The sequence below is a fragment of the Arctopsyche grandis genome, chromosome 11, assembly GCF_051622035.1.
Source record: "Arctopsyche grandis isolate Sample6627 chromosome 11, ASM5162203v2, whole genome shotgun sequence".
NCBI classification, from domain to species: Eukaryota; Metazoa; Arthropoda; class Insecta; order Trichoptera; family Hydropsychidae; genus Arctopsyche; species Arctopsyche grandis.
In genome coordinates this window covers 14,245,572-14,347,378 of record NC_135365.1, presented here as the reverse complement: position 1 = coordinate 14,347,378, position 101,807 = coordinate 14,245,572, and the positions used below count along the sequence as shown (strand labels likewise).

The following is a 101,807-nucleotide window of genomic DNA, read 5'->3' as shown; positions in this document are numbered from 1 at the left end:
AATATGTTCAGCAAATGTTCACTTATCGGACAAGAATATTTAGGGGAATACTTTTTCCGTATTGAACACGATTGAAATTCTTAGGTGTTAAAAACATTTTTTTCAAAAAAGAACAGAATTTATCTACGTACATACATACATAGTTTGGCATGTTAGCCAAAGAGTATGGAAATACATAACATGTATTATACATATTATGTATTTCCTATTATATATTATATCATAAAGATTATCATACAAACAATTCTAGGGTAATTAAATTTTAATAAAAATTTACTTTATCTTTAAGACAATAAGTCAATGTTAAGAATGGATGAAATATTTCGATATAATAAGGAGTCGAAACGGTTACCACGCGGTTGGGTAGGTGATAACCGAGTTTCAAAAATCTGTTATCAAAACAACCAGCGGCGACGGATCGTCAGTTGTTCTCGGGCCGTCCCGACAGTTGGCCGTTCCACAGTGGCGGTTCGTGACAGCTCGCCCAAAGTTTTCTAGAAAAATGCATGCGATGGACAAACGGGAGGAAAAGGGGGGAATTAATTATTCCTTCCCTTATATGAAAGAAGCTAACACCAACACTTGGTGGGAGAACGTACAATTGGCCGTCTACAATCCGAATGAGAGAGCTTTCCTAGGCAGGACCAGGAAGAGTTGGGGTGAGTTTCAAAGTTTCCATACTGTACTTACATATAAATGTACCAAATAAGTTCTTGATAAAAACATGAAGTAAAAACTTAAATTTAAAATTTTACATATTAAAAAAATATATATACATACATATTATATCGTTTTATTAGGGTATATTTAAATATCGTAAAGTTAAACTTCACTTATCGAACGAGAGCGAATCAAGGAAAACTTACACATTTTTAATAACAAGTTAAATAATTGAACTTTCAAACATTTTAACTAAAAAATCTGGTTTGATTTTGATTTTTAAATGCTTTTTATTATTACGAAATTATGTTCACAATACATCTTTATATATATTTTAGTAGCTACTGATCTACTGATCATTTTCTATTTTACAATTTAATTTAATTTGGTTAGTAATCATAGTATTATATTATTCTAATGTTAATCTACAGCATAATAGGATAAAGAGCTCAAAAACCTAAAAAAATCTGGTTTGAATGAACTCATTATATGAAAAATATCTACCTGTTAAATTTTATTGTCTGATAAATGAACACCGGTTTTTTACTTATTGAAATTGTTTATCTATGACAAACATTAAAGAACAAATCGTTTTAATACACCTTTTGTGATAGATAAACAATTTCCATAAGTAAATATGTTAAAAATTGATAATTGTACTACATATTTGGATCTTTTTTAATACGTGTTTACTCTTTTGAATTACTTCACGTCATACTACACTATAATATACATAATAAGTATTATTTAGTGACCCATCTAAATCAATACAATTTGTAGCAGAAAAACCTCATTTTGCATTTAAGTGCAGTAATCGATTTTTGGAACTGGAGACATCGTCAAAAAGATTGTTACACTAAGTAAATTGGTGAAATGTGTTAAGTGGAGGTTAACTTTTTTAATGAAGTCAATTTTTCTAGTGTTAGTTGAATTGTAAGAGATTTCAATTGATCAAAGCCGTATCTATGATGATGAGCATCACTGGATAATCTGTACGATTTAATATGGTGACACACTTTAAAAGTAAATTATGTGGAGTCGATCAGATTGCAAAGTATTGCTATTATTAAAAGATATCGCGACCCGTAACGACATTATATTCGTGACCGTTAAAATGATTGATAAGACGAACTATATTCATATGCTTATGTTCAGGTATAAATATACGGGAAATAATACACATTGTCAGAGCTGCCATCCTAATTGTAGAGCTGTAAAGCACGACTTGGAGATAGCTGGGAATTATATTTAGGAATAACTGGGATTTTCACTTCGCGAAAATAAAATAATAAGTAATGGCGTGTCTTTGAGATATCACGAGTGTGTTATGGACGTGCGAAAGGAATGATTAATAAGGTGCACATGCAAATCATTGCATTTAGATGGCCGGTAACTAGAATGTGTGTCATTCTTATCAGTTGGACATATGGCGTCATTGAATCTTAAGTATATTGAACAAATTTGAACAAGTGCATATAAACATTGAAAATTCTCTTACAAACATATCTAATAAGTTCCAGATATGTACGTGTTTCAACAGCTCTTAGATATAAGCTCAGTATAAATATAATAAAAAACTTACGGATATTCTCTTCTAATGACGTATGAATTTAATTTGAATTAGACTCACTGTTTTTTTATCGCATCCTTCTCTCATTCATCGACAGAATCCCACAATATACTTACGTAACTACTCTACTACATATGTATATATTGTATATTGACTATTTTAATGTATGCATTATTAATTTAAAAATATATGTATTTATTTATTTATTTTTTTTACATATATACCAGGAAGGTCTTACAGGTAAACCCCAATGCGCCTTCCTGGCCAATTACAAATTACAAATTACAATTAAAATGCAGAATTTTTTTCTATATAAGTCACCGAATTACGAGACATTGAAAAACCCGCAAATCAATGAGACATCTATCAATTTGTACACAAACTTATTTATTGCACATTAATTATGTAATTACAAATTATAGGTGACATATTGTATGGGAGGGATTTTAGCCGTTTCCGGGAACCGTTTCAACAATGAAATTAGAGAAAATTGACAAACTCTGATAGGAAACGATCAACCTGAAGTCACAAATCCAGCAGCATACTCTGAAAAATTCATTTTTCATTCGAGGCCCGGCCCTGGGATCAAACCCGGCGCCTCTCGACGCTAAGCAGAAGCTTAACAACCGAGCTATGCTGCTATGTATGTACATATGTACTTGAATATGCATTGTTTTGGGAAGCTATGTTTCTAGCGGTTCCTTATTGTATTCTGTAGTGAAAAAGGAAATTGAAAAGTATGAAGGAAAAATTTAATTTTGTTTAAACTACTATCGTCTTATTAATTGTCAACAACTATAGAAATAGTTGAAATCTTTCAATTTGTACCAAGAACTTTAAATCACAAACAAAATCGACAAAGTTTATGTAAACGGATGCAGTCTGCTAGGGAATCGATAAATGGAAGACTAAAAATAAATAAAAGATGAGATAGATAAGTATTATATCTGTATTATCCTTTAATCGGTTTTATTTGATGATTTCATCAGTCATAATCCCGGAATGTTAAATTTTTGAATTTATACAGGGCTTGATCTTTCTTATATACATAAGCTAAGCAGTATATTTTGAGAGTTGGCAAAAAAGTTCACTGGCTAGTATCAATCATGAGCATGACATTTGAAATTTTGACTAGTTTGAACGATAGCTGGGACCATTGACGTTTATGGATAATTTGGCGGATTCTTCCATCATTTATAATTGCATTTTTATACAAATTACATATGTATGCCAAAAGCAGAAAAGTTTGCATTCATATCGATTTCTTAATTCGCGTGTTTTTCATTAATTGTGATGTAACCCTAATGAAGGTGTGCTATAATCAAGAGCTCAAATATTTCAATTATAAATATGATAAGTGAAGCACTGGACATTTACATTTTTACGAGATATTATCAACCGGTTTTTTTACCAGTTTTTAATGTTTTTTAAGGAGTCAAATATAAATTCTAAATATTAAATATGAATGATTTGAAGGTGAAAACAAACTTGTCTGCGTGCGATTGCTGGAGTCGATGCCCTAACAGTTTAGAGAAGAGATTTCATTGAAGTGCAATGAAATTAAAGCCAAGAAGAGACCGTAATTATAAACTTGGCAAATAAGATAAGGCTGTTCGGAACCGTTTCGTAATGTCAAACATGGTAACCGAGTGAAAATACGACAATTAACAGTAATTGTGTATAGATAGATAGGTTTAGTCGAGATAAACTAAATGAGAAACATTTTACATGTACTGTGCTTATGTGTGTGTTTAAAAAAAAAGAAGCTGCTATTCATCGATTTTCTTTTATATTATAAAAAAACTTGAACCGTGATGTGATGCTCTCAAAGAAATTATAGCGAACCGACTACCTGGATTTTAATAACAAATAAATAAAAAAGACTTTGGGTCATAACGTGTATATGTATGACTTATAATGTAGTAAAAAAACTAAATAGTATCAACAAAAAATTCCGAGTGAATTTAAACTTTTTTGTTGAAAAATTATCAGAATTCAACATGATTAATGCGCGTTGATAAAACTTATATTTTATCAATTCAACAAATTATAAATTCAAGCATATGCAGTGCATCAGGGCCGCGTCTAGGAGCACGGCCGCCTGTGTGCAAACTTAAATCGGCCGCTTTTTAATTTTATCAACATTTGTATAAATTATATTAATACAAAAATAAGTGCATGCAGGTGGTGCAAAAATCCTACCTTGTGATAAATATTGTGTGAGAAATATAGTGTTACAAATTTTAATCACAACAAAAATCAACCAGAAAAACTGAAACCAAAACGTTGAGCACCAGCGCCTTGTCCATACAAACGTATTAGACTTCTCCCTTCCTCAATTATGGCACTAGAGAAATTATTTTTTTATATGCTATGGATATCCACCATTGGATTGCATCTATCGTTTTATTTTTTTGATTAGTTATTTTCTATAGGAGCTAGGAGCCGATCAATAAAATCGCCTCATTTTTACACCCACGAAAAGAGTCCAGCGTGCTTATTTAACGGTTGATTTTAAAAAAAGTACGCGCATAGTTGCACAGAAAATATCTTTCTTATACCGATGATGAAATTTTTTTAAAAATTGGTCCAGTTTCGGAGGAGAAAATGGGAGAATACGAAACCTCGATTTTGTCAATTTAAAATACGTTTTATCTGGTCGAAGCGCAACTGTCGCATTCACTCAATATATATTGTCGCATTCACTCAATATATATCGAAGAAAGGAACGGCAACAAAATTTCGGGTGTTTTTTTCGGAGGTACAGCCAAGGTTTCGGGTGTACAGCCCTCTTAACGTTTTCAAATTCATTCATGAAAAGTGTTTTTACCCCCAATCCCACATCTAGGACATTGTTCTTTCGATGACCAACCAATACTCAACATCCTTGAAGAAATACATCTGGCAGTCGCTAATAGAACATAAAAGATAATAGAACATAAAAGACGCTTTATGCGGACCGAGTAATAACCCCGAATTTTGTTCGGGCATTCTAACTCGCAATAGTAATCCACAAGTATACAACAACACAACCAAAATGCATTTAAAAAAGTACGATGTCTTGTTTCGTATTTTTTAAGGAATATAATATATTCGACTCTCATATTTTTCAGCCGCCTATGTGCGTTGCACACATTTGTACATATGTATGGTAGGCACGGCCCTGCAGTATGTACATACATATGTATTTATGGACAACCAATACAATAGATTTATCAGCTTTTTAGCCAGAACTTTCCGATAGTATCGATTATATTATGTAACTTGCCATCGCAGATCTGATCATTATTTTGATCTAAACCCACATTATTAGAATTCAACATGTATTAGATATATATATATATATATATATATATATATATATATATATATATATATATATATATATATATATATATTAAGTGTATAAAAGAGTTAGTGATAGTAATCGAGGACTACTCAGGGGATAAACAATTTAAGTAAACAGATATTATTATTATTATAATTATAATTATTTGCTTGTCGTGATTGGTTTCGGTCAGTCCGGATGACAAATTTTGAAACTCTATCTGGTGAGGACTTATGGAATTCATAACTTGAAAATCATAATCGAGAAAGAATATTACGAAATACAAAAACCTTGTAAACATAGAATGAATTCAAGACGATAAACGATATATAGTAATAATAATTATTATTTTTAGTTGTTTGTGTATATATATGTTTTGTTTTTGTTATGTCTAATTTATTATTTTGTTTCTTGTCTTTTCTGTTATATTTTTGACCATTGTGGCGCATTAGGAATTCCTGTAATGCTACAACGGTCCAAACTTTAAATAAATAAATAAATTATTATTAATACAAGTACATTTTATCAACGGTTTGGATGACTTACTTATTTGTTGATAAATATGATAAAATAACCTTGATGCACCAAAACATACTTAAATACAGTATACTGTTTCCTCTCTGAATGACGATCAAATCCTCAATTTTTACTTACGTATATATAGGTGCTTTAAATTATTATATAATTTTTAAGTTACTTGCTTGAAAATGGACAAGATGTCCTATCATATACGTACATAAGTTAATTGCGTTAGTAAAAAAATGTTTTGAACATCCCTGAAAAATATCGTTCAAACGAATAACAATTTATAAATAATAGCTTCAATTATTATTCGAGTGCACCGACGAACAATTAAGTTATTAACAACAACTCCTCCTATTGTCAAGTCTCTAAGATTGTTCCACGTCTCTGAATCATTAGAAATTTATTATTGATTAGAAATTTAAAATAAAGATGCTTTGAATTTTGATCAGTATGTATATTAATACTGATCGAATGTCGGTATAACTATCATTTTATGTATGTTGTTTAATTGTTTAATATAATGACCTTCTTCACGCGTTTTGGATAAATGTATGTACATATGTTAATTGTAGAATAAACTATGTATGGAATTTGATTATCTTCATACACGTGTATGAAGTGTGATACAAAAATTCTACGACGATAAATTTGTAATATGAAATTATATATACATACATACATACATATATTATTTTAGGGATGAGTTTCTATAGTCACTTTCAGTTTCATATGACATGCCAAACTGATATATATGTATGCTTATCACAAATGCAAAGGGAAATGAAAGATAGAAGAGGCTTGTAAAAATAAGGTTGTAAGATTGAATAAGATAGCAATACTTACCATACGATCCTTTTTCGTAGATTAAACTTATTAAAATGCCAATTTGAAAATATTTTATTCATAATGTAAGTTCCTCTAACTTTGAAATTACATCGTAAACTTACTAAATTTTTATCATCACTCATTTCATTTGAAGAAGGTTATCATCTTACGACCTTCGTCGGGGGATAATCATTGGCAATTGGAAGCTCAAACATTTACCGACTGTAACAAACCTTCTGCACAAATACTGATAATCTGGGGGGCTATTTTTTGGTACGAAATTTACCGAGCAAACAATGAACAGAGTAAGCAGAAAATTGCTCCGATCATAAGTCAACTCGGACTTTCGTGTTTGTCAATCGTAAATGTGCAATTTATCTGGTGAAATACGAGGAAATTTGTGTGAAAATGACTCTTATTCTTATGTACGTACATATGTATGTATGTACATATGTATGTTCTGCTAATTTGTTTACTCGTTGGACGTTTCGAAGGAAAACGGATGTAATTCATGTACACGTTTCAATGAAAACACTGAATATATCTACAACAACTAGATATTCGTATCTAATTAACAGGATTGTCTCCTGCTTGTGCCAAAGGTTAAAATTGTTTCACACTATCTATCTTAGTTTTTTGTATGTATATGTGTTTTAGTTCATTGTATATGAATGAATGTATAAATTATAAATAGTAGAAAACGGAATACGAGGATGAGAAGTATGATAAAGTAGGGTGATTAATGATAAGAGTAAATAGATTTAAATGGCAATGGGTAGGTCACGTAAAAGCTAAAAGACTGGACGATAAATGGACGAAATAAGTGGTCGATTGATACCCGAGAGAACGTAAAAGGATGGAAGGAAGGCTATAGGGGAGATGGGTAGATAAAATCAGAAAAGTGTAAAGTTTGGAAAATGTAAAGAATCAGATTTACAATGTGTAGGATGAGATGGATGAGAGTTGCTCAAAACAGAAACGAATAGAAGTGTGTTGGAGAGGCTTTCATCAGAGGATGGTCAATAGCTGTGAATGATGATGATGATGAATGGTTTCAATTGGTATATATGTTACAGTCAAATACAAATACAAGTGTATTTTCAGTTGTAATATATTCCAACTGGCGTTTTAAGTCATTCATATTCTGATACAATTCAGCTAGTAAATTATATAATATATTATATAATTTACTAGCTGAATTGTATCAGAATATGAATGACTTAAAACGTGCAAATACACTTTCAACAATGTCCGCCACTTGTTATATATGTAAGTTAAGTTTCGACAGCTCTGGTGTTTTACGAAGGCTTTGAAATTCAATAACGCGTTAATATTTGCTAGATATATTAAGAATGAAAGCCGTATAACGATAACTCTAAGAATGTGTTCAAAATAAAAACTTACTTTCCAACTCAATTTACTAGTCGAAAATCTAACCTCTCTATCTTACTTATAATTGAACTGTATTTTCAGTTGTAATATATTTTGACCAGTTGGAATGTAATTCGCCATATAAATCGACTTACGTGGGTTAGACGGAATGTATTTCAACTAGTAAAAACATATTACAACTGAAAATACAGTTATATTATAACGGCAGTTGATACAAAGTTAGATGGAAAATATTTCAACTAGTCAAAGTATATTTCAACCAAAAAATACATTTCAACTGTTACATAGATATATAAACATACATACATTTATAAGTATAATCTGGTTGAGAAAAGTACACAGATTGTTTTGATATTGGATAGAAAGGATTTGGTTACCATTTTATTTTATTTATATTTAAAAGTTTTTTTTTATATTTTTCATAAGGTACATGTTTACAATATGTCTTATTGTTCGGTGATTACATCCTAAATGTGAATCGCTAACAGAATAACCACCGTTGTGAAAATTGCTGCGAAAACTGCCCAATTTTCTGTACGGAAATTTTCCTGTGCGACGAATTTTCGTGCGACAGGAGATCCGCACGAGCGATTTTCGTAGTGGCGGTTATCCTGTTCGCGATTTACATTTGGGATATAACCCGTGTATCGTATATTTGATTGCTCCTATAAACTTATAATATTGATTCAGGATAGAATTACAATTCGCAATTCAAAAATCTATAATGAATAGGTTTCAATGAAATTTAATTATTTAATTTCTAGTCCCTGCAAGATAAACCTGCCTATTTAGAGCAAAAATTTGTAAATTTAATTTTTCTTAATATATATATTTCTTGAACATGTACCTTTTATAATTTTTATTGTTTAAACAAAATCAAGGTGGGAGACGCTGAAAATCAATCTGCCTAGGGCGCCATACACTTTCGAGCCGGGCCTGCCGAATACCTATATATACTCGTACTTATAATTTGGTACTTCGATAGAGGATGGCTTTATTTATTTATTTTTTTATTGTTACAATCAATATACACTCATCATTACAGATCGCTCCAATGCGACGGGTGTACGATAACGAAATACACAATACATATACAATCAGAATACATAGCATATAACAATTAATCAGAAATAATAATCATAGAGACATCTATGGATTATTTTTAGATTTTGTGTACAATTTTTTTTTATACATATAATAAATACGAAATTATAGAGATGTCTATAGATATATCAATAGATTTCAGATTACTGTGCATAATTATTACAAATTATATACAGACGGATTTTTGTGACAACAGGTAATGATCTAATACCAATTTTTCAGGAACCGTTTCAGCAATGATGAGATAAAATTGGCAAACTCTGATTTCTGACTCGATTTGGAGTCACAAAACCCCCAAACCTAACCAGCAGTTTGACGACTCGAACCTTCGGTCTCAGTGGTGCTAATTATATACGCTACCATTAAGCCAAACTGCTGGCTTATAATAAGAGGAAAATATAATTTATTTAAAGATGCATGAATTGTCTACAAACGATGTACATGTGATTTTTTAAAATACAAATTATTAGTATGTTATAAAAATTTTGCATGTCACGCACTGTCAAAGATTTAATAAATTGAGATGATTGACCAAAGGAGGCGGTCGAATTCAAATTGCAGTAAACGTAGTAATTTCAATGAAACAATGAGAGGAAATTCAGTAAATTTGTGTGTTGTTTTGGTTATGAAGTGTTTTATCCGAATACATTCAAACATACCTAGGTATTATTTCGAAAAATAAAAAAAAATGTTTTGTCTACGATCGAAGTAAATCATTGACCCATCTGTTACACTGAGCAGTGTTGATACAATTATTTTTATTAAATTCAAATAAATCGTGAATGTTTATTGCTCGTTCAGACAGATTGTTCTAAACGCTGAGTGATAAATGGCTCATTACGTACAAATGTACGTATGCATGTACATATGTAAATATGACTATTAAATATAATGATTTAATGTATTCCTTACCAGAAATTTATTAGGTATTAAAGGGCATTATATAGCATGCTTTATCATTATTGGAAAAATATTTTTATATATATATATATATATATATATATATATATATATATATATATATACATATATGTATATATGTATGGATGTGAAACTTGGACACTGAACGCGAAGATGCTACATAAAATCCAATGCACTCAAAGAAGTATGGAACGCTGTATGCTTGGCATAACGAGGAAAGACAGAAAGCGGAACACGTGGGTGAGAAGTATGACAAGGGTAGTGGACATAGTGGATAGAGTGAAGAGATTGAAATGGCAATGGGCGGGTCACGTAGCTAGGAGGATGGATGAAAGGTGGACAAAAGAAGTGCTTGAATGGTACCCGAGAGAATGCAAAAGGGTAAAAGGAAGACCGCAAGGAAGATGGGTGAACGAAATTAGGAAAATGTGCGGAGTGAGATGGGTGAGTGTTGCGCAAAACAGAGACGAGTGGAAGCGTGTTGGAGAGGCCTTCATCCAGCAGTGGATGGTGAATGGCTGTAAATGATGATGATGATATATATATGTATATATATATACATACACATATATGTATGTGGGTGTGTATATAAATATTGTAGATTTAGTTTACCTTCACAGTGGCCTAATAACCCAAATAAAGTAACAATATCAAGCAATTTGGCTGATGAATTCAACATACCTACTTCATTGAACGCTCTTATTGATGAATACTACAGTTTATCTACATTAATTTAAAAAAAATCGATAATAATGAGCAAATTTCCGCGAGCAACTACATACATACATACAATGCCTATGTATGATATGTGTATTATGTACATATTATATGAATAATAAAAACACTTTGTGTCATCGATATGTAAACACCTAATAAAATACCCATAAACGTGTCAATTAAAATTGTAAACAATATCAGCAAAGACATCTATAATTATTAACGTTTATGATGTAAAAGTGTATGCAGTATAAACATTGTTTTATTAGATGCAGTTTGTTAATTCAAAGTTAGATAAACAAAATAAACCTATGATGTTTACTAAAAGTCACTGTATTTCAAAATGGAAACAATCAATATTAAACCTATAAATTAAATATTTTTGAACTGTATGATAATTTCCTATGTATATTATAATTTAATAAAAATGGAATGTTTCCAAAATTAGGTTATTCGTATTATTCAAATAATTTCAATATTGATGAACACCAAAACATCTGTCGATAATCAATCATCGATGAAATTAGCTCAAGTTGACAAAATATTTTATGAAATTGACTAAAAGAACTGATTCGATTGATTATTTTTAGTTTGAATCGAATATTTGGCCAAATATGTTAACATAGATAGGAGTAAAATGCATGATATATCCTGTAAAAGCTATTTGCTGAAGAGATATGATATATTATAATGTATCTGCTAAATGGTCTGCGCTCAACAAATGGGGCTTACTTAAATAATGTTTTTCGTTATTTATATTTAAATAAATATTGTGTTTCAATATTTCTAAAAAATGCATATGTGTATGTAAAAGTCTGGTGCAAAAAACATTCCTTTCAGGCAGTAAATTGAATCAATATTAACTTTGTTTTATTTTTTTTTTTGTTGCAGCACAAATTATATTCTTTTATTTAGTATTTTATGCGGGTTTGACAGCTTTATTTTCAATTTGTATGAAGGGATTGCTCTCAACAATAAGTGAAACAGAGCCTAAATGGAAATTAGATGCTTCTTTAATAGGTATAATTTAATTTTTATGACTAAAAATGTTATGAAATACGACGTATGGTACTTATTTTATGTAATTTTCTTTAGGAACAAACCCTGGGGTGGGTTTTAGACCCCTTTCAGACAGAACCGAGGAAGGTTCACTTATTTGGTACGACGCTAAGAATAAAACTCAAGTAACGAAATGGGTCAATCTAATCAATGAATTTTTAGAATGTGAGTAATCAGTACATGAAAATATTGTAGCTATTCTTTTATTTGTAAATATTTTAATACATTTCTTAACTCTCAGTGTATTTGGAGAATGAAAATATACCAGGAGGTGTTCGAAACCAAGTCCAATGTGATTTTCAGAGACGGCCTGGAGATGGACAAGTTTGTGCGGTGAATGTGGGATCTTGGGCGCCCTGTACGCCTAGTGCTAACTACTCTTATGATCATAGTTCGCCATGTTTCTTCCTCAAATTGAATAAGGTAATCAGATTTATATGTTTAATGTATTACAAAACTATTTATATAAGGGAAACACTAATCATTGATCATGCCATAGTTGTTTAGACTAAAACAATATGCTACCGCCTATAAACTGACTAAATGATTATCAGTTATAAGTGAACATGAGCATTCAGTAATTCCAAAAGGCTCTTATTTTTTAAATTTAAAATCCTAGTAATCAATGATCTTAGCACAGCTAGCAAATATATATATTTTTTCCCCTATTTAGAATTTAACTTAAAATTTTACCACAATTTGTATACTTGGGTCATTATGCGAATAGTAAAAGTAACAGAATATTATATGTCTAATTATCTACATATATATATATTGGTGTATTTGTAACTTTTCAATTAAAACATAAAATATTAATTTAATATAAAATGTTTCCATGCAATAAATACTAATTTAAGAAAAATAAATCAATTATTAATTCTGATTTCCTAATTGCATATGCTCAAACTTTTGTTTATAATCCATAACTTTAAATCCAAAAAATTAGCATTAATTCATATAGATTTAAGTTAAATTAAAAGTTTTATGGGAATTTATTCAACTCAAAAATAGTGAAAGTGGAGTATGTTGCAACTGGATTATAGATATGATACGTCAATCATCATTTAAACCACTATTCGATAAAGCTTGGGCTTAAGTTGGATTACAAGCTGCTTTGGGTTTTAAAAGAGGTTTTAAAAACGTCACAGTCAATGAGATAAGTCGATTTGTAACGATTGAAAATGAATGCCTAAATATTATACACACTTTTTGTGACATACAATTCTCATACTTGTATGTATATATCTAGAAACAGATAGACATTCACTATTATTGAATAATTATATACATATATAAGATATCTTCTTTGTGTGAATATAAAATTGAAATTATAAAGTGTGTCTAAATGTTTGTTTGAGCGTTTAATTTATCATACATACATATATCCCTCAATTTATGTATGTATGTCTAACATATTATATATTAATAGATTTGTCAGGTTCTCAAATAGATATTAAATATATGTATATGCAGGAACTTTTTGACTTATTAATTTAAAAATAGTGGTATATATAAATTATTATGAAATTAAAAAAATTTAATTTATGCATTGATTTGTTTTATAAAATATTTCTAGAGATGTTGGAACTGCATTAAGTGGTAAAGTTGTAAAAGTTCTAATTCTTATAAAATAAAATTGAATTAGTTTATAAGTCAATGTAACTATATGTATGTATGTATAATACTTTTGTTGCGAACACGGATAAGGTTGAAATGTATGTCCACATGTTAATATTATTGCTTAGATAAGTTGTCTTGAGTGCGCACACGGGAGATGATAATTTGATAGAAAAACAGTAATTCGACGGTGTCTAAGTATTTTGTCGCTAACCAATGTGTTTATCCAAGTTTGTACGTCGAAACAATGAGGTGAGGATGTGTGAAAGATGTGCTGAAGAAACGCTTGCGTAAATCTCATACCTCATACATACATGTTTATTGTGAAATTTAATCGTTTGCCAAAGTACTTATTCGCGGGGACATAATTTTTTAAATTATTTACTGACACGTGTGTGCGAAAAGTTTCTGACGGTGTCAATTTGAATGTCGGCAATGAAAATTTCAGGGGTTGGACAGACGCAAGAATGAACCAAGTCAAGTGGGTCAAGTACCCTGTGCAAGTATTTATTTTTGAAATCTATTGCAATCAGATTTTCTATTAATCCATATCGAGTAACTATTTGTCGATCGTTTGACCGCTGTATGATAATACGTATTAATAACTAATCTAAACTAAATTAAATTAAATATAGAAAAAACTTCACACAAGATATGCATAAATTTTCTGATAATGAATTATTATATCTGCTAACTATTTTAATCGAGCAGTTTTATTCCTATTAAAAGCTGATTTTTTATATAAATCTGATCATATACGTAGATATTTCACATAAAAAATAAGCAAGCTATATATACATATATATGTATATATATATATATATATATATATATATATATATATATATATATATATATAAAATAGGTTGTGGCTATTTGCAGGTACTATATCTGCGAATTATTAGCTATTTTCCGGTACTATATCTGCGAATTATTGGTTATTTCCAGGTACTATATCTGCGAATTATTGGCTATTTGCAGGTACTATATCTGCGACAGGCGCAAAGCCTTCTGCGCATGCGCGTGAACTTATAATCCGATTATAATTTCTTACATTTAATGTATGCTAGACTTGTTTAATCAATCGTTCATTATACATGAGGCAAATAAATTTCGCACGTTATTATAATAGATTTATATCATTTAGCTAGTTCGCGGCTTGTACTTGTATGTAGGTATTATACGTCGTATATGATAATAATTGTCTAACAATTAATAATATTAACTAATTTGGATTATATTTTTTACTCTACGTCACTTTACGAGTTCGAACTAAATTTTAAGAGGTTTAAAACAAAATTCTAACAGTAAACACGCTGACAGTGACAGTTCACGCGCATGCGCAGAAGGCTTTGCGCCTGTCGTAGATATAGTACCTGCAAATAGCCAATAATTCGCAGATATAGTACCTGCAAATAGCCAATAATTTGCAGATATAGTACCTGCAAATAGCCACAACCTATAAAATATTCATGAGATTCAACATGAGTGTATATTTGAATTAGATGAATGATTGCTAATTTCTTACTATTCTTGTTTTATTGTAAGACTGGTGTGATGCATTGGGGCAACCTATCAGGTCACGTTGGTCATTATTTGTTATTGTTATTATTTATTCATTTTTTGTGTATTAATTATAATAATAAAATAAATAAATAAGAAGCTCAAGCCACACAATCAATATTATTTTGAAAAATGTAATGGCAAACTTACACAGTTCTTTAATACATAAATAGTAGGCAATAGTAGCAATAATATACTGTAATAATTAAAAAGAGTGCATATATAGGATTTCTGAAGGCTTTTCACTAAAGTATATGAATATATCCTGTTAAAAAAAATTATACCAATCATATATATGTATATGTGACTGGTTTGGATTTTGATCCAAACAATAACATTTAAAAGAATTAATGTATCCTTAATGTTTTACACCAACATTCATGTATAATTAATGATATTTTCATTTTAGATATATGGTTGGGTGCCAGATTTCTATGACGATCCCAACGATCTTCCCGAAGAGATGCCTCCAGATTTGAAGGAGTATATAAGAAATTCAACTGCCGAAGAAGTGAGTATACAAACATTTAATATTATATAGTTTTTTTCAACATGTTCATTAGTTTTATCGTTTCGTCGCCCCCTTCATGGGCTCCATATCAATTTGCGCCAATTCACATGTGGTGTCTTATCTTTTTGATCGACGATCCAATTAGTATGATAAGAATCGATGAGGCTATACATTGGATGTGGGGTATTATGAAACGCCATACGCAAACATACGGATTTGCGTCAAAGGCTAATAAATGGTACTGTGTACAGACAAGAACGCTAAGTAGGAGATACATATCTTAACCAAGTGAATTATCATTAAAAATAATAACAATTTTACTTAATTTGATGATAAAAATACATGTATATGTATTTTAAAATTAACAAATACATTCAAATGAATTTGTATCAAACGAAAAACTTTTTTTTATTCATTTCATTTCATTTATTCCTTGTAATGTAATTTCAAACTAAAATTTTATGATTCATGGTGAATAAATTTTGATTTATTGGTATTGTAACGTGGGAGCATGAGAAAGAGTATCCACTGTCTAAGTACATTCGTTGGTGAACAATAGAAACCCCGGATTAAGCTAATGGGTCTCAGTAAGTGCCCGAACAAAGGATACGCTGGAGTTTTCACAGAACAATAGACTCGCCAAGGTAGACCTTTACGCGCCTAGACAATAAATGGATCGGGGAAGCTGTGGTGTGCAACTTGTCCTTTATAAGGAGGTACACACGGTAGATCAGATTATTCTGGAGTGAGCGGTGGTTACGTGTGGACCTCCTGAATCGTTGAATAAATGCTGTGAAGCGACTTTGGCCTTTCATTTGGATACTGAACCCACCTCTACGCAACAGTATCCATATATTTTTATAGGATGCGTTCTGTCTATATCTTAAAGAGGGGATATGTTTCTACCCCAAGTGAGAGTAATATGCTGTAGTTTCAATTATTAGACTTTTATTATAAAAATATGAAGTATAAAGAAAATAATTTATTTTAAAAAGCTCATAACTTAAATATATATGGTAAATAGCACCAGTAAGATAACTCTCCGATTGTCAATTTAATTTAATTTACACATTCATACATAGTTTTGATTTATATTTTTAAACATCCACAACAATCTTTTTTAAAAAATTTGAGTCTGATTTTTACACCGAAAAAAGATATATGAAATTACGAGCATTAAAAAATCACTAGTCAAGATTACAAATAAAATGTAATTTCGTATTTTTAACATAAAATAAATCTCTTCAGGTAACTTTTAACATAAAAGAACATCTTGAATTGCAGCGATAGAGGCTAGCTTACCTTGTATTTAACCCATGATATAACATGAATATGGACTGCTGTGTTCGAATTTCAATTTAAATGATTTTATTATTTTTGATCTTAGAGAAGACAAGTATGGATAACTTGCTCTGGAGAAAGTCCAATCGACAAGGAGCTATTGGGTCCTAATGGAATACGATACATTCCGACTCACGGCCTTCCCGAGTATTACTTTCCGTACACAAACACGCCTGGATATTTGAGTCCGTTGATAGCGGTTCAAATTGTTAGACCACCATGTGAGTATTTCGTCCAAATATATATATATATATATATATATATATATATATATATATATATATATATATATATATATATATATATATATATATATATATATATATATATATATATATATATATATATATATATATATATATATATATATATATATATATATATATATATATATATATATATATATATATATATATATATATGTATATTGTTATTGACTCGATCGCGCGTTAATTAGGTCAATTTGTTAGGTGTGGCCCTTATCGTATATCGGCTACATATTGACATGTAAGATATTTGCACACTTGTCACTGTGAAATGTCCCCTGTTAAATTCTCGCATATGTATATCATATCTGCCATTGTTCGATACGAGTTAAAATTTTTAATTGTAATTTTATGTTTTTTTTTCAGTGAATAGAATCATTAACATTGAATGTAGAGCGTGGGCTAAGAATATCATTTATGTCGGCAGTCAGCGCGATCGCCAAGGATCAGTACATTTCGAGTTGATGATAGACTAGTTTCCACACATGATAATGTAATTCTGATATTATTAAAATAATTCTATTAGGGAAAGTCGTTCAATGTTTGTGTATTTATTTGAAATAAGCAAGTGGAAAGCATAAAAGAAAAACTTATATTGAAAATCGTACACAAATACATACATATACATATGTATTTGTTGATTGATTTTCTATCACGATTGTCCATACTCTTAAAATGTGTTCAATCATTGATATGTATTTATTATGAATATTTTAAACACATACTTAAATAATTATACTTAATATTTTAAAAATGCAATTGAATGTAATTTATTTACTGTGTACAATACAAAATTGTTTTTAATTTAACATTTTATGTGAATTTAAAATGTTTAAGTATTTTTTATAGAAATTATTCAGATGTGTATATATAGATTGAATAATTTAATTTATTGTTGTATATCGAATTTTTAAGCATTTGATGTTGATTTTTTTAGCATTTGATATGTCCTATTAAATAAATTAAGCAAGAGCATTTCTAGAAAATGATAATAGATTAATATAAATTGTGTTTTAATTTTTAGAAATAATTTATCAACGAATTATATCTACATTTTACACTCATATCCATACACTACCATCTTAACACAGGTATTTACTTGACAAAAAAAGAAATTGTCGGAAATACGTACAATACATTTGAAATAAAATAAAAATTACTCAACACTTCATTGTTCAATTCATGTAGTGAAGATCAAAAACAAATAAATGCAACGTAAATCGAGCGGCTGATGTACCAGTATTCATTGACCAAGTCTAAACTTGATATTGGTTTTTATTACATTAGAATCTTCATCTAGCCACAGGAAACAATCTATACTTACTGACGTATTCTCTGAAAAATTGCATAATTTAAAGTATATAATCATATAAATCTTTTATTAAGCACCCGTAACATTAAAAACAACATTCACTTTTTAAACCGATAATTTGCACAGCAACCAATGGAGACTGATAGAAGGGTGTCCTTACATATGGAAAGAAATTACTATCGAAGCTCTGTAATATTAGAACACATTCGACATATTTAATTCACAATAGAAAATAATAGCAAAATAAAGTCATAATATTTGACAGTAAATGTATAATATACGCAATACATATCTTCATACCTGTTCAGGATAATATTTTAGGTCATGGAAGTTAGTATCATCCCAATCATCAGCACCTTCACAGTGAGTCCATATTTTCTGAAAATATTTTAGTATATAACTCATTCATCAAAAACTATTAATTTTAGTAATTATGTATTTCGAAGGCTTACAGGAACAATGGTTTTAACGATTTTCTCTTTAACGTCCTCTGGTACTTTTCCGGGAAGTAGAGAAAATGTATTAAAAGGAACTGGCTTCCAATCCAGAACTTTATTGATTTTTAGATAAAAACAAGGTTCAAACGTATCAAAGCCATATGGAGGTTTTGAACAGGGTCCGAGAGAAGATATTTTAAATCTGCAAGGAACCTTATTGCCTGCATGAGGCATATAATTTATATGGGTTACAGCTTCGGTATTAGACTCGTTTCTTGAATCCAGAATTAAATTTTCAATTTTTGATTTTAAATTGTTATCGGAAGACAATGCTTGATGAAGATACTAAAATATAATAACAAATATAATGACTATGCAATTCAATTTAATGATTATGATTCAGATGTAGCATCGAAATCAAACTTAAAATCAACTGTACCATGAGTACCATATTTTTATTAAATCATATACATACTAATATGTATATATATATACTAATATGTATATATACTAATATGTATATACCTGCGAGTTGTCTGAATGTCCAGATAAGTAAACTTTCAATATCCTTTCGTTAGACGATTCACATTCCTTAACGCCTTCAGATGTGTAACCTAAGTAAAAAATGAAATTGTTTATCTCATATATTTCAAAAAAGATTCAATATGCAATATTATCCCAATTTTAATATGAAATTGCTACATTGTCTATTTTTACATGAAAATATATTAGGGTCCAAGATATACTGCAAATGCCAGACACTTCTAGCTATAATCAAAAATAGTACGTACGTTCTAGTCTTTTTTTAATAATATCAGTAAAATATTTGTAAGCATCTGGTTGAGCTTCTTTATATGAAACCAAAGATGTTCTAGGATTTTTAGGAAAACTTGATAGTGCTAAAAAAAAAAGAAAATTTATAGAAATATGTATGAGAATATATTTAAATAAAATTAATAGTATAAAAATAAAAAATTCACCTGCTTCAGAGCTGTCTATTAGCAAATTAGATTTTGAAAAAAAAGGCGTCTCATACTGATTAATCGACGACCACGAAATGAATAATATCAAAATGAAGAAACAAATTAGAAGAATGAGAAACAAAATATAATATGTGCATAGTTTGCCTGAAAATTTTAAACGTGCAATTAAGTTCATAAAATTTAAATGAGTGATTCGAAAAATCATTACGGAATTAAATTGAACATACACCAACCACCAGCTGTTTCACCAAAAACAGTTTTATCTTCGCGATTGTAAATAAATACTAAGCATTTTGTACACAAACCGGCATCCGGTATATCATTGGTAATCGAAGCTTCTTTACTCCCGTGTCCTATCATATTGGTCCTTTGACGTATAATAAAATGTCACTAAACAAAAGCACACAATATTTTAAAATAAAAGTTTGAAAATTGAAATATATAATAAATGTATTTAATATTGTTTGTAGCTGTTGTGAAGTAAAATAAATTAGGGCCCCCCCCCCCGCGATTATTTTTTTAAACATCCACAATATATGTATAATGTTTAGCTTATAAAATTTTAATCGATTATTTTTAGATATAATTTAATGTGTTCATCATAAGTGATTTAAATGGGTGATCAGATAAATGCACAAATTGCGTAAGTTCTTCTTGAGCGCCTTTGAAAATTAGGATTTCTCGAAACTGCGCCACTATTCAGTGCAATTCAGTGCATTCTTCTGGGAACCCTTTGAATTATATCACAATTTAACATTTTTAAAAAAGTCATATACATACATGTTTTATTTATTTTATTTTATTTAAAAAAAAATCAATACCAAAGAGACTTGACAGGTTGCCCCAAAGCGTCAATGTGATTATAATACAAATAATAAAAATTATAAAAAAAACATAAAAAAATAATAAAAATCAAGTGAGAAATATGTACACAAAATAAAAACGAAGAAATAAGATTGAAAAATTATATCGTGCTATTTAGGATGTGTTCCACCAACTCAACATAACTGGCATCGAAGAGGTCCAAGTTATGTGCCAGTAAGTTAAGCAGTCGAACAGCTCTCGAGAGGGGGGAGTTCATGAGTACGTTTGATTTAGCCCTAATTTGCCAAAATATATCATGTTTTCGTAAAACTCTGATTTTCCGGGACCCAGAATTTTAGGTATATATGTATGTATACTGGCCACACTTGTTTTTATTTTTTGTAAGGTTTTGAAAATTTACCTCAACTTGTTTGGATTCATACATATAAAATTTTAGTGAATTTTTAGATCCAGATTCATAATACAATAGTTTTGAAATGCTGTAGAAAGTTTATAGGATGTAGGATCATAACAATTGTTAATAATGTGGTTAATGAAACTAGTATATAATAATATTTCATATATTTCCTACGTAATATAAGCAACATATCAACATGAATGTATAGCAATTATATAATTTATACACATTTTAATTATACACAATCGTAGCAAGACAATGTTTTTAACGCTACTCGAATGTAACAGTGATGTAACAACACAGAAAATTGTTAAATATTATACTGATAACATTGATGTTTATAATAAATACGTAATAATATTGCACCTAAAACATGTCAAACATTCACTAACAAATAATTATTTGCTTGGAATTTTATATCCAAAAGTTAAGTATTTTAAATACATTTAGATTCAGCATTGAAAGATTTGCATACATACACAGGTTTTCAAACATGAAAGCTTTTCATTCCTAGTCTACAATTGGGATTTATACATTTATAAATACCTTGCGAAAACGTGATCATAGATCATAGCCGAAAGCCATATTTCAAATCCAATAGTCAATTGGTGAAATTTCATTAATTCCCTAGCACTATACATACAGAATATTTTTACAGACTTAATTTTTTCATAATAATAGGACTTCATAATTGGAAAATATTGATCACAACATTGTTAATTTATAAGCAACCAACCTTAGGTGATTTGGTAATTAAAAAGTCAAGTAAACAGTTTTTATCCACAACTCAAAGAATTTCAAACAAGACTATTCAGTTATTGGAGCATACAAAGATAATGACTAGTACATAATATAATGATTCAAGTTGAAAAAAAATTGTTTGAATGAGTCGTAATGTGGTGAGTAATTGTATGTTAACTTTTGGAATAAACATTCAGTTAATACTTGCATTTGGTTCATACTATATGCAAATATAATATAATACATTGACGTAGTTAATAAATAAAAGGGAATGAAAGATCATGGTTTCAGTGCATATACATAAATATAATGTTTAAATAACAGCGATGATATAACAAAAAATGAGATACAGCAATAATAGAATTGCTCTGCATGTAATTATGATATAATACATAAATAAAGCTAAGCTAAAATGGAGGAATATAAATTTGAGTAATATTTTAGTTACAAAATATTAAGGTATATATTATACGATAGAATACAATTTAAGACTAGAATTATTAACAGTCCTAAGGGGTAACTTAACTAAAGTAAACTAAGCATCCGAAGAAAACCAAGTGATATGAGATAATTATCACAATCTATTATTATAATAATAAAAATTCACTGAACTGGCATACTATTATTTCAATATAATAAGAATGTAAATATATAATATTTACATTATTTTTATGAACTCACATACGTACGCGCGCACACATAAAATAACAATACTTTATCGATTATACTTTGTATATGGATAAAGTAAAAAAAATAGATAAAACAGTCATAGGCATTGGAAAGGAACAAGTAAGTATAATTTTAATTTTGAACAAATAACAAGCTCATAAAATTTAAACATTTAACAAAAATAAAACATGATCGTACTTATAAGTTTGCCAATGTTTTTGATCCCCAGTTATATGTAAAGCTAAATCAAAACAGAAATAAATTTTAATAGACTATAGAAAAATATAACAATACACAAATACAATTTGTTTGGCAAACCAATTTGTGCACCAATATATTATTAGGTAATTGAATCAATTGTACATACAAATAATCACATGTTTTGTTCAAACTTACAATAACCTATTAGTCTTAAAAATGCTAATGAGAGGAATTGTTGAATCAAATGAAAATAATATTTTTAGACAAAAAAATGTAACAATGCGTATCACCCTTTTCCTTTTTGTAATAATGTCTCACTCTTCTCTTTTACTAAATAAACTAAAATATAATTGTTGTACTACAGATTATTTACTTACAAACATACACATAACATATCAAACTTAACAAAATAAATCAACCTTTTGTGATCAGAGCGTATTGAAATAAATGATAAAATCACATTAAATAAAAATTAATGGTTACAGCATGCGGCCGAATCAAGATATTTGTTCAAAATTAGTTTTTTTATATAAAATAAATAAATATACATAACACATTCTAATGATATTTATTCAGAAGATCGTGCGAAAAAAGTCGAAGGGGTTCAAATAAGTACGTACATATGTATAAATGTTAGTCGTAGAACATAGTATAGAGTATTTATTTTTGTCTTGTACGATCTGCATAGTTTGACCAACAAAATTTGACCTTTGTAAATCTTTATTCAGCCACACGCTTAATTGTCGAATGGTATGCGATATTTCTGATGTCATTACAAATAAAGAACAAAAAAATACATATACAAATATCTTATGATAGTTTTTCCTTTAAGGAAAGAGGAAGAAGAGGGTGTATTTCAAAACCCAAAATACTTTGAAATTTAGTGAAATATTTTATTTTTTGAAACATAATTTGTAGTCAGTCTTTCAAAAAAATCTTAAAGAAAGCTAAATTTCCCTAAAATGAAATTTTTTCCATCAATCTATGTATTATAGCGATTGAAATAGTTTAGCAGATACAGTTTAAATATCATTAATACATAACAAGTGCAATCAAGGAAGATTTTTGTCATTATTTTAAATTAAGAAATACATTTTCGACAATCCAATAACATTGGATGTAGTTCTGCTTAAAGGATCTAACCAACATGAATAATTTATTTAACATCTACGACATAATTAATATTTTTTATACAAAACTATGGAGTGAATATTCAAAAATTATCATACGGGTTAGATATTTTAGACACAACTACTAATTCTAATTATGAATATATGTTGCAATTTAACTTAAAAGAATACAATAATAAATAAATATATATATGTATAATGAATGGAAGTTATCACTTAAAGCCATCTTGCAAAATAAACTCAATTTAATTATGGCTGTCGTAATTTTAAATAATAATAACGATGTTAAGTGAAGATTCTTAAAATTTAACAAATAACTAGATCTACATTTGTTCTCGATACATACATAACATATTTACAAAAAAAAAAACAAACATTAAATACATTCGATGAATTGAATAAGACAATAATACACTTCGTTGGTAATATTAAGTGAATAAAATTAAATATTTTTCGTAAATATATATTTTTGTATTTAAATACGAATATTTAATGGAATCATTACACAAATCAAAAATTAACAAGCGAAATTCTGTATGTAATAAATACATATGTACATACAGATACACATCCTTGCGAGTATGCGCGTATGTGCGCATATAATACTTTCAATCAATTCAAAAACGGTCGAACACAACTGCCAAGTTTTTTTTAGGCACCGGCAAAACCGTACACTTCTAATACTCTGATTTCGAAATCACCACTGGGACATAGCGGAGGATTGTTGAAAGTTTGACAACGGTCAGTCTTCCCGTACCTGATGTTTTCGTCCATCCATATTGCCTGGCCTCCTCTACAATTACATTGAAGAAGTAAAATAAAAAAATAGATACAATTTTAAAACGATCATTTTATCCTTGATAATTGTTGTCAAACTCACCCTCCGCCTATTGTGATCATCTTTGAATCGGCAGCCATGAATAATTCAGCGCCATGTCCTACTCGATCAGAGCCTTCGGCACATCCAATCCACGGATATTTTGCCCGATCCGGATAAAGTGAGAAAAGGAATGTCTCACCAGTGCCAAAATATGCCTGTCTATTACCACGATCGTCTTTCATGTTACGCTCATACCATCTTGATGAACAATATGCTCCAAATACCTGAGAAAATTATCAAAGCGTGAAAGCGATCGTTACAATTCAAGTGTTATGATGTGAATGAAAATTCAACGAACCTCGTTATTGCAAGTTTTTATCATGAGTAGTGTAGGTTCATGCTGTTCCACTCTGACGTAAAACGTTGTTAACGAACAACCGTGTTCTTCAGTTGTGTAGAGTAACACAGGTTGATACATTGTAATACGTACTGGAAGCCATGACCATAAAGTAAATAACTAAAAAATAAAATAAAAAATATCAATTTAATATGTGTAAATGGAACGGGAAAAAAATGGCAATCGCAATATTCGTCATTTACAGTTTTATATGTTTGACGTAGGTTGAAGGGCGATTTAAATCGCCATGCAAATTAAAATATGACATGTTCTTTAATATCATATTTTGATTTTAATAAAGTAAGCTCAAAAAATTTCAGCGATTTATATATATGTGTATATTATAAATCGAAACATAATGAATCATGCAAATGTGATTTATTTTACATGAAATGATTCTACAATATTTAAAATTAAAAAATTGCTTGTGCAGCATTGATATAAAGAAAAATAACGATTACACTAAATCAGCAAATAATAGTTTAAATGGCATATTAAAACAATCATATAAGCATTACTAAAGTATCTAAATGTTTAATAATCATTTTTCAGTATTACATTCTATGTATTATAAAATGAACAATGGAACACATAATCGATTAAGATGACGTTTATTTAATATAAAAATATTTGAAACTCTTTTTAATAGGTTAGATCAATGCTTCCCAAATTGGGGTCGCGACCCCCTGGGGGGCCGTAGGATTTCTCGCGGGGGCCGCGAAAATATTCAATAGAAAGTACAAATATTCATTTATGAATATTTTTCCACATTACATATTTGGGGAATGTATATTTTTAAGGAATTATTTCCCAAACTTGGATGAGGATGAAAGGAACAATTGGATAAGAACACCATTTGCCAAGTCCTTAAAATATGATCATACTACGTGGACAGCCCAAGAAGAGTTGATCGATATCAGATCAGATAATTTGATTGAAGTGGAATTTAATGAAAAAAGTATTTCAGCATTTTGGTTAAGGCGACAGCAAGAATATCCTGCTATTGGAAAAGAAGCCCTGGTAACTCTTATTCCTTTCGCGACTACGTACCTATGCAAAACAGCATTTTCGTCATTACTTATTTTAAAAAATAAGCAAAGGTCATGCCTTTCCACGGAGACTTTGGAAGATGCTTTGCGAGTTAGCATTTCTGACATTGAACCCGATATCGATTTGTTATGTAAAAACATGCGACCTCATCTATCGCATTAAATTGTTTCATGTGTAGTTTTTATTTAAAAAAAAAATGTTTTTAAGCAAGTTTCTATAATTTTGTGCTGAATATAAATATGTGTATTATAATTATAATAATTACTGCCAAATAAACCTTTTAACTAGAAAAAAAATTTTTAGGGGCTGGGAATTAATTCTTTCAGATTTAGGGGGTCGTGACATGAAAGTAATTGGGAAGCACTGGGTTAGATTGTAGTGAACAATTTATGAAGAGATCCAAATCAAATAACCGCATAATACGATTAAGTAAACGCTCTACATGTTGAAATTATTTTATGTGTTCCAATGCATAAGAAACAAAGAAATTAAAATGCTTAAACAAATATGATATAATAACAACAAAAGTAATTAATCATAATAAACATGAACTCTCTAAAAATATATTACATGTAGATATATTAACAAATTGAAGCAACTACATACATATGAACATACGTACAGTATTAATCGTCGTATTTGTGCACGTATAATTTACGACTAGATAAAAAAAATAAAGAAAAGAAAAGTTCTAAACTAGTAAATTTGCTCAAGACATCTAGCATGTGCTCCATTTACTCAATTCATTGTAGACTTACTTCCTTTTGGTCAAGTATCTGCGACTTTATAGCATGTATGGGATACACACCGACCGATAGGGCACGTGGCCCAGGAGAATGAGCGCCCTAGTAAGTAGCAGCATGATAACACACAATATTCTAACCTTAATATTATTTCTAAATGAGTATCACCGTTAACCTTTCAAGTGTAACTTACGTACGAGTCGCAAATAATAAAACGCGCGCACTTGAAAGGTTAATAATAAAAGTAGTATACAATATGTATATAAAATGAGAGATCTGTTAAGTGTCAAAACAAAAGTAAAACAGCGATAATTATTCCATCCTCTGTATTCGGAGTATTAAAGAAATCTATTCGACAAGTTAATCACAATTTAAACACATAATAATATTGTGTTAGTATGCAAAACATTCTCAACAGATGAAATATCATCAAGCAAAAATAAAGATACAAACGGATACGATACCATTTGCTTACACGTGTCATCAGACAACTTCTGTAAAATCAAACAGTACGTACATCTTCATATATGTCGGTAAAAAGTATAAAAATATAACATAATCCTTAAAAAAATTTCATTTATATTATAAAAAACTTCATTCACATATTTTCCCAGCGTAAATACCCTAACTGTAATAAAATTGAAATTATTTATTTTGTTAAGAAGTAGTTTTACCTCTCTTATAGTAAGTGTGTGAGACATCATCTGTATGTTGACTTGCGATTGACTGTTGGGTAAATTGTCTGACGATCGAGATCTTACAAGCTGCCGTGACCCGCTCAAAACTGATCGCGATTTGAGCACCATTTCAGTCTTAATGAATACTCGAGATATGTATTGAGAACTGAAAACAAAAAACAAAATTAGATATACATATGTACATATATGTTACAGTCCAAGTGTTCACTCCGGTTCGTTCATGAACATTCTAGTTTGTTCATACACGAACCATAGGCTTTAGTTTTAAGTGCTAACAGTCAAAAGGTATCTTCAAAAAAAGTACCACACGATGTCGCATGAAACTTTAAGCTATATTTAAAATGTGAAATCCTGTGGAAACAGCATTTAAGCGTTGCTATAATTCCTATTTCCGATGATTTATAAAATATTTCAACCCAGAGTACACAAACGTAGAAGACAAATAGTGGAAGATGGAATAAACTATTAAAAATATTTAAAACTATGCCTAATAGTTTGTCAATTTGTTATTTTGTGTACAATACATGAACGGACGAAATGTATACTTGTACTTATAAGCAGTATTATTATATTTAAAATATCAAATACAAAAACTAGACTATCATGAATAGCGGAGATAACACTGAAATTATTCACAGGAACCATAAATCGTTTTTGTCTCGTGACAAACTCGTTATTGTCGATCAACTTAAGCTGCGGTAAGTTATCAGGTCTTTTGAATAAGTGTAGGGCATTGTATACCATTTAATGTGATAGCATAGTCAATAATTGGATGTATTCAAAAGACCTCAGCATATACATAAATGTAATATGATAATACCTAATCTGCACAAGCAAGAACTTAGCAATTTTAAGATGAAAATATATCATATACATACATACGAGTATGTATGTATATTGAAACTTTATAAACACCAACTGAAACATATTTTTATACATACATATGTATATACATATGTAGATATAGTATTTAATATTCTCTCGGTACTTATCCTTGTCTATTATTGGTAATACTGTTACAAAACTTTGTATTTATAGGATTAGCCTAATTATTTGGTGCTGCTTGGCAAGTGAAAGTATTAAAAAAAAAAACAAAACCGAAAAGTATCATGAGATAGTATACCAAAGTTGGTAGTTTCAAATTAAAAGTAGACAAAGAAATATTTTTAGATTACAAAATTAAAATCGTTTTGTTGAAAATTTTCAATTTCAATCATTCAATTTGCTATTGATATCCTATTGCTAAGGTCCCAACCATGTACAATATAATTGGATTTCGTTAATATGGATGATTTATTTACCTTAATCCTCTTATGCTAAATGCCGTTCTTAATAATTTTGTAGGCGAAACAGGAATATCTTTACAAAATTTGGTAAGAGCATTTTCCACACCGTTTTTTGTCACTTCATTCATCCACTCTGAGCTTTGATTTGTTGAAAACTTATGAAACAAAATAATTACTGCCATCGCCACTCTATAAAATACCTAAAAATTAAAAAAAATTACATAATATACCATTTTTCATGATTCGATTAACATAAAAATGTATATATTTTATCCGAAATAACTGACTTTTATTCCTTCGTGAAAGAAGCAGTCCATTACTCGTACTAAATGAGGAAATGGTAAACCTGAAAGGATCCACCATTCCCAATCTGCATACAATCGCTCAGAACGTACACCACACAATCGTCCTATATGAATCCACGCTGATTTCTGAAAATAAAAGTGTTTTTGAATATGAAAAACGTTTATATCACACCACAGATTTTGATTATTTTATAACACGGGCCGAGCTAATAAATTTGTTTCAAGTATAATTTTACAAAATAAACACTCACTGCATGTTTTTTTGCAATTTGCATTACGGTTTTCCACGTAACTTCATACAATAATTTGGTTTGTGTGATGAACATCTTTTCCTTTGCAGCTACAAGACTCGCCATGCAGTGATAACATTCTTCCTCTGAAAAGAAAAAGTAAGAAGAGGTTATTGAAAAGGAAATTTCAAATAAATATTAACATACATACATACATACACAGTCAATAAATACATATTGACTAATTGATTGATTGATTCGTTAAAAATTAGCAAATAATCAAATGTTTTCAGAGATGGTGAAAATATGTCAATGGCAAATTAGTTGTCAATATGAATTACTATCTTTGCGCAACAGGCATTACGAATTTATGTATTAAAATATTAGCATTTTGATGGTCGACGAGCTTTTAGCAGAGCTTGTTAACGGATTAACATGCAAGTATTGGCAATTTTCCAATTACAATTATTTGGATGTGAAACCAAGATTGGTCGCTATCAATCACTCCATCATCTGACGTTGGATTATCATCTTTTTTTTTCAAAAAAAAAAAAAGAAATTTGAAGCAAAAGTAAAACAAACAAGCTCAGTTGTATATTTATGATTCAACTGTGGTATCGAAGATAAAATTAGATTCCATACATTAAAAAAACACATTTAAAATATTGAAAAGCTGCACCAGTATTTTTTCATGTAATAAACCTTTTCATGATACCGAAGACAGGTACTTAAATATACAAATTATAATCAAGAGGTGATTGGTTAAGAACCACTCTATGTATTTTATTTGGGAATTTGTTTGAAATGCTTAAATATGAAAAAAATTTACAGATGAATAGAAAATATTTTTTATCAGAAATTTATGGAATCAATTATTATATAAATTTAGTTTTCTTTCATAATTTTTTAGGTCACACTTCGCACATCACAAGAAATCCACAAGTGAATTCTGTTTATGAAAAGTCATCATATACGAGAGTAAACACTTAGGCACTACAAAGAGAAACCATCAAAGGACGGCTAGATACAAGTGCTATGTAAGTTTACAAATACGCAAAATGATTTATGCGATAAATAACTACTATTCCGTTACATAAAGTGTAATTGCAAATGTTCGTTCAAATAATAACTATACACCCAGAGTATTATTTTCGTGTTTACACATGTTATACACTTTGTTTCTGAGCCAAAAAGTAGAACAAAACACCAGACATTTATATATTACTTCACTGCTGAGCTATTTCTACTATTCAGAATTTGGGTAATTACAATATAGTTGACATTATTTAGAAAAATAAATCATGGTGGCTATGCATAACACCATAAAAACACGAAAGATCAAAGAGAACGACTACACAATGTTTAAATCTTACCAAGTATGTATATTCTACTTAGCAACTAAAAATATTGTTAATTTAACCACTTAGTCCAATCGAAAATGGAAATTTCAAGGGTAATCAAACGCAAGCATTGTGCCAAAGTCAAACAGTAGCTATTTATACACAATCGAAGATAAGAGCAATACGGCTAATGTAAACGTGGATCCATTTACAAATCCTCTCCCGTGTTTATATAGAAGATAGCCAATTTAGAAAAATGCTATTAAAATAAAAATAAGAATTGTAATTGTGAAAGTTGGCACACAGCGGTAGTTTTCAATTTAATTATGGGGGCATATGGAACCTCCGTGATCCACAACACGTTTCCATGAGCTAGTTTCAAGGCTACCCGAAGTTCACAAATAAAATAAAATATGTATTTTACTGATTTAGCGTATTATAATAGCTTAAATTATTAATCATCAAAAAACAGAGACTAAACACAATTATTATTTAATTTGTTAAGATATTGGGTGATCCATTTTGTCTGCTGCAGAAGGTAATGAATATACTATTGGAGCAAAACTTTCAGAATACTTGTTATATTTAACAATGACGATTTAAAAATATAGCAATTTACAGTTGAAAGTAATGCTTTTTATATAAGTATTAAAGGTATATTTATATTATCAAACATTGCACGAAAAGACTAATTGTATTCATACTATACAGCACCGCCCGTTTCAGAACGTTAATACTTGTTAAGTTTTGGACGAGTGCAAAGCAAAATCGACTTACATTCAGAGTGCGACGATACAGCGCAATATTGCTTGTCATCGAGTCAATATTGTCACACTCTGAAGTTTCCGAAAATATTCATATGCACATGGCAGCACTTTAATTAGCACGGTTGCACTCGCCACTATGACGTAAGTGAATATTTCCACAGTGGTCAAAGAAAACGGGTACTGCTTGATACGTTCAGGTGACATGTACTGCTCTATAATATTTTATTTTATTTTTACATAGATATATACCAGGAAGGCTTGACAGGAAGACCCCAATGCGCCTTCCTGGAAAATTTATTACAAACAATGCAGCATTTTATTATTACATAAATCATTTGTATTTCCAGAAGCTGAAGAACACGAAATAAAAATTAATTAATGAATTAATTACAGAATTAATCCATTGAGACATCTATGGATTTTAGATTTGTACATAAATTTATTGTACATACAATAAATACAGAAGATTTGTGACAGCATGAAAGATTTTTTGGCAATTTTGAAGAACCGTTTCAACAATGATCAGATAAAATTGGTAAACTGATAAGAAACGATCGATTTGGAGTCACAAATACCACTAAATCTAGCCAGCAGTATAGCGGATCAAACCCACTGATTACTTGGTGCTAAACATACACGCTACCAATAAGCCACTCGTGTCGATTACTGCTGTTTCGGATACGTTACTAGCACATTACGGAGCATATGAATATGTCCATATAAAATGAACTAAAGAATATTTTTAGTACTGCTATTTACGTGCAACTACCGGCTTGAGATGTACTGATATAAACGAACAATTAATTGTAATGTAATATAAAATGAATGTCAAGCTCGGCTATGAATAACAAAATTGGCAGGTCAACATTATAACTACTAGCTCATCAAACTATAAAAGCGTTACGATTAACTAACGGTATATTATCGCAATTTTTCACTTACAATTGATATGCATATGTATGTATGTATAAGATAATAAAATATTAAAATTATGTTAGCTAAACAATGCCCTTTCTCCGCTAAGTATTATACATAATAGCTGATAAATGTAATATAATCAATCAAATTATTTTTCAAAATCAACAAAATACATATTATAATACATGTGCGAAATGGTGTAGGTAAGCGACAGAGGCAAACAGAAGTATGTATGTAAACGTACAGTCATAGTTTTCCGATTGGTATCAAGTTTGTCTCTAACCGGCGATAAGATAATACAAAGTAATACCAAATATTCCGAAAATGAAAGCAAACGGAATCGCCATTGAGTGTTGAGATAAAATATGATCAGAGGCCGAAAATTGTACTTTGAATATTCAGCACGTGTAAAAGATTATTATTGACACGGTGGCATCTGGCGAATCCGCCGAGATGCATATGAGAAAGTAATGAATATACGCCACTGTGTCGGTAATATACTACACACGCACGCATTTTACGTAACGGCGACGAATTGCACGTCGCGAAAAAAATATACAGATTGGCAACGATTCAGATTAAGTTGCATATAATTGCAGCAAGCTTCGACAGTGCCGTTTGGCCAGAAGCCACGAAACTTTAGCAAGGCCGCTGAAAGCTTTAATTCTACAAAAATACAGCAAACGTTCATATGCTGGCGATTTCGATTTTATTGAAATTGTGACATTTGATGATTTTCGTTAATAGTCTGTTGAATTATAGGTATATGAAAGCGAAACTACTGTACATATGTTGTAACGTATCTTTTCAGCATTCAATTCCGTTTACTCAAAAGAAGCACTTTAAAAGCAAGCTATATGGTAAGAACATTTCTTCAAATATGAGAATCATCGTTATCGATCGCTATCAAACGTATGTCAATACAACGATAAAATATCACCGAAAACACTAGGGGGTGAGTTTTGGGAAGGATCGTGACGGTGCAGACTAGGCATGCCAGAGTTTAATAATCCACTAGTGGCCCGACAAAGCCGCGCACAGCAATGCCACGCCAACAAACTCGCGCATAAAAATGCCGTGCAAAATAAAATAAAAAAAGTTCGACCGAGGTTGTTAGTGAATATTCGAAATAGTCGTATGGTATTTATAATTAATATTTAAAATAATATCATATCGTATTTATATTTTCAGTTTTAGAGCAAATTTTTGTAATGGTATTAAATCCAGAATTTTTCTTCAAGACGCAATTTAATTTATCTAATTATTTTATAATTTTGCACAAAAAGTGAAGCACAATTAGGCTCCTGAAAAAACCACTCCAAGACTCCAATGTCTAATTATGAGTGTGTTTTAATTTCTTTTGGATATGAATATAAGAGGAATTTACTTAAGCATTGTACAGCGCGCGGCTTTGTCGGGATAGCAATCCACTTGGTTGTGACTGAAGCCACCAAATATTCGAATATCAATTATCAAATAGCAAATATTCGAATATCAATTATCAAATAACTTAAATTATGTAAATAAAGTTTTAGAAAGGTTAAAATATTATTCAAATTTTAAAAGACTTAATCCGGTACATTGAATATAATCAAACGTGCTATAGGTCGAAAAATAAAATCGTATAAAAAATATTCGGATGCACAGATTTGGGACCTCTATTTGTGTTACACCCAATTTGTGAATTGTTTAATTCATGTAAATATAAAATAAAAAAAGAAGAGCGGTGCAAGCATATTGCTTTTTTCGTGAATTTATCAAAAGTATCTGCCAATTTCATATGTAAAATATGCAATAATGAGCTTACGCTGTACACGAGTTGGACATTTTTTGGCCTTTTAATGAAATGAGCAATTCACGTATTGGGTTAAACATATTCTAACGTGGACGTGTAGAAGGGTTTCCGAGATCGAAGTGAAAGACGCAGCAGTAGTGGTAGTTAATTATTCTTGATCCGTCGGCCTGCCAGCTCCGACTGAAGCACATACCAAAACCGCTTAGTATTTATACCCATCGGATACTCTCCGCACAGAGAGATCATTGATCGATGGGTCGCGAGACCCTATTGATTGTTGTATACGGCTCGTTTATACGCTGATGTCTATTTTGGCGCGAATTTATAATTATATGTGTTATAAAACTCATGAATGATATGTATGTATGTTTTTATCTCGAGATTGGCAAGAAATTGTACTGCTCGAATCGGATCAAGTAGGTAGGTTGAACTTCAAAAGCATTGAAATCACTTTTAGGTAAAAGCGGCTTCGAATAAATCTGGATATAATAAATACATAAAAACCGAAGTATTATATTAAGATTGTTTTCACGTAGGCAAAGCATACATACATAAGCGTCTTGACAAAAAAAGTACTTGAATTAATAATATGAAACCTTTTAATTAAATAGGGGAAAAAGCTTCACTGAAGAACGTAATAGGTTTATCCTATTAACGAACACACGCACGTATATTTATACGATAAAATCGCTTCTGAAAATTGTTATTTCGTTTAGACGACGATGGCGCGAATAAAATCTAATTAAATTTGGGAAACAGCAGCCCTGTCTCGCGGATAAAATCTTCATTCAAAAGTTTCGCTAGCCGCAATATAAACTTTTTGGCAAAATGGCGGCAACTTTCATCTCCGAATGTCGTAAAAGTAACAGAAAAAGAAAACAATATATTAATTTGAAGTGATCGTGAAGATAGGATATATCAGAAAATTTACGACGGTATTCTGTTTTTTTTTTATAGTAGTAAGCAATCAGAAAAGAACTACATGCATAAGCTTTCAAATATTTATCTGAAAGAAAGCAATTACATACATACACATTTATCACAGTAGTGTACATGTCGATTCTATCTAACATATGTAGTTATTAAGTGGTTTCCGTAAAAGAAAAAAAATGGCATTGCCAAATAGGTGTTTTATTTTATCTCTTAAATCGTTCCCGTCATCTTTGTTTGATAGAAAAAGATCTTAAATGTAAGTATATATGTATGTATTATGTATTCTTGAATTTCTAAACGCTCTCCACTGAACCAGAACGTGACGACAGTCTATATACAATAACAATACTTGGAATAATTTGGCATACGAACCTAGTAACACTTTCTTCAGTAATGGCCAATTCAAAACATCATCGTAAATCGTGTATCTATAAGTACGCATACAAAACAAATTATATTGTTCTCGGCTTACGAGCGAAATATTCGCAGTACCGACGGCGAAATTTAATCAAGTCTCGTTTAAAATATATTCTGTCAAAAATATCCCTTGTCGGCTTCAATTTTCGACCGGGACCATATTTCGTATGTTTTAATTCCGGAAAGGGTTCAATTTGGGCGCAGAATTTTAAAAGGGTATATTGAAGAGTGATGTTTTTTGATTGAATTTGATATTAAAAAAATCAAAAATTTGAGTTTTTCTTTAAAACAAATACATATGCACATACGTTAGGCCGTAACGAAATGGAATAAAAATTTTCGACAAAAAACTTTTTAATAGTATTTAAAAAAATGCTTAACTTAAATACTATTTAAAAAAAAAATGCTTAATAATCGTCTATTACAGTTTAATTGGATCGATTATCATTAGTTTTGACTAAAAGTCGATGTTTTGCCAGAAACTCCCATACAAAGCGCGCAACGCTCATTTACATATATGGCGGAAGCGGTTTTTTCAGAAATTTGTAATTTTTTTACGTTCCCTTAATTGTTTTTAAAAAAAGTTATTTAGAGCTTCCATGGCTATTTATCTTCCATATTTATTTATCCATTTATTTTATAATCCACTGAAGATATAAATTAAATATCGAAGCAGTTGCCATTACCTAGATTGGAAATCTTATTTTTATCTTACTATCAATTTTGCCACAGTGGCATTACATAATTGCTCCAAGTCATCACTATGGCTAAGTAAAAGAAAATGATACAATAATAAATATGGATACAAAAACAAATACAATCTTAGAACACATGTACGATCTCACATTAAAAAATCCTTTTAGCATATTTTAGATTTAACAAATCCAAGCAAGCAGATATTTGGTTGAGGAATTTGAGGCCCTTGCAGAAATGACAAAGTCATCAAATACGTGCCACAGGAGAAGACAACAAACTACGGCAACTAATGTACTAGAGATGGCCGGGAACGTTGAAGAATTTGAGGATTGCACACCAAACTAAACAGTAATTTGTAGAATATGGTAAATGACGTCTGATTTGGTACTTCGAGTAATTTTCTTTACCGTGTGATAGGCCTTGTTACCAATACATACATATGTTTTGATGGAATATGAAATCAGAAACAAAATTGCATTAATAAGTGAATTTAGCTAAATTATGGAGTCCTTTACATTCAGATAATATTATACATAATGAGAAGAGTACTCGACGGATGGGAAGATGGAATAACAAAATGCGACAGAAAGATTTCTAATATAAGATTCGCAGACGACACGACGTTAATGGCCAACAATGAGGATGAAGTAGCTGAACTACTTCGTAGAATAGAGATAAAGAGACACCTGGTTTTAGAGATAAACAAATTCCTATTCGTTGAAAGATTTGAGACTCTCATAAAGTCCAACGCTCTAAAAGACTATGAGGAAGTCGACAACTTTATTTACCTAGGTACCTTGATCTCAAAGGAAGGAGGATGCCAATCGTAAATCCGCAGAAGAGTAGGAATGGTGAAAACGGCGATGGTCAGTCTGGTAATAAAAATATGGAAAAACCGCTCTATTGTGAAAATAACGAAAATCCGTTTGGTACAATTTCTGGTGTTCCCCGTTGGAGTCGAGACATGGACCCTGAAAAAGAGAGAAAGGGACATTCTAGATGCATTCGAAATATGGTGCTGGAGACGGATGCTGTGCATACCATGAACCACAAAACGCAAGAACATCTCTGTCCTCAAAGAGCTAGCAGTTTCAAAGAGACTCCACATTATATAGGAAAATGATTTTTTCATACTTTGGCCAGGAATAATGTGGAGTCTGGAGAGGCTGGTAGTCACCGGAACGTTGGAAGCAAGGCGAGTAAAAGGACGCTCTCCCAAGAAATGGTCTGACCAAATCAAGGAACTGGCGGGATCGTCCCTTAACGCTGCCTTAACTTGGCACAGAACCGAGAGGAGTGGAGGTGGATCGTCAATCAAATCCAAGATGACACCAATGACCACGACGCTCAGCATTGAGCAAGCGAAAAAGAAGAAGACACTCAGATGATGCGATCTTTCAATTTTCAACTTGGAGAGAGAACACCAAAAAAGTAAAAAATATCCCGATCTAGAAAATTGATTGTAAATTTTCAGAATATTTTTTTAATCTTTAGACTAAAGCCTTTTAGAAGCTGTGCAATTTATTTATTGTCCCCTTTTCAAAATACACATATATGTATGTATTTACGTACATTTAACCGCGAAGCCCCGCTCCCCCACTAAATCAAAGGGGCTGAACAGGGCTTACTTTGTCAACGGATCAGCGAAAATTACACCCCATTTGAAAATCAAAGTCATTGTGGGAGACTCTAATTTGGTTTTCTTTATGCTGGGAAAACGACAGAGGCCGGCCTAGTCTATTAAGCGGTTAAAGTTAAGTGTGTTTTAATGAAGAATTGTCGGTGGGTGTATGGGCGAATTGGATCACGCGCTTCAGCTCGTATAAAATGTCGCGCATAACGACTTTTTTATGGACGCTAATTGATGCAGCGTCCCTCCGGTGAGAAAATGATGCTAGTTTTTTTTTTGTTATTTATTCTTAACTAAACAAACAGTAATACGCGTGCGAGATAATTACGTAAGTGTGGCGTGCGATAACCGATTCACGTAAATTTTGGCAGACTCACATGGCGCGGGTCATGTAAAAATATCGTCCGGAAAATGCGCTGACAAATTAGTGTCACAGTGGCCGTCAATCGAGAAGGTCAGGGTATGTGAAAATTTAGTGTAGCCGTCGGTCACTGTCGTCAATGGCAGAGGGATTGATGTAATTTTGGTAGGATTATTAATCAGGATGAGCGCGCCAAGTTAATTGGAATAAAATGTAAAGGAGTTGCCGATGAAAAATGTTCTTCAGTTTTAAGTGGAGTATGTATAGAAGTAATGTATATATGTAGATACAGACATAGGGCCAAGTGCAAAACTTGTACATTTTGTAAATTGTTAAGATGTCTGAACAATATGGCTAGTCTTAAAAAGAAAGTTTCAAAAAAGTTCAGTTGAAAAGGTCAGACAAAAAGAGTGAAGTGTGGTTGTTCTTTCTATAGTCAGCAAGAACGTTTTAAATATTAGTTTATCATTGTTCTTTCTATAGTCAGCAATAACGTTTTAAATATTAGTTTATCATTGTGTATGGAAATGGTTTATCGATTTACTTAAAAGTGTTTTATCACAAACTGAAAGACTTTTGGTTGAAATCATGGTGTAAATGTACAGCGGCTGTTTCCTATCAGATTTTATCTAATTTAGAAGGTTTCGTGTGTAGTCGGAAAGGATTCTAACAGATTGTCCGAAATTGGGAGGATGCTAACGCCTGAATAGGGCTTGCTATAAAAAGAAGATGCAAAGTGTACATTACTATGCAGTGGCGTAACAAGGAGGGGCGACGAAGGCAAAATATTTTATTTATTTATTGTCTGATGCCTGAATAGGGCTTGATATAAAAATAAGGGGTCTACCTCGTTTCACCAACTTGAAATTTTTCAAGCCTCGTTTTTCCAACGTTTTCGGTGCATTTCGTCGTCGAGGTGGTATATATTAGGGGTACCGGAAAGAAATCCATTTTTACTCTATCTATGTTTTTAATAACCACAAAAAATTATCGAATTATAGAACTATCACAGAAACTTATAAATTACCACAGAACTATCACAGAGAATATAGGAACATTTTAAAGGATCGGAAAAACAAACAATGGTTTTTGTCCTGCACGCACGAAAAAGAAGAGTGATGAAACACGTGGTTTTTTTTTCATTTTTCAGGGAAAAACGCTATCCTTTTTATACCTCAAACCATAATATGGTTATTAATGGTTTTTTATTTACCAAACCTCGCTCCTTCTTACTATTACCTGTTTAGTTCCATGGAGGCCACATTAAGAAGAAAAAAATTCAACAGCGTGAGTGATGTGGTAAACCAACTATTAACATTTATTAATTCAAAACTGGCAAGATTTTTCAAGAAAAGGATTGAAATATCGACAAAAAGATGGTTAAGAGTCATGAAAATTAGAGGAGATTATATTTTGGAGTAAAATGTGCAAAAAAAAAGAAAAAATGAAAAAAAAAATTGATCTGCAAAAAAAAATGGATTTCTTTCCGGTACCCCTAATATGTATGTTACAGTTGAAGTGTGTCTTCTAGTTGTAATATATTTTGACTAGTTGGAATATATTCTATCTAACCTGGTGGCAACTAGCGTTATGGTCGAAGTGTATTTTCAGTTGAAATATATTTGACTAGTTGGAATATATTCCGTCTAACCCACGTAACTTGGTTCATATGGCGAATTATATCGCAACTAGTCAAAGTACATTGCAACTGAAAATACCTCTGTATTAAGTTTTCGTGAAAACGTTATTCGACTAGTAAATTGAGTTGGAAAGTCACATTTTTGTTTTGAACAATCTTAGAGTTATCGTTATACGGCTTTCATTACCTTTATTCTTAATATCCAGCTAATATTGTAGTATTGAATTTTAAAGCATTCGTAAAAACATCAGAGCTGCCAAAGATCAACTGTTATATAACAAGTGATGGGCATTGTTGAACATGTATTTGCGCTTGTAGAGATATAATTTACTATTGAATTGTATTTGAATATGAATGATCTAAAACGCCAGTTCGAATATATTAAAACTGAAAATAAACATTTACTGTAACATATGTATATGAACACACGAAAATGCTTTACATAGTGAAATACTTATTATACGAGATTAACTAGATAAGATGGTAATAATTGATTTTAAAACGTTTTAAAATATTTTAAAGGTGTGTTAATAGCTTAAAAATCTATCAATGATTACAACATGTCTCGCATATAAAAGATTTTACATACATGTATAATAATAAATCATTTTTGTATACAATATACAAACTACTGATCAAGTACACGAAAAGTTAAGAAAACAAGTCTCGAGAAATTGTCGGAAGAATGGAGCGCACCGAAAAAGAAGAAAGTGTCAAGTGTATATTACTATGTATTTCTTTATTTTTTATACATTCCAGAAGACAATGAGAAGCTACTGGAGAAATACTCATCCCCATATCACACAATTACATGAAAATGTTCATATAAAACGAGTACTTTAAAAAGAAAAATATTATCAATGGCAAGCCTATTGATAAGTAGGGTGCGAATACTTTTATATTTTACATTTTCTTGTATTTATGATAAGAAAATATTATAGATGTACGTCAGATAAATTTGGCAAATTGTGCCACGAAGCGAATGAGTTATGTTTTAAAATCATCCAAAGCTCAAGTAGTAAAGTATTTATAGCAGAACATATCTATTTAAAACGGATTCGATATTATTTTCATTTCATAGTCTGTATTATAAAAATTGTGGATAAATTAGTGATCGTTCTGTACCATAACACTTAAATATATTAAAATAGTAACTCAGTATGACTTTGTACCATTGTCATTTTTTATTCAAACTTTTCTAGTGATACAAATGCAATTTCAAATAATCGAAGAGTTTTTAGCAATAAAATTCTCATCGCCTATACATATTTGCATTAACGTAAATGTGAAATAAACGCCAACTTGACAATAGTCTCATCTGTTGTGTTAAATGTTGTGTTGCCTTTTTTTACGTTTCATTCCAGTCTCCAAAAATAGATTCTCCATTAAAAAAGTGCTTTTCCTCTCTGGAAACCCATTGTGAACGACAGAGGCAGATTCGTGTCAAGGGTGGGTTCAAGTGAAGTGCCACCCTCAGGCACAAGATTGGAAGCGATACGAAGAATACAAAGAATATACTTACATAATATTATATTTTATAGCGAAAAAATGTTGATGTTGAAGAAAGATTAAGACAAAATGAATGATCGATTTTGAATATTTATAAAAATGAAAGAATTAATTCTTAAGTTTTGAACTATCGTGGAGCTATTTGATAATTAAAAGTGGTTTGCATTAATTACTAAGCAACAGTATTCATATATAATCTGAAGAGACAAACTGTCGACCACAAACGGCTATTTATAATGAGGGCCGTGGGGGCGGACAATTGTATGACGTACCCAGAACTACATAGCTTTGCACACACGTCTATGTGTCTGGCTAACTAAGCCATGCGACATAAACATACATATAAGCTCTTACACGATACAATTTATCCGAGTGGATATGTAAATTTAGATGCAAAAGTCAATTTATGGATTGAGGATTGAACGAAAAAAAATGCCAGCCAAATTCCTTGCATTTAGGTAGAGAACGAGTTTTCGAAGTGACGCAATGCTTAATTTTGAAGTAAGCAGTATAGAGGTTCAAACGACTTTATGTATAATGAAGTCAACAGAATACATACTGTCTTTGAACTCTGAACACGTTTGCTCCATCGAACATGTGAAGTAGACAGATAGATTGCATCTATTAAATTCGAGCACGTCAACCGTTGGAATTGATATTGTGACGTGTTTGGGGTGGGGTCTGGATTGGATTGTAGGCGTGATAAAATATTTATGATTTTTTTTACAATAACTAAATTATGTGACATTTAGACACAGGAAATTAACTAGATCCTTAGATCTTTCCGAGCAACTTTAATAACGTCTGATATACCTACAAGAATTTGCAAGTTGAAAATTCATTAATGAGTTAGCTGTTTAATCTGGATAATGGAATGAGGTGTACGGTCATCCAAAGGATCGGTATCCATGCAGAACTACTATAATGATAATATTAAAATGGATTAAAATTCAGATTCAATTCAGGCATAATACTAATATAAACAACTGGGAGGGTCGCGTCTTCGAGCTCTGGCCCAGTGTTGCTGGCCAGACCTTGGATATGTGACTCCAGCTCGATCGTTTCCTATCAGAGTTTGCCAATTTATCTGATTTATCTCTCGAAAATTCAAGTTTATAAGCATCTCGAATTTTCTGATATAATAAAATGCTTCCCACTCTGTATCTATGATGTGTAATCGTTTAAAATCGGCCAGGAAATTTATTGGGGTTTACCTATTAGGCTTTCCTGGCATATACATACATATGTATAATATATTAATAAATAAATTTCATTGCTAAAACGGTTCCTCGACACATTGGCCACCTACCCTGTCACCTCTTGGGGACGTCATGGGGAAAACCTGTAATGGCACCATGGTAAATATGAAAGAAAAAAATACATTCCGTATTATAAATACATCAATAAACAGTGGAACTGCCCAGAAAAATGTGGATCATAATCGACGAAAAGCTTAATCTTAAGTAAGGAAATATTTCAAAAATAAATACATAAGCACAGAATAGGCTCACTTGCGGAAGCTGTGTGTAAGATCTTTGATATAAAAAAAGACAAATATTTATGGTATACATTACAAGAGGCCAGCGGTTTGCAACCCTCGGTAATCACTTGGTTGATATTTTTCAAGCAGTCCAAATTTAGGATAACTCTACATATTTAGAAAACTAGAAAATTATTATAGGTACATATAATCATAAATTAGTACTTCAAGATTATTTTATTCGTATTTGAAAATATTGATACTTACCGTTCGAATTTAGATTTATTTAATTCATAAAAGTACGAAAAAAGTATGCTATGTATTTTTTGAATCCAATCCGTATTACTATAAGGTCAATTTAGATACACGTTTCGTTTAAAACTTAAAATTTTATTAATAATATTTTCATGATTTTCTATTTGAGTAATGCTTCAAAGGTTTTGCAAAACCTAAGGGTTCTACAAAACCCACTTTGAAGACCGCAGCATTAAGCGATTAACGGGAGAAAAAGAGTACTCTATTAGCGTAGTACATTTTTTTGATTTTTAAATGCTTTTTATTATTACGAAATTATGTTCACAATACATCTTATATCTATTTTAATAGCTACTGATCTACTGATCATTTTCTATTTTACAATTTAATTTAATTTGGTTAGTAATCACAGTATTATATTATTCTAATGTTAATCTAAAGCATAATAGGAAAAAGAGCTCAAAAACCTATTTACAATCCTTATAAATGTTCATAATACATCTAATACATAATATTAATTAAAGACTCTCTAAAGTCGATGACCTAAAGCAGATTGTGTTTAGGTAATCTGTGTTTATACCTGAAGGGTATAGACATTTTTATTAGCGTAGTACATAAAATAGGATTTAATCTTTATTTCGTTAGGTTGTAATATTGAATCAATCTGTACAAGAAACCACGTCATATTTTCTATTTGCAAAAAGTTAACCGTTTGATCGTTACGAGAAAACCTCAGAACCAATCAATAGCATCGTTAATTTTCAGAAATTCAATTCCAATAAGGATTGTTTGAAAGGATTCGACTTTTTTTTATATATCTATGGATATTAGTAAATGAAAACTTTACCTTAGACTTTTGCCCAATTTGTACGGTTTCCAGAGTTTGAAACGTTAATTTAAATTCAAGCTACCGCCACACAAAGGTCTCGTAGAATATGCAAATCGAAGTTTAATTGAAAGCCGATTTGCCACGGGCGAACCGACCCGCAAAAATTCAAAAAGTTAAATTCAAACAAGAGAGCAAAATAATAGAGGGCAAAGAAAAATGTGGTGAATATGTACATAATTCCGGAATATTTTTACATGTTCAATTTTATACAAGAGACGTATCTACGTGTATATATCGGCGTTAGAGATTGTTGAGCCGTCGTCTTTCAATTTGCATATCAATGCGTCGGATAGGAGATAGAAGTGGAAATATTCAACAAACCGTATGTGTTTGTACGACAATGTGACAAAACAAGGTTGCCGAACGTACCTAGCATGTATTATACATACCTACAGAACTAATCAACGCAAAATAAACAACCCCGAGATAAACAATGGCGGAAATAAACGCACCATTTGCATGTCAATACGAGAGTATAATAAAAATTCGTAGATTTGCAAAGCAGGCGGCACCGTTGATATTTTTATGGTGGTCTTTTCGCACAAAGGCCAAATTTGCACGGGCTTTCATCTGCTAAAACTATTTGCATCACGCGTCGTTGCAGAATTATCGCACGGGTCTGATGAATATGCGTTATGTTTTATTCTTTTCATTGGAAAAGTGAGCGGTTTTCACGTGTGAGTCATGAGGTATGGGTTGCGTGACTATAATATGCTTTAGCAAGGACTGTTACTATGTATGTCCGATGAGGAAGGAGACCGGGGTGGAAACGGGGAGTATCGATCCAGGGGAGTCACGGTTGGGAAAATGTAGTGTGCGTACACGTTCTAAGAAACTTTTTTTTAAGTCCTTTTCCCTATTCGAAGAAAACTTTAACTGTAAGAAAATGTGTTACTTTTTTTATAGAAATACAAATAACCTCAGATTATGTATTATTCAATGTGTATGAGGTATTATAGAATTTTTTGTTACAGACATAAAACATACATATTTTTCAGAGTGATTCATTGTTCGCTTTGCGAGGGTTGTAAGGAAGAGTCACGCAAAGCAGTTCATATGAATATTTTATGGGAAAATAATCGTTTTGGGGGTAATATAATTGCACAGGTGTGTCGAGCAGAATACGATATTATTTTAACCACACACCTATGTATGTATAAAGCAAACCATTCAATTGATATATTTTTTTTTAATTTCTAAATCAAAGTATAATACTATTAGTGACCTGATGCACGCATTTGTGGTTTGATACACACCAGATGAGAAACAGGGAAGTTGGAGTTTTTTTCAATGCATTTGGATGGACAGGCATAGGTGTGGTCTTTTATAGACTAAAATGTCACTGTGTATGGGTGCGAAACTCGGTAATTGAACGCCAGAATGCTACATAAGGTCCAGTGCACTCAAAGAAGTGTGGAACGCTGTATGCTTGACATAACAAGGATAGATAGAAAACGAAATACGTGGGTTAGAAGTATGACAACTGTGGTTGATTGAAGTGAAGAGATTGAAATGGCAATGGTCACGTAGCTAGAAAAACGGACGATGGATGTACGAAATAAGTGCTCGAATGGTGCCCGAGAGAATTTAAAAGGGTACAAGGAAGGTTGCAGGGCAGATGGGTGGATTAAATCATAAAAATGTGGGGGGTAGGATGGATGACAGTTCAAAACGGAGACGAATGAAAGCATTTTGGAAAGGCTGGTGAAAAGTGGATGGTGAATGGCTGTGAATGATGATGATGATGATGATGATCACTGGTATACGGATTCGTACACTCTATTATAAATTTAAATCGAAAAATTCAGTGCAAAATGCAGTAAATGCAAAAAAAATCAACTTACTTTGAGTCTCCGCTAATTTTTTCAGTGAAATAACCATTGATATATAATACACTAGATCCGCCCTCACGTCTTATACTGGTCTCCCTTTTGGCGCATGCAAAATACATGGCGCATGCACAGTTTCTACCTCCACAGTAGGTACCGCTGCGTCGTAGGGAAAAAAAAAAACATTTTTTTCCCAACTTCCCCGCTAGTTAAACCCCCCGCACCCCTCAGTTAGTGAAGACAAGATCTCCGACCAAAATCACACGTCAGGGCCCATCTATGTGTATTATACATCAATGGAAATAACCCATAGGTAATATTATTTATTACGGACTTATAGGCCGATGAAATATCGTTGGGTGCATTATTAGAATACAATTTGAAAATTTAATGTTCGAAACATTGGAACAGGGAATGTACATATGTATGTACATAAAATAATCATATTAGATATATGATTATTTTATGAGCTAGTGAGTAAATTACAAAAGAATCGCCTTCTTAAGAAGTCGAGTAAGACAACGATATGTGAAACTTACTATAGAAGAAGACATGTATGGTTTTGTAATGTAGATTTTCATTAAAGCAAACTCATAAAATTTCGTAATAGTACATATATGTATGTATATGATTACACTGATTATGAGGGTTCCATTCTTTTTGTATAAGTTCGTTCAAATCCGATACGATAGATGTATCTGTCTTTATTAGGGGGAAAGTGTTAATGTGATTATGGTAGATACAGAAAGGGAGAAGACAAAGAAAATATATAATTCTGAGAGGATTGAGAAGTGACGCGGAAGGTTATTAAGCGAGAGACCGGAAATTATCCCAGATATCAGATGGCTCTCGTCACTTTAAACAACACCTTCAAGCGCTTTAGACTCGAAAACAAATCTCACTAAGTGTGAAATACAAAAACAGCCCTGTAGAATTACAGCGGAATTAAATGTCTGATGAAAATTGTGCGCGGAGAAAATCGGCTTTTGCTAATTAAGACAAAGTAGACGCCATAAACCGAACTAGGCAACTGGAATTAATTTCGAAACGCGTGAAATATATGGAAACTTCAAGTAGAGTTTATCCGTTAAATTTATTTATACACGCCAAACACCGCAAGCTATTAAATTATGGGAAAACGTACGCATCGCTCGTTCGGAAACATGAATTGGGATGGGGTGGAAAGAAATTATTGTGCGTTAAACGAGACCAATGATTTATCGTCGGTCGGTGATTGAAACTCAATCGGGGAAACCGTTATTAAATTTTCCCCAATACAAAACCAAACAATAGAAAATCATCGATGCGGGGTAATTTGCTCGATGAACTGGAACGACGACGCAAGAGCGGAGCGGGGGATGCGAATTTAGCAAGTTGAATGTGTGAGCTGAAATCGACCGCGATTTAATTATGAAGTTTACCCGCAAAATTATAGTTAATGTGCGAGTGAAAATGCGGCGGAAAATCCAACGGCGAATTTTCACACGAGTGGCTGTTAGCGTCTGCGTTTATTGAGGTCGATGATCAAGTTGTAGCTTTTATCAAACTCGAGCACATGGCCGGCAGCGAGATAAGAACTACATTTGCAAAATATATGTATGTATAGGTATGTATGTATATAGAATATATGCACGATTATTATTTGTATATATAAACTGCGACTTTGATTCCAGTACGAACTTTGAAAAACGAACTACATACTGTTATGTACCTCGCCTATCAATGTAGTTCCCGCAATAATCAAATTCACTTTCTCACATTCATATACGTGAGTAACAAGTTCATTAAAATTTCTGTAACGGGATAGTCAGATAAGACAGGAATGCCGTACTTTGCCCAACCCAGGAATGCCGGAATAAACCCAACCTAAAAGATAAAAATCATTTATATAGATCACGATTATCGCTATTATATTAATAGGTTCCGATCTAAATTTTAATGAGTTCGTTAATGATCAACCTCCTCTAGCTTAATTTCGGAGACATTTGCTTATCTGAATGTTAGCTAGCCCCCCTAGTATGTTGTTAAGATATCAAAGCGATCTTAAGAGTGAGTGGAAGTGGTTCAAAATCAGATCATAATTTTTGACGGGCATGAAGATCATTGAAGAGAGTGAAGCTAATAAAATGCTTGTAAAAAGGAATGAAGAAGAATCTACTCATTTCAGGAATGAAACTATGTATACTTCACTCCAGTGCGTTCATGAAAATTCTAGTTTGATTTTGAAAATTCTGTTATCAGTCAAAAGCTATCTTCAAATAGACTCCCACTAAGTGTCGAATGACACTTTAAGCTGACAAAACTTTTGAGCTGTGAAAACGCCACGTATTTAAAATGGGAAATCCTGTCGAACGCACTGCAAGATTGCTATGATTCCCTTTTCCGCTAATATTAAAAATAATTTGTGCATGAAAAAACTGGTTCGTTCGTCAATTTGTTCTTTTGTGTACACTATAACTGACCAAATTGGTTCGTGTATGAACAAACTAGTATGTTCACAAACGTACAAAGTGTACACTTGGACTGTAACATAAATACATATGTACATATTTACAGTATATATCAGTTGCGTGGCGTGCCTTGAAAATTTCCCTGTATTTGTCACACAGCCTTATTTTGTGTGCCAGAGCAGAATATTAGAGAGACTAGGTGACGTCATACCGAGTCCTCTTGTATCCTGCTCGCGCACAAAGTAAGGCTGTGGAACAAAAACGGGGAGATTTTCACGGCACGCCACTGGTATATGTATGTACATGAGAAGACTTATCCGGATGATTCCTACGAACTAGTAATATAACGAAGTAGATAAATATATTAATTACGTTATTTCTTATACACACACAAATTCATTCATGTCATTTTCTTTTTTTTCCATTAAGTTGTATGTGTATTTCCATACAAATTAATGGAAAGTTGTATGGAAATACACTACATCAGCGTTTCCCAACCTGTGGTTCGCGTACCACTTGGTGGTACGCAGTTGATGGTTGGTGGTACGTGAAAAAAAAAAACAATAATGACGGACATTCAGGAATGAACGATTTACAATCATAAAAATAGAAATATTTTTTAAATAATTAATAAACATTATCTTAATAAATCATTAATCATAGTCGACGTCAATATTTACAGTCGATGATCGAAAATCGTCTCGTCTCGAAAATCGATGATCGTCTACTGTTCTACCTATCTTCAAATTTCTTACAATTCAAATACTACCTATATTATATGTAATTACTCTTGCAATAACAAATTTCATGAAATACATTAAATTTTATATGGTGGTACAATTGAGCGTAATGTACTATCAAGTGGTACGCGATTAAAAAAGGGTTAGGAACCGCTGCACTACATAATACATACAAATTAAAGTCTTTCCAATTTCAACATTCTTTATATATATTAAAAAATAATGTGAATAGTTGAATGTATAAATGTTTTCAGTATATAAATAAATCGATACGTTGTTACATTCAAGTACTATACAATATGTATGTATGTATGTATGTATATGGCGGATCACAGGGAGTGGTTGAACAAATATTGGTATCAATTTTCAAAATGAGAAATGTATTGTATGTACATACACACATTCATAACTACATATGTACTACATGTGTATACAATATACATATGTAGTTTATATGAATAACACTTGGTCTGTTTATACATTATATAGACCTTAATATTCCATGTAACGATTTCAATCATTGATAAAACTGAACTGTTGACCATTATATGATTTGCATAGTTGTGCTACATTCATGCTACAGTGGTTATGGCTAATCAAAGTTCATTTAAAATACAATGTAGATTCCGTAAATTAAGTTTTGCATACAAAACGAAGGTCGATTTATGTGAAAATCGCTATATAATGATTTTTCACGTATTCAAGAGTCAGAGTATGTACATACATCTCGCTTTCATGTTAAATAACGTGAAAATGCGTTTAAAATGATAATAGAAAGGAGTTCACCATTAAATGGGCGGAAAAATCCGTTTGCATACATTAGCCGGATAAATGGGAATTTTCGCAAATATTATGTACAATTAATGCATAAGTCATCTTCACTTCGTATGGCAAAATAAACGCACGAACATTTCATACCAGTCGATAACGACAGAAAATGAAAAAATTAATGCTATTAATAACATTCAGCGAAGGTTTCCTCGGCAGTAAATATTACGTAAACATTTGAACGCTCGGATGCGAAAAGATAAAAGCTAAAAATAAGAGAACGCATATTTTTATTCTTTAAATAGACAATAAAGTAATAGCAGACTGGCGTGTTTGTCGAACGCACATACATATGTATGTACGTAAGTATGTATGTATGTATCTATGATAGTATTATGAACCAGTTTCAAAAGTGTGTGGGAATTTTCAGAGATATTTTCATCTAAATTTTCCGACGCTCGCATCCAGTTTCGAAAGGTCAATTATGTATGACACGCTAAAAAACCTTTTTGCGACACCGTATTAACGGTCGGTTTATTCGCAGGCGAAAACTCCCGCGTCACGATGTATAGAAGGTCGTAAAGTTTCCGAGCATTAACGTGGTGGAAAATCGAGAAAAATAAAAAATGGAAAAACGTGTCAATCGAAATGATTTATATAACTGTTTATAACAAAACTGTTGAAAACTGCGTGCAATTGTATCCACTGTTCCTTAGCGACGACTTGGACTAATCGCAGAATAAATTTGTTTGAATCAATGTTCAAATACTGGAAGTTAATCAATAATTCATAAACAACTAAGTTTACGACTTTGAAATTTGAGAACGATGTACAATATGAGATTAACAATTTAGAGTTAGTCGAACTTTAGATCAACGTATAGTAAGCAAATTTTTCAATGATTCATAACCCCACAGAGTACATATTGTAATGAATCATAACGTGAGGGGAAACAAGGAAAATCGATAAGCTTTAGTTTTCATTTTAGTACGCTAGGAAAATATTACATTTATGTACACTATTTGAAAACGGAAGGTAGTATGAACGTTTCTAAGCATTTTATTAATAAATTAATAAACTCGTACTTGTTTTAAATGGTCCTAATGTAATACTTGAATATTCGATATATGTATGTATATAAAACTATTCGAATATTATTCTATTTTTATTTCAATATTGTATTAAAATTCAAATTTTCTAATCGTAAATATTAATCTATGACAACGAATTGTAAATTGAGAACGTGGATTTGTTACATTACAACAAGTGATTACTTGCTGAAAATCAACACTACAGGATAATGGTAAAAAAATTTCAGGATAGTTATAGGAACGGACAGCTCGTTTTTAATGGGCACTGCCATACACAAATTTCTCCTAACTAAAAAAAATATTTTTTTATATTTTTGGTGACTTATCAAGAGTTAGGAAGTGTTTCTGTATTTCTCTTGGGATTTCATTTCATAGGTTTATTAAAGACTAGTTGTTTTACCCGGCTTCGCTCAGTATTTGTAATATAAAGTTAGCTTAAACATGGCGAATCTAATAGAAATATTCATTTTTTTTTATTAAATTTATTGGAATCGAAAAAAAAAATTCAAATTCAATTCAAGTTCAAGTTCAACCATATCGAATCGTCGTCATAGAAACTTTGATTTATTTTTCGATTACCAACAAACCTTACATACATACATACAAAGGCTCTTTCGAAAATATATAATAGATGTAATAATATTCCGAAATTATTTACACTTATATTTAAAAATATATACATATATATATTTTAGCCATGTCTAAGACATTTCTACAAATTACCAGGTGGTTTGGTGAGCCATCCTCAAATTCTTGCAGAATTAAGTTTCAATATTATCAGGCAACACGGGTACATTAGATGCCGCAGTTTGTTCTCTTCTCCTGTGGCACGTGCCAATTTGATGAAGTTTCTCAACCAGATTTCTGTTAGCTTAGATTTGCTTCATTTAAAATTTGCTGATCAGGTTGAAGAATTGCTTAATTTGAGAATGCAAATATGTTCTTATTTTATAATTTGTTCATATTTTACTTTTATTTTATTTTTATAATTACTTTATTTATCATATTTTATTTTTATTATTGAATTTATTGTTATATTTATCATACATACATACATATATGCTTAGCCACAGTTACGCAATGTATAAAGTATATTTGTAATATCACTAAAGCTAAATTGTAGGAAATAATGTAAAAAAGTCGAAACTAGTCGAAACGAAATTTATTCAAATTTGGTCCGCCGATTACAGATTAAAAACATTCGCAATAGAGATGTCGAATATGGAAAAATACTTCCAAAAGTTTTTGTACATAGAGAAGTTTTTTTTACATAGACATAGAGAAATAATTTTTCAAATATGTGTCAAGCCATTACTAATGAAAAGTTCAGTAGTACATATGTACATATGTAGGTAATAAATATTAGAACTCGATCGAAAAATTTCGTGGCGTACATATCGCAAATTAATCGTATAACTGTTCAGATAGGCAGGGCTCTTCAATTTACTGCTACTCAATTGACTATGTGCAGACTGTGCTAAATATTTTTTTATAAAAACCTCCAGTTTTAAAGTCGTGTTAATGTTTGACAATTTTGCCGAAAGCGTTATATCGAATTAATACAATGCTCGCATGCGTTACCTAGGCAACAATGTCACGTACGAAAAGTTTACGAATTTCCCTGGAAAATTCATTGATTGCTTTGACAAAACTTTTAATTCAGATTATGTAAGTATGTACATATGTATGTACTTCCAAATTCATATTCGAACTTCTGCCACCTAACCCAACCTGCTCTACATTACATCAGTGCACAACGTTCGAGTTGCGCCATCGATAAACAGATCGGCCACAACTGGTTTCTTGACCACCACAAGACATACGAGAGTCGTTTCGGAAGTGAGGTTGTTACCACGAGAGCTGGTGGCACACGTCTGGCACGCAGACCGACATCGAAGACGATGAGGCCGGCACGCGACCTTCACCCAGTGCGGCCGCGTGACGCCAAGCCGAAATAAACTCGACCGATGCTTTGATACTCACGTGCTCCTTCATCGAACACTTCTTCATACATATGTATGTACATATACATAATACTTGCACACGTCGATGACTTATTGAACCAGTATGTTATCATGGACAAACCGTTTCTTCAGAAAAGCATTTGAATGGTGATTGAGTAAACGAAATTGAACATAAAAGAAAAATTTGGTTAGGATACAATACAACGTATGTCAAGAGGTTGAAAAGTTGAAGGTGAGCAAACAATTGAGGCACACAAAAGACTAGGACTTGAAAAGTGAAAAATATGTTTTTTTCCTGGCATGATTTTGATCATATTCAGATCGACCTCTTTCTGTCAGTATTTTCGGAATTTAAACGTTTGTTATTGCGACAGTTTCATATAAGATCGAGTAAGCAAGTACAAATAGCCCATCATAAAAAAAGGTGAGAAAGAAGCTTCCGCCGATTTCCCATTTATTTCTTAATTCGTGTAAAGATCTATTTATGTATATTATCCAACACTCCACATCAACAGCTCGGCACAAAACAACACAGCACGGAAAATACTATTTCTATTCATATTATACAGCAACACCCGTTTTCAGCATGTTTGTTCTTTTTTAATCGACGAGTGCGAAGCAAAATCGGCTTATATGAATATACAATATTACTTACGTCGTATCATCAAGTCAATATTGTCACAATATGACGTTCCAAAAGAAAATATTCATATGCACTTTTCTTAGTATGACTATGGCGTATCGCATGCATGAATATTTCCACAGTGATCAAAGAAAACTAGCTCTGCTTCATAGGTTTCAGTGACATGTACTGCTGTTTAATATGAATAGATATTGTCGGTTCCTGCTGTTACATCTACGCCACGTACATATTACGGAACATATGAATCTGTCCATACATGTAGAATATACTAAAGAATATTTTTCGTACTGCTATTTATATGCAGTTGCCGGTCTGTGCTGAGCTAGTATAAACACACCTTAATCTGTATATAACTTAATATTATAGAATTATATTTACCAAATCATAATCTCTTCCGTTCATATTTTCCATCTCTTGAGAACAAAATAAGTAAACCCAACGTATATGTCTTTTTTGAGACATTTATTCACTACTTAGAAGTATCGTTCTATCGATCAATGCGTATTCAGTACGAGTATATAAATAGTCGGAAAATGTCTAAATATATGTATGTACTGATTCAATCGTTATGTCACAGAGAAAATTCCCCGTTGAATGATGTACGTTATTTCTATTCGGCAGTTTGTTTGTCTACAAGCCAATAAAGATCATAAACAAATGTATTTACATATACCGCTCTTCATATGATCAACGCTGAATCGATCGATCAGAGTAAATCAGAAATAGTCCGTCTCGCAAAGGCACATTTTAGATATAATAAATACGATCTGTATTTACACTGCTTAATTTCGCAATAAGTCACAACTACTAGGCGTAAAGATCGGTATGGGGGTCTTAACCTTTTCAAGGTTGTGTCTACGGTTACGAGACAAACAAAGGTTAAGGACCCCGTTTTAAAATTCGCATTTTAAATATTTACGAACAACGGTTGCCAAACTGACTGTCTGAGGAGAAAGGGCTATGAATACATTGTATGTACATCTTTACTTGGACAATTTAACAGGTATGCAGGTATCGCCAATTATACAGGTATGCAAGTGCAAATAGCCCATCATAAAATTACGTATATAGAGGTGAGGGAGACCATTTTCAACACGTTTTATGTGTATAACTCACATTTAAGATAAAATAATTGAAGTCCATAAATTAACATTTTATACACACTATTTCATACCGATATGTTTCGAAAACAGCGATTTTATTTTAAAACATTAATCATGTTGAGGACTTTGGTACTAAAACGACTACCAAATTAGACAATGCGATGCATTTACAAACTGAAACAAACAAAACTCGATGTTAAGTGTCACGACTACTATTCTTGTAATGCTGTCATGAAATTCTTACATCCCACAAGCATTCATGGACGGTGTACGCATAAACTTCAACCTAATCTTCCGACTAACTTACACCCATTATAATTTTTTTGAGCGAGAAACAGGTGTGATTTAGTTCTGGATAGCACTGTTGATCATTAATAAAATACTGGACTAAAACGTTCAATATACATACATACAAAAGTACATAAGACAGTTCATCAATGTATGTACATAAGAAGGCAGTTCGAATAAATTCTCATGACATTATGGGTTGGTTTTGTACTTCACTTCCTCTCGATTACAGATTGGGCTTAAAGGAAACATGTTCTACAAATTTTTGCACACATTACATTATTGGCATTGATTACTGTCAAAAATATTTAAAACAGATATTAAATTCACTGAAATAAGATAAAAATGATTTCGTCGAAAGAAACCAATGAACGAACGCTTCCCAGGAAATTCACGCTAATATTTTCGAGAAAAGCGGACGTGAAAATTGTCAAGGAGCGAATCAGTCGTCACCTGACTGTACGGATATAAATACGAGTTCTTGACAAAGGTCATGGTAGGTACACATAAACTGCATCCATAGAAAGTGAAGGTGAAAAGACCGCACACTGAAGGTGCAGTACAACATTCAACATCAATTGGAAGCGATGGAAAACTACGCACACATAGTCATGTTTATTTTTAAGTCGGAAAATCTTCGTTAAAGAGAGAGAAAGACCACTACTTCATGCAAAATTTACAAACACAAACCAATGATAATACATAGTCGCGTGGAAAATGCAAAATAAACACGTGAAATGTGCAGCAGTTACCCGCGTCCGTGCCGTCTACATTTGGCAACGTACCCGAAATTATTGGCAAATGGCCGAAGGAAACTTATCGGTGGCTGCCGATAGATCGGCGATCTTCAAACGTCTCCGCACGTACGTTGTAAATATATTTTAAATAATAATTGCAGCGGTGCAATGCGAGAACGATTGACCCAATTTGTTTGTTGGAGATACGCGCGCCACTGACCATACACACATGGAAACGAGTAACAAGCTCGTCATATCAAGTTATAACTAAAAAAAAAACGTTATAAACTTTACGTCGTTGGAATGTATACAATGATATTGAAACACTATCAAATTGCGTGCCAAAAGTATAAAAATATTACAAAACTTAAAAAAAAGCCATTCGTAATTTTTCCCGATGCGGTGCAAACGATCGAAAAGCGCCAGACAGACTAAACCACAGATTAACGACACGTGTACCTTATGCGTGCGCACTGCTCGCACTTACACTAAGCGAAATCTACCCGAAGTCCCGACATACCTACCCTGTATACGTTCTGTGCTTCTGATACTTAAGTTCCGAATTTTTCCTTATTAAATTATTAAAAACTCGCCAGAATGATCCAACTCAATTTTAATAATTACCATTTTAATAATTGCATCTGTGCACATCGAAAGGTTACTCGTTATCTGATATGCAATTTTTCATTCGTGAAGTCGAGAATTTTGTTTAAAGCAGCCATCCAGTTAATCTGTGGTTCAATCTGTCCGGCGCTTTTCGATCGTTTGCACCAAACCCACGTATGTGTCCACTTTCAGGTACATAAATACAGTCATAATTTCACCAACCAGTGCAATGAATGAGCTAATTTTCAAATATCTCTGGTGTAATGATATGTGGTGGTAAATGAATGTACGAAAGGTGGACAAAAGAAGTGCTGGAATGGCACCTATGAGAATGTAAAAAAGTAAGAAGAAGGCCGCAAGGAAGATAGGTAGACGAAATTAGAAGAATGTGTGGGGTGGAATGGATGAGAGTTACGTAAAACACAGAGGAATAGAAGCGTGTTGGAGAAGCTTTGATGCTGCAGTGGATGAAGTGGCTGTTGATGATGATGATGAAATAAAACTTAGAAAATGTAATCAATTTGAAAAATGTGTTGTGTACAAGTAGATTTATTGCATACTAGTAGAGAGGTCGTGGGTTCAAGTCCTAGGCAAAAACGTTGTTGACGAGATCTTGCGGTAATTAGAACGCAAGTCAACCGTCTCCTGTTAGAATCATCCGATTTTTCTAGCTTAATTGTTGTGACGGATTCAATAAATCTTCCTCTGTTTCTTGCAAATTTGAGTTAGCAACTCGAATTTGTTGAATCTTATAAATGCTACCCGCATAACGTATTTCTCGCAAATTTATGTGTGTCCAATTTTTTCTGACCGTCTACAGATGTCGATATTGTATTTTATGTACTGTTTTGTTTGAAAAATTGTAAATGCGTGTGTACGAAAATAATCTAACCATATGTATCACCTCAAATTAATTCCTATCATGGCACACATGATGCATGTATGTAATAAAATAAAATTTGGCGTAATTTGTCAATCGAGTATCTCTTCGATTTGGCCTAAAATGAGAAAATGACAAATACGGTGTCTAACACCACGTCTTAGATATATGTACATATTTATTTGGTTATTGAAATCTGCATACATACATATATTCGGGAGACAATCACATCGTAAACAGATGCCCTACACGATCGTTAGTAATTTAATATTCATATACATATACATACATATATAAAAATAAATAAATACGATGTATATGCGAAGTCGCATTAGCTTGATTTTAACGAGTCAAAAAGACAAGAATCTTGATTTAATTGTAAACATCAAACAAAATTTTCAAATATTGGTAAGAACACACTCAAAAGTGCGTGACTTTTACGCGGAATTCAGCTGTGAGAGGCGTATCTTCATGTCATTATTAGTTCGTATGATCATATTATTTCAACAAGTTTACCCTACATTTCTTCAAATTAATCTTTTATTGATCAGTGTCAAACCTATGGTGAGTTTTGCGACGGGTCAAGACGGTTCAAATTTGGCCTACTAGAATAAGGTCGATCTGAAAACAAGTTTCGCGTACGTCTCCATGTGGTTTCGCTAAAATCGAATAAAACTGAAGTGCCTGAAATATAATCGCGTGCTACGTTATGCGATAAGTGGGATACACAATGCTAGACTCCAATATGTAATCCAAATGCAAGCAACAACTTGTTGCAGAACACTTTGTAGAAATATTTACGTATGTATGTACAAGAAGCATCTTTATTAAAATTGAATATGTACTGTACAAGATTGCGATGAACGTTTTTTTCATTTAGTCTACAACGCTAAGCAACGTTAATTACAATCGTAAAAACTAGATGGTAATAGCGAACATTACATTTTACAACTTAATAACCGACCGATAGTTGGTGTCATTAAGCGGGATGTCACGGTCAAAAGGACAATAAGTTTACAAAATGTGTAGTATGTAAATCATAAGAAAAACTTTTAAAAAAGTTTTAAAAACAGTGTTTCACAAATTTACACAATACTGCATTATTCCAAAGTGCATATCGTTGAGAATATATGTATTGTACAAATTGATCTTCAATTCACATACAAATACTAAAATGCTATTTACTGAAAGACAATGATATACATATATGTATAGGAAATCTAAGTTTATAATCAAAACATTGTCATGAGAACAGGAATATTCAATTGGAGTATCATCAGGGGCGAGTTTAATAATCATATCGGCCTCGGATTGGAATCATGGTGTGTATCGGGTTGATTTCGATTTCAAAACGGACAATCGTGATAGTTGGAACCAGGGCTGTGGATTCATAAAAAATCAACCGACTCATTTTTTATTATTTTCTTTAATTAGTCGTATTCCGGTATGTCTTTATATAATTATATTGAAGTAAACCTACTCGTAAATTTAAATATATTAATTTCTTTATAAACATCATGATTTTAAATTACATTATGAATAAAATCGTTGAATTACGTGTATTTTGATGTTTTGTGGCCAAAATCAATTGTTTCCTCCGTCTTATAGTTTTTTACTAATTTAATTCTGATTTTACTTAATTGATTTATTTTTGTATGAAATTCATACACTATTAATATAATTATTTTTTATTTTTACATATTCAATTGCCAATAATTCAATAAATTGGATGACATGTCAATTTTCCTTATTTATTATATTTTGAAAATCGCTATTATTTTAATACCAACATTTTTATACATTAGCAAGATAATTCACTAATGTCACTAAAATCATTCAATTTGGAGTCGGAGTCGGTAAATTTTGATCCGATTCCACAGCCCTGATCGGAACATACTAAATAGGTAAATCTAAATTGTAAAGCAGCTCACTATTTAACGAAAGACAATATTCCTCTAATTTTCGGTTTCCAAAAATATACAGTATTGCATTTATATTAAATAAAAATATTTTTGATTTGAATATATCTACATACATACATACCTACTAAGAAAATAGCAACAATATTATAGTGATAAGTTAAACTATTATACAACATGAATGCACTCGTCAGATAAATTTGAATGAACTCAGAGATACAAAATCAAAGCGATCTGGTTTTATTTAGTATATCAACACGTACATCTGACAAATAGCGATTGGCAAACGGCTAAAGGTTAAACAGCGATGATGTATTGTAATGTAAATGTTGAAGGAGTATTCTCCATCACTACTACAGTCGTATGACAACGAATTACTAACACCCGCGTATTTACCCTATTTTGTGTACCTGCGCCGTCTTTAGTAACATTTTGGGTTGGTTTTTTTTGTAGACCATTCATTGTATCCTATTTTATGTATTTAGAGAAGGATAGGATGAGTAGTGTTTATACAAATAGTTTAAAAACCGAACAAGTGCAAATACACAGTTTGGCTTTGAAATTCGTTTGGTGTAGACGTGTGCTTTCACTGGGAGAAAAGTTAGTTTTGAAGAGATTTTTGCTTTCCTGTATATTATCGATATCATTGAAGTAAGTTAAAGTGTTTAAATTTTTTAAATGTGACTTAATTATTTGTTTAAATTGCTTGTGAAAAAAACCCCTTTCCTTTTTAGATGGGAAGAAATAAATATTTATCTATGGAGAAAATCGCCAATATTTCCACATTATTAAATACTGGGAAGTATTCTATACGATATATTGCTAAAGATCAGGGGGTTAGAGTTTTCAGTGTGCATAAAATTAGCACCCAACTAAAAAGAGGTGAAAATCCTACGGTCACCAAGCGTAAGAATTGTTGTGGCACTCGAAAATACGGTCCTCGAGTCGATCGATATATTATAAATACTGTTGAGAAGGATCGGTTTGCCACAAATAAAAAAATCCAGACAAATTTACGGGAGCGGAACCGAAATATCGACTCGGACAATATAACGCCGTTTCGCAGACGCGGGGATGAATGGCAGACAACTACTTAAAAAAACGCTTTTGACGCCAAAAATGAAGAAAGCCAGGCTCAATTTGGCTAATGAGCATCGCCACTTCACCCTCGACGATTGGAAAGGGGTAATTTAATTGAAATTAAATTATTTGTTTAATTTTTTTTGAATGAATTGAATTAATCGATGTTTTTAACATTTTTAAGGTTCACTTCTCTGACGAGTCGTCAATTCAATTGATGACACCGACTCACCAATACGTACGTAGGCGAGTCGGCAAGCGGTATAATGAGTCCTGTGTCATAAAAAATGTGAAACACCCGCTGTCACTCATGATTTGGGGCTCAATTAGTGCGGAAGGTCGGGGGCCATTGTATTTTGTAGAAGGGATGATGAATGCTTCGCAATATATAACGGTATTGCGATACACCCTATTGCACTCTATACAAAACAAAATTGACAAAAGGGATTGCCTGCACTTATTGCAATATTTTTGCACCCTGCCATAAAGCCAAAATTGTGAAAAAAATCATGTCCGACCACAATTTACCGCTCCTTCACTGGCCCGGTAATTCTCCCGATCTAAATCCTAAAGAAAATGTCCGGCATACCCTTAAAATGAAATTAAATAAGCTCCAATGTACCAATAAAAATATCCTAAAACAAAACATAATTTCTGTGTGGCAGGGAGATCCTGAGATAAAGTCAACCATTGCGTCTTGTATTGAGAGTATGCCCAAAAGAATAGCATCGTGTCTCCGAAATAAGGGTGGACATACAAAATATTAATAATATATATATATGTTGTATTAATATTGTAAATAAACTATGTATAATCATTATAAACACATCTTTGTTTTAATTTTACGAACCTACTCTTCAATATATAGCTCTAAACATAGAATTTGCAAAATCCGCATGGTGTTAGTAATTCGCTGTCATGGGACTGTATGTATTATATAGTGAAAAAAAACAGGACCATCATCAACAAATCATACAATCGTATGAACAATGAATAAAATTGCGTGACATCGCGTGATAATTTGATAAGTAGTTGAAAACCCGAGCGACCTTCAATCCAGTGAACATCTTAATGCAATAAAACGTTCAACGGGCAAGATATCGCTCAATCAACGTCGACGACGAATAACAAAAATAGGATTTCAAGTTCAAGACCGAGAAGATGATCGTTATTGAAAATTCATGCGGAGAAAAACAACGTAAAATAGAGATAGATAGATTCACCCAGCGTTCGTGAGAAGAGAAGGTGTTGGCTCGTATCGGAAAACAACTATAGACCAAATAAATTGGACCGGCAGTTCAAACAAGATACAAAGCTCAATTCGAATGAAAAACATACTGAGAAGTATTAACAAAAACGATATTTGAACGAGATAGCGCTCTCACAAGACCTGTCGAAATACAACGATAGATTAATAATAAATCAATATTATATTGAATTAAACAATAATGATAATACACGACGAAACTATCAATAATGTTAACAAAATAAATATATATTGTGTAAATAAATGATTCATTAAGAGAAGTGCTTACCCAAATAGTTACAGATGTATACGATACTAAGATTAGAAGCGCGCACATACTATGAATGTACATATGTGTGTATACATATTTAAAAAAGTGTATATGTTACAGTCCAAGTGTGCATTTTCCATTCATGAAAATTCTAACTTTTTCATACACTAACTCATCTGACCACATACTGTACACAAAAAAACCAATTAGTTTGTTCATGCACAAACTATTGGGCATAAGTTTAAGTATTCTCAATCGTTTGTCACATCATCTATGGTTTCACAATCGTTTGTCACATTACTCTTGGGTGCAATATTTTAAAAATTAACGGAAACGGGAATTGTAGCAACATCATAATGTGGTTTCCATAGGTTTTCCCTTTTTAATATTTAGCGTTTTGACAACTCACAAATATTTGAACAGCACAAAAGTTTTGACAATTATAAGTTTTATGCGACACTCGGTGAGTCTATTTGAAGATAGCTTTTGACTGTTATAGCACTTAAACTAAAACCAATACTTCGTATATGAACAAACTAGTGTGTTCACAAATAAACACTTGGACTGTAACATACATATGTAAGTAAATATTTCGATTTATATTGCGGATGCGGATGGCAGGAAAATGAGATTACGCACCTTCCATAAAATTGAGATCTATTTATTATGAGAAAGATAGATATTATACATTCGTATATTTGGATCATTGCGTTTGTAAACTGATCAACAGTGGCCACATAGTAGTCATTGGAAGTGATTATAAGACAGTAAATGAACAATTTTAATCATTATTTTTAAAGATCTTAATAGCATCTTTAACAGCAAAATGGTCATATCTTAATTGGATTGGAGAGTAAAATTTTTCGTCAAATAATTCAACACATAAACCAAGCACTGAAAGTGAACGGGTATTTAAATCCAAAACAAAAGAAAAACTGCATTGGTTATACCATTTAATGTTATGAATATAATTTAACATATAATTTTTCCAATTATGTACAAATGAAAAAATTATATATTATTTACAGGGTCATTGTATGTGCATTGTTTTGATGCTTCATTCAACCTTACAGCGTATAAATATAATATAATCAATTTGAAATATAAATTTTATGTTAATTTCATATGTACGTATATATTCTTATTAAAATGGGTAGTAAAACCAATGAGGAAAGCATAATTAAGCATATAAAGAAAAAATCATAAAACATTACAGGAAGTATGATAGACGTGTAGTAAACAGAGGTAAATCGAATACTTTGTTGCTATGTACCGATAATAATGATTACATTAATTGCGTAAATGCGATCCATATTTTATAAACGTCAACACTTAATCGGTTGTGAACCTCGATTGCGTGGAAAACAGTTATAAAATCTGAATCGATCGGATCGCCGAACTGAAATAATATTAGCGCATGTGATTCGATTGCACAACTGCATATTTCATACTGGAAGGATTATGCGATACGAAATCACATGATACGACATAACATGTAAAGCGACGCTGTAGTATGAAGGATGATGCCAACGAGACCGGTCAATTATGCGGCGTGTGGGTGTGGGTAGAGCTGATAAAGATGAGGAAGGACTTCGTTGCGAATTTGAATACATTTTGTCGCGTTCGTGTGATTGATTGTCACGCAAATTGGATCATTATCGTATTGGTGTGCGGAAAAAAACAAAATACGCATGCTGACGGAGTTTGGAGTGATTCTTGCGTTTAATTGACATTGGAGATAAAATGACGTATGAGCTTGGGCGATGGTCAAGGGTGCATCGAGCGTATTGACGGTCGGGAATGCAATTTTTATAAATTCTCAGTTATTTGTAATCTGCGTTTTCACTAAAGAGAATATGTAGCAGTCAGTGGCTACTCGGGGGGGGAGGGGGGGCGCAGAGATGAATTGGGCTGTAGTAGCTCCTGTTAACTAAACCGGTGACCAAATACAAGAAAAAATAGCATTCATGTTTACCATACTGGGAGGCCCGTGTGAATGACAAAATTAGTATGAATATGTACTATACTGGGAGGGCTGCAGATCCGCAGCCCAAGTAGACGAGCCGCCACTGGTATGTAGTAAGCTGTGTGACTTTCATTAGGCCAAAAATTTGAATAAATTCGATGACCTACTTCATAATCTTTCAGTTAAACAGATGAGAGTGAAAAAAGTAGCTTTTACCATTTTTTATTGGGCGGTAGAAAGCTGCGTTTGGATAGCTAGCTGTCATCGCTTCAATCTGACACAAGACTCCAATGCTATTTTTAATGAGTTTATTGATGATTTTAATCCTCTAGCTTCATGTCGCAGACATTAGCTTGCTTAAATGCTAGCGAGTCCCACGTATGTCGGTTATATATTAAAGCGATCGGTGACACGACAACTCGTTCACAGATTTTCCGTAAACCGAGGATGCGCTCCATCTCTTCCTCATCCCGTCTGTTCACCACGATCTCGTTTACTCTGCCATTACGTATGCGCCATATCTTTCACAGACCGTCTGTTCACCGATAACAGACGGTCTGTGAAAGAGATGGCTGCATACGTAATGGCATAGTAAACGAGATCTTGGTGAACAAACGGGGTGAGAAAGAGTAGCCGTATACGTAATGCCTGGAGCGCATCCTCGGTTTACGGAAAATCTGTGAACGAGTTGTCAGGTAACCGATTTTAATCCTCTAGCTTCATGTAGCAGACATTAGCTTATTATGCTAGCTAGCCCCACGTGTGTCGGTTAAATATCAAAGCGATCTACAGAGTGGAAGTGGTTCAAAATCAGATCACTAATTTTTGACGGGCAGGAATTTCATGGAACTAACAGAGTGAAATTAATAAAAAGCGAGTTTCGCATATTTTAAAGCTATGTGCAATGAGTAGACACCGGATAGTCACAGTGCTATCCATTGTTCCATTGTTGTAAATCCTTTGTAAAAAAGGTTCGGCAAACCTTTAACAATGCATTTACAACCTTTGAACAATACACGGCACCTTCTGGGTCCGGTGACTAGTAATGAGCCGGCAGAGCGAGCGAGATGGCACGACACACGGCGCGCGCGCTCTAGTGGGGAAGCATATTTTGCGTATAGGTACATAAGCTAAAAACACGAATTTTTGTGCACCGGGCCGCAGTGTGTACATACGACCTAATCTCTAATAAAGGGAAGGGAATTGTGTGATATTTTAATGCTACTGCTGATTGTATTTTAAGTTGTTATAAAATCTTTATTAGATACATGTTCATGTATGTGTGTATAGGTACATATGTTCTATGTATATTGGTCGAGTAATTCAGTGATAATTAAGTATGTAAACTTCGTGTATATCTAGCTTAATAATACATAGGCCAACGTTTATATAAAATCTCACACTGCGAACATTTTCAACTATGTACATATACATACATATGTATTACTATTTCAATGGAAATAATTATAGTAAAACATTCGTCGTTGACAAAATATCTTTGATAGCATATTTTTTTCGATTTAATGTAAATATTAAAAGTAAGAAGTTCAATTTACAAAATTTATATAATAATTTTCAAAAGCATATAATAATTTTTTTAAATCAACCATGTTTTACAAAACAGAAGTAAAAATCTACTATTTATGTACATACAAGACAATTTTGTGAGATTATTTTCAAGGTGGGAGAGAGGAGAGGGGGGGGGGTCAATAGGGCACCTTTTTCACCGTCCCAATTTATTTTCGTGCAATGTTTCAGCGATGCAACGAGTCGTGACAGTAAAAAAGTATATGTACCATTATCGAAAATAAAGAAATGTATATCTTATATAAAAATTTAAGGTTTGTTTCAAACAAATAGGAAATGATTTATGTAGCATATAAAAACACAGGTGTTTCAAATCTGTGTTCGAATATTTTTATACGAACTTTTTTTTGACCTACAACACATTGGATTAGATTCGATGTGCCTGGTTAGAATTATTTTTAAATTTTAATAGAATTTTGACCCCTCTAAATCCTAGACCCATCTAAATAATCGAATATTGGGTAGTCTTCAACCAGCGTAGTTTGAAAAACGTTTGTTAGCATACAAAAAATGTTGGGAGATATTGTGATATCGTTACACGGACCAGAATTAAAATTTGCACAGTCAATATTGACGAAATAAATCGTCGGTGTTCAAACAGAACGATGTTTATGAGGCACCGAATCTGAACGAACACTTCCAGCTCTTTAGTGATAAATGCAAAAAAGTATGATAAATCGTATTACAAATGTAATTGATATTGCCTTTTGTAATAAAGAGCTCTGAAATTGAATGAGCCTACGCAACAACATAATAAATTCATAGGCAAATATAAATAAAGAAATGCTTAATAAATTATTACACATTGATACAAAGAGAAGTAACTTTTCAATCTCTGACTTATCATATATATGTAGCTCAATGAAATCGTTAATCTTGATTAAACGATGTGCTCGTGAATGAACATAGCACATAAATCACATCTGTCAATGTAAAAAGAGACCGACATAATATTTCACGAAAGCCCTCGGTAATATGAAACGTAATCTAATAAGAAATTTTGCAATTTTCCCGGAAAATCTAGAATCTCATCCACTTAAATAAAATTCTGATTAGATACCAATAATAGACGATTTCTTTTTACGAGCTTTTCATTAATTTGTAATTACCACATCCACTCTTTCGATCGCTTTAATATTTTACCCATATATGGGAGTTAGCTCTCATTACAGAAATTGTCAGATCGACGCGATGACAGCTGGCTAATCGTGAAATATTTTTCAGCTAGCATTTTAAATCGTTTCATACTTATCATAATACTTTTTCACTCTATCGCATGTAAAATTATAAACTAATAATATAACAGCAGCATAGCTATACATAGTTAGCGTATAGGGCTAACAACTAAGGGGTCACGAGTTCGAGCCCTAACCGAGTGTTGCTCTCCAGACCTTGCATATATGTACATATGTCACTCCAGGTCGATCGTTTCCTATCAAAGCCAATTTATCTAACTTAACTTTTGAAGACAGTTCCACCAGATTGGCCACCTACCCTAATTTGAAATTATTTCAAATTAAATACAAATACAAATTTGGCCATAGGTCTCGCCTTGGGGTAACCCGTAATGTCACCATGGTAAAAATAAATAAAAAAATGCATTGTTCAAGATGCGAGTGTCAAAAATTACTCTCGCGGTATGGACAATGAAATTTTGTTAATAATTCAATATATTTTAGAAAATCTTTAAGGATTTTGGTTGTTGTGGTCTCACAACAATAGTAATATTCACAAACACGCAGTTATCTTCTCTTATCATACTTCATACTTCATAAATTCATACTTACGTATAAATAAATATTTAAATAAATGTAAAAGTAAATAGTGCATATACTATGTGTTAGTACAACAATACATCGCTTTGTATTCCAACAAATTCGTCATAAGTCGTATTCCAACGAATTCGTTCACAATAATCGTACTTTAAATTGACACTTCATATATGTATAGTTGCAAATTTTTATTAGCACTTATGTAAGTTGCATTAAAAAATGTGGAGCACAAAATCTATCAACAATGCGATGACACCAATGGATTGCGTGCAATTAAAAGTTTCGCCACAAACTGTTGAAATAGTGAAATATTGAACATACGATAAAACTTTTTGCTATCTAGATATTTGTATTGTGTAGTTGTGGCAAACGACATTAATCACAATTTAATGACAATAAACAGGGGCAGGCAGACATCCGCCATAGTGAATGTTGCAGCAGTCCTGGAATAAATTGTCCTAATCAGGATCACTTTATGTACCTCACTGCGTAGCTTGATTGTCAAAATCTGAACGTCAGACACGTAGCGGAAGCGTAGAGCTAAAAGCACTGGAATACTAATTTTATCCGACTAAGAAACGATCAATAACATCACTGAGCAAGGAGTTGTACCAGCAGAGATCAAAACACAATCCCAACGATTTTTTAAAACACAATCCCAACGATTTTTTAAAACACAATCCCAACGCCGCAAACGAAATTTTTCAATTACGATTTAGAATTAACATTTTATATACACATATGTATGTACATTTCCGTAAGGGTTTTCATACTGTATTATTTTTGAGCAGTTATGTCTAACTTGCGTTGATTTTTTTTTTACTTTCCTAAGTTCAAGATCATAAAACAAAAATGCCCTCCTAGATCCTATGAGGAAGGCTCCTATGAGCAATGCCCTCCTAGATCCTATGAGGAAGGCTCCTATGAGCAATGCCCTATGTGAGTGGCTGTAGGTAATGATGATACGAAACTAATAAAATGTAACCATTCGGCGTGACCAATATGGGTGGATAACATTATAAACATGTGTGAGGTGAGATGGATGAGAGTTGCGTAAATGTGTGATGACGATTTTGGCGCCGACAGATTTAGAAGCCCATGACCATCTCTTCCTTCGCACGGCTCTGTTTATACGATTAAGTAATTACAGGCCACCCGATGAATTTTCTCACACGGCGAATTGGTCATACGGTGAAAAGATCACACGGTGAAAAGGTCACACAGTGAAATGACCGTGAAACGAGCGCAGGGACGATGACATGATTAGCTCTGACGACTCGCATTCGCACTTGTCCATGAATACCTGCCACCCTTACACCTTTCATTCTCACATTTCCTTTTTTTATTTAATTGTTTTCGTCTAAGTAAATGCTAGATATAAAACCGGGACAACTGACTCATAGACCGGGACACAGCTGTATATATAAACCGGAACATATGGCAGCCCTAACTCCGAATACTAATAACGGGTTGGCACGATACGATACGGGTCACTCGGACGTTACTCGTAACGTCTCAAACCAATCAGTTAGTCTGGGTGCATTTATATCGTGTTAACCCGATATTACGATTGTTATAAATAAACAAGCACTAGAAACGTAGTCCAGTAAAACCGCTTAAGCCGGTTCGATCCAGTTAAGGCCTATATATAAATTTTCAAAACTTCCAATACTACAAAAATGGCCGTGTACAATATTTTTAATTGGAGTTAATTGTGTACACCGTAAATTACATTCACAAGCAGAATTTCGATGTTAACAAATGTGAACTCGTGTTTGTTTTGCATACGAACAATCATCGTACACACACGCTTGCCTGGACGAAGCCTGTCACAATAATTAAAACGAATCATTTATTGTAATTAATTACACCATGTCAATTAACGCGCCCTATCGTTTTAATTTGGAACGGTCGTAAAAAAATTAAAACAATGACATATTATTACCGGCTTTTAAAAATCATATTTACACCGGCGAACTTCTATATGAAGAAACTCGCTAGATAGTTCGCCGGTATGAATAGGAAAATATGTTGATTGGGAGTGGATCGATTTGAAATGTCAAAATGATACACATATTCCACTTAAAGAATTTCTTGCGAACAAAGCCACATTACGTGAAATATTTTCTATTAGACAGCTTTATCTAAAAGCCGAGACAGTGAAAATTGGAAATATCGATAAAACATGTACATTTCATATGTAGATATTTCAACCGGAATTAACATACATATAGCCTTTTAATAATTCACTCGGAGTATGTTTGTAGATATGTTCACACATAAACATATATGTAAAATACACATAACAATTTGATTCACATTCCTAGATAACATTAAAAATTATTTGGGACATTTTGATACATATAACAGGAGAAAATTTAATGAATAATATATTTTTAAATGCAATACTCATATTATATGGAAAAGAGTAGTATTAAAGTGCAGACACACATATTGGTACACGGCACGTAATTTTTTTTAGACAGTTTTGCACATGCAAAAAAGTCTGTGCCATCGCGATCTTTCCAAAGCTCACCTCCTGGAGTGTTTTCGGTGATTTTCGGATGTTATCCTTGTATTGGCATAGGTTTGACAGTGATCGACAACGGTGATTCCCATATTTGAACAAATGTAGGAAATAACTTATCGAAATAATAAAATCGTACGAATTAACAATGACATGAAGACATTAGCAATAATTAAAAATTAACAATGACATGACATAGGTTTGACAGCTGGAGTCACCTAGACGTGCCGTGAGTATGTTCTTAGCATTAGGTATGCATTTTTATATAAGCTTGTAATTGAATTAGTGGAATACCCCAAAATTGCTTGGGCGGATGAAAGTTGAAAATAAAAAACTTTTTTTATAAAATTTGATATGACGGTATCAGTATATATACTCAATTTGGTGGTTCTGGATTGAAAGCTGTATATTTGCATAGCGAATTAAAAGCAAACATTAACGTTTTATGTAGTAGATGATGTCATCTACATATGTATGTACATATGTATGCGATACGAAGTCCTAATGTTATACCAATCTAGTTCGAAACACGTTAAAAGAATTCGCAGTTAACATTTCCTATAGAAAAACAAATTTACATTACATTTCTATCCACAATTGCCATAGCTCTCGCTATTTCTCGAACATCACGCAATGAAACAAAACCGATGAAATTTTAACGATCGAAGCGAATAAATATTTACGTATTAAATTTTCTCGACACGCATACATAAGCGAGCAACACAGAAAAATCTATGACCAATAGTAATGATAAATTTGAATTTTCAGACTTACCAGGCATGAAATGCAGTAATATAGCGGTGACAGGATATAGTGAAGGGCTGTATGTGATGTCAGGACAAGCATATCCCAGTACTGAAACGACCCTGTCGGCCACGGCTCGTCCTTTTCTTGTCAGATGGTAGCCGAGACAGTGAGTGGATTCCACGAATGGAGGCAGCATGATGGGTTTGTCAGGTAATTCCGTAGTTCCAAAGACCTAAAACGAAAACAAAGCAATAAAAATCAATCAAAAAATAGACATACGTTTAAAAACTGTTAAATGCCAGGTGAAGATACGATGAAACTAGAGATATTGCATGTACAGTAAGTTAGAGTTGAAAGAAAATGATGGAGTTAACTTCTACATGGATTATATACGCAAATTTCCAAGTGATTTCGTTCTCAATATATCCATTTGAAAGATCTAATCTTCGTCTCTTTTTTTCCTTCCTAAGTAGGTGGCCTTCAAATGAGTTGGGGTGTATGACGAAAAGCAAAATAAGTCATTTGAACTAAATATTTTTATTAGGAAGATGGATGCAATCTTTAGATTATTCATACAATTGATTATGATCACGTGTTCCAACCTTAATCGTACGCAAAACCAATATTTTCAAATCCGATATTTCAACATATTGTTGGTGAAAATCATTTATAAAATCTATACGTCTCATTCTATCTCATCAAAAAATATACATATCGATGGGCAAGTGCATAGATATTGTATGTCCATTTGTGAATTTGTATCGATTTTTAAGTTTGTAGATATTGGAATAATTCAGGTTTTTCCTTTCAAGGTCATTTATGTGGTATACATAAATTACCTTGAAAAAATTACCTCGTTCATGAACGTACTCGTTTGTTCATACTTGAATTATTGGATAAGTATGTACTAACAGTCAAACGCTATCTTCAAATATAATCAATAGGTGTCTTCTAGCAGTCAAAACTAGGGTAGGGTAACCAATTCCAAACTAGGGTAAGAATACATACATAGAGGATGGGACAAACGATTGAAAATACTTAAAATTATGCCTAATTGTTTGTGCATGAACAAACTAGTTCGTTTGTCAATTTATTATTTTGTGTACACTATAACTGGCCAGATTGGTTCGTGAATGAACAAACTAGTATGTTCATGAACGAAGGAAATGTAAAATTGGACTGCAACATATGCACGTTGATCTATCTACAAGTACCTACAGTGAAATATTGATAAAAATATTGAATGGGGTGTAAGAAGGATCTCAAACTGTAAACAAACAAAAGAAAATATATAAAAATATCAAACAAAACTTGTATTGATTAAGTCATTACAAGTACACGAAAATCCGACGTTCAAAATTTATTGTCTCGGTTGAATTTGAATAGGCAATGATAAGATGTTATCGGTTTACATATTTCTGATAGCAATATATAAACGTAAGCACTTGAATTATTTTTTACATAACAATTCGAATTAAAAAGTACTGAACTCATCTTACGTATGTATAGATGTATGTAATTCTGCGAAACGCGAGATGATTCTACAGGTAGCTAACGACAGAAAAGATGATGAATAAAACGCACGCAATGTTTATTACAAAGCCGGTTTCGCCACATTGACAGGTAGCAAAAAAAATGTGTTGACAATATTCAAGACTTTTACAATAGTAAATAATCTACTTCAGAAATAGACTGTGAGCAAATAATTAACCAAGATTGCATACGTATCTATAAGATACGACACAAAAAAAAACATTGTGCAATAAAGCTTTAGATATGGATATCCGACAGACTAATAGAGCAATTGATGGATCAAAATAATCCATCAATTCTAATGCATCCATTGAAAATACGCCGAAGCAAATGACAGTAATTTTATTGTTGATATTATAAAATTGCAAAATATGCTAAAATAGTTCTGATATTATGTATATTTGAACGGAATATAAAATGCATCGTCACCCCATATGCATATTTAAATTCGTTCGCAATATACATATGTACATAATACGTCAGTGTGAAAAATTATACCTAATATAAAACACGCAATGTTTATTTGCCAAAAATTTAATACGAAGAGGGGTTGAAAAAAGTCCCGAGAAAACCGCTTACATCTGCTACGAACTGTCAGGACGATAATTAAATTATGACGACCATGATGACGACGTGTACAAATTTGATGTATTCAATGGCACACAATACATGTATGCATGTACCTGCTCTCAAGTACATTGTTGAATATTTCCGCCATATTATCAAACAAATTATAATTTGCGCATCAATGTTTGGCTAACCGCTGAAAAACATCTTTGGTCAGTACGATTCAATACGCTTTCGCTATAGCGGAGGTTTTTAAATGACTGTAAAACAAAAATAATTTCAGATACATAGAAAATTTGGTGGTGAACAGAATTGTGAAGGGACTTTGAGTATCTCAGACTTGGTGGATCCACCAAAATGGTGCACTTCAATTTGCAACGAGAAGAAAATCGGCAAAATACGCGTTTAGAAACTATGATTAGGTATTTTTGGGTTGATCTCAAGCATGCATACAGGCTAGCTCTCAACCGCCTCATACTTTTGAAATATTTGTACGAGTTATAAGCAAACTTAGGCGGCGAGGATTCCGCCATAAAATAAAAATATACCTCTCCATTAACGTGCACAGCAAGAGAATAGAAAAATCATGGTTGACAATAGTGAATCATTTTTAATGCCAAAAGCATCATCCCAACGCCGATTTTTGCTTATAAGCAAGGTCGATGGGAGGGTGGGGGGAACAGTACAAATTCCTGGTTCCCCCTCTGATATGGTAAGCGATGTAAGCGAAGCCTGCAAATTCCCATCTGCCCAGAGGTGACGAATTCGTTGACAAAATTCCGTCATAAATAAAAAAAATATATATTTTATATTTCTTTTTTCTGATCAACTTGATATTTTTTCCACGTAAAATATGTATATATTTCGTCTAAAATATATGTACTTATTAAAATATATGTACTTATTTTGAATAATTAAATTTTAATTTTCTCTTAGCGCATAAGCCTTTACGGATCGAGTTTTATGTCATACTCAACGATATGATTGGCAGCATTAAGATTGACAGAGAAGGAGATGAAGTTAGAGAAGAAGAAAAATTATTTAATGTACATACATATATGTATGTATGTATATTATATGACCATTTCCCATTCATTTATTTATTTATAAAAGTTTAGCTATCTAGCTAATTTAAAAATACATACTTAATTACTTAACTCTAAAATCTTAAATATAAATCTATATATATATATATATATATATATATATATATATATATATATATATATATATATATATATATATATATATATATATATTATATATATATATATATATATATATATATATATATATATATATATATATATATATATATATATATATATATATATATGTATGTACTGTCCCTCACAGAGGTGTCAACTCGCACCTCGCAAGAATGCATCCACGGTCTTAGAAGACCTGACGCATTCAAGGAGGGCATTGTACATGAGCACACCCCTGTGAAAAACACCCCCAGCTGTCTTATTTTTTCTTACTCTCCTTACAACTAGTTTGTCCTTATTTCTAGTATAAAAACTATGTACATATATCTCTATATGTACATAATTGTAGTTAAAGAGAGATTTTGCCATTTTTAAAAATGACATTTTAAATCTGTGCAAGAGTTTTAAACAGGTTGGAATAGTAGAAATGGAATAGATCATAGGATTTTAAATATTTAAGAGGGTGAAGAACCTTCCTTCCAAGTGAAATGTGCAACATGTTACAGCACTGTTGAATGCCACGTGTTGCACGTTTTTACCCTTGATGCGAACGAAAACATTGAATTTAAAGTACATCCAATAAAATTATGTACATTAATTTTGAGCAAAAACTGTGGTGGAATGTCAATACATCAATTGTTCAAGGTTTGTACTGAGAAATATCAATTGTTCATTGACGATTTATAAAGAAAAACAAAACAATAAATCCATAACATGTCGCGTATGCTAGCTAGCGTTTGTTTTTCAAAGTCAAAATTCTTCGGAACGCTTTTTAAGAAACGCTGCTTCTACGACATTCGCCATATGGAATATTGATGCAATGCGAACAATACAATATTGGCACAACATAACAAATTAGGCTAATTGTTTCATGAATATTTTGCAGAATCTTTGCATAGACGACGCACATAATGTCTTTGCTTATTTCAAGACGGCTCTTGAACACCTTTCAATACCCACGCAGATGGAACTCTAATGAAAACAGATGGATCAAATAAAACCCACTGATGGATCAAAGCTCATCCAACCCAATTCAATTCCTGACCAGCTTGGACAAATTTCTTTCAAATTCTTGTATTCATCAATCCATATTTCGGTCAGTCATCCTTACATTCTCTTATTAGACTTATTAGACAGTACACTTGAGCATACCTTTTCAATCTCTGATAACATAGAGCAACAAAGAAAATCACTAAACAATCTTTATTACGTTTGATCCATTGAATTCGAATATCATAATGATTTTTGTTGGTTTACTCTCGTTTATGAGACATAATCGTTTAAAAAACTTGAACTCAAAATGTAGTATCGCTTTGCTCAAATGGAGTATTGGAATAAATATTCATATGTTGTTTCTATTGATTGTGATTTTTTTTGTTGCATTAAAATTCTCTATCTAGCGAATTTTAAAAGCCAAAAATTTATGTATTTTTAAACATTTTTTCCCGTGATATTTTGAGTTTATTTCACTATTTTTTGATTTTACCACGTTTATAAGGATTGGTTTTATATATATACAAAAAAAATATTATAAAAATGTATAAAATTTATTAAAGTACTCACTCATAAAGGGTTGGTTCCATTAAGCAGAATCATGTATACATAAATAATTTCTTTAGACCTTGATTGATCTGAAAATTGAGATCGGACCCGCACCATTCGAGCGTCAGTTAAAATATATCGGTTAAACTTTGAATTAGTGCGATGCAGTTTTACACGCGACTAAACAATCTTTTGAACACAAACAATAAAACTGCTCAACTCAAGGTGAGGCGTTTCGTTACAGACATCCGTGACGATTGATAATTAACGAGCTCTAATTAAAATTCATTAAACGAACGATAAAATCGTCTCTAATTATAGAGGAACGACGCCTCCGAATTGTATAAAAATTGCACAAAATGAACGATCCTACGATTTTTTTGTTCTAAAAAATATCCCCCAATAATCCTCATCATCAACCAAGTTACACAAAGCAAACCTTTTCAAACACAGCCACAATCATTATCTCTGAAAAACAGCTCGAGGTCGACACACACTCGAACGTTCAATGCATATGCAATAAATATGGCGACAAATAAAATTTTCATTATGGCTGCAATTGATCAAACCGATATATAACGTGGCTCTTTTTAAAATACAAATCCAACACGTAAAACAATCAACGAAACAGAAGCATTAGAAAATTTCTTAGAATAAATTCAATAAAATCAAAATGCAAAGTACACACACCTTTGATAAGGAACATGAGTAATTGTATCAAATTAAATCATATCTAAAGATGCGTGTATGTAGTTAGTGAGTACATGAAAACTGTTCGGCGTAAGAATGACATTGTATAATACAAAACAAAGATAGGTAATCAACAGGTTGGCTATTTCGGTCGTCGTCAAACGCTCGCGTAGTTTTCCTACGATTTTCATTAATGTTTTTTTTTTTTTGTTCGAAAATATACAGACTGTCCTTCGAATATGACGCTTGAACACATAAGACACATTTACCTATTCAAAACTTTAACCTAAGCTGACTGCATCAATTTTAACAGGACGATTCATGATTTCCAAGTAATACGTTATCAATGGCATGTTGCAACACTGACGTAATTCAACATCAATAGAAAAAAATAAAATTATACATTAAAATGGATTTCATACGGATACAATATATGCATAAATAAAGTCATCGATCTATAAAAGTACCTGTAAGAAATTACATTCCGAGAAAAGTAATCGAATTGAGGCCAATCAAGGACGACCATACGTCATGTTATTGCCTTCGGACCGTGATGTTTACAAAACTAAATGACGACATACTGATTCAAGAGTTGTATTCGATTGATTTTACATACCACTGTAGATATGATGTAAATATATGTAACTCTTAGGAGCCTATCTTCCTTGTTACAGTTTGTAGCCGTTTTAAAACCATTCCAAAATGATGGATATACAAAATAGTTTTCGACGAGCCCATGCTAACAAGATGGTAAACATTCCCAATAAACGTAGCAATTAAAGAAGTGACCCCAAATGACTCAACAACGGGAAGGACATCAGACGACGATGACGGGTCGGTTAGAAATAATAAACATTCAGATAACAATAGTTTCGTTAATATACAAGGCATGCTTCGACATTTCGGCACTAATACGTGTGACCCAGGCTTAAAGCTGCCAAAATTTTTCTTACATTACTAAGATTTCGATTTTGTATCATAACATAATCCATTAGACTCTAATTAAACAGCTACATATGAATATTAAATTGAATCGAGTAATTAGTAGCAATAAGTCTGCCTGGTGCTAACAGTCACTGATAAATGTAACTATTGTTAATTCCAAATATGTGCCAAAGCAAATGAACAAAAAAACGATGAAGTAAATTTATCTTTGTAATATACGAATTATTTGAATTAGTCTTGCGTACATATGAGTGTAGATTGCCGATGGCTGGTATACAGGAAATACATAGATAAAATACAATCAACTCTTCTATAACTCGCTGGATCTGGTTCAGAAAATGTCATGAGGAATGAAAATTTAAAAAAAAAGTGAAAATATAAGATGACGTTATATTTTGTATCATGTTTTCGCTTCTAGGACATTTCAGCACATGGCCATTTCATCGCCGACAGATAAAAAAAAAAATATATATATATATATATATATATATATATATATATATATATATATATATATATATATATATATATATATATATATATATATGAGAGATAATGAGAGCCCATAATGCAAATTTTATAATTTTATAAGATACTAGCTGAACCCGGCATGCGTTGCAATTCCACAATAAAGCATGCAATTCCCGTTCCCATTCCCGAGTTAAAGTCGTGGTAATTTGACTTATCCACCGTTTAGCAGCGGGAAAACACAGGCGGCGAACAAATTTGAAATTATTCAATTGTTTGGTTATTTTACCCTAACAAGCAGGTGTCGACGCGAAAACATTTGAAATTATTGCGTTGCAATGCCACTCATTCCCGTTTTTGGGCGTTTTTTTTTTTACAGAAACCATCGCGGACATGCACACAATAACTCACGTACGTTTCGTCGCAATCGGTTGAATGGTATAGGATTGCATAAGTGACAGACAGACAGACAAACATTGATTTTTATATATACATATATAGATATATAGACAGTGTGAAAAAGTAATAGGCGTTTAAACAATTAATATCTGACAAAACGAGAGGGTGGCGGAAAGTCAAACACATAAGGTTACTGACCGCTAAACGTCAAGATGACCAAAATGTTTGCATTTTTAAACGTGTCTATTACGATTTTTTTGCACCATCGAACTATCAGGAATCGATTTAAATTTCCATCGTTGAACGATCAAAACGATCGGAAGAGTGTAGGAATATATACTGAATCGTTAGCGAAGTGAATCATTAATTATATGAGGGTTGTTTGTACAATGAGCACGATGGTTGTGTAATTTTTGGTATTAAATGAAGTTGAGACGATTAAATTGATGAAATGGAGGCATACCTGATTGACCATATCCCAGTAGAAGCCGTCCAGCATGGACCTGCTGTGCTGGTGTTGTCTGCACAGCAAAGGCCACAGCTGCGACCGCATACTGCTGTTGATGGGCCAGGAGTTCTCCCTGATGAGCAGTTTGACATCGCGCTTCCGCCCCTGCTGCAGCAGGGTCTGCACCTCGGCGAAAGTCTTCAGAGGCAGCCGCTTACCTGCATAAGGAACGAGGGGTAAGCAATTGGTGAAGCAGGCCGCGGGGGGCGAATCGACCACGTCGAAGGTGCTCCCGTAGGCACGAGCGGCTGTGCCCCCGTAGCCCCCATTGCCGACGGGGGCGTCCTCCTCATCCTCGTCCGACTGGTAACAGTCAACGTCGTGTTCGCGAAAAGTTTTCAACTCAATGAGCATCGCATGTCTACGCGTCCGTCTCGGCACGACAGCGCGACCAGCCGCGCCCGCCACACTGATTAGATACCGCGGCCTTTACAGGTGAGGCTGCTGCACCACTACAACACACCGGAGACACGTGACATCGCGGATATTCATCTTTTTATTTTGAGGTGATTGCGCGCCAAAATAGTGTACGTGCGAATTTTCGCGTGCTAGGCCGGGTGTGCTGATTGGCCGCGATAATGGAAGTGCTCATAGAAATAGATAGATGCGAGACAAATTGGCCGCATATCATAGATCAAACGCTAGCTGAAGGTTGTAGTGTGTGTACAACTGTCCCTTGTTATACGCGGTGGGAAAAACCGCGTAATTATCTTTCACCATTGAACTATGTATGTATAAAAATCGATTGAAATACCCATCGTTGAGCAAACAGCGCAAAATGGCAAAGTTTCAAAACGATTAGAAGACTACGAATTTTAGCTCAATCTTTTGCGAAAGCAAACTAATAAGAGGCTAATATGTAAAAAGTAAAATTAGTGATAGTGTCCCTGTTCAAAATTATTAAACCAGTCGATATGAGATGCGGGCTGCAGCCCTCCCAGTATAGTATAGTAGTCGCCTGTTGCTCGGGGCATCAAGCTCCCCAACCAGATCTCTGTTAACTTGGATTTGTTCAATCTAAAATATGCTGATCTGGTCGAGGAATTTTTTAATTTTTAGGTCGTAAATGTGTTTTCACATTTAATTTCTCATATTTCGTTATATTTTTTTTATTTTTGTTCTTTATATTATTTTCATGCTTTTTATTGTTTACATTTTATTACATTTTGATATTTAATTTTTAATTCTGTATCTGTTGTTCTTTCATGTATATACATACATATGCCTAGCTATAGTGACGCCCTGGAGTTTATCTGTAATGTCACTATAGCTTAACTGTAATAAATAAATAAAAATAACATGTAATAAATAAATAAATATGCATGTCAACGAGCTACTACAGCCTAAGTCATCTCCCCCCCCTCCCCCACTGAATTCTCACGAGCCGCCACTGAAGTGTTAACCCTTATTCGAATAAGGTGGGTCCATCGGATCCACTCACCTCTTAAAATTTCAATCATTCAATTATAGACAAAAATTGGTTGAAATCCTCTACTTTCTTTATTGACTAATTGCCTTATTTTTTATTATAATAAAAAAATTAAGACATACGCTAATTAGAAAAAAATAAAACAAATTTTTGCAATGCGACCAGATAGAAGTGTCCATTGGACCTTAGTAGGTCAATCTTAGTTCCATGTCAAGTATTTAGTATAAAATAAACAATAATATAAGAATATTTTATATCCAAAGAAAACCTTGTTTTCAATCAATTCATTCCATTCGTCTAATTATGAGTCGGAATGAGTTTTTGAATATTCATTTTGAAAATAAATTGTCATCAAAATTTTGATAAGTATGGAATAAAGTTTAGTTATTTTAAGTATGCAATTTTACCACCAAAATACGGCATGCGGCCCGCGAACCGTAGGTTGTTGTAAATTATTTTTAATCAAAATAATACCTGTATTATAATGAACTAAATCAACTAACTTTTTTTTAAGGTGCCATTTATTATTTTTAGTTAAAATATATTTTATTTAATCAATTACCCTTCGTATAATACCATAATAAACGATGAAAATTTTGAAAGTCAGGCCGAAGTAACATTATATCCATTTGTGTTAGAAAATTGTAGTATCCGTACTAGGGTTAAAAAAGCGAAAAAAGGCCTTATATCGCTTTATTATTACATGGCTATTCTATTTTTTTTATTTAACTTCATAATTTTTCGCCGTTTTCTTTTGTAAGGTCTATCGCGTTATACATAGGAGGGTTGACCGTATATAAAACTGTTAAAAACACCCGTAAATAACCGTCGGGTGCGTCTTGAGCATGACAACAGCAAATATCACCATATTTTCCACTATATATTTTTATTATATATTTTAAATTTCATATTTTTGATATCGTCGCTCATTTAGGTAACAATAAATAAATAACAGGTTTGTTTTCGATTTCGGGAATTCAAACCATAAATCGTATGTTAATTCATCTCGAATATAGGTGTGAAGGTCTATTCACACTATCCAGTAGTGCAAGACAACGGCAGTGCACGGAAATTACGACCTGTAATCATACAATACAGCAGCGCACTTTTAGGCAAGTTTTGGCCGAGTGCAAAGCAAAATCAGCTTACATATACACCACAGAGTGCGACGATATAGCGCAATATGTATTGCTTGCATCGTATTGTCAATATTGTCACAATGTTTCCGAAATATTACTAAGTGTACACTATGTACATCATGCGTTAAAAATTTCATAGTGGCCAAAGAAAACTGGATACTGCATGGAGCGTTTCGGTGATATTTACTGATGTATGTATAATATTAATAGACCGTTTCAGTTGCTACTATTTCGACTACGTCACATACACACTACGGAATATATGAATATGTCCATATAAAATGTACTAAAGGATATTATAAAGACGAGCGATTTCCATTATTTTTTATGAATATTTGACTTTGAGTCCATTTGCCATGGAACCCCTCCTCGAAAAATATTATTAAAAATCATTATTTTTAGTTCCAATCTATTTCCCATCATCTCTTTCCCTTCCTTCCCTGACACTTCACTGGATTACTAAAAATAAAGTTCATTATCCCTACATAAATTTGTTAGCAAGGTGGGCAATATAGGGTAGCCGGTTAAATGATAGAATACCAATATTCGACCTGACTAAGTTCTTATTCCTGAGCACAAGTAAACGCTATATTCTCTACATTTTGATACTCTAAATTCGAATGTTCTGAATTTGTACAATTCTAAATGTTGATATTCTATAATTTAACCAGCTACCCTATATGGCCCACCTTCCTAACAAATGTATGTAGAGATAAGTTTGAACTTTATTTTTAGTAATCCAGTGAAGTGGCACGGGGGGAAGGGTCTACTCATTAAAAAATATATAGATTAATTCTGATTAAATTTAAGCTAATTCGAAGTTTTGTATGGAAAACCTTTTAGTTGAATCCCCCTTGGGAATGGTCAAAATATTTCAGGGGTTATTATGCTGTCAGTTGTTGGAAAGATGTAACCCAAAAATTGTTATTTATTTATTTTATTTATATAATTCGAGCCGTCTAGCTAATTTAAAAAAATACATTCTTAATTACTTAACTCTACAATTTTATGTTGCGCAGGAAACATATTTTAAATATTTTAAAGTGTCAATTTCATATGAAATTATATCTACGTCTGACTCACATGAAACCGAAAAATTACGACGAGTGACAATCAATCTGGATTAACGTCACATGAATCTTGCCAACAATTATAGATTGCGCAAAACTATTGAAAATACACAAGAATAGGGGTGAAAACACACCGAGTGGTATGGAACGTCATGTCATTGGCCGCTGTAACAGTGGGTGTTCCCAAAACCGAATTCAGGTGTAATTGTAGTAGATACATTTCTTCAAATATGGGATTCACCGTTATCGATCACAATTCAAGCAAGGTTATACGAAATAAAATACCACCGAAAACACTCCAGGGGGTGATTTTTGGAACTGAGTACCATGAATATTGGCTAAGGATGCTGCGTTTTTTTCGCAAGTTAAAAAGTATCTAAAAAAACACGTACCACGTACCATTCAGTGTATTTTCGCCCTAAAATAGTATTATTGAAGGAGATTGAGGGCGAAAACACACACGACGTGACGTGGTACGTGGTTTTTTTTAGATATTTTTATACGTGCGAAAAAAATAGGCATCCATTGAATAAATTCATGGGAAAAAAAGACCCCCTGGGTGTGTTCGGTAAAATTGTATCCTTGTATTTATCCTTGCTTGACAGTCATTGATAACGGTTTTTAGAAATGTAGTAGAACTTATCGACGTTCCACATACCACATTTCGCGCTGTGCGTTTTCACCCTAAGTCATTTTTAAGATAATAATGTTGGCATAAAGTTGGTATAAGTCTGGTTGCTCATTGAAAAATATACAGGTAATTCTACCGTAACAGGTTATTTATGTATGTAATCCAAAGAATTTGATAAATATAACAGGTATTATGGCTATAGTTCAAAAAAGAGGGTTAAAATGTTACAGCATGCAACCTCTTTGGAGAGGACAAGCCATGAAATATCCTGTATTCTCAAAGTATACCCTCGTTTATTAATGCATACAAATTTCAAAAACAATTTCATCAACTTATTACGTATATAATATATACATATGTATGTAGCTATGCACCCAAGATACAGATCGAAATTCTGATTGGGAGTTCTCTATGACATATATATTTTGAAATTCAAACAAGATTAATAATAAAAAAAGTTCTGATTTTATCTGACTTATCTGTTGGGACGATACCAAGATAATATAACTATAAGATTATTTTTTATACATTTGACCAATTCATTTTTAATATTACAGGTATTTTCCCATTAAGGATACCTGTAGGTCGCTATGATCCAGCATAAAAAATAATAATTTATATAAAAATTCATATAGAATATTGAACCACTTAATTACTTCATAAAAGACCAATATATAATAGCACTCGTACGGAACGGCAGGATAAGGGGAAATTTTAGCGTATTAAAATTATCGATACATAAGTTTGAAATATGCATAATTGTACAGAAAACTCGAATGGAAAAGATAGAGATGTCGTTGAGTCGCAATTTATGAAAAACAATTGAAACTTCGAGTGCTATGCGTTTTTTCACTAGAGGACGCCAATTTAATGTAAAAAAAAAATATATTGCAAATAATAACCGACAATCAATTCTAAAATAAATAGCATTAAAGCGATAATTCCAACAATTTAAGACAATTTCAAATGGTATTTAAAAACTATATAACAATTTGACAGAAGATATTCAAACATCTGTAAGTTAGCACAATGTCAATAGAAGTCAATAATTCTACAGCGGCCAATATTCACACCTTTTTGAAACAGGTAACTACAATACGCGATTATTTCAGCTGAGCGTAACGAACAGACCGTTGTTATTCAAAATTTGACATTCCTAATACAAATTGAATATGATTTTATTTCTTGACGATGAATGACAAACTTTTTTTTTGTTTTTTGCGAACCATATAAACTAGTCAAAATTGATTATAACGAGCACAAGGAGTTCGCAAAAAGGGTGTGATTGTATGTATAGGGTGCGTTCTGATGTACTGTTCTTGTACAAAGATCGGAAGAACCACTTATCAATGAAAATGTAAAAAGTTGTACTGCTTTCATATTTCACACGATTTCGTCATTGCAGGTATTCGAATAAAAAATAATTAGAAATGCTCGTTATAAACTTAAAACAATTATATTTAAAATCATATATTACATATTTCGTTTTTTAAAATGAGTTTGGGTTTGTGTAAAAAAAAATTATGTATGTATAATATAATATATATAAAAACGGACGCGATGTATGTAAGTTTTTGGGTATGTATGTGGCGGACGCGTCGACAAGTATGGGGATTTCAAAAAATACCGGGAGTATACGTTATGCATAGGTATGTGGGGTGACGACCAATCGTGTCGAGGAGACGCGGGGAAGTGGGGGAGTGTGGAGCGTCTGACATGTGCTTCTGATATTGAGTGAGTTGGAACGGGTGGTAGTTCTGTAGAATGTACAGCGTCAGATGCGCTGCGCGACAGCGTACACACATACACACATCCACGAAGAAACACACACATTCAGTCATCATTTCGACGCTGGCGAATTAATTTATTATTACGCTGACGGATTACCTTACAGTCCAGAGCATCGTAACCTCTGGATATTCGCGGCACACATTGTTTACGACTCGTAGAGTTTGACAGCTACTTACATACATATGTACTTCATCGGCAGTCGCTAGTTATTCCGTATATGCATAGGGACAAAACGCTAACTAACATCGGTTTTCTCCCTCACACGCGATCTCACTCGCACGCATTAGGCCGAAGTGCTGTTCGGGGAACAAATATTGCCGCGGCACACAGGTTAAGATGCTCTGCCTTACACTATATTTATATATAACATATAACTTTATTTTAATTCGTGTATCAACTCCTTTTCGAAGCCAGTCATTCAATATCAACAGGCACAAAAATAGTTTATATGTATGTATATATTTATTTACTAAAAAATACTTGAGAGAGGTGGGTTATTTAATGGACCCTTACGGGTTTGTCAATTATAATAACAAAAAAATATAAAATGGAAACAAAAACTAGAACTACAAAAATCTATTTAAGGTCTATTCATATTGGCACAATACAGACCGGCAACTGCACGTAAACAGCAGCACGAAAAATACTCTTTGGTACATTCTACGGTTCGGTGATTACTAGTCAAATGTGAACCGGTCACAGGATAACCGGTCGCTCTAGATCGGTCACACGTAATTACCCGTCACACTAAAACTGGTCACACCCTAAAACTGGTCACGAGAAAATTGGTCACTCCCTAAAATCGGTCAATCAGTTTTCTCGTGACCGATTTTAGTGTGTGACCAGTTTTCTCGTGACTAGTTTTAGGGTGTGACCAGTTTTCTCGTGAACAGTTTAAGTGTGAAGGGTGATCACGTGTGACCGATCTAGGGCGACCGGTTATCCTGTGACTGGTTCACATATGACTAGTAGTCCGTTTACAACATTCTACATATATGGACACATCAATTTGTTCCGTAATATGTACGTGGCGTAGACGTAACAGCAATAGTACTTGAATAAAAATAATTCAACTCGATTCTATTCTATTCTAGGCCATTTATATTTGTAATTTTGATGCTACGAAGTTTCGAAAACGAGATACCGTTTTACAAATTCTATTTGTCCATTTGTGTAACAATCATACGCAAAATATTGAGAATACGTAACAAAACCAAAGACAGAATGGTGATTCTTAGTACATACATACATACATAGTTTAATGGCATTGTAGTTGGATATATGCCAATAGTCAAATGAAATATGCATGTATATCTCAAACGACACATACAATAAAATCTCGCAAAAGAAGATACATATGTACATTCAAATAATACCATCAACAACAGTCATTAATAAACAAGCATGTTATTGAAAAATATATTGATTTGTTCATGAAAGATAAAATCTGAAACCGTTCGGTGGAGATTAGCGATTAATTGCTAGAACCAACTATTATATTAAATCATTTCTAGGTGGACACTAGACTACTCAATAATAGATAACGGGTACATTCTACAGAACTATGTACAACAGATAAAATTACTGATTAGCCTAATTTAATTGATTAGATGAATCATTAATTCAAACATAAAGGATTAAAATAACTTGTTGTCAACATTAACACGCGTAAACATTGATGACACCTTCGAAAATTTGACGTTGACGAATGGACGGCGAGAGTGGCGTTGAAAATTGCAATTGATGTAATTTAAATTTATTAAAATGGCACATTTTTACGGTTTACACTGTTGAATAGCTGACGTGACATGTCAAGTACGAGAGCCTCAATTCATATGTAAAAATTACATTAAAGATGAAATAAAAGTATTTAAAAATGCAAATTAATTCTAATATTGTAGTATGGCTATGTCATGGTCATGTGTATGTGTGTGCATAATTAATGAATCACTAATGTGAGCGTTTAAACTTGCAAATTTTAAAAATATATACAACTATTGCTATGGTTATGATAAGATTGTTACCAGTTCCAGATCATTTTGTAGCAAATGATAAGAAATGGAATATGATTTCTTAAATACCTATATATAGAAGTTATAAATATGAAGTATTGAATGACTTTTGACTGATGTTGGCAGAAAATCGACTTGATTTTAAAAAAGGTTTACATATACGAGCCGGGGTAAAGTTCCAAGGCCCGGGCTATTAAAGGGGTCTGTATCGGGACGTTCGACTCATAGAAAATCATAGCAATAATATATTTTTAAAACAATTGGTGGTGTGATGACTGGTGCCTGATATAGAGTTATGACCAAAATTCAAAGATTCCATTAGAAGCATAGTTATATTATATATCGTCAAATGCAGAAATAAAACAGTACCCAGGCATCTGATTCAGGGTGGGGGGGGGGGCATCAAATCAAAGAATTAAATAAAACTGGATTTTTCTGATTTGTCTGTGGATTAAAAGGCATTACAAATAATTAAAAAATTATTCATGTATAAACGCTCTGAATTCTATTTTATTTTCGTAATCGTTCTATCAAAAGAAGAATCTATTAAAATATGCACGTTTATTTCAATGTTTTATTTTATATGTACAAAGAGTTCGCCCCGGGCATCACTGATCACGCCACTAGTCTCTGAAATGTTATTCTGAGGTTATTGAGAGTATCAAAGGTGCAGATATACGACTTTTGTTACGTTTTCTGTAAGAAGCCTTTTTTTCAGTTTGTCATAGGGCCCAGATTTTTTTTCTCTCCTCTCAATCTTTTTTTGTAATATGTAAATAGATTTTTATATTTGTATTTCTTTTAAAAGAAGTATATTGATTTTTGTCCAATACCAAAAATTTTTTTTTGAGTTATTTTTAGATTTATTATCAATCTTAAGAGGGCTGTACACCCGAAACCTTAATTTTGTTGCCGTTCCTTTCTTCGATATATATATTGAGTGAATGCGACAATATATATATTGAGTGAATGCGACAGTTTCGCTTCGACCAGATAATACGTATTTTTAATCGACAAAATCGAGGTTTCGTATTATCCTATTTTCTCCTCCAAAACTGGACCAATTTAAAAAAAAAAACACTATCGGTATGAGAAAGATATTTTCTGTGCAACTATGCGCGTATTTTTTTTTAAATCGACCATTAAATAAGCACGCTGGACTCTTTTCGTGGGTGTAAAAAAGAGGCGATTTTATAGACGTTTGGCGGCTTCTAGCTCCTATAAAAAATAACTATTCAAAAAAATAAAACGATAGATGCATCCCAATGGTGGATATCCATAGCATATTAAAAAATAATTTCTCTAGTGCCATAATTGAGGAAGGGAGAAGTGTAATACGTTTGTATGGACAAGGCGATGGTGTCCAGCCCTCTTAATTCCTTTCAATTTTCAGTTAACATTTCAATACAACACCTGATCATAAGTTTTTGAAATTTTTAATTTTTAATGGGTGATAAAAAAAGCATGAAGAATTTGTCAAAAAATATATTGATTCATTTTAAGTTTTTCATAGAAGTAAATGAACAATAATTTTAGTATTGACAATTCAATGACGAATTGAATTTAAATATGCTTAACGGTCTTATACCTATACAGTGGGGCAATTTCTAAAATTTTTAAATAGATGAGATAAAGTCAAATTGTACAATTCAATCAGTAGAAACAAATGCTAAAAATAACTTAAAATTATGTGGAAAATAGTAAAAAAATATATAAGACCTGGTGGACTCTCCGATAAGATGGTGATGCCGGTAGGGTCGACGTGAGGTGGAAAAGCATCGTAGAGATCGGCTTCTTCTTCTGCGACGGCGGATAGCATGGTGTCGCCGTGAGATTGAGCTTGCGGAGCGGCGTTACTGTGAGAGGGCATTTACCCAATTCAGGAAACAACAGTTCCTCCTGTTTGACACGGCTCCGATATTATACACAGTGTAACGATACAACGCACAACACACAACCACAACGTTGACTAGAATCTCACTTTTTTAAATATATTTGAACAGTGTATTAAATCGCAATCACCACAGCAACTCGTAATATGATTTAATTTAAATTAAACTGCACCGATCGTCGGAGTAGAGCGGAATTGCACGAGCACACAAGTGGAGAGACTCAGACCAATGGAGGATGTCCCAATTAAGGGGACATCAACACGGTTCCATTCTGAATCGTCCACATCTTGTCAGATAGTCTAAGTTAAATCTTGTTGCACCATTTTTAGTCTGCAATATAAAAAAAAAAAACATAAACTTTATTTTATTAGTATGTAGTAAGAAATTTACAACGTAATAGATACATAAGTGTTCATCACATACGTTTCATTTTATAGAGCAAAATATAAAAATTTATAAGATTTTTTTTTTAATTTAATTTACGGTACTATTCTCCGTCTGAGACCCAATCTTGAGCACATTTTCATTACAATTCGAAAATAAAAATTTGTAATCAACTTTTTGTGAAACTATGTATTTCATATAGCAAAATTCTAAATTATATGTTCCGTCAAAAGTATTCGGATTATTTCCTCTACACACTAGTTAAGAAATGAAGTTTTGTAGCTAAAGCTTTTATATTTTAAATAGTTTTAAATAAAAGTGGAAAACGAATTGGTTTTATTCTCATTTTAATGATAAAACTTCCAAAGATCAGACCCGAACGAAAAATGGTTATACATATTGCGATAAATGTTAATCTTATTTAATATCAGAAGTAATAAATAAAAATTAAAACAGTTTTTTATAGATATGAATCGCTTATGAACACTTAAGTAGTAAAATGATTGTTCAATATTTACATTACATAAACAGTGAACGGGGGCCTCTCTTCCGATGAGAGGATTTAATAATTTTTACTTTTTAAGACTTCTTGGAACTAATACATATGTATGTGCATATATGAAACAAAATTGGCAAACATTTAAAAAAAATCATAAATAGTAAGAATTGAGAAAAAATATTCTAACGGTTTTTGATTATAAATTTAAATTTAACTTGCAATGTACGTACATGTTTGAAAGTGTGCGTTTAATGATATTTTCGGGTTAAAGAATCATACATAAAATTGAAGTAAAATAAACGTTACTAGAGTAGAGTGTATGTACGTGACTGGGAATGCCCAGTCCTGGGAAAATAACGAAGGCAGGAGTGAAACGGACGGGCCAAAGAAATCCAGAGGATAAAGGGGGCGTGGTGTGGAGTCCAGCCGAATCGTGGATTGAGGATGTGAACGGTGTGGTGTTCGCAGATGACCTTTGCGGTGCAGGATGCAGCATCCGAGCGCGAACGGGCAGCGACGGCTGGCGAAGTCAGTCGCAGTCGCAGTCGGAGTCGGAGTCGGAGTCAGAGTCAGAGTCGGTGTCGGCGCCAGTGGCAGTGCCAGTGCCAATGCCAGTGCCGGTGACAGTGACAGTGACAGTGACAGTGTCAAGTGTCGAAGTCGATCGCCGACTGCCGATCGGGTTGCCGAAGACCGAGCGCCGAGCACCGACCACCAGTCATCGACCGCTGTCGCAAACTGCCGTACCGACTTTGCGCGGCCACTTCTTCTTCTTCGTTCTTCGCTCTTCGCCGGCGAGAGAAAAGACGCCCGCGCACGCTACGTGCGCCTGCCGTGCACCAATACACGCTCGAGTATTTCTGCTGGGTGATTTCATTTTGAATCGCGCTCATGCTGCACGCAAAAGAGCTGCTTTAAAATAACTCGGCTAATAAATAATATGTCATAATAAAATGCATGTGCTTATTTTATTTTTATCGTTTTTAAATTGTATTTTAATTTAACTCCGGTTCTTGTTTATTTACAATAAAGCCAATCATTAAGGTATGCTCATACTTAACAGCACTGCACGGCTTCAGCACTGCGCGACTCCGTTTCAAATATGTCATTTTATTACATTTGTATTCATATCTACCTACACGTCGTTGTCACGTCACGTTCACAGCACTTTGGCCGAGTGCAAGGCAAAATCGGCTTACTTATACATTACAGGCCATGACGATACGGCGCAATATTGCTTACGTCGTATTGTCGAGTACTTACAATATGAATGCATACACGTACATTCGTAGCTACGCGTCAGAATACAAGTCAGCAAAAATGTTTCGGCGTTTATCGAACGAAAAATTATGTATAATCGCGTTGTTGTTGGAAGAAGAAGCTCAAGAAGGCAATAAAAAAGCACCGAGGCGTTTTGATGTGCATCCCATGTTAAAAAATAGAAAAACCGAAGGAGAGTTTTGGACACTGTATAAGGAACTTGTGGATGATGGACAATTTTTTTTTAAATATTTCCGTATGAACCGATACCAATTTGAAACAATACTGGATAAAATAAAAACACAAATCACCAAAAAATCTACAAAATTTAAGGAATCATTGTCAAAAAGTCATTGTCAGCGCCAAAAACATGTCGAAAGATTGAACAGCTGTCAACTGTCACTATCGATAATTGGTCCAAAACAGCAAAGCGGTAGACTCGTGGCACGTAATTCGCGTGTATATCTCCACGATGGCCAAAAAGACGGATACGATACGTTGACGGATGTTGCTGTAAGGCATGAACAGGAAATGTCGGGTACTGCTGTAAGCCTGCCGTGGCGTAAACGTGACGGTTGATATGAACATACCCATACAAAATGTACCAAAGAATACTTTTCGTACGGCCGGATACCTGCTGAAGTCGGTACGTGCCGACTAGGTATGAACAGACCTTTACAGGTATGTTGCTGAGAGTTGACTCGTTCTCGTACTCACACAGAAGTGCGCGAAAGGGACAGAGCGTATTTTTATTATTGATATATTATTGTGCCCATTGATTTCAACGGGTGACTTCGGAAAGGAATTGATACACGAATTAAAATAAAGTTATATATTATTTATAAATATAGTCTAAGGTAATTTATATCTAAGGCATTAGATAAAAAGTTGTAATAAAATGTACGTTTTATGTATTGTGAAAATAATTTTGGAAAAGAAAACAAATGTTTGATTTAGATAGATTAGTATATAATCTTAGCATTTTGAGATCGAAGTAAAATCAAACTTAAATTAAAATATATTAATAAAATTGGTTTATCAAGAATTGATGTACATAAATATGTAGGAATCTCGTCGTCGTCATCGTCATCGAAACATTCGAGAATATTCCGCAACAACAAACTACATTCCCGAAAACCAGACGTCGTACACCTGCAGTCATTATATTAAACTCAAGCGGAACGCCCCTACCAGTCGAGTGGAACCAAAACGGTCGAAACACGCCGCCACCATTAAACCACATCGAGCGGAACGGCGCCAATCATTCCAGAAAATTCTACGCCTCGACAAAAGTGCATTCCTCGTTCACGCATCAACAACCACATGCGCTTACGCATCAACAACCACTTCCATCAATCGTTCCAGAAAATTCTACGCCTCGACAAAAGTGCATTCCTTTCTTACGCATCAACAAACCACCACCATCGGTCAGGCGATTCCAGAAACACTATAAAAGGAGGTACAACTCAAACAACGCTAGTCGACCCACAGCAGCAAGCGTCGACATACAGCTCCTGACCAGCCACCACTACACTACGCGGACTTGGAAGATCAACCAGCCGGACGAGCCAGCAACACACTGCCATATCCAGCGACTTGCCGAACATAGCCGAACAACGAGCCAGCAACACACTGCCGCATCCAGAGACCTTCTGAACATAGCCGAATGCCGAGCCAGCGACACTCTACCACATCCAGAGACCTCTGAACGACATACTTTTACCAACAATTAACCATACTTGTGTATACGTGTTACTACCAAATAAATACCACATTCAACATATAGTTGTGTAGGAATCTCGTCGTCGTCATCGTCATCGAAACCTTCGAGAATATTCCGCAACAACAAACTACATTCCCGAAACCCAGACGACATGCACCTGCAGTCATTATATTAAACTCAGGCGGAACGCCCCTACCAGTCGAGTGGAACCAAAACGGTCGAAACACGCCGCCACCATTAAAATACATCGAGCGGAAAGGCGCCAAGCATTCCAGAAAATTCGACGCCTCGACGAAAACAAAATTCCTCTCGTACGCGTCAATAACCACTTCCATCAAGCATTCCTCGTTCACGCATCAACAACCACATGCGCTTACGCATCAACAACCACTTCCATCAATCGTTCCAGAAAATTCTACGCCTCGACAAAAGTGCATTCCTTTCTTACGCATCAACAAACCACCACCATCGGTCAGGCGATTCCAGAAACACTATAAAAGGAGGTACAACCCAAACAACGCCAGTCGACCCACAGCAGCAAGCGTCGACATACAGCTCCTGACCAGCCACCACTACACTACGCGGACTTGGAAGATCAACCAGCCGGACGAGCCAGCAACACACTGCCGTATCCAGAGAACTTCCGAACAACGAGCCAGCAACACACTGCCGCATCCAGAGACCTTCTGAACATAGCTGAATGCCGAGCCAGCGACACTCTACCATATCCAGAGACCGCTGAACGAAACACTTTTACCAACAATTAACCATACTTGTGTATACGTGTTACTACCAAATAAATACCATATTCAACATACAGCTGTATTAATACCGAACACAGACGAACCTGTCTATAATACATGGCGGACTGGTGGTGAAGAAGACCTTCACAACAAGACTAGATCCCCATAGTTGTATTAATACCGAACACAGACGAATCTGTCTACAATACATGGCGGACTGGTGGTGAAGAAGACCTTCACAATAAGACTAGTTCCCATAAATATATAACTAATGACTAAAGCCCGGACCCAGAGGGTGCCGCGTATTGTTCAATTGTTGTAAATGCATTATTAAAGGGTCGCCGAACCTTTTTTTTTTTTACTCTAGCTTTGTAAATAGAGCTAAACTGCCCCGATTCCTGGAAAAAGCACGGTGTCTATCCGCAGTCTACTAATGACAATAACGCTGTCGTGAGTTAAGAGCACTGTAAATAAAATAAATTTTGCCTGTCGTAATGTGTCTTATGGCTGAAATGTTCTTTGACAGTTGGTGAGCATTGTTGTGACAAGCATCAAGTGAAATAATTTATCAGTTGGAAATAAAAAATTGACTTCACAATGAAGAACGGAACTCGTACTGTAGAAGAAGAAACCAACAAACAGAGCCGATCACCAGAATCTATAGCCGCTGATGCTGTCAAAGGCGACGTTATTGGATCCACAGCGTACAGTCAGCGATTTGTATTGAATTGTCTTATAAAATTGACCGACGTTGAAAATGTCGAATCTGCTAGCGAGTTTATTGAAAAAGATTTGTGCACCATGTGGGATATGACGACGGAAAAGGACGTCTCCAAATTTTTGATAGAACACGACGCAGTCGAAATATTTAATGCAATACTTATATCCAGTAACAATAATAGGTTACTCGAAGTCATATTAGGAACCGTTTCAAATATGTCTTGTCATAAAGACGTTACTGTGGATATTAAGCAAAAACGAGCTTTTGCAGTCAACATCTTCACTCATCTTAAATCGGCAGATCCGCTGTTATTAGTACAAGTTCTCAGATTTGCACTCACCATTATTTACAATGATTCAACTGATATGAATTTTTGGCTCGCGTGTCTGAGAGACGGTGACTTTCCTTCATCCTTAAGATTCATTTTGGAGAACTGTGCGAACGAAGATGTTTTAACAAACAGCTTAGAAACTCTGAATTGCATATGTTCAGCGTGCAATGATGATACTAAGAATACATTCATAAAACTTTTTATAGATGAGCATTTTGTAACATCTCTGCTAACTGGTTTTCAAGAAATATTAAATTGTATAAAAGAGACTAGTTCCATAAATAAAGAAACTGAGGAACGATGCTATGTTATATTTTTAGCCATAATTTGGGCTGTAATTAACTTTGACGAATGCTTGCCACTCTTTAATGAAGAAAGTAATGAAAAATTGTTCACTCATGCTAATATGATAATCGAAACGGCCTGGTCAAATGAAAATGATGGCATCCTTGATATAATGGAATATGTTACAGGAATAAGTTCAGCTTTAAATTTCCCATTCTCTAACAGTTCAATAAAAATATGTGTAACATTTATGCGAGTATGGAAAGATTTAATTGACTCGTATGACAACAAAATTAATTCCGATTTTGAAGATCCTGATTTTATTGATAATATGAAAAAAGAAATTACGCCAGTACTGACTAATTATTTTGTAAGGATAGTTAAATTGTGGCCATTAGAAAAGGTTAATGAATTATTTAAGGATTTCGAAACAAAACATGTATTCAAATTGAAATCAAGTATAGAAGAATGTATTGAAAATAAAATTGTAGATACATATTATGCCGATGTCTGTTTTACTTTAATTGAATCAATAAATAAATAAAATATAATATGAATTGCAATTTTTTTATATATGTGTGTATTTTTATTAAAAGCATCTATCTGATGTTAAAAACTCAAACAATATTCATTGAAGTTTTTTTTGTCAAAAGAAAACATTCTCGCATTTGAAATTAATTTAATTACACAACTAAACAAAATATTCGCACAAAACAATTTATTTTGAAAAATCTTAATAAACCCATAGCTATAAATAAAAAAAATACAGATAAAATGAAAATCACAGTTTGTAGACGTGATGTCACGTTTACTAGGTAAAAATTTAATTTGATGAATCACTTAATTTTTATAATTATTCATACCAGGAATGATTATTCGGTAAAATTATGTTGGATACTGAAGTGTAACACTTACTCATATAATATAATTATGAGCCTTATTATACAATCATATGACATGTACATCGTACACAAATATTTTTTTTTATTAACAAAATAAATAATAAAATATGGGAAACATTCAGCCAATAAAAATAATTTTTCATGTGATTACGAGTATATTATTCCAATTTCATTTATCTCTTCGCAATTTTCTGGAAAGAAAATGAAAATTTTTAATTGCTGAATAAAATATATTTTATGAATAAATAATAAAAAAAAACTTACATTTTAGCAGATTTTTCTTTATAATCAATTTTGGCGGTTCTTCTGGGTCTATCGCACGCATTAGCACTATCACTGGGAGAACTAAGGATAAATTTAATTAGCGATTTATAAATTTTACAATACTGCTTACGTACATATGTACATATGTAGTCTTGCATGATAAAAATAAATCATACTTACTCAACAGAAGGCACTAATATACTAGATTTTGAAGTATTGGAAGTGGAAGATCCATTCCTTTTGCTAAATCTGGATGTAGTTTTTCTTATTTTAGGTGGTGTTTTGATTTTTTTTTCTTTCCCATGATCTTTTTTGTCTGCCTTTGATAAACCATTCTTAGTTTTTGTAGCATTGAAATCTTTTGATTTCTCTGTATCAATAATTACATCTCTGAAAAATATGAGACATGATGAATTTTTAAATATAGGGTTAAATAAAATACATGTACATTAAATAAATAGCAAAAAAATTAATTACTTGGAATTTTGCTCAATGTTTGATTGAGTTGTCGATTGTTCGTCTAGACTGATGCTTATTTTTAATGCAGTGCATACCCTATTTTTTACAGATTTCCAATTATGGGGTGTTGATCGAAATTGGGGGCCATTATCTTCAATATCATTTTCGTCGATAGATGAGTTAGATATTTGTTTTATGTTCTTTATTAAGGAATCATCACACTAAAATTTAAAATTAATTATGCACTAAACGTGAAAAAGTCTAGACAGTTTTAATATTTGTATAATTATACATATGTAGTACTACCTCACAGTCATTATCAAAATTAAATGAATTTTGTGGAGTCTCTTGGTTATCATTAAAACGCCAGCTCGGGCCTTCTAAAGGATCTTCACTACTATTGCCAGCATATTTTGAAATTCCACTGCAACAGGTTTCATTCAAAATAATTAAAAAATATAATGACTTTAGAATGTGTAGAATGCCCAAAACTCTAGTTACATTGCTGTTTCATCTAAATGAAACTAGTTAATAAATAAATCTATGTAAATTATGGCATGAATAAGGTAATAAGGTACAAGTATATTTAAATTACAATAAATTATTTAAAATTTTAAAAACATCATACCTTGAAGAATAAATATGTCTTTTTTTTGGTGTTTGTGATGATGGAAAAATACTTGTTGAATTGACATTGGATGATTCAGGCTATAAAAAAATAAAATATTGTGATAAACGGAGAGACCAAATTGTATTGTAATAATTTTAGAATTTAAAATCAAACTAAATCTGAAAAAAGTGAAAACAAGCTTACGGTGGAATTGTTTTCAGTCTCTTCGGGTATGCATCCCAACCTAAAATAAAGTAATGAAAATATATCAATAACTTGAAACTAATAAAAATATTCATTAATTTCAATTCAATTTTACCGAGTACTATAATTTGATAGGTTATCACTTGGTTGGAAGTCATCCATATATTCTTCTCCATTTGTAAATGAATTTTCTTTGTTGTCAGAAATTGTATCTAAAAAAAAAATGTTTTATAGTTTTATTTATACGTTTTTGGTACAAATAATAAATTTAAAACGCTTTATTTTATGAGCCGAAAACACTTTTAAATTTATAATAGAAGTTCAAGTCAACAAACAGATTAATTTACTCTACATTATCGATTTTTTATTTAATTGTAGTTTTTAAGACTGTTTAAGAATTTAAATTACATATTGAAAATAAATTTTATTTATTTGAAACTTATATTTTACCTCTGAATGATGTACTTAAGCTACGATTCTCTAATCGTTCTTCACTTGTGTTAACTTTTGGGGAATATTCCAAAGACATGAAATCACTTTTGCGACCATTTTCTGCGCTGCATGGAGATCTTTTTCTAATATCTATACGAGGCAGTGAAACAACAGGAACTGTAATGAAAATACGGACATTAACACATTTTTTTATGTGAATTCTTCAATAGTCTAAAATAATGATGGCATATGTACATAATTAATATGAATGGGACCCTAATACCATTAGTAATAATTTTTACTTCAATTTACATACATAAATATATCGTATTATAATTATAGTACACTAAATACACGACAATATTTTTTTTGTTAATTATTAAATGCAGTTGGGCTGGAACTTTTAAATTAAATCGTCAGTAACCATATACGAGTTTGGTCAATTAATGTGTCAGTTATGATTAGAGGTAGGACCAGAAGCGTGCTTTTTCAAGGAAATAGGGCGTTTTGGGTCTATTTTCCAGGGAATAGAGCAAACTACAAAGCTAGAGTGCAAAAAAGGTTCATCATAAAAATGAACAATGCACGCCACGCTTCCGGTCCTACCTCTAGTTATGATATTCTATAAAATTATAAAATCATTCAAAAGCTTCAAAAATCATTTTGTGTAATAGCACAATAGAATTCAATTTTAAATTACGATTAATTGGTTCAAATAAACTGAAGATTTATTGAAAATAATGACAGTGAAATATAAAATACTAAAAATCCATATATGTATGTAGATAGATATAACTGACCATCTTAGATGGGCAGCGCTTAGTTTCTACTTCCCAGGAAAGAGGGGTTGACTATTTTCAATTTCTATTGTCTTACAAAGCTCGGGAGCAAAAAAAAAGGTTCACAATAGAAATTGATAATGGTGAACCCAATTCTTTGTCCAAATAGAAACCGACCGCCTATCCTGACTGATCACTTCTAATAATCAACCACAAGCATTTAAAGTTATTGACCAAATATACAAAGCTCTAAAAACATGGAATAGTTTGATTAACTATGTATACTTGATTACTAGATTTTTTTCAAATCAAAATTTCATTTGGAATACATACATATTTTTTTTTTGTGATTATAGTGAATTAACGTTCGTGATTTAATTTAATACATAACAAATATATACTGTAGGTGTCTTATTACAACATACATACTTGGCTTATTTTCATCTGTTCTTTCTTTGAATATTGCTTTCCTAAAACCAATCGTGTCGATCCTTTCTAAAGTTACTGATACTTCTAGAAAAAAAAAAAAAGTAAAATACATACTGTTTTAATTTGTTTTATCAGAGATGTTCCAAGCTTAGCATTAGCTTACCCTGAGTTTCAATATTTGGGGAAGTGTTACTTTCAACTGGACTTTGCGTCACATTTTCCTTTTTGGGAGCTTGGACTGTAAGAACATTATTTTACATCTATTATAAAAGCAGGTGCTGATGGTTAAGCTTTAAATACTTGCTAGTTTTTTACCTCTACCATTGAAAATATCAATATTTGCGCGAGAAACTCTGAGAATTGGAGTTTTCAGAGTTACTCCACCGATCATAGGTCTGACATGGTGTACATTATTGAGCGAGCTTCCAGTTGTGCCATTCAGGAAAGTTTCACGACTTGTAGTGTCTACAGTGTAATTTACAAGTATTGCTTAACGTGATAATAAATTAAAACATAATATATGAACGTACATACGTTACTTATGCTTACCATAAACACCATCATATTCATTTATAACACGTCCGATATTGTCCACATTATTGGAAAACTTTAGGAATTCCTCAAACGATTGATTAACTAAATTCTTTAATAAAATATAGCTATGTTTTATTTTACTTGTATATTCTCTGTTTTTCTGAAACAAATAGTTGTACGTCATTATATTCGTTTGAAATTAAGGTAAAGCAAATTTAGAATAAAGTGACACAGTTGCAATAAAATTATTTTATATACTATTGTAACCAATTTTATAATATATAAAAAATCAAAAGAAAATTTATAAAAGAACACCATTTTAAATACAAAATATTTATCCAAACGTTTATCAAAGTCGGCATTAAACTGTTTGTATAGTATGAATAAATTTGCACATAAAATTTGACTTACGGGGAAACAAATATGTACATTAAACCTTGTAAATCTAATATTGGTCAAAAACATTTTTTTTTATGTTATCTTTAAACAATTCTTAATCCACCTCTAAGTAAAGTTTTGTAACCATAACAAAAAATAATGTAAAAAAGCGTGATAAATTGATACAATACAGTTTTTATTCTTTCTTAAATGGTATATATTTGGACTTTGGTGTGTTTAATAAGAGTTCGGTGATTATTCGGTAAATCTCGATCACGGAACACATCGAACCCAAAAACTCCATCAATCGAAAGCTAATAAATGAAATAATATTGAAAATACACACCCAAAATAAAAGCAATTCTCAAGTAACAATAAAAACACACTGAACACTTACGAGTATCAGATCGTTATTTTCCTTTTGCAGTGTGAACTTTTCATCTTCAACTTTCTTATGCTGTATCTTTAAAAACTGCACCATAAGTATTAATTCTTTATTTTTCGCCAACACTTCTTCTAATTTTTCTTCGGAAGTTTTGGTTTGTGCCATTTTATACTTCATAAAATCATCCATCAAACGATTCGAATGGTAACATCTCGTTGCACCTATAAAAATATATGTATATTTTCAAACACGAGTTCAATGGCAAATATTGTTTAAGTATATAACAAATTAAATTATGATATGTATGTATGTATGTATACACATGTAATCTCTCGTCAAAAAAACAATAATATGAAAATTAATGCATAATCTTGCATAGCAACAGCATTGCTTGTGCGACGATTGTTTATTCTTCAACAAAAACTAATTTACTTCTACAGCCATTAGATTAAGGAAGCCACAGTTTATATGGCCTCTTAGATTCCTCACAAATGTCCAGGAACCTAATCCTGAATTACTGAATATTATATCTGTATATCCCACTGAATTTGGCACAATTTCAACTCATAAATAAATATTATATTAATTGAATACATAAATTGTTTATCAATATACATACAGTACAGTATGAGAAATGCGTGCATATATTGTTTGCATTACAAATATGTACATATTGGAGTAGATAAAAAATGGAACGATTCAATAAATTTTAAAATATTCGTTATTATAATGAAGTTAAAAAATATGTTCAATATTTGCACAAAGAATGCTGTCAAATAAATAATGTTTTTTTTTTAATAATTAAGCGATTGCGAAATGCATATATAAATATTGGAAATTGAAATTTTTATATATATGTACATACATATATATCGGAATAAAATAAAATAAAAACAAAACAATACCAAGGTTACAAAAACGGTGATGAAGTGTGAATGACCGTTGAATGACTGCGGCGGTTACAGAAACGTCATCTAAAGATACGATGCAGAACTTCGATGGAATATGAGTAATTGCGGAAAACTTGGGCCGTGGAGACAATTGCGTAAAATAGAAAAAAGTGTCCCAATCTGGAAGCCGGAGCCGCTGCCACCGCCCCCCCCGTTCAAAATAATGACAACTGACTGGGCAAACACTACATATGTCGACCATTACTATTCTTATACCTTCATTTTGCTTTTTATTTAAAATGTAGGATCGATGAATTTTTCAATACCCTGTTGACTATCAGCCACATAACAATGTGTTATTAAATGAAGCCGAAAATTAACGTAAATCCACATTTCTGTTGATTATTTAAAGTTGATTTTAATAATCACCCGAAGGAATAAAAATATTCAAATGTGGATCCTCTATAGACTATAAGATTTTAAAATCAATTAAAGAGGTTTAATCAGAAACGACATGTGTCTATATAAGAATAAATTGGAAGAAAAAAAAAATGATAGGCACAATAAAAAAAACTTTATTTTTTTTAATTTCAAATCTCGTTGAAAAGTAGTACACCTTGTATCTAATTATATGGGAAGATACTGTAATAACTGGAAGCAGTTTGCGATTTTATTTGAATTAGATTAGATTAGAATTTGAATTAGATAGGTAACATAAATTTCTCGGTAATTGGACTATTCGTCACTTTGCCGTGGTCACAAAGACAATTTTTGCCATGAAAATTGCGAATACACAATCTTTGACACTCAAGTTCTCGTTAGTATGATAGTTATTGTTAGTATGATGGACTTTTCGGCTGCCAGATGTTCCGTTATAGAGATTTTAGTGACTTTGTGACGAGTATTTTGTGACCAGTAATCACCGAACCAAATTTCTCTATTAATGATTTTCATTGAAATTTTTTTAATTTCGGCACATAAATTTAATGAAAAGCGCTAACAAGCGTTGCGGATCTAATTAGCTTATTGGATGCGCATATTTCGTGTCTGTTGCATTATTTTGGAGAAAATCATATGAATAAAGAGCAATGAACAGTTTTACGATTTCGATTGAAAAAACATTTATTTTTAAAACATAAAATACTATTTCACTGTTTTGGAAGCCAACTTGTAACTTGCTAACGTAAACTTGTAGAATCCACAAATTTTGATCAGTTAAGATAGAGAAAATCTAATATTATACAGCATTCAGATGACAAAAATATTATGATATTCAGATGTCATGATATTTTTTTTGAAATTGAC

The 101,807-nt window shown here is 32.5% G+C and overlaps 5 protein-coding genes across 11 annotated transcripts; 2 read left to right on the top strand and 3 right to left on the bottom strand.

Annotated features, from left to right (window-relative positions):
* The first annotated feature begins 355 nt into the window (after positions 1 to 355).
* nrv1 (nervana 1) lies at positions 356 to 18,403 on the top strand. Its single transcript, XM_077440592.1, has 7 exons — positions 356 to 659; positions 11,934 to 12,062; positions 12,138 to 12,266; positions 12,343 to 12,524; positions 15,691 to 15,792; positions 17,180 to 17,354; positions 17,766 to 18,403. Exons 1-7 carry the CDS (start codon positions 503 to 505, stop codon positions 17,873 to 17,875), a joined length of 984 nt encoding a protein of 327 aa, XP_077296718.1. The 5' UTR covers positions 356 to 502; the 3' UTR covers positions 17,876 to 18,403.
* On the bottom strand, positions 18,149 to 20,491 carry LOC143918573 (uncharacterized). Its single transcript, XM_077440512.1, has 6 exons — positions 20,437 to 20,491; positions 19,940 to 20,047; positions 19,674 to 19,762; positions 19,164 to 19,493; positions 19,012 to 19,089; positions 18,149 to 18,898 (listed from the first exon to the last, which is right to left on the bottom strand). Exons 1-6 carry the CDS (start codon positions 20,489 to 20,491, stop codon positions 18,797 to 18,799), a joined length of 762 nt encoding a protein of 253 aa, XP_077296638.1. The 3' UTR covers positions 18,149 to 18,796.
* A 1,012-nt stretch (positions 20,492 to 21,503) lies between these two features.
* sky (GTPase-activating protein skywalker) lies at positions 21,504 to 89,913 on the bottom strand. Of its 7 annotated transcripts, XM_077440795.1 has the most exons (13): positions 89,647 to 89,913; positions 88,118 to 88,620; positions 78,282 to 78,484; positions 70,494 to 70,698; positions 29,645 to 29,769; positions 29,376 to 29,519; positions 29,104 to 29,288; positions 27,779 to 27,947; positions 27,569 to 27,598; positions 27,120 to 27,206; positions 25,273 to 25,431; positions 24,975 to 25,198; positions 23,867 to 24,887 (listed from the first exon to the last, which is right to left on the bottom strand). In XM_077440795.1, exons 2-13 carry the CDS (start codon positions 88,266 to 88,268, stop codon positions 24,746 to 24,748), a joined length of 1,824 nt encoding a protein of 607 aa, XP_077296921.1. In that variant the 5' UTR covers positions 88,269 to 88,620; positions 89,647 to 89,913; the 3' UTR covers positions 23,867 to 24,745. The 7 variants fall into 7 exon arrangements, with proteins under 7 accessions (XP_077296924.1, XP_077296921.1, XP_077296918.1 ...); XM_077440798.1 differs by lacking the exons at positions 27,120 to 27,206; positions 27,569 to 27,598 and having other exon boundaries at positions 21,504 to 24,887; XM_077440792.1 differs by lacking the exons at positions 88,118 to 88,620; positions 89,647 to 89,913 and having other exon boundaries at positions 78,282 to 79,651.
* Positions 89,914 to 92,684: 2,771 nt separating this feature from the next.
* On the top strand, positions 92,685 to 94,982 carry LOC143918526 (protein saal1). The gene has a single exon (XM_077440453.1). It carries the CDS (start codon positions 93,497 to 93,499, stop codon positions 94,778 to 94,780), a length of 1,284 nt encoding a protein of 427 aa, XP_077296579.1. The 5' UTR covers positions 92,685 to 93,496; the 3' UTR covers positions 94,781 to 94,982.
* LOC143918527 (uncharacterized) lies at positions 94,663 to 100,714 on the bottom strand. The gene is made up of 15 exons (XM_077440454.1): positions 100,518 to 100,714; positions 99,625 to 99,833; positions 98,865 to 99,009; positions 98,631 to 98,780; positions 98,479 to 98,553; positions 98,316 to 98,399; positions 97,126 to 97,284; positions 96,791 to 96,887; positions 96,676 to 96,715; positions 96,490 to 96,569; positions 96,168 to 96,285; positions 95,880 to 96,082; positions 95,583 to 95,792; positions 95,403 to 95,483; positions 94,663 to 95,329 (listed from the first exon to the last, which is right to left on the bottom strand). Exons 2-15 carry the CDS (start codon positions 99,799 to 99,801, stop codon positions 95,308 to 95,310), a joined length of 1,641 nt encoding a protein of 546 aa, XP_077296580.1. The 5' UTR covers positions 99,802 to 99,833; positions 100,518 to 100,714; the 3' UTR covers positions 94,663 to 95,307.
* Positions 100,715 to 101,807: the final 1,093 nt, after the last annotated feature.

Excerpts from the sequence above, each read along its gene's own strand:
- nrv1 (XM_077440592.1), top strand. The coding sequence starts at position 503 with ATGCATGCGATGGACAAACGGGAGGAAAAGGGGGGAATTAATTATTCC. Across the intron at positions 12,063-12,137 it reads ATTAGATGCTTCTTTAATAG|GAACAAACCCTGGGGTGGGT; the intron begins GTATAATTTAAT and ends AATTTTCTTTAG. Across the intron at positions 12,525-15,690 it reads TCTTCCTCAAATTGAATAAG|ATATATGGTTGGGTGCCAGA; the intron begins GTAATCAGATTT and ends TTTTCATTTTAG.
- LOC143918573 (XM_077440512.1), bottom strand. The coding sequence starts at position 20,491 with ATGATAGGACACGGGAGTAAAGAAGCTTCGATTACCAATGATATACCG. Across the intron at positions 19,763-19,939 it reads TATTAAAAAAAGACTAGAAC|GTTACACATCTGAAGGCGTT; the intron begins GTACGTACTATT and ends TTTTTTACTTAG. Across the intron at positions 18,899-19,011 it reads TAAAATATTATCCTGAACAG|AGCTTCGATAGTAATTTCTT; the intron begins GTATGAAGATAT and ends CTAATATTACAG.
- LOC143918526 (XM_077440453.1), top strand. The coding sequence starts at position 93,497 with ATGAAGAACGGAACTCGTACTGTAGAAGAAGAAACCAACAAACAGAGC.
- sky (XM_077440792.1), bottom strand. The coding sequence starts at position 78,680 with ATGCTCATTGAGTTGAAAACTTTTCGCGAACACGACGTTGACTGTTAC. Across the intron at positions 70,699-78,281 it reads ACTGGGATATGGTCAATCAG|GTCTTTGGAACTACGGAATT; the intron begins GTATGCCTCCAT and ends TTTTCGTTTTAG. Across the intron at positions 27,599-27,778 it reads ACACACTTACTATAAGAGAG|AAGTTGTCTGATGACACGTG; the intron begins GTAAAACTACTT and ends TTGATTTTACAG.
- LOC143918527 (XM_077440454.1), bottom strand. The coding sequence starts at position 99,801 with ATGGATGATTTTATGAAGTATAAAATGGCACAAACCAAAACTTCCGAA. Across the intron at positions 97,285-98,315 it reads AACAGATGAAAATAAGCCAA|TTCCTGTTGTTTCACTGCCT; the intron begins GTATGTATGTTG and ends TTTTCATTACAG. Across the intron at positions 96,286-96,489 it reads AGACATATTTATTCTTCAAG|TGGAATTTCAAAATATGCTG; the intron begins GTATGATGTTTT and ends AACCTGTTGCAG.